This window comes from Schistocerca americana, chromosome 2 (genome assembly GCF_021461395.2).
Source record: "Schistocerca americana isolate TAMUIC-IGC-003095 chromosome 2, iqSchAmer2.1, whole genome shotgun sequence".
NCBI lineage: Eukaryota > Metazoa > Arthropoda > Insecta > Orthoptera > Acrididae > Schistocerca > Schistocerca americana.
The window spans coordinates 263785406-263929584 of record NC_060120.1 but is presented as its reverse complement, the minus strand read 5'-3'; the positions used below and the strand labels follow the sequence as shown (position 1 = coordinate 263929584).

Here is a 144179-nt window from a genome sequence, read left to right as displayed (position 1 = left end):
ATGACCTTGTGAAACGAACAGTAGCGTGCAATGCAATACACAACTCGCCACAGTGCAAGTGCAATCAGAGCGATGCAGTGCATGTGCATTGGGGAGCAAGCTAGTCAGCCAGACAGGCACAGCTGGAAGTGTTGGAGTGCCCAAAAGAAACAAACAAAATGAGCTACAGCCCGCTCTAGCATTTATAAAGCTTATTGAATAAGCACACATAGAAAATTAAGGGAGAGTTTACACTACAATTCCGACTATCTACACAATTCACACACACAAAGATAAGCTAAGGGATTATATACACAGGAAAGGGACACTAAACTACGAGATATTTACCGAAGTTAAAAATGGCTCAAAGCGCCATGGGACTTAACACCTGAGGTCATCAGTCACCTAGACTTAGAACTACTTAAACTTAACTAACCTAAAAACATCACACACATCCATGCCCGAGGCAGGATTCGAACCTGCGACCATAGTAGCAGTGCGGTTCCGGACTGAAGCGCCTAGAACCGCTCGGCCACAACGACCCGCTGCTGAAGTTACGCTACTATATACATTATATCTATATATTTACAAATTTAAGTATTGAAAGTACATGCACTAATCATAATTGAGGGACCAGAAAACTCTTGCTGCAGGTAAACAAGCGAATACAAACTGAATATGAGGTCGCACCATGACTCTAATACACTTTATCTTTCAGATTTATGAGGTGAGTAGAGACGCACGTATGACATTAAATAAGTTTTGTGATAGCGCGACTGCGTACTGAATTGTATGAATACAAGGTTGAGTATATGAAGAGAGTATTAGTAGCCATGAGCCACTATACACTTATCTGTGAAGATTTCGTTTTAAGTTAGTATTAAATTTTTTTCTTCCTAGGGCCGATAAAGCGACACATCCTAAAGTGAAGAAAGATAAATCCTTGAAGAGTGTTAAGTACCATATAAACATTAGAAAGGACCACACTACATGTAAACATCTTTGTAAGTTTATGATACGTCTGACTGTGATAGAGTGAAAGTATGTGAGGAAGAAAACAGTTACAGTATGTCACATATCACGATGTTGAACTAAGGTTGAGTACTACCAGATAATCAAAGGGTCGAAACCTAACTACTGTGAGTGTTGAAACCCATAAAAGCATCAAACACCTGAATTACATTGAAATTTTTATGCACGTTTGTTTTATGCTCATTGGATGTAACATATCGCATTGATGATACTACTCTATAAAGCTCAGCACATGAAATGGTTATTCTTTATACAATGAACATAACAAGCAAATGCTGAGCTGCACTTTTAAGCACTGAATAAGTGTTTGATATGATTGGTATCGTCAGATTTGAGCTGTGCTTAGAAACAAGAAATTATTTTCTTCTTGGGATCACAGGTAAGTCTATTAATGAAACGTAACTGAGCACATAAATGCCTGTCCATGGAATTTCCACAACCCTGTAGGTCGTAGATCCTTCCTGGAGAATGCTAGAGACTCGAGGCCATGTATAGTTATCTGAACGGTGCGTAGTATCCATTGTAGCGACTATTATTCACTTCTTTCATTCTTTTTGAACTGATAAATATGATCCCACAAGAAGTCATTGTAAACCGAAATGAAATGTATGTCCATTTATGCTATAAATGAAAATAAAATCTGTTATTATGTGAATGTTATATGAAGCGTGTATAACCAAATGAGAGTAAAATGTGTATTTGCGTAATTGGAATCTGGAAAAATGTACTAAAAGCAATTGACAAGTAATGACCCTATATATAAAAAAGGCGAGGGAACATGTTACAGACTGTAATGTATATGAGTGACAATAATGGCATGTTGGCAAATGAATAGGATAAGTTGGGTTGTTTGGGGGAGGAGACCAGACAGCAAGGCCTTGGGTCTCATAGGATTAGGGAAGGATGGGGAAGGAAGTCAGCAATGCCCTTTCAAAGGAACCATTCCGGCATTTGCCTGGAGCGAGTTAGGGAATAGCATAAATGTATCTTGTAACTGTATTTGTATTTTATTACATTATGTGTACAGCATGTGTAAAGAACACTTTAGAAAGTTTATATAATGCAACTGTATGAAAGACACTCAAATAAAAAGCGCAAAAAATACGAAACTGGGCTCCAAAGTGTTAAGTGTACATGTGTTAAAATAATACAAGCGTGTATGCATGGTAAACTAAAAATGGCAATACTTCATGTAACATGAATTTTCAGTGCTCGACAACATCATAAAAGCAGCAAGGAACTTACCTTGTTGGTGGATGTTGGATGTACAGCTGGCCTCCGCCACTGAATAAGTGAGAGGGATGAGCTAAAATAAATTCCTCGGGCCTTTGTTATGGAAACCAGTTGTCACTGCATCGAACATTTCACAAAGGATCAAGCTACTAAAATCAGGCTTCACGAACTTGTGCAGTGAAAGCCACTGTAAATACACAACACGGACACACTGGCCTTGTACTGAACATGTGAGCGCGAACTGTGATGATATCAAACGTTAGGCTGCATGTGCATACTTCACAAGCTAAACGATGTGCAGATGTTGATTGACAATAATGAGACTATATCGTTACAGATTGCACTTCGTTAGGAGAGAAAACTTGTATATAAGTGTTAAAAGAAGATGATACATTGATAACCGTTCAGGATAACTCCAATGGCCGAAAATAAAGGCTATGCCCATAACAGCCAGGAGTATCAAACCGCAAAAGGGAAATAAGCTCAGACACTATGCACTTCCATATGACGTCAGTGCACAGTGGGGGCAATTGTACTGAATCATATTATTTTTTCATTCTTTTCTTTTCTTACAGATATAAACGCTATATGTAAACTGAATGCGTTATAGGCACCGTCAAAGGTAAATTAACGTGTTGTTTTGTGGCGAGGATAATGTTTTGATAAATTGTTAAATATCTGTATGAAACAAAGTAAGAAATATGCTCTTCAGTTTATTAATTCATGTATCTCCCCCCTTATGTTTTCGGGGAGGTGGTGGCATGGGCATAACGTTTATGTGATGGATTGGTACATTATTATCTGACATATGATTTTGTGCCTGCCTGTTTGCCAGCCCTGAGCGTTGCCAGTGGTATTTGGCAGTGTTTATCTTGGAGACGTTGGGGTTAACCCCACCTTCACCTCTCCTTTTATGGTTGTATTGCTCACTGCCATTCTTACTCAGTGAGTAAGTAGATCGTGAATATTGGTTTCCTTCCACAAGGTTAGGATGCCAATTACTGTTACTCGGTTGCTGGTTATGCCCCGCCTGCCTTTTATTGTAAGCTTCACCATTGTTCTTTGTGAACCCATTCTTTCTGGGGCTGCTACTGTTCGACTGTCGTGATTTATTTTTGTTTTGATTGCTCCCCACATTTCCATATTCGTTTTGATGTGCAGCTTCTTGGATTAAACCCAAGGAATCTAGTGTTGGCATCAATTGTTCTAAGTCCATATCTGGGACATGCACAAGTTTTTCTCGAGTGGCAATGGGTAGTTTTCCCTTAAGAATTCTCAATACATCTCTTGCCAACATCGGTTCATTCCAATAGTGTGTCTTATTAAGTTATTTCTCAAAATACTTTCTTAAATTCCCCTGGCGGGGGTTGAACAGTTCGGGGTTGTAGATCTGTTTTCTTAATCGTTTTTGTACAGACCGGGACCACTACCTTGCAAGAAATTTATTTTCAAAATCAGAAAATGACACACACTATTCGGCTGTTTCCAGTGCCCACAGCGCTGCATCTCATGTTATAAAGAATGTGACAAACAGAATCTTTCGCCTCTCTGTCCGTGAGAGAGGCAAAACGTTTTTAAAACTTCTTATAAACGTGACAGGATGTACAACTTTTTTCTCATTATTGTATATCTGAAACCGTGTATGTTTTATCAACGATTCCCCATGTTTTACTTGGACAATGGTTGGTAATATGCGTGAACGTGCGGCACCAACAATGCTCTTAAAAGTCTCTCGCAGACAAATTTATCACCATGGCGTATATTAACTGGAAAGTTGCAGTAATTGCTCTTTTTTTTCTCTAGCGTATCTACATTCACATGTTGCTCTCTGGCAACAGGTGATGTGATTTTAACTGGCCCACCACCTCAGAGATATGATTGCCAATGTGTTGGTCTAAGTTTTGTGTGAGGTCATCAACTGTCTGGCTGATAAGCTCTATTTGACCTTCGAACAGGCCATGGGCATTGTCTAGCTTATTTACTCTATCGTGAAGTTCATTGGTTTTTTCCGCAACATTTTCGTTTTGTTCTACAAGTTTCGAAACTTGTCGTTTTATCAATTCCACCTCTTGCGATACATGTGAGATGATAGCCTTATCTCGTTCTTCTAAAAGGTCGTTTAATTTCTGAACAAGAAGGGAATCGCGCTCTTTCTCTCTTTTCTCCCTTGCCAGGGCTTCAGCCTTCTCTCTTTCTTCAAGAGCTTTGACTTGTAGTTTTTCCCTTTCCTCACGTTCTGATTGTCTAACATTCATCTTACCTGACGTAAAGTGCTTGTTCGCATTTTATGCGTTCTTGTCTCTTTCCTTGCGTTCTCTGTCTCGGATATCTAATTGTGCTAACAACCTCGCAAGAAAATTTGGACTAGGAACTGCTGCTACTGATGCACCATCAGCTGATGCTGTGACATCATTCTTCGATTCTGGCCTAATCTCATGAACATGTGTGCTCGCTTGAGCTTGTTCAGTATTTGCAGTAAAATCGTGAGATGTTGGCCCCAGTTCTGTATCCTTTTTAAAAAATTTGTGAATGGGTATTCTCCAATGGGTCAATTATTTGGAACTCGTGGGCATTATCGTCAATTTCCATCTGAGATGTAGCCTCACTCTCTATGTTTCTCCCTACGAGGCCTACCCATGGTTATTCAATGACAATATACACAAGACACACACAAAACCACAAGAAATACAACACGCACCTTAAGTGAAATTGTGTCATAATATACTAAAAAAACACACAAAAATAAGAAATTTCTAATGAAATTCACTTTCTTTTAGTTATGTCAGCCCATCATTAACTAAAATTATTCCAAATTAACTCAATGTGACTCTGTATATGAACTGAGCTAGTACACCTATAGAGAACTTTCTGCAACTGCCGTGCAAGATTTTAGCTGTACATAATTGTTAATTATCAAAAACACTGCAAAATTATCTTCTGATCTATGCTCTGAAGTTATCTTTGTGCACACTTTAAATTACTTTACACTAGATCTGGCAAAAAAATGTGTATGTTCTATGCACTGCACAATATGATCTATTTCAGACACTCAAATTGAACACTATCATTCACTGCTTTTAGTAAATGAATCGTTTTGACTTCACTGCAAAAAACATGCAAATGTAAATTCACTAAAATGTGTCAACAATTTTAAATTTTTCACTGTGGAGAGTGCCTGGCCCCCTGCTTATTTATGCCTTGTCGTCAACCAGCCAGGAGCACTTGTATCTGCACTCTTACCTTTTGTAGTGTTTGGTTTATTGTTCTGGTTATTTGTATTTTTCTCAAAGCTACAGCCCTACAGCCTCTTCTCGCACATGGATAGGTTGCTTGTAGTATTTTGATACAAGTGGTACATGAAACAGTTTATTTTTATACCACCTAGAATTTCTATATACATTTACATCTAAGGTTTCGTTTGAGATTCTGAGTTTAACCAAAAACTAAATACAGCTATATATCTGTTAGCACATCTTTTCGGATATATTTATGTAAGCGGTTCAAGCTGCACGCTTTGGGCTCCAGTTGTGGTGGTGCTTTATGTACCTCCACAACTGATAATTTATGTAAATCGGTGGTTCATGCCCCACGTTTTGGGCGCCATTGACATGATGCTTTATGTATTGGTCTTTATATATTATGAAAAGTTGAAGTTCACAACTGGAAAATTATTTACATCAGTGACTCAGTTGTGGTGCTCCTGGCACTTAATTTGCCCAACATGGTGTTTTTATATTAAAAGATGCCACCACAAACATATTACAATGTACTTAAAACAATACACACATTGCAATACAAAATGCAAATAAAAGAAAAAGTGAAAAGCCGGCAACTCACGGCTTTCTGCACTTTTAGTTTTACGAGCCACTAACTCGGTATCAGAATGAAAATTTTTATAATGCATATGGCTTAATCATATGACTTTCTTCTATCTCTGGGCTGTAACCTTGTGGTCCAACATACAAACAAAATTCCAGATATATGACCGCATTTGTTGTTAAAATTGATTTTTGTAAATTATTTTTACTTTTATGAAAATACAAGGCTAAGCAGATTCTCCCAATTTCGTTAAGTGAGAATTGAAAAAATTTACTGAATTAAGTTTACTCAAATATGATTCAATTTTTATTGTTGCAAAGTAAGGACCAATAATCAAGAGAAATCTCTTACATTTACATTTATTTTTACTTGTCAAAATTAGAGAGAATATTAAGATACCTATTACGACTCTGGGCTGTTATCATTCACAACAGTGGCGCTGACCTCTGCACCAATGTTCACCTACAAAATTTGCATAGAGAAATTAATTTTGCCACTTCATGAATATAGGAGCTGGTGCATATAAAAATTGACAACACTTTTAAGTAATACTTGATTATATTTATGCTAACTATTGCATGATACTTACACGTTTTTGTTCACCGTCTCAAAACAGCTTCTTACACTAGACAAAAAGAGAAAAACAAAAGGGAAGAGGAGGAATCTTTCTGAAAAAAAAAAAAAAAAAAAAAAAAAAAAAAAAAAAAAAAAAAAAAACAGAGATTGCAATTACATTCGCTGATCGTATTAATTGATTACAGAGTCTTTGTTATTTTTCTGAGAAGAGATAATATTTATATCTTTGAAAGTTCACACAAAAACATATTTCGTTACGACATCCTGTTTTGATATATTTGCGAAGTTATTTAACATTATTTTTATCACGTTAAGAGGCGTATCGCCACAAACAGCCAAACGCTAGTGTCGTCTGGCCCAGGAGAGGTGTAAAGCTTCGTATAGTGCAGTCATCCAAGGTACACGAGTGGGCCTTCAGATCCAAATACCCACATCAATGATGTTTCGTTGAATGGTTCGCATGCTGACATTTGTTGATGGCCCAGAATCGAAATCTGCAGCAATATGCAGAAGGGCTGCACTTCTGTCACATTGAACGATTCTCTTCAGTCGTCGTTGGTCAAATTCTTGCAGGATCTTCTTCTGGCTGCAGCGATGTAAGAGATTTGATGTTTTACCAGATTCCTGATATTCACAGTACAGTCGTGAAATGGTCATCTGGGAAAATCCCCACTTCAACTCTACCTCAGAAATGCTGTGTCCTGTCGCTTGTACACCGACTATATAAGACCACGTTCAAACTCGTTTAAATCTTGACAACCTGCCATTGTAGCAGCAGTGACCGATCTAACAACTGTGCCAGACGTTTGTTGTCTTATATAGGCATTACTGACTGCAGCACTGTATTTTGCCTGTTTGCATATCTCTGTATTTGAATAGAGATACATATACCAGTTTCTTTGGGGCGTCAGTAAATACTGAAGCCAACATTTTCAATCTTTACGGTCAATTTGCCCAGCACGGCGATGTCCTGCTGTTACACCGATAAGACACTGCCACCTGACACAGTCCACACAGTAATTTCCATAGTGCCGTGACTAATTATGTTACCAATGACAATTTTTTAACGCTAATCTGGTTCTTTTGAAAAAAATTTTAGCGTCCTATCACGTTTCTGCTTTTCAGCTGTGGACAACTATTAAAACATGGCTCTGTAACTGTAAGTTCTACCTATCAGCAATTTGTCATAAATGAATGGAGAACATCTTTGTTGTCTTTCGTTTGTCATGGTATTGACAATATTCCCTGAATAGTAAATTTTAACTAAGTCTGATGGGTATGCCTATGACCTTTTAATGTTTTGAGTGTATTTTAGACATTCCCTTATTAATTTTAATATCCACAAAGTGATGACACTGTGTATTGCTCTTTGTCATGTAGGTTGAACCTAATGATGAAGCGTTAGGCTTTGTAACATCATGCTCGCATTCGAACTCTTCTCTGTCAGTGTCATGAAAAGCTTAGTCGAGGTTTGCATTCATCATCATAAATACCCTGTGTTATCGCAGGTCTTAAGAAAGGGATATTTTTCGGCCAATTACTGGAGGTGTAGGAACATTTCTCGAATTTCAGCTGTTTCTCTGTCTAATGAAGAAAACATGTTTCTTTTTCAATTGACTTCACAAGACAAGCCCGAATTACTTATTTCATCGCCAGAAATAGGCCTCATTCTGTTTCGTCTTGGAGGTTCAACAGAAATGTTAAGCTCTTCACGCAAGTTTTTAGCATAACTTAAAGCCTCGTCTACGACTTCTTGGGCACTTATCTTGTGAGGATACTGATCTACGTGAAGTCCTCCGTTTGCAAATAATTTTGGGCAATCATTCACTATATGCAGCAGCAGTTGCCAGAGACTCAAGAAACATAGAAACGAAAAGACTGCATCACGACCAACAACAAAGTTTCTATGTCCGTTCGTTTGTTCAAAATTTCATCTATTTCTTTTTAACTTCTCTACGGTTTTCAATCACTTTGTAATCATTTTATGTCATGTTTACTGCATCGCCTCTTGCATTGTCTAGTAAATCCCCTTCAAACACTCGGGCAGGAGCCAGTCAATCTGTTACCATAGCATTGGCGAGAACATTTAATCTAAAACTTCAGATTAGAGATTTAAGCACCTAATAAGAAACCACTATAGAGTCTAGAGCACAAAAGCAGACATTCGGTGGAGTATGGGGAACAGAAGTTTTTCCATTTTTCCAGCACTGATTTTCGAGAGTAAGTGATAACGTATTCAATTTGAGGAAATTTGGCGTAAAAGTGATCAAACTGTATCTGATCGTGATCAACATAAACTTCTGGGTCAGCAGAAAACTCCAAAAAGTCTCGATAAAGGAAATAAGGAATATATCAAATTCAAAATGCTTCAAATTTTTTTCAGAAAATCGTATTTTGAAATTTTTAAACGGTTGACTGTGTCACACAAGAGTATATTCGGCAATAATTCTGCAAAACTTTTTAAACTGTTGGAAAAATTTTCTTGTGGGCATGTTACAGTCGTCGATGGTAAAATTTTACAAATATGATTGTGATGCTGAGAACCCATAAACGATAGAGACATGGGTCTGCAACTTCTGAAGACACACAATGAGTAGGAAAAGAACTTATTGGAAGTTGTGAAGTTCTTAAAAAAACATGAATGGACAAGAGGACTAATTCCAAGTGTTCAATTGCTTATTACATTTACTAATGAAAGAAGTTATTTTTTAAGTCCATTCATATCTTATTTAAGATCACGAAAGCAACATGATCGACTCAATCATATAGTTGTTTTACATATTTACTAAGAGAATACCAATAAAATAGATCCATGTTGTTGTTGTTGTGGTGGTCTTCAGTCCTGAGACTGGTTTGATGCAGCTCTCCATGCTAATCTATCCTGTGCAAGCTCCTTCATCTCCCAGTACCTACTGCAACCTACATCCTTCTAAATCTGCTTAGTGTATTCATCTCTTGGTCTCCCTCTACGATTTTTACCCTCCATGCTGCCCTCCAATGCTAAATTTGTGATCCCTTGATGCCTCAGGACATGTCCTACCAACCGATCCCATCTTCTAGTTAAGTTGTGCCACAAACTTCTCTTCTCCCCAATCCTATTCAATACCTCCTCATTAGTTACGTGATGTACCCACCTAATCTTCAACATTCTTCTGTGACACCACATTTCGAAAGCTTCCATTCTCTTCTTGTCCAAACTATTTATTGTCCATGTTTCACTTCCATACATGGCTACACTCCATACAAATACTTTCAGAAATGACTTCCTGACACTTAAATCTTTACTCGATGTTAACAAATTTCTCTTCTTCAGAAACGCTTTCCTTGCCATTGCCAGTCTACATTTTATATCCTCTCTACTTCGACCATCATCAGTTATTTTGCTCCCCAAATAGTAAAACTCCTTCACTACTTTAAGTGTCTCATTTCCTAATCTAATACCTTCAGCATCACCAGACTTAATTCAACTACATTCCATTATCCTTGATTTGCTTTTGTTGATATTCATCCTATATCCTCCTTTCAAGACAATGTCCATTCCGTTCAACTGCTCTTCCAAGTCCTTTGCTGTCTCTGACAGAATTACAATGTCATCTGCAAACCTCAAAGTTTTTATTTCTTCTCCCTGGTTTTTAATGCCTCCTCCAAACTTTTCTTTTGTTTCCTTTACTGCTTGCTCAATAAACAGATTGAATAACATCGGGGAGAGGCTACAACCCTGTCTCACTCCCTTCCCAACCACTGCTTCCCTTTCATGCCCCCCGACTCTTATAACTGCCATCTGCTTTCTGTACAAATTGTAAATAGCCTTTCGCTCCCTGTATTTTACCCCTGCCATCTTTAGAATTTGAAAGAGAGTATTTCAGTCAACATTGTCAAAAGCTTTCTCTAACTCTACAAATGCTAGAAACGTAGGTTTGTCTTTCCTCTATCTTTCTTCTAAGATAAGTCGTAAGGTCAGTATTGCCTCACGTGTTCCAACACTTCTACAGAATCCAAACTGATCTTCCCCGAGGTCGCCTTCTACCAGTTTTTCCAATCGTCTGTAAAGAATTTGCATTAGTATTTTGCAGCTGTGACTTATTAAACTGATAGTTCGGTAATTTTCACATCTGTCAACACCTGCTTTCTTTGGGATTGGAATTATTACATTCTTCTTGAAGTCTGAGGGTATTTCGCCTGTTTCGTACATCTTGCTCACCAGATGGCAGAGTTTTGTCAGGACTGGCTCTCCCAAGGCCGTCAATAGTTCTAATGGAATGTTGTCTACTCCCGGGACCTTGTTTCGACTCAGGTCTTTCAGTGCTCTGTCAAACTCTTCACGCAGCATCGTATCTCCCATTTCATCTTCATCTGCATCTTCTTCCATTTCCATAATATTGTCCTCAAGTACATTGCCCTTGTATAGACCCTCTATATCCTCCTTCCACCTTTCTGCTTTCCCCTCTTTGCTTAGAACTGGGTTTCCATCTGATTTCTTGATATTCATTCAAGTGGTTCTCTTTTCTCCAAAGGTCTCTTTAATTTTCCGGTAGGCAGTATCTATCTTACCCCTATTGAGATGAGCCTCTACATCCTTACATTTGTCCTCTAGCCATGCCTGCTTAGCCTTTTTGCACTTCCTGTCGATCTCATTGTGAGACGTTTGTATTCCTTTTTGCCTGCTTCACTTACTGAATTTTTGTATTTTCTCCTTTCATCAATTAAATTCAGTATCTCTTCGGCTACCCAAGGATTTCTACTAGTCCTCATCTTTTTACCTACTTGATCCTCTGCTGCCTTCACTACTTCATCCCTCAGAGCTACCCATTTGTCTTCTACTGTATTTCTTTCCCCCATCCCTGTCAATTGTTCCCTTATGCTGTCCCTGAAACTCTGTACAACCTCTGGTTTAGTCAGTTTATCCAGGTCCCATCTCCTTAATTTCCCACCTTTTTGCAGTTTCTTCAGTTTTAATCTCCAGATCATAACCAATAGCTGGTGGTCAGAGTCCACATCTGCCCCTGGAAATGTCCTACAATTTAAAACCTGGTTCCTAAATCTGTGTCTTACCATTATATAATCTATCTGATACCTTTTAGTATCTCCAGGATTCTTCCATGTATACAACCTTCTTTTATGATTCTTGAACCAAGTGTTAGCTATGATAAGTTATGCTCTGTGCAAAATTCTAACAGATGGCTCCCTCTTTCATTTCTTAGCCCCAATCCATATTCACCTACTATGTTTCCTTCTCTCCCTTTTCCTACTCTCGAATTCCAGTCACCCATGACTATTAAATTTTCGTCTCCTTTCACTACCTGAATAATTTCTTTTATCTCATCATACATTTCTTCAATTTCTTCGTCATCTGCAGAGCTAGTTGGCATATAAACTTGTACTACTGTAGTAGGCATGGGCTTCGTGTCTATCTTGGCCACTATAATACGTTCACTATGCTGTTTGTAGTAGCTTACCTGCACTCCTATTTTTTTATTCATTATTAAACCTACTCCTCCATTACCCCTATTTGATTTTGTATTTATAACCCTGTGTTCACCTGGCCAGATGTCTTGTTCCTCCTGCCACCGAACTTCACTGATTCCTGCTATATCTAACTTTAACCTATCCATTTCCCTTTTTAAATTTTCTAACCTACCTGCCAGATTAGGGGATCTGACATTCCACGCTCTAATCCGTAGAATGCCAGTTTTCTTTCTCCTGATACCGACGTCCTCTTGAGTAGTCCCAGCCCGGAGTTCCGAATGGGGGACTATTTTACCTCCGGAATATTTTACCCAAGAGGACGCCATCATCATTTAACCATACAGTAAAGCTGCATGCCCTCGGGAAAAATTACGGCTATAGTTTCCCCTTGCTTTCAGCCGTTTGCAGTACCACAACAGCAAGGCTGTTTTGGTTAATTTTACAAGGGCAGATCAGTCAATCATCCAGATTGCTGCCCCTGCAACTACTGATAAGGCTGCTGCCCCTCTTCAGGAACCACGTGTTTGTCTGGCCTCTCAAGAGATATCCCTCCATTGTGGTTGCACCTATGGTACAGCTATCTGTATTGTTGAGGCACGCAAGCTTCCCACCAACGCCAAGGTCCATGGTTCATGGGGGGAGGAAGAGATCCATATGATTTTTTAACTATATTAATTTTGTGACACTCAAATTGCAGCATAGTTTTTGTGCTATGCAAATGAATTTTTGTACTGAATAGAATTGAATAAATTAAGTAATATTTTATGACTAATTTTGAGCTATATATACATGTGAAGACCTTTTTTTGGGCATCTGCTCTCCCTCACAAAGCGTGAACCTGCAGGCCTGATATGTTGTGTTTCAAAGTGAGTGTAAAGAAAACTTTCTTTACAAGTTTTGGAGATTTTGTTTTTCCAACAACGACTTCCCATTTGTAGAGCAAAATCTCCTTCGATTTTGGCCATTTCCAGACCATGCTGATGGGCTTCATGCATTGATTAGAGCACCATCGTATTCTATTTGGTATTTATTCGAACACCCTTTAAATAAACTACATTTTACGTAGAGCAGTCAAGTTTTCAAAATGAAAATATTTTATGGCCAACTTGAACCCACAGTAATATCTAATTTCTTGGTCAGAAATGCGATTCAAGGTTACTTGAGCCCAGATGGTACAACTGACCAGATTTCAAAGGAAAAAAACCGAGACACTCGTGGTTATATTGGGCTGGTAACTTTTCGAGTCCGCAGCCATAGAAATCACATGGTTTTGAGGTGAAGAACTTGTTGAGACATGTTTGGACCGCATTTACATGCTGAAGGGAAGATCCTTGAAGGTTATTTGATAGAGAAAGGAAAAGCTGAAAAGCTGAGGGAGTAAGGTAAGGTGAATAAGATTGGTGTGGAATAACTTCCTAGCCCAGCTCCTGTATAGTGTCTAACAGAATGCAGTCGGATGTTATCGTGGAATAGCATCACTCCAAGCAGACTTTTTGGTCATTTTTCTTGGACTGTGTCTGCAACACCTCTCAGTTGTTGCCAGTAAATGTCACAATTGGTGGATACACTTGGAGGACGCAATTCATAGTACACCACACCATTGCTTTGCCAGCAGATGCATGAATTATGTTTTGTGGATGCACTCAGGTCTTTGTACATGGATTTGCTGATTTGTTTGGAATCAATCATTACGTTTTTTCCTATATTAGCTTAAGGGCACCATTCCCCATCACCAGTAACGACACAGGAGGGTATAAATGGTCAGTGTTTTTCATAAGCCAATTGATTAGGGGCAAGCAGAGATGCACATATGGCCACCTGCTCGTTTTTGTGATTTTGAGTTAGAGCACGTGGTATCCATACACCCGATTTTTGAACCTTCAACATTGCATGTGAATGTTGAATAATGGCAGTTGTCAAGTACACTGACTTGGATCATTGAAGATTGATGAGTGTAAACAAACTAAATCAAACTCCAAAGGTCTTCCTGAACTTCGAGAGTCACTAATGTCAAAACGCCCCCTTAAAACGTGAAAGGCATTTTCTTACAGCGTTCTGCCCAGTGGTATTATCCCCAAACATGGTAAAAATGTTTCTGAATGCCTCCGGTCCCGTCAGCCCTCTATGGAATCAAATAGATGAATATGTCGGAAATACACTGATTTCTTCTCTTGGCATTCCATTTTCTAGCATCCACAGCTCCACTCACTATCTCCAAATGACAAAATACAGTATGGAAACTCAGACAGTAACCATAAGCTACAAACAAAAAATGACATTCTATAAATAAATGCATAGCAACTGGAATACCATCATGTAAAACAAAAACGATATGAAATTATGCATCAACCTAATACGTACTTTATATATAACTTCATTACTACACTTGCAATTACCTTATGTTTTGAAATCGAGAGTAGGCCTACGATGATGCAGCATTTGAAAAAGGAATGGAATTTGAAAAACACTTGGAAGACAATGGTTACACAATATCCAGAAAGACACTAATGGTTAATTTTACTGAAGAAATGTTTGGGAATAGAAAGCAATAAAATTTTTATCTGTTGCTTGTTGGTTTTTATAGTATACATAAACAATACAAATTTCTTTTCCATTTATACTGTATAAATAATTCGTAATCTCATCATTTAACTGGTTTATAAATGTGGGTTCATCATCATCAGGATAACATAGAGATAGGAAATATGAAAGTGTTAATTTTCACTCTCATCTTTTATGATACATATAGATATATACATTTATATATATCAAATTTTAAGTAAAAAATTAAAAATCTAATATGATTTTTCCTGTTAAATGGAAGCAATTCCAAGTACATCGAATGCTGAAGTATCTTTACTGAATATATTTCAGAATAAGAACAGGGTTATGTATAATAATAAAAATGTTCCTATGATAATTGATAAAAATAATGATCAATGGTTGAAAGCTAAGAATATGGCTTAAATTTTGAAATTTAAGAAAACAAGAGAAACAATTTCATATCATGTGAGAGTAAAAGATAGAAAAAATTATAAACACTTAGAGGGTAGCAAATCGCTAGTTTATTTTCTTAGATATTTTTCTCTCAGATAATATATATTGCTTCTGTTATATTCTAAATTTTTCAGATTCCGTTATAAGTAATCCTGTAGCTATTCTGAAATATATTCATTAATGATACCTGAATATCAGATGTACTTTGAATTGATACCACGTAATAAAAAATCAATTTTTATTATTTTTTTATTTTATTGATAAAAATCTTATATGTATAAATGTGTCACGCAATATGAATGGGAAAATTACTAATTTCATATTTTCTACCTCTATGTTAACCTGATGATGACATAATCATAGATCAATTAACCAATGAGAATTTGAATTATTTATACAATCTAAAACGATAAGAAATATGTATTGGTTATGTATATTATAAGATACCGACAAGCAACAGCTAAAAATTTGTGTTCCACTCTATTCCCAGATATTTCATTAGAAAAATTTAATATTAGTGTGTTTTGGCTATTGTGCAACCACTGTCTTCCAACCTTTTTTTCAAATTCCATTCCATTTATTTTATTCATGGCAGGATAGTATTTCATATATGCCACATCAGGGTAATACGATGAAAAATATTCTTTTGTCATTTGTTTTCATTCCTATTCAGTAAGGCTATCTCACACAGTTTTGTTAATTATCTGATTGCTTGGTTTATTTGTGAGATCTTGAGTGATGATGATGGGTTGAATGTATTCTGCTGATGTTAGATATTGACATATAAGTTATTTTTAGTTACTTAGATCGTGTTTGTGTAGTAATAAATAATTTTCTTACTCAGCAGTACTCTCTGACAATATTTTATGTTATCAAATTTCATGTTGTGTAGTTCCTTACCTTCTTCAACCCTGAAGCACTTAAAAGCAGATTTAAAGATTTCTTTGATCAATTTCTAATTAATACATGCTGTAGAATACACATAATGAAATGATTCATCTGAATGCTCTCCTGAATTGTATGCATCAAATCTATATTTGATTACCTTGAATGCTGTTCTGCCAATTTCAAACAAATGATCCCTTTCTAGTGAAAAATTGCTGATGTTGCAGATAATGTTCAGTTCATTTTAGACGTTTTGTGTTTTACCTTTCTTAGTTTCTTGTTTTTTCTGCTTATAATTGTATAGCAAGTTGTAGTTTTTATTCTTCAATTATTTTTAGTTTACTTCAGAGATCTATGGCTTTTTGTTCAATAATTTTTGAGACTGAGTGGTTTTATATTCTGCCATATACTTCAAATAATGGAATGATATATTTTCTATAATTAGGTATTATTTTATTACTCATTTACATTATTTTGGGTAAGACACACAACTAATTCTTTAAAATCATTAACTGTTAATAAAATCTATTTCTTTTGAACATGATTATTTGGTTTTAAGTTTTTAATTTCATTTTATATACATTGATATTCTAAAGGTAAAGAACTATCTTATTTTTGTGTATGGTATTTCGTTATAATTCAGAAATTTGATATGATCTTTTTTTAATAATCTAAATTTTTCAGTGCATAAATTATTATCTACTGAAATATTATATAGAAAAATTAACTATCATCAGTTACTATACATTTTTCTTTTTAAATGGAGCAATCCAACTATCTTTATCTCAGCAACCACTAAAGCAGTGTCTAGACTGAGTCAGAGTTCCTTAATTTAGCTGATAGCTGTTCTTCTAATAAATTCAAATGCTTTCATTATACATGATTCAGTATTAGATGCACTTGGAATTGGTTCCATTTAAAGAAAGTAATTTTCGTAATGAAAATATAATTTTCAATATATTCATATTATAAAGCTTATGGATTATTATATTTTATTTGAATTTTTTCAAGATTACAAATATTTAAATAGTGAACTAAGTTTATTTTAATTTTTGAATAATTTTCAAACACTGACCTCACACTGTCTGAAATACAATAATGAATAAAATGTAAAATATCATTAGTAAGCAAAACATTCTTTTTCCCCAGATAGTAAATATATATTTTTCTTATAAAAATAAATATTATAAATGGTGACCCTAAAAATTAGGTGATTTAAAATCTAGGGCAAAATAGCTAGGAATGAAAGGTTATTCTGAAATGAATAGATAGCAATTTATTGATCTTATTAAAAATTACAATAATAATGAGGTTAATAAACTAAAAGCTAAGAATGACGACTTATTCAAATGATTCATCGTATGTGTAAATTAAAATTTTGGACAATTCTATATATTGTATTTAATAATGATACATACTGAACCATAAATGTTGATTACATTAAAAAGAAACATCCATTTATTAAACTTGATTGGACATTATATATACGACAAGATGCTACTCCAGGCAGGTTTAAAATGAATGTGCACAATGGTAAGATTTGCCCCTGTCTGAGTAGGCCCTGTAGCAGACCTTAGGATCTTTTAATTCTATAAATTACAATAATCCTACTAAATGATAAATGTTGTTCCTGCTTATTTATTTATTGTAGATTAAAAAACCTTTATATTACAAAATTTACATTTCCTAAGTAAAATTACTAATCAATTGCCCAACTCTGCCCCTTATTATGACTGTGCGGTCTAATATCATAACGAAAAATGACTGACCATCATCTACGTACCAAACACTAGAAGACACTACTTTCAAAGATGATCTACGGTGGTGTGGGACCTCAGTGGAAATAAACTAACGTGATCACAGCTGTTTAGCTTCTTATAGCCATAATAAGCCGAAGTAATTTGCGATATCACCGTATGTACTACGTCCAGTGCGTCGAAGAATGGTTCTTGACTCTTCTGCGATGATGGAAAAACTCCAGACACTTTCAGACACTAGGACAGCAGAAGGCAGTCCTCTGACTAATGTAGTCTAATACTGTCTTCTCCTCTCTGTGTTCTACAGACGAGAAAGGCGAACTCCCAGCCACAAGGATGGAGTTCAGATAGCTTCTCAACGTAAGTATAGGCAGTAGGAGTGCCCTCAATTACTGAACGCTGTGTACTCAACGACGACTTCCAACCTGGACGCGAAGTCCAGAATCGTATAAGTTTGCAACAGTACAGTGCCTAACTGTTCTAACTGTAAACTCTCCTGAGAGCAAAGACAGCAAGTCCGTCTTTCTAAACAAAGCTGATATCAACTGACCGACACACACGGGTGCTCACAACGGAAGACGTGATCTCTCCACTGCTGGTTTCCCAGCAAGGCTCAGCTCCCCACTATCGTAATTCCGAAAACGAATCACATTTCCGAAACATGGAATATTCTCCGTCTCTACAGATTCTTCCGAATCCCGACCAACCATATTTTAGTCTTTTGTCGTCCAGCACAGGACGTTTGTGAGGGAAAACCTATATTTGTACAACAGTACACTTCTGAGTAAAAATCCTTGGATATAACCCAGCCTGCGTGGTTTCCGAGGTGCCGCTTCTTTGTTCCTATCACCTGCGTCCAAGATTTTCGTAGTTTCCGAGTATAATCCTTTTGGTTCGGCTACAACACTGGCCATCTTGCTATTTCCTGTGTTTAAGCAGGACCAACACACCTGTGTGGGACTTCCACCCAGGACTTGAGTTCTGTCTGCCATTTCATTTCAACTGTCATTCCAACCTCTACCAGTATGATAATAAAGACACTTCATCACCTTTCATGCAATAAGCGTTAACAATTATTTACAAGGCATATGTGACAATGCCAGTCTCCTTTAAATATTCGTATATACGATGTACTACTTATCAAATAATACCAAATGTGGTTGTAGATCATGGCAAAGTATGTGGATGAGTGTTTGTAAGGTGCGAAATTATAGCCACCTTACAATACATTGCAGAAACAAAATTTTCCAGGAACAAAAGTTATCTCAAGATTTTATGATGCAAATTTAAAACAAATTAGATTGGTATAAAATATCAAGGTATCAAATATTATCTGAATATTTTGTGAGAGAATTTCAGGACAAATTAAATTGGGGCAATATGTCAGTTGAACAAAACCTTACTGAAGATTTTAAAATGGAATTTAAAGGTGAAGTTAACTGTGAAAATCTATTAATCTGTCAAAATTTCACAGAATAATTCATATAAAAACTTAAAAAATACCTTATGAAATATTATCTACTACAGAAGAAGGCTGGTGCTGCCTGGAGGCTGCTTCAGCAACCGATATTTCCATATGCTTAACTGATCAAAATCATCAGTTTGTAAAAACAGAATCTAATCATATATTTTATAAACAAATGGTTGATAAATGGTTAGCAGAACTTCAAAGGAAGAACAATATTTAATGAAAATCTTGTTGCTATTCATATGAATAAAACAAAAATTTCGCTTAATAAGACAGTTTATACTGGAATGAGTATATTTGATTTATTTAACGAACTGATTATGATTTTCGCTGCAATATTATGAAACTAAAATATGGAGAATATATTGAACTTTGCTATCAAGTTACAGACTGAAGATTTGTACAAAGATATGAAGTTGATGATTGATAAATTTGATACTAGTGACTATCAACAGATAATATATTCAATATTACCTAAGCAGACAGAAAGTCCTAGGAAAATCAAAAGATTAAATTAATGGAAAAATAATTGAAGAATTTTGTAGTTTAAAAGCAAAAATGTATGCCTACAAGATTGATGACAAAACAGAGAAAAATCTAAAGGAGTTAAGAAACGTGTTATGAAACAAATATCTTTACTAGACCATCAAAATTGTTTGTTTAATAATAGAAAACAATAAAGAAGTATGAATTTAATATGATGCATTAAACACGAAATTTATTCAGTCAAGTAAATAAAAAGGCACTTAGCCCACATATCAATAAATTATATGTTTCAGACAATAACATAGATATGTTGCCATATATACATTACCTGATGAACAACTTCTGTATTTTTCAGTGTGTAGTTTAAATCTTATTAACAAAAATTTTACTGTATAAATGAAGGCTCTACTGAAGAAGCTCAACAGTGCTAACAGTTCTAATTTGTTTAAAAAGCTTAATGAGCTACAAGTAAATAATTTTTATTATATTACTGGATGTTTGTTCGTTTTGTTTTAGGATGAAAAAACAATGGGTGTCATATGTGCCCAATTATTGGCTGTGAATACCAGAATACTAGACAGGGAGAAAAAATTTGTGTGAAGTTTGACGGTAAATTTATGATTATTTTACCAGACAGATACTTGAAATCAATTAGTGGCTGGGATTTTAAATTTTTTGAAGATGGAAATATTAAGCTATGATATAGAAGAATGCAAAAATTAGAAATAATGCTAATGAATTTCATGACCTATAATTTCTAGTCTGATAAATTTTATAATCTTTAAAGGGACAACCTCCAGCTAAAGAAGTGTGGTAAATGTGTGAACAAAAGCAACTATCATAAAGATGTATATCATAATATGTGTAAGGAACATGTATCTTTTTACCATAAAATTAAAAGTAGATGTCAAAACATGAGTTAATAACAATTTTACACCTGCTAAAGATCAAAGAGTTGTGGAAGGTGTAGGACATATAAAAATATAATAAATGGAATTTATTTCCCTTATTTTCTTAAACTCGAATTTTTCTGAAAAGGGAAAAGTAAGAAAACAAATGCTTTAATTTTTCGTCTTAATTTTATACATATTTAATAATAAAATTTATATCTTTATAAAATTTGGTGTAAACTTTATATTTAATATGAAAAAAGTGAGCTAGAAATTAAAATTGTTGATAGCAGATGGTAAGTGTCAGTTGCCTAAATTTGTTAAAAGTAAACTCAAACTCACTTTTAAAAAATTGGGTGCAAACCCACAGTATCCGTCTATTTCCTCGACGTTTTTTGAAGCTAGCTGACCACATTCAAGAAGCAACAGCACTCACACAGGTCAGTGCAGCCCTGGCGCTGGATAGCTGTGCTACAACCATGTCAACAGTACCGCTAGCCGACCAGGACTCACTTATGGCAAAGTTCGAAATGTTGCATGCCCAAGTTGTTGTACTATTGTCTCGCAACAGCGCCGGAAACAGCAGAGGATGATACCAACGACATTCGAGATATAAGTCTGCCATCTGCACCATGACTCAATCGAGTGACCGGCAAGAGACAGCCAACACTCCAAGCTCCTGTTTGACTTTTGACAGAGGTTGATGCATGAAATTCTTAATAGATATTGGATCAGACCTGAGCATTCTGCCTCGAACATAATTACATTATTGTCAGAAATCCACTGCCTGCCATCTGACAGCCGCTAAAAGCTCCTCGATCATGATCTATGGCACTCAAATGGCTGAAGCATAAACTTGGACTGCGCAACCATAAGAGTGGGATTTCACCACCGTTAACGTCACAGAGTTCATCGTCAGAGCAGACCTCCTGGCACACTACCGGCTACTACCCGTCGTGGTGAATACCCGCATAGTGGACAGAGTCACCATCCTCAGTGTCACAGGCTTCCACCGCAGTGTAGCAGTCCACAAAGATAAGTTGATGCAGGTTTCCAGTGGTGAGTACACTGCATCACTGAATAAACAACCGATTTGGACCCGGCCACCCAGTGCCGCAAAACCCATACTGCATGATACAGTGCACTATATTAAAACAATGGACGGGTGCCCTGTGGCATGCACGCCTGATGTTTGACTCTAGACCATTAGCAATTCCAAAGGACAAATTTGATTTGATGTTATGGGAAGACATAATATGGGTCTCTAAAAGCCCATGGCCCTTGGTATTGCACTTGGTGCCAAAGAAAAGCAGAACCTGGCGCCCATATAGTGACTTCATGCATATATCTCACGGACACTTCCTGACAGGTACCTTGTACTGCTGTTAAGGGACTTTAATTACGCCCTGCATTGTGACACAATTTTCACCGTCTTGGATTGCACAAAAGCTTACATCCAGATACCTGTAGCTGCAGAATAAATACCAAAGACCGCCATAATAACGCCTTCTGGCTTATAGGGGAGCATGCTTATGACCTTTGGCTTACGCATTGCAGCTCAAACGTGGCAGAGATTTATAGATTCCGTTCTTCAAGGACTACCGTTCTGCTTTGCATACCTAAACGATATCCTGTTGTTCTCTGCAGATCCAGAACAACAATGTCAGCAACTGTTTGATGTCTTTGGACGAGAAGAGCAACGTGTAGTCTTACTGAACGTAGCCATGTGTCTTTTATGGCAGCCAGAAGTGACGTTTTTTGTTCATAAGATCTCCTCTGCGGGCTCCCTTCCTCTGACTGAGAAGGTAGAAGCAGTTATACAGCTACACACGCCAGCTACATACAAGGAATTACGATGTTACTTGGGTATGCTTAATTTCTACAGGCGACAACTTCCCCATGCAGAAGAGGTACAGGAACCTTTGATGGCAGTCGAGTCCTAATGTTGATGGCAAGTCTCTTGTGCACTGGACATATATGCCTCGGCATTGGAGTCTGCAAAGAAGAGTATGGCTGACACAGCACTTTTAGTGCACCCAAAGCTTGATGCACTGCTAGCTGTTGTCGTGAATGTGAGCCAGACAGCCACTGGTGCGCCACTCCAACAGTGGGTGGACAACAACTGGTACCCACTGCTGTATTACTCCCACAAACGGTCGCCTTCACAAAGGAAATAGATTACATACGACTATCAGCTCCTGACTATGTGCCAGGCAGTCAGGTATTTTCTTCCACAAGTTAACGTTCAAGTCTTTACAATCTACACAGACTACAAGTCCCTAACATTTTCATTCAGGTGGAACAGTGCCAACTGCTCAACCAGGCAGTTTAATCATTTTGAAATTGTGGCTCAGATCACAACAGACATCAGACACGTATCTGGAATTAACAATGTCATTGTGGAGTGTTTATCGCAGATCAGCATCAGCTCAAATCCAATAGATTTTTTCTCACTTGCACAAGCGCAATGGAAGACACGGTGCTGAGCACATACGTCAGCAAACTTGCATCAGAACTGAAGTTACAGCTCATGGATGCACCAGGAGGGGATACACATCTCCACTGTGATATCTCAGTGACTGACCTCGTCTTTTCCTGCCGTCAGCATTCAAAAGGCAAGAATTCTTTTAACATGTCCGTGAGTCGTACCATTCAGGTGTGCGACCAAACTTCTGTCTAGTATCTGAGCGCTATGTGTGGATGGGCATGCAGAAATACCGTCATGATTGGGTCAAATCGTGTCTCCAGTGTCAGCAATGAAGATCTCTCGATATGTACACGCCTCAATTGGCGTTTTTACAGATACCACCAAGTTTCGCCCATTTGGGATTGGACATGGCTAACTCACTTCCTCCATCAGACAGACAGTGGTATTTCTTGGCCACGATTGATCGTTATACCAGATGGCCTGAAACAGTACTGACAGACAATATCACAATCGAGACATTACCTTCTGCTTTCGCATCGACATGATTGGAGAGATTTGGGTGCTTGTTACGTATCACTATTGACCACAGACGCCAGTAGGAGTCAGAACTGTTCACACAGCTGGCCAAGTTTTGTGACACTCGCCGCAAGACCATGACCTACCACCCGGCCAACAATGGGATGATCAAATGCTGGCAACATTGTTTGATATGTCATGACGAATCTTGAATATCGGCACTCATCGTAATATTGCTCAGCCTATGGACAACTTTCAATGGGATGTCAGTGTGTCAGCAGCAGAATTTGTGTATGGTGATTTTGTGGACAAATAAACAATCAAGACGACTCTGCAAGATCAACCAGAATTTTTACAGCATTTGAGACAGCATGTATCCATAATCCGGCCATCAAAGGCTTAACGGCATACTTCATCACACTCTTTTATATATAAAGACATCGAACATTGTTCTCATGTGATGTATCACCCAGATGGCGTTAAACCTCTACTTCAAGCCCCATATTGCAACCTGTACAAGGTTCTCCAGAGACATGCACAAACAATAGGCATTCTGGTTAATGACAAAACTACAACTGCCTCATTGAATCGAGCAAAGCCAGCATACATATTACATGAGGCGCCACTGCCAGTGGCGCAGCGTAGACGACGACAAGGCTCTCATCAGGACTCCTCAACGCATCCACCTCCTCATACTGTGAAGCATCTGTCGATCAACGCAGTACCTCCTCCAATGCGGATGATCCGCTTTGGCTGCCGAGTTCGCTTCCCAGCGAGGCTCCTTGATACTGATGCTCTGCTTCCGCCAGGTAGGCTGATGTAGCGTCCTAAGCGTCAACCTATACGTGTTCACGCGAAGTGCAGTGTTGTGCAGTGATGGTTCAAATGGCTCTGAGCACTATGCGACTCAACTGCTGAGGTCATCAGTCGCCTAGAACTTAGAACTAATTAAACCTAACTAACCTAAGGACAGCACACAACACCCAGCCATCACGAGGCAGAGAAAATCCCTGACCCCGCCGGGAATCGAACCCGGGAACCCGGTGTGCAGTGATGGTGGAGTGTTGTTGTGCACAGCAAGTGAATCACTATCGAGTAGTTCCGCGCCTGGCCACTAGGAGCGCTGCACTGCACTGGCGATTTATTTCTCCATGCGCACGTTTACTCTTCAATTTAAAATTTATTTTCTGTTGTTGTTCTTTTCGCTTACTCTTTGATACGATGCTACGAAGTTTTCCAGCGTTCTTTCTGAGTAAAAATTGTAATTCTGTAAGGAGGCTGACACTTCAATTGAATTATCTTCGGGTTACAAGTGGACAGTACCCTTACATGTTGAAATTAATAAAATCTGTTCTTTGATTACTGAGTTTATTCCTCCTATGCATAGAACATGTCAAACAAGAGTCGGGAAGCATTTCCCCTGTAAGAACCGACAAAGTCTTTACATAGATCTTAATGCTAAAGTTAACTTCTCGTTTCGTTTCTGTGTACATGATGCGTACAGCATATTTGCTGAAAGTGGGTAACCAATAAGCCTTTTTCTCAAATATCAGTCTAAAGTGACTTTACTGAGCTGACAGTATTTGTGAATCATTCTTTGTACCAGTAAACTGCAAAGTTTTGTTACTATCACTCATCTGACACTTACTTTCAACACATTTTAAAATTTGCACGGTACTTTCATTGGAGTGGCCAAGTGATGATGGTAACTAGATTGAAATATTCTATACACATTGACTATCGAGTAAAATGGGACTTGAAAAACTTATTTATGGCATGCTATGTCGTTCTACATACAAGTGCAGCATTTTGTGTTTCATGTATCAGGGCAGACTGCTTTGCTTATGTACATTGTCATTAGTCATACCCTAAATTTTTTGGATTATGATGAATGATATTAACGAAACTTTGCAAATATTGTCAGCTCAGTTCAGTCACTTGAAACTGGTATTTAAGAAGAAAGCTCTTTTGTTACGTATTTTCAATAAAAATGCTGTACATATCATGTACATAGAAACGAAATGAGATGTTAACTTTCACATTATGAAGTGACTAATGACTTCCCTGATGCCTCAGAGCAAATATGTTAGACTGGCACCTGCCTTTCTCCATGGTCAAACTGGATATCTCAGAAATGTGACTAATAAACTACCAATAATAATAAACTTCAGACACATTGATACAGTTCTTCAATGATATGTGTAATTGGTTGACAATATAGAGGATATCTGTCAAATTATGATTTGGCTTTAGTGTTAATTTTATGAGCTGAATCATTTCTGAAGGGATACTCTAGCAAGCTGCTATGTGGACACCCTACCATACTGCTACTTGGAGGCACTTTTCACATAAAAAAATGAGCTCCCAAGAAATTCGAACATGGGACCTCTGTCATGATATAACAGCGTTTAACTGACTGAGTCACAGAGACACTGATTCCAAGATCGCCTGTTTTACAATTTACACGTCGTATTGTGAGGTTTTTTTCCGTAAAAGTTGACAGACCAACACTTCCAAAGAAAAGTAAGACATAAGTAGCTCACAAAATTGCAGTGAATATATCACTTGAAGACAATGAGCTGCTACTTTAGTTCATGTGTAAGAATGGATTAAAGTATCTTGTGAAATGAAAAGGGAAATGTATTTGTTAGCAAGCACAAGTAGAGATTCTGCAGTAGTTGCACACTACAAAAACTACTCAAAATTACAAACAAAAGTTGTTGAAAATTCAAGGAATATGAACATTATTTTAGAAATCAGTAAGTCTGGCAACAGACTTAAGGCTATATGGAATGTAGTGAAATAATAGGCAAGACAACCAGCCATAGAACAGGATGATATCACTGCTTAATAGATTGGAAGGTCTATAAATGATGAGTCATATGTAACACATATATTTCAGGATCATTTCTTAAATGTACTGAAAAGTATAGGGATAAACAGTTTACAAAGAAAGTCACAGAAGTGTTTTGAAAAAGACAGCTCACAGAATGCAATCAAATGAATATATCACCAACTTCTCATTGTAAAATTAAAAGAACTTGAAGCTCTCTCAAAAATAAAAGCTCATCTGGTTTTGATGGTGTTTCCAGTAGAGTATTAAAGATTTGTACACTTATAACAAGCCATGTCTTACTTGAAATATGTAATACATCACTAATGCAAGGCATTAGTTTTACGGTTTTACAGTTATATACAGCTATGGTGAAATTAATACCACAAACCAAAACTATGGGTAATTCATCCGATGAGGAATCAGTTGCTATACCTAACACAGAGGAAGAAACCTTTGCAGATACCGATAACGCAATCACAATGACTAGTGGTACTCAGTCGCAAGTGGCAGACGATAATATATCAACTTTGGAAACTGTTCCAGATTCGGCAGTGGCGTCTCTGGCGCAGAGTGCCCTACCTTTGACACCTTCCTTCTTTGGACTAGTATGTTCTTGTGTAAACTTCCGGCACACAGATGTGTAACAGCCATTCTTTGTTATATATACAAGTGTCCAATAAGTGTGTATTCAATATTAAGCGTGTTATCTCTTGACTAATCTTCAGTGATAACCACAGTGGTGACCCTGACACCGTCGTCGTCTCATCCATCGTTATTTGTGCTACTTTTCGTCATTCACCCATATCGTGTGCCAGAGTGCATTGTTTCCTCCACAATGGATCTACCAGTGTCTTTTGGTGCAAGTGTAATGGGCCCCATCAACTCTGCTGCTTGCGACCATGAGAGGACAAGTGTACCTCCTTCAAACTTGGTTAAAAGTGAGCAGTTATTTATACCTGTCCACCCCATCAGCCACAAAACCTTACCCAGTTCAACATGGCCGCCACCTAGCGTGGCAGCACAACAACAGTCACAACATGGACAGTGCATGCTGCCTAACCACAAAAGGCAGGACCTTCCAGTTGAAGATATTGTGATTTATCCTTCATGTACATCGTTACCTTTGGGATGGCTTGATGTGCCAGCAAAATTCCAGGACTGTGAATCGAACATTTCTATGCATGGGGTAAAACATTCTCATTTACATGGTGTCGCAGCAACACCCCCACACCCAGTTTCGGCGACGCCGGTCGCCTTGACTGTGGCGGTTTGCACGACTGTCGCACCGTGGTTGCACCACGACTGCCCTCTGCTCACTTTCGTAATGGCGCTGGCCATTCCACCCGCGCTGGTTACCAGGTCCACTGCCCCGTGGCTCCACCACAACCACCCCCCTCCCACTGTTACAATGGCACCGGCCATCACACCCCCATCACGTTCTTCATCACACTTGCCGATTGGACACACCTTGCCAGCTTATATGCCCACCCCTCCGTATCGTGTGCTGCATGTGGCCACAGCCCCACCTAGACTTTGGATGATGCACCATTTACCACTACTGCACTTCTGGCGTCAGAGGCGTCCTGCTCTGACCGCATCAATCTCCACCTGGTAGTGCTGCTGCAACATGGGTTACCAGGCAGGTTCCATAAGCTACCTGCATTGCAAAAACCCAACCCGAAAACTTGGTGTGCCTTAGTGGACCAACACCTGGAAATCCAAGGCATTTCCGACAACGGCGCACGTTCTGTTTGCTTGGTGAGGCATATCCACGCACATACAGACCTCAACAGCGACTTGCTACTCTTACCACCCATCTCGCACAAATATTTGACTGCCAAGTCACTGCTTATCGAGCGCCTTTCCCACCCTCCAGTGGAGGCTATCCATCACATTATTCACAAGGAGCATCTTGATGACTGCACCCCTTCGCAACTTTGGCAGCGCCTACGTGCATTAATTAACGACAAAGCGTCACCTGACACCGTCCTTTGGACATTGTGCATGGTCAAAATGACTTTGGATCTGCAGCTTCATCTACTGTCTCGTGTCGCTGACCCACTCAAGGTTCGATTATGTATGGCGGATCAGGCTTATACCATCATTTGACACCACCTATCACGAATGACATCTCCATCGTCCTCAGTAGGCACACCTGCGCCTCTGTTTCCGTGCTCTGTCGACAGAGGCCGGCGTGCTTGCCTTGGCGCCTCAGCTGCCTGTCAGGAGTTGCCACCTAACGGCCTACAGGATGTACTGCCAGTGGGCTCCCAACAGCCGCCGACCTCGCCTGAGCAGTGGCCCAATCGTCTACTGGCCCTGTTGCAGTCAGCTGCAATCCCTGCCTCCACTGCGCCGGCTCCCCAACTGGCCTATCTGCTGTGCTGGTTCCATGCTACTCATGGGTCGCCGCCCGCAACTACTGTGCGCCCTGCACCTGTCTAAATGAGACTGGCAGGCACGTTTAGGAGCCATATCCCACCACATACCTACACAGCGCCTTTCTTCCGACTCTGCACCACCTGCTTTAGCGACACAATGCCTCTATGCCACAAATATCTCGACCGGCATCCACTTTCTCGTCGACACTGGCGCCAATGTTAGCATCATCCCAGCCAAGCACACTGTCGAAGCACTATCCCGCTCTATCCTCGCCTTGATCACTGCCAACCTTTCTTCCATTGCGGCCCATGGCACCATCAAGATCTTGACTCATCTCTCACTGGTTCACACCTTCCCTCAGACTTCCACACTGCCAACGTGGATGAACCTGTGATCGAGTTGGATTTTCTACACCATTTTGCCACATGTCCAGCTCTACAGTTCTGTACACACCCAAACACCCGAGTTCAGGACGACTTTGCTCTCCACCTCCTTAGCTAAGCTTTCCATGTGTGCTTCCCTGGTTGAGCGCATAACCACACAACTCTCTGATTTGTTGCATGTGCATCCCAGGTCGACGAACTCCACACCCAGGATGATGACTTACGCGTGCATCACCTCTGCTTCCACTGAATTGTCACATGCACAGCGTACCATACATCACCTACCTGCAGTCATGCAGGGAGGCATCCCAGCACATGCCCCTGCAGCGTCTTCTTGTCAACCTGCTCCAGTGTCAAGCACCCCACTGTCTGCTGTTTCTTTCGCTGCACTGCAGACGAATTTCCAATATGCACCTACATGTGCCTCTTCTGTTTCTTCATGCCACTTCACTCCTGCATTGCGCCTTCTGTCACTGACTGCAGCCGACGTCCCACATACATCATCCCGGTTCATCAAGGTCAGTGAACCAATGTCGCCTGTGAATACCTTCTTGATCCCTCATGCTGACTTCCCTACACAATTATCAGTAATGGCACTTGTCATAAGATTCGCACCACCAATGGCCCACCTGTTCATTGTAAGGCCAGGTGCCTTAACACTTCCAAACTTCTGTGCACCAAGGAGATCGCTCAGGATCTATTGGCTTCATGCATCCTCTACCTGTCCGATAGCAACTGGTCTTCTGTAATACACCTCGTTCCCAAACAGGATGGCACCTTACACATGTGCGTGGACTGCAAGTCCTTTAATGTCTGCACCATTATTGATAGCTACCCCATTCCACATATCCAAGATTTAATACAGTTGTTTCATGGTTCTACCTTTTTCTCTGTATTAGATTGTTCGAAAGTGTATCACCAGATTCCTATGCAGCCACCAGGTATTTCAAAAATGGCCACTATGACACCCTTCGGCCTATTTCAATACTGTTGCATGCCTTATAGATTGAAAAATTCTGCGCAGACGTGGCAGCGGTTCATTGATTTCATTTTGATCCCTCTGCCTTTTGCCTATGCTTGGACGATATCCTTATCTTTTCTTGCTCCGCTGAGGAGCATAAAGTTCACCTCGATGCAGTCCGTTCGGCCCTCGCCGCCAATGGCATGGTGATCAACCATGATAAATCTCGACTGAATTCCACATCCGTTACCTTCCTCGGCCATTCTATCTCTGCCAATGGCCTCCAACCGACGAGTTCTTGTGTCGAAACCATACTTGAACTTGCTCTTCCTGTGGATTACGCTCAGTTCTGTCGTTTTCTGGTTATGGTGCCGACATTCTCTCTGGCAAGAAAATCACTGGAAAACGGAAGTTGGAGTGGACTCAACCCATGCTCGACACTTTTGGTAACCTTAAAACTGCCCTTGCCAAAGCTGTCACACTAGCCCACCCTGACCCTGAGGCCCATGTCTCGATCGTGACTGATGCCAGTGACTCAGCTGTGGGCGCCATTTTACAGCACCACCCTGCCAGGACAACCCACCCCATCAGCTTCTTTTCCAAGAAACTAAGAGCCAGTGTAAGTGGTCGGCATTTGACTGTGAGCTGTTCACAGTGTACGAGGCGATTAAGCATTTTTGTAGAGAGCTCGAGGGGCAACCCTTCAGGCAACATACTGATCACAAGCCACTCGTGGATGCTATTCGCAGTCCTGCTAAAGACCTTCTGCCCATGCATTTCCGCCATATGGACTACATCTGTCAGCACTCTTCCGACACATGCTACATCCGCAGCGTGGAGAATGTTGTGGTAGATTACATTTTCCCACATCTGCGTGCTAACTGCACCACTGGATCTGGAGGAGCTTACCCGATTACAATCCAGTGACAACAATATACAGCAACTAAGATCAGAAAACAGCTTATCGCTCTCTGTCCAGCCCCGTATACTACCTGGTTTGCAATGCACGTCCTTTGTGACACCTTTACAGGCATACTTCGCCGCCTGGTCCCCACCACCCTCCGCCATAGGGTCTTTACTGCCTTGTATGGCTTAGCTCACCCTGGGACATGGGCCACGACATGGCTGGTTATGGAGTGCTTCATCTGGCCTGGTGTGAAGCACGACTGTAGCAGTTGGAGTCATGTATACGTTCCGTGCCAGCGCAGCAAGGTTGGCAGGCATGCCCAACCTCATCTCGGCATCCTGAAGGGGCGTTTCTGGCACATCCATATTGATGTCGTTGGTCCCCTTCCTCCATCCGAGGGCACAAATACATCTTATTGATCATTGACTGTCTGACCCGGTGGGTCAAGGTGGTCGCCATTACTGATATCATGGCCGAGATCGTCGCCTATTCCTTCATCTCGGTGTGGATTACTCACTTTGGCAGTCCCCTATCTATAACCACTGACCAGGGACGCCAATTTGAGTCTGTCCTCTTCGCATGATTCTGCGAACTCTGTGGCATCACCAAGTTTCATACCACAGCTTACCACCTGCAGGCAAATGGCCTCATTGAGCAGTGGCACCGCACACTCAAGGCCGCCCTAATGTGCCTTCCTGTGGGTCCTGCTGGGAATTCGCTTGGCTCATAAAGAAGATCTTAATGCCTTGCTTGCCAAGGTTCTGCATGACGGGCCTCTCCTTCTCCTCACTGAATTCGACATTCACCTTCTGCCACATCCGATGATCTCCCCCCTCCCCCCCTGGTCGAGCACGTGCGCATGCAGATCGCACACCTCCGCACCACCCTGACCCTCCCCCACACCACCCTCCTGTGTTCATCCACAAGGACCTAGCTAAGTGCAACTTCATTATGCTGCAGGACGACACTGTGCGGGCAGCCCTTAAGCCACCCTATTTGTGCCAACACCGTGTGCTACATCGCAATACCAACACGTTCGTCATCCACGTCCATAGACGGCCACAGGCAGCACTTCATTAAACCAGCGTGGTCCCTCAACGACGACCTTCCTCCCAACGCAGCAGTCCTCCCTTCAGCTGATTCGTCTCTGCTGTTGGAACCACTGAGCTGCAGCACTTCCTGCGCCAGCCACCGCCTACAACCGCCGCGTTGGCACCAAGATTATAACTTCATCTCGACCTTTCTCTCTGCTGTGCTCCGCACTACCGGGGTAGGGGAGGGGGGGGGGGGGTGGCGGGTCTCTGTGGTGTCTGTAGTGCAGAGTGCCCTATCTTTGGCACCTTCATTCTTTGGAATAGTATGCTCTTGTGTGAACTTTCGGTGCGCAGATGTGTAACAGCCATTCTTTGTTATATGTAAAAGTTACTAATAAATGTGTATTCAATATTATGTGTGTTATCTCTCAACTAATCTTCCGTGATAACCACACTGCAAATGTACAAGGTCCAGTAGAGCCAGACATTAGGCAGATGTTTAGATTAATGCAGACAGATCTGATGTCACAATTTGTAACTCAGATAATAGCCCAAATCAATAGGGAATATAACAGTCCAAATGAATACACAGACAGGAATTGTCACAACACAGGTAGGGTATGTAACAGCCCAAAGGAATACACATATAGGAAATCTCACAGCACAAATAAGCAATGTCACTACACAGGTAGACAATTTCACAAAACAGATAGGGAATGTAACCACTCAAATGAACAAGCTAGACAGTGATGTAAAATACCTTACTGATATGCACAATAAACTGACAACAAAACTGACACAACAAAAAGAGAAGTGGTGGATCAGCTAATAGAAGTGGTGTGTAAAGATTTAAACTCCATGAATCAGGATACTGATAATTTGAAAACCACAGTTAAGGATGTGCCAGATCAGGTACGTAAGTTAACTAAAAATTTCAATGCCATGAGTGTACAGCAAACTGAGCTCAATACAAAAATGCAGGAAGCTGTAAATCAAGTTGAGGACATGACAAAACAGCAAAAACAGCTGTTTGAGGACTTTTTAGAAGAAAAAGACACACACATAAACCATACTCTAGAAAAAGAGCTACAAAACTCGATAAGTAACACAGTGGAACAAGTATACACTACACAGAACACATCTGTAGTTAAACTGCAAGCTGACACGGGCCAGATACAGAAAACTTTGAAACAGGACTTATGAGCCTGACAAAATCAAATAGCCAAGCAACTTAATAGGAAACAGTACAGTGAAAGAACGACACCAAGACGCAGAAGAGCTTGACGAACCATTAGCACAGATCTCGGAACAAAGTAGCTGTAATCTTTTAATGCCGCTTGTTCACCAAGGTTTTAAGGTACAGGGTAAGTGACAGAAAATATTGATATTGGACACCCTAACGTACATAAGTAAACAGTCACGCAAGTACATGTCATGTTGCAGAGATAATTTTTTTTTTTTTTTTTTTGTTTTACCTAGACACACCACTAGGCATTATCTATGAATACATCGAGCAAAACGGTATTACGAAGGTCACTCCAAAAGAAATGCACACATATTTTTAGAACTCCATCTTTTATTCTACATGTCTGAAAGTTTTACAGTGTGTAGATACATCCTTTAGGAACAATATTTTCATTTCTCCACATAATTTCCATCCCTTTCAACTGCCTTACGCCATCTTGGAACCAGCGCCTGTATACCCGCACGGTAAAATTCTGGACCAACCTGTTGGAGACACTGTTTGGCAGCGTGCACAAGGGAATCATCATCTTCAAATGGCTCTGAGCACTATGGGACTTAACTTCTGAGGTCATCAGTCCCCTAGAACTTATAACTACTTAAACCTAACGACATCACACACATCCATGCCCGAGGCAGGATTCGAACCTGCGACCGTAGTGGTCGCGCGGTTCCAGACTGAAGCGCCTAGAACCGCTCGGCCACACCGGCCGGCCATCATCTTCAAACCTTGTACCACGAAGAGAGTCTTTCAGTTTCCCAAAGAGATGATAGTCACATGGAGCCAGGTCAGGACTGTAAGGCAGGTGTTTCAGTGTTGTCCATCCAAGTTTTGTGATCACTTCGATGGTTTTTTGACTGACATGTGGCCGTGCATTGTCGTGCAGTAGCAAAACATCCTGCTTTTGCTGATGTAGAACACGACGCAGTCGAGCCTGAAGTTTTTTCAGTGTCATCACAAATGCATCAGAATTTATGGTGGTTCCACTTGGCATTATGTCCACAAGCAAGAGTCCTTCAGAATCGAAAAACACCATAGCCATAACTCCTCCAGCAGAAAATGTGGTTTTGAATTTTTTTTCTTGGGTGAATTTGCATGATGCAACTCCATTGATTGCCTCTTCATCTCTGGTGAAAAATGATGGAGCCAAGTTTCATCACCTGTCACAGTTCCTCCAAGAAATTCATCTCCACCATTCCCGTACTTTTCCAAAAGTTCGCTGCATACCGTTTTTCTTGTTTCTTTGTGAGCCACTGTCAACATCCTGGGAACCCACATGGCACAAACCTTTTTTAACGCCAACACTTTCAGTATTCTGCAAACACTTCCTTCCCCTATCCCAACGTAGTGTGACAATTCGTTCACTGTGATGCATCAGTCAGCAGTCACCAATTCGTTAACTCTCTGCCCACTGTCTGGAGTGTGTGAAATACGAGGCCTGCCGCTGCGAGGACAATCCTCCCTATTGCTGTGCCCGCTTTCATCACGTAACCTGCTTGCTCACCAACTAACTGTACTGCGTGACAGCAGCATCTCCATACGCCTTTTTCAACCTCTTGTGGATGTTTCCCACTGTCTAGTTTTCACAGCACAGGAATTCTATGACAGCACGTTGCTTCTGACGAACGTCAACTGTAGCAGCCATCTTGAAGACATGCTGTGACGGCGCCACTCACGGGAACAGGTTGAACTAAGTTTGAAAACAAGCGGGAAGGATGTACCTACACACTGTAAAGCTTTCACACACGCAGAATGAAAGCTGCATTTTTACAAAAACAGTGTGCATTTCTTTTGGAGTGACCCTCGTATTTTTTTGTATGCTGCGATGATGAAATTTTTTCTGGCTGCTAATGAAAGTTCAGTATGGTATATACCATACACGCGACAACCTAATCTAAGTAAAACGCATCTAAAGATATAACCCATAAATAAAAACTAGTGCGATCTTACTGAAACACAAATAATTTTTCAACTTTATACGCACATTAGAGTGCAAATACACTGTTGAGGTACGATTTGTAAACGTTATCTGAGGCAAACTTAACACCGCCTCTTGCTAAAAAAGAAAAAAAGGGAAATATGTACGAGGTAAGTTACGGGGAAATGACAAGCAGAGAGATTAGGTAATACTGGAACAAACACAATTCTTTAGAGCTGGCATTCAACGAGATGCTACGAGACATCAATCGGCGATGAGAAGCAACTAAGTTACACTATTGTCACTACGATTTACGATCTACGTTATAAAATATTTTCCAACATCACTGAGAAGTACACTACTTGACGCTCAGTAACACCATAGTATTTTAATAATTTGTCTCTTCTTCGGCATGGAAGTACTAAGAATCTATGTTGACTTTAGAGGAATACATACACACATTTTCGCTTATGTTTATAATATGTTATCCAATCTGAGCTGAAGATATTTGGTGGAAGAAGTAAAGTAAGGAGTGACTAAGGACACATTCGATTAAAGAAAAAAAAATTGTGTACATACCAGTGATACAACGATGAACACATGAACATGAAAACATGTACAAACACGGACACAGACTTAGGAAGCAGTATAGCGTACACCAACCAAGCTTCATTATCAATCTGTTGTTCATACTACCTAGCATTTTAATTTTCTATTTATTTGTGAATTTAAGTATAGTGATTAACTTATTTATACGTTTTCATTTTACTTGTTTCTGATGTGTGTACCATGTGTTGTTACAGTCTTGGGTGACGTAAAGATGAAATCTCCCCCCCCCCCCCCCACCGACAGTAACTCGCATGTAGTTTGACTCGTGTGGAGACAATTTCTATAAGCGCTTTTGGTGCGTTCATTTTTTTGAATTGTCGTTTCTATGTATAAGTGCATTTTTAGCAGGATCTTAAGTTGAGAGAAGTGCTGTTGTTCTCGAAAACGTTTCTGCACTAGTATTAGTCGTAGTCGTAGGAAAGGGGAATTTTGTTAATTCAGTAAAGGCATGGTTGGGCGATGAAGTCGGGGGCCGCTGGCAATATGTGGTAATAGTCGGCAACCAGTAGACCAGGCAGAGTAAACATGGCGTGGAGCTGCAGCGGCATATTGCACGTACAAGTTGTTTGGAATGAATCAACAGCGAGGCAGGGAATTGGAGCGTTGCTTTAAGTTATTGCGATGTCCGGGGCAGGGCACTAGGCCAGAGCCAGGAGGACGATGTGTAAGTGGCTGACATATGGGAATTAACCCCTGCCATAGTTTCTGTCTCTCTCTGACACTAGGTCAGAAGCGAGGGGAAAAGCAATATAAATAGTCAGGCACTTTTAGCTTGGGAGGTGTGCCAGGTCAGTCGAGAGTCGGGTCAGACCTGTGCTGGTCTACCCTTATAGGGGCCTGACTAGCAGCGATGTTGTAAATATTCTCTGTAACCTGTTCTTTATTTTTGTGCACTTTTTTGGGCTGTATTCCGCCTCCGGGGACACAACACCAGGGTGGGACAGAACAGCAGCCGGGTACTTGGAGATTGCATGGTCTGCCTGAAGGAGGGCAGTGACAGTGGTCTGTGGCGGGTCGCTTCCCACCTGGCATATCTAGGTCCGGGAGTGGCGTACGCTGCGCGGGGTGCGGCAGCACTGCAGCGGCGCCAGAGGCGGTAGTGGGTGTTGCCATCCGGCAAGCACCACTATCACTAGTGGCAAGTTCAGGCACAGCATCTAGGATGGCGGGGGTTCAAGTCTGGTTCTGTTCTGGGAGCAGCAGCGGCCGAGGGCCACGGGTGACCAGTACAACCACCTTCGTCCCATGATCGGACAGAGCAGGCCAAACGGTGCAGAGGGCGGCGGGGACCAGGGACTGTAACAGTCTCTAGAATCGCAGGCAGCTACACAACGCAAGACCCGACGTATCGGCAGGCGGCGACCGGGCAGAGCATGGCCAGCTTCCAGCTGAACGGCCTTGCAGATGGCAGAGCGGTGTTGGCATACCAGGAGTTGCTGATCCGGCTGGACTCGCAGGACAATGCTGCAGGCAGCACGCCGACACTACGCTGCAGCCACCGTAGTACTGTAAATTGTGTGAATAAAGGAATACTTCCCAATACCGCTGTATCACTCTGCACTGCCCCTTGACTCTATTGAACTTGCTCGGCCTCCTGACGAGAAGCGGCGCCGTGGGGCCCGGCTTCAGCTCGGTCATCTGGAGTCTCAGGTTGGACCATCCACACCTCGCAATAGTGGTGTCAGAAGTGGTGCCGGTTACAACGCTGGTACCAGGTTTCCACTCCCACAACTTATATCGAGCAAGTAGCGTTGAGGTGTGCCTGTGTAGAGGGGTAGTTGAGGTGTTTGGTTGCAGTCGTGATGGGTGGTTGTATACTTCTTGTCGTTCAGGAAGTGTTTGTCCATACCAGTCTAGGGAGGAAAGTAGGACTGTCACCTGCACACGAGCCTGATGGGGATGGTTGAGTGACGTTTCATTTATTGTGTATGTGTCATTCATTTGTGTTTTAAGGGGTTAAGTGTCAATTAGAATGGTTTTTTTGAAGGTGTCTTATGTAAGGCCAGAGGAGCCTATAGATTTATCTGAATTCAGGGGAAATGGGGGACATGATGACGTAGTGCCTAAGCGTTGTAATTTTTGTAACCTGTCAGGTCACAGATTACTGTGTGCAAAGGGGGTGTCAAAGTGTTATTTTATTTGCAACAGATTTGAACATTTGGCGCGCAATTGTTCAGAATGTAGATGGGCGATGATTCGCCACAAGAACTTAGTTTTAGGAGTAGTGGGGTGGAATTAATACTAACAGTAGAGCTATAAGCATGAATGGTGGAAACACGGCAAGCAGTGGAGACTGCAGCAGTGACTACAGCGGAAGCTGTACCTGCTCTAACTGAGCAAATTTGGGTATTGTCGGAGGCAAGGATAAGGGACAAAGAATTAGTGGGGAGATTTGAGGTATTGCAAGTAGGGGAAGGGACGTTGGATGAAAGTAAATTGAAGATCTGGGAGTGCCATAGACCGTTTGACCCGGCAATCGCAGCCTTGATTAGCCCCTTTTCGGGTAAAACAAGAGGATGTGTCGGTATTTCTTAATGAGATTATCACAATGGCTTAGGCCAATGGGGGTTCGGATGTTGTAATGTTGCGAGTGGCGAAGTTACGCCTGATAGGGGATGTCAAGTCGTACATACTGTACCATGAAACGTCGAACAATGTGAGACCGTTTGCAGAGCTTGAGGCTGGGTTACACCAGAGGTACCAAAAACAGAAGAGTACCAGGTTTTTCCGGGAAAAATTAAGTGCGTTAGTTATGAGAAGAAATGAGACTTTGGAGGTTTTCTCATACAGGATTCGAAAACTGAATGCACAAATGTTCGAACTGTCGCAGAATGGGAAAACTAATAAAGTGCTCTTACAAGAGGCCGAGAACAGGACATTAGATGTGTTTTTGCAGGGAGTACTGCCAGAGATGTCACGTCAGGTGAGAATAGAGAATCCCAGTGATCTTGTGACGGCTCTAAGGATTGCCACATACGAGGGTGAGACAAATGAAAATCTTAAATCTGTAATAACAAATCGAAATTTCGCGCCGTTATCCTGTAAGTTGGTAAGCGAGCTACAAACAGCGTGCAGTATGGCCTGTAGGTGGCAGCATAGTGCAGATGCACACATAACGTCGCAGTATCAGTATAAAGATGGCCGCCCCACTTGCGAATTGCACCAGGGAAGAACAGCGTTCTGTTATTCGGTTTTTGCGTAGTGAAGGTGTGAAACCTATCGAAATTCATCGACGAATAAAGGTTCAGTACAGTGATGCATGTTTGTCACATTGTCACAGCAGCAGGTCTACGAATGGAGTAGGAAGTTCGAAAATGGTGTGACTTCGGTGGAAGATGTTCCTCGTCCAGGTCAGGCACGACGAGTTGTGACTCCACAGAACATTGCAGCAGTTGAAGCCATAGTGAAGGAAAACCGCCGAGTGACACTGAATGTCACTGCAGCATGTTTACAGATTAGTCATGGGTCAGCACACTACATTGTGCATGATGTGCTTCAGTTTCACAAAGTGTCTGCAAGATGGGTGCCACGGCAGCTGACTCCTGAAATGAGAGAACGCCGTGTTGATGCTTATGAAGTACTTCTTCAGCGCTTTGAACGAGAAGGTGACGGCTTCCTTGCAAGAATCGGTACTGGAGACGAAACCTGGGTTCACTTCCACCAACCGGAAACGGAATGGCGCCATTCCTCATCACCAAAACCAAAGAAGTTTCAAACAAAAAATGGTTCAAATGGCTCTGAGCACTATGGGACTCAACTGCTGAGGTCATTAGTCCCCCAGAACTTAGAACTAGTTAAACCTAACTAACCTAAGGACATCACAAACATCCATGCCCGAGGCAGGATTCGAACCTGCGACCGTAGCGGTCTTGCGGTTCCAGACTGCAGCGCCTTTAACCGCACGGCCACTTCGGCCGGCGAAGTTTCAAACAGGGTCATCAACAGGGAATGTTATGCTGATTCTCTTTTGGGACGAAAGAGGTGACATTTTGGAGCATCACATGCCTAGAGGGACCACTGTCACCAGTGCATCGTACACAGATCTACTAAAAAATCATCTGCAGGCTGCAATCAAATCAAAGCGACGTGGATTGCTGTCAGCAGGTGTCCTTCTGCAACATGACAATGCAAGGCCCCACACTGCCAGTACAACAGTTGCAACAAACACAGATCTGCATTCTGAGTGTCTTCCTCATCCACCATACTCACCAGACCTTGCCCCAAGTGATTTCCATATTTTTGGACCACTCAAAGACGCAATGGGAGGAAAGAAGTTTCGTTCTGATGAAGAGGTACGCCACGCGGTGCGTGAGGGGTTGCGCGGACTACAAAAAGAACTTTTTTCTAAAGGAATTTATGCACTTTGTAAGAGCTGGAGGACTCGCATTGAGCGTGGGGAAGATTATGCTGAAAATACAGCTTTGTACCATTTCTGCACAATAAATAATATTTAAAAAAATATTTAAGTTTTTCATTTGACTCATCTGGGTAATTAGAGGAGGTAGATTATGCGACGAAGCAAAGGGTGGAGCATAAAGTTCTGGCAGCGGAAAGCAAGTGTTTTGGTTGTGGGCAGTTAGGGCATATTAGAAGGCAGTGTCAGCGTCAGTTGTGGTGTTACTCATGTGGGGAAATGGGTCACCGGGCAGTGAACTGCAGGGGGAACCTCGGCGACAGCAGCCGTCAAACGAGAATGGGACTGCTTCAACCGTCGGGGGAGGTCCCAGTGAAATTAGGTAATGCGCTTGTAGGTGCACAGACGGACTGCTGCTTATTAGGCTTGGTGAACGGAAGGGAACAGAGGTTTCTGGTTGACATGGGGGCACACGTGTCTGTTATTAGTCTAGACCTGGTTAGCAGGAGAAGGCTTGAGCCACCACGTTATAGGTTACATGGGGTGGGGCATAATAAAGTGGAGTCCTTGGGTACGACGGTACTTCAATTTGTGATCGCAGGAACTAAGTTTAGTGAGCAGGTAGAGGTGTTACCATGTGTGGGTGAGGGGTAATCGGTGATTCCCGGAGTTATGAGGATGGAGATTATAGGGTTCCTGTAAGTATAGATAACTTCGGCAGAGCGGATTTTAGCTTATCGAAAGGGTTGTTATTGGCCACATTGGGGGTTTTTGATGAACATGGCCTCGATAGGGAGGATTTAGAGGTTAGCCATAAGGAAAACGTCGATGCAGCGCAATTGAGGAGAAAATTACAGCATTTGCAGGGAGACGACAGGGTCGCATTGAAGGAACTGTTATTGACATTTATCGATTTATTTGGAACGGAGGGTAAGTTACCGGCAACACCGATTACGAAGCATCACATACCAACGGAGGATAATACACCAATGTTTAGGAAACCATATAGGGTAGCACATCATATGCAACCGCTACTAGAGGTTTTTATAGAACAACAACTACGGGATGGAATCATAGAGCATGGCGATAGTCCGTATTCAAGTAATGTAGTTCTCATACCTAAGAAGTCGGTGGATGGTACAAGGAAATATAGGTATTGTTGTGATTATATGTTTCTGAATGCGAAAACCATTTCGGACGCATATCCGATTCTGAATATTATGGACACATTGGACAGTCTGGGACAATTTCAGTATTTTACGACGATGGATTTACGGTGTGGATACCACCAGTTGGAAGTAGCGCCAGAGGTTAGGGCAAAGACAGCTTTTACTGTTCCGGGGGACACTATCAGTATACACGTATGCCGTTCGGGTTGAAGAATGCACAAGCAACTTTTCAGCGATTATTAGATGGGATTTTAAGGGGATTGAAACCAAAAACATGTATGATTTACCTAGATGACATTATAGTATTTTCGAAGGATATACCAGAACATGTATCAGGTTTAAGAGAAGTCCTTAGCAGATTGTGGTCAGCACGGTTAACAAAAAAATGGTTCAAATGGCTCTGAGCACTATGGGACTCAACTGCTGAGGTCATTAGTCCCCTAGAACTTAGAACTAGTTAAGCCTAACTAACCTAAGGACATCACAAACATCCATGCCCGAGGCAGGATTCGAACCTGCGACCGTAGCGGTCTTGCGGTTCCAGACTGCAGCGCCTTTAACCGCACGGCCTCTTCGGCCGGCCAGCACGGTTAACAAAAAGTTAAGAAAAATTTAATTTTGCACAGACGCAGGTCAAATTTTTAGGTCACGTAAACAGTGAACAAGGGGTTCAAACCGATCCTCGGTTAACAAAGGCAGTTCAAAATTTTCCGATACCACATACAACGAAGCAATTACAATCGTATATTGGGTTATGTTCATATTATCGTAAATTTGTAAAGGATTTTGCTAAAATAGCCGAGCCGTTAACAAAGCTGTTAAAGAAAGGGATTACATTTCAGTGGACGGAGGAATGCCAGCAAGCTTTTGATGAATTAAAAATGAGATTAGTTTCTGGTCCAGTGCTGGTGTTTCCAAATTTTGAAGAAGACTTCATCTTCTCATGTGACGCAGTAGGATGTGTTTTGGGGCAAATGGTAAAGGGACAGGAGCTTCCGGTGGCATATACTTCCAGACAGTTAAAAAGGGCAGAGCGGAATTATTCCACATCGGAAAAGGAGATGTTGGCTATAATATATGGAGTAACGTATTTTCGTTGTTACCTTTATGGTAGGAAGTTTAAGGTCGTGACAGATCATGCAGCGTTCAGATGGTTAATGGGTTAATGGGACTCAAGGATCCTTCTAGTCGGTCAAAATAGTGGGCTCTAAAATTAAGTGAGTTCGACTTTGAAGTAATTCGTAAGCCAGGAAGGAAACACGGGGTTCCAGATGCATTAAGTCGCAAGTTAGACGCATTAGAAGTAATGAGTAAGAGTGCCGCGGAGTGGCAAAGGGCACAAGCAGAGGATGAGGAGTGCCAGGGTTTTAGAACTCAACTGCATTTCATTGTGGAGGGAAATTTGTTGTGTAGAGTTACCAGGTTTGGACCACGGGTAGTGGTACCAAAGAGTTTGAGAGAGGAAGTCTTAAAGCAGGCCCATGATTATGTGCTTTCAGGGCATGGGGGTCGTCGAGCAACGAAAAGACGAGTAGTAGAACGATTTTGGTGGCGCACTCGGAGAAGGGATGTGGAACAACGCGCAACAAATTGTGTACCGTGTGCGCAGCAAGTGGGTGTGACACGTGCAAGAATTCCATTGCAATGGTTACCAGAGGCTTTGAAACCTTTTGAGTTTGTCGGGTTAGATATCTGCAGGTCATATATAAAACGCCAGCCGGGAATCGTTACGTTTTGACTATAATTGATCACTTTTCGCGGTTTCTAGCCGTGGTCGCAATACCAGACCAACAGGGAAGTACGGTAACACAAGCCTTAGTCAATAGTGGTTATTGAAGTTTGGGGTGTCTGATACCATAATTACGGATCAGGGAATGAACTTCATGTCCCAATTAATGTCACAGTTGTGTCGTCTATTGAGGATTAAAAAATTACAGACCAGTCAATTTCATCCACAGTCGAACGTGAGAACGGAGCGAGTATGTAAGACAATTAAAAAAATGCTAAGTTATTATGTGAATGAAAACCATGATAATTGGGACGTTTATCTTCTGTATGTGGTATCGAATTATAACACCAAAATACATTCGGGGGTCGAAATGTCATCGTTTGAGGTGGTCTATGGAAGAAAGATGCCATCGCCGATTCACGTTCTATGTCCGAAACCTGGAGCTAAAGGGGATACAGTGAGGAAATTTGTATGGACAATACGGGTAGACTGGAAGACGGTACAGAAGGCCAATACGAAAGCGTTGGAAATGCAGGAATAACAGAATAAGTGGTCAGGACCTTTACCACAGTACAGGGTACATCAATGGGTACTGATCACGAATCCATATACACCTAAGGGAAAGATGAAAAAATTCTTGATGAAGTACCACAGACCATACCAGGTCGTGGAGATGACTTCGCCTGTAAATGTTAAAGTGCAGTGAGGAAATTTGCATGGACAATATGGGTAGACTGGAAGAGGGTACAGAAGGCCAATGCGAAAGCGTTGGAAAGGCAGGCAGAACAAAATAAGTGGTTGGGACTTTTTCCACAGTACAGGGTAGGTCAATGGGTACTGATCACGAATTATACACCTAAGGGAAAGATGAAAAAATTATTGATGAAGTACCACGGACCATACCAGGCCGTGGAGATGACTTCGCCTGTAAATGTTAAAGTGCAGCTGCCAACAAAAAATCCATTATCCACATAAGTAGAGTAAAGCATTTTAAAGGAATGGTGGATGGCTTGCCTCAATTACAAGGAAGTGACGCAATTGCAGAGGCTAGGCAAAGCAAACGGAAGAAGAAGGTCGCGGCAGAGGGACAACAGTGGACAAATAACGTTCCGTATGGCCAGAGCCAAGGGGGCGATGTGTAAGTGGCTGACGTATGGGAATTTACCCCTGCCATAGTTTCTGTCTCCCTCTGACACTACATCAGAAGCGAGAGGAAAAGCAGTATAAATAGTCAGGCACTTTTAGCTTGGGAAGTGTGCCAAGTCAGTCGAGAGTCGGGTCAGACCTAGGCTGGTCTACGCTTATAGGGGCCCAAATAGCAGTGATGTTGTAAATATTCTGTTTAACCTGTTCTTTATTTCTATGTACTTGTTTGGGCTGTATTCCGCCTCCGGGGACACAACACCGGGACGAGACGGAATGGCAGCCAGGTACTTGTAGATTGCATGGTCTGCCTGAAAGACGGCAGTGACAGCAGTCTGCAGAGGGTCCAGGACGGGCCACATTCGCTTCCCACATGCTGTACTGGGGTCCGGGCGAGGTGTATGCTGTGAGAGGCGCGGCAGCGCTGCAGTGGCGCCAGAGGCGGCTGCGGGTGTTGCCATCTGGCAAGCACCACAAGCGGTAAGTTGCGGCACAGCATCCAGGAGGGCGCGGGTTCGACTCCGGTTCTTTCCTGGGAGCAGCAGTGGCCGAGGGCCACGAGCGACCGGTACATCCACCTTTGTCCCATGGTCGGACAGAGCAGGCCAAATGGGGCAGAGGGTGGCAGGAACCAGGGACTGTAACAGTCTCTAGAATCGCGGGCAGCTACGCGATGCAAGACGTGACGTATCGGCAGGCGGTGACCGGGCAGAGCGCAGCTGGCTTCTAGCTGAGTGGCCATGCAGATGACAGACCAGTGTCGGCATACCAGGAGTTGCTGAGCCAGCTGGACTCGTGGGACAACGCTGTGGGCGGCACGCCGACACTATACTGTGGCCATCGTAGTACTGTAAATTATGTGAATAAAGGAATACTTCCGAATACCGCTATATCACTCTGCACTGCCCCTTGACGTTATTGAACTTAATCAGTCTCCTGACGAGAAGTGGCATGGTGGGTTCCGGCGTCAGCTCGGTCATGTGGAGTCTCGGGTTCGACCATCGACACCCTGCAACAACGTGTTCTCTTGTGCCCTGTGAGATGTAAGGTAGTATCGTGATCGTGAACGGTAATACTAGAGGCACGTATTTTCCGAGAACACATTCACCTACCAACTTGTGTAAAGAAATATATTGAGCAATATGTAGACCAATAAAGTTTTGAAAGATAAGAGCAAATAATGAATGTGAGGATAAACTATAAACTACTAAAAACTAACCAGTGTCTCATGAGCTACAGTTTTTTTTTTTTTTTTTTTTTTTTTTACGACGGTAAACAATGAATGGAACAGCGTACAGTTACCCAATGACAGTGAGTTACTCAGTGACAGTGTGAGTTATACGCATAGAGGCAAGTAAGAACAAGTTTTACACCATGTACCTTCTACTTTGAAACAAAGGAGACTTGGTCAATCGAGGAAGCGTGCTACAGTACGGGTGTTTGTGCAAATTATAGGACAGTGTGCCATTGGCTAGTCAAATAATAAAGTGCAGTACTTACCTTCGTGCAGTGAACGTAGGAGGTGCCTTGAGGTCCCTTCTCGTAGCCAAGGTGTACCATGAGTTGAAGCAGGTGCTGTAGTTTTGTAAACACTGTGACCGCTGCACAAAACACTTCATAAAGATATATTAATCGACACGCGCTGTATCGCTTCCCGATGGTGGGTGCATGGTTACTAGACTCCGAACGGTGCGTAGCGTCCTGCCAGACTTATTATTGCGTACGCGTATCGTCACAGGGTTATTTGGTAACCGTGATAGCGTTACGGAGATGTTTAACAAACTCAAGTGGCAGACTCTGCAAGAGAGGCGCTCTGCATCGCGGTGTAGCTTTCTCGCCAGGTTTCGAGAGGGTGCGTTTCTGGATGAGGTATCGAATATATTGCTTCCCCCTACTTATACCTCCCGAGGAGATCACGAATGTAAAATTAGAGGGATTAGAGCGCGCACGGAGGCTTTCAGACAGTCATTCTTCCCGTGAACCATACGCGACAGGAACAGGAAAGGGAGGTAATGACAGTGGCACGTAAAGTGCCCTCCGCCACACACCGTTGGGTGGCTTGCGGAGTATAGATGTAGATGTAGATGTACTTGTAAGTGACGCATTATTGACTGATGGCATGATGCAAGAGGACAATCTGAATGGGAAGCAAAATCTACCTCCAAATGGACGCTCACCATAGTGCAAAGAGATGTAGAGACACCATTTCCTGACACATTAAATCCAGTCTTACCACTACAGCTCATGATTTACGTCCCCCATTTCCTGACACACTAAATCAAGTCTTACCACTACAGCTCATGATTTATGTCCCATGTTATGAAATAAAAACGATACCCATGTTCATTGAACAGCGCCTATGTTTATGTATGTGCTAGCGTTAAGTTAGACTGTAACCTCCCCCTCACTTATCGACCTTAATGACGGTAAACATTAAACGGCATGTACCTAATGGAAATTTGGGAAAAGCAATCGTCACCGTAGTTAATCTGTCGGTAAAGAGGGAGGAATGGTTACATCTAAATGAAAGGAAAGATGCAAGTGAAACTGGTGGAAATTAATTTTGAAAAGGGGTAAAGTTAATAAAGAAAGTGAATGTGCGGTCGTTACGTTAACAATTGACTGGTGTTAATTAGATATTTGAGATTTGGGGAAAATTACGGTCGCCAGTCCTATGGACAACTAATATAATAACTGAAAAAGAAAGGTTATTGCACATATAATTAGCACTAAAAGCATGGCAACTGAAGGTATTAAAATTCATAGAGAACATAGAAAATGGTTCAGCTATTCTAAATCAGCAAAATTCCTAACAGTATCAAGAAATGGAATAGTATTTACAAAATTAATCAGAGTACATTGTCATAAAAAACAGGTAGATCAAAATATGCAAATTAATAATTAATTACATAGAATACACATTTTTATATAACCTTTTCATAATTAATGTTCTCATCATGAGAGTCCACTTAACGCTAAACAAGAAAATAATATACAGCAGATCGAAAAAAAAAACGTAAATATTGACAGCAGAATTCTTTCACATCAGCTGTCCGGGAAGAAAAACAACTCCGCCTTCCGTACCCACAAGTACAAAGAATGCTGACAGCGGCACAAGAGGCGACAGTGGCTCCACCTTGCCAGTATTGTTGCGCCCGCCTGTGTGGCACGCTTGATTTCACTCGCCTGTGTAACGGCATTTCCAGAACATCTGTTCCACTGAATTCTGAACACTGTGATAGTGTTAATGGACTCCTTGAGATTACTCAGGAATGAGATTTTCTGAAAGAATTCAGTGGAACAGATAACTCAACACTGTCCATCATCACACGCATGTACTAGCCTGAAACAAAAAACAGCATCTAAGTACATTGGCAATGACGAGTAAAACACATATTCATAAAATCGTACAGCTAGTTACAAAATCATATTTACATTCTTTAATCTACTGTGACTCAGCTGAAAACTTAAATTAGCAGCTTGGATTTTTCAATTGATCAATAATCATTTACTCTTAAATCATTTATTCAAAATTAATTACTTATTTATTACAACTTCTTTAATGACTCTTGGTCAGGCAAAAGTATGGCAACATGGCAAATCCCTAAATCTTATACTCTATATTTACATATTGTACAAATTACCCATTCTGTGGTATTAATAAATCTTTGGTTTGTACAGTTTAAAGTCTACAATGTTCCGTATACCTAATAGTTTTCCAGAGCTTGGATACTCTAAGCAATAAGCATTTGTGTGAGGTATACCAATGATTTTATATGGTCCATTATAAACAAACTTAAATTTAGAGATTTCATAGTCTATCTCGCTCGATTTCTCATGAGGTTTTACAAGTACTAAGTCTCCGATTGCAAACTTAGCAAAACACGCTTCAGCATCATGACAACGTATGCGAGCATCGGCTTTCAGATTCACTATTTCTCGCAAACGATCTTTTTTCACACCAATACTAATGTCAATCCATGTAGGGAATTTGATTATCTCTTCCACAAGTCCAGGTTTGTCTGAAAACACACTCTTATTCCTCATTATTACTTCATACAGGCCTCGTCTTTGTTCGTGTGTTAAGTTTGACACACCGTCTACAATACTTTCCAATTCACTTTCTACACTATTGACAATGCCGAGATACCTCAAGTTACAGTAGTTCAAATTCATGCCTACGTCAATTCCATCTGGCCAATTAACAATGTGTATAGGCTGGTACTGCCTATACACACCGTCTCCTGCCTCATCAAAACTAACTACTATTGTTTTATTTTGTGACGTACATGTCAAAGTTTTGCATTCGCAATTAATCACTGTACGGTACTTTAATAGCCAATGTAACCCGATAGTTACTCCTGTAGTTAAGTCTGGCACAACGACAAACTCTTGTTCAAATCGCGCCCCACATATCTCGAAGTCGACAAAAATCTGTGTTGTGACCGTTTTACTGGCCTTCCCAGTAGCACCGATAATTTTCACTCCTCTTACTGGCGTAACTTCGATACCAGGTCTGTCCTTAAGTAACTCAAATATTTTCCCAGATACAGCACTCAATTCTGCACCAGTGTCAATCAACATGTTTAGTTGTAGGTCATACATATTAACAGACACTACTATCTGTCTACACTTGTCCTCGACTGTTTCTTTATTTTCCCACAATAAATCCTCATCTACATCCAGGTCATTCCAGAAAAAAACATCCGGCTTTGATCCTAAATCCGGCTTATCTGGCGGCTTTTTCAGCCTCTGTTCACACACAGTTTTAGTTTCAACACATTTGTCTGAGACTTGGTCTGTAGCTTCGCCTCCAATACCGAGACCTTCTCCCATAACTCGTCGACCAGTAAGTGTTGCTTTGCTATCACTTCACTAATTGTCACCTTCGTTGATTCCTCTTTGGCCAGATTGAATTTGTTCCGTCACCTTATTCTTGATGATCAGAGTAACTGCTTCTCCTACACTTTTCTCGATTCTGCTAATTTCGGAGTCAAAACGAGTATTTGCGTTCGCAATTTCCGCCTGGACTCCTATCATTTCCTGTTTAAGATTACCGATTTCGGTGTTAATCACGACAATATCTTCTTTGATTTTATCAACTATTGTGATAACAACTCCAAGATTGTTGTTAACAACATTAATAGCTTTGTTCTGATTGTCTAGCTTCCTGTCAATTTTTCAGACTGAGCTTTAATTTCTGCCGATTGAGTTTCTATCTTGCTAGACAGAGCCTTGATTTCGTTAATCAAAACATTCACTAAATCAGTTAAATTCCTGGAAACTACCGATTTTACTTCCGTAGAGAGTTCCTCTATAGATGTCCCCCCGTATTCGTCATCAAGGGGTTTAGATTTGATTTTCGCTTCCGATTCCGAAACATTTTCTAAAGTTGGGAATTCCATTTCTGCTCTTTGTTGCGTTTCGGCGGTCGCGTCTTACTTGCTAGCCGCCTGCCCCTGAACAATGGGTTCCGCGGTGCGCATTTCCCACTGTTCGACCAATTGTTCCATACCCAAGTCTACCAAATACTGGTAATTGTTGCCTTTACTCATTTTACCAATTTTCAATATAATGCCAAATTTCAAATCTAATTAGGATTCCTCCCACTACTTAGTCTCGCTGATGTAACGACCTGTTCGTAACCAGTACTTTGTTACGAGATTTGCACAATGCAAAATTCATGTCCAGAACAACCTCAAATCCGAAGACTGTCCTGTCACCAAGTCACCACGCGTAACCTCCCCTCACTTATCGACATTAATGACAGTAAACATTAAACCGCGTGTACCTAATGGAAATTTGGGAAAAGCAATCGTCACTGAAGTTAATCTGCCGGTAAAGAGGGAGGAAAGGGTTACATCTAAATGAAAGGAAAGATGCAAGTGAAACTGGTGGAAATTAATTTTGAAAAGGGGTAAAGTTAATAAAGAAAGTAAATGTGTGGTCGTTACATTAACAATTAACTGGTGTTAATTAGATATTTGAGATTTGGGGAAAATTATGGTTGCCAGTCCTATGGACAACTACTATAATAACTAAAAAAGAAAGGTTATTGCACATATAATTAGCACTAAAAGTGTGGCAACTGAAGGTTGACCCGTGTTGTGTGAAAACTGAATGTTTGTCAGAAGTAAAACATTTTGCTACACTCTGACTTAATTTAGCAAAAGAATTAATGAAACCGGAAAATTGAAAGTTAATTTAGTGACTGAAATTGATAGTGAACTTTGTTTCTGAAGCACTACGAAATTCAATAAAATAAGGTTAGTCTTGGGCTACCTCAACAATCATTTCAAAAGCTACTTGAATCTACGCAATTTAGAAATAAGAGATTTAACTTTGAACTTGAATTAAATGATTCTGAACAATTAACAATAGTAAAATTTAGTACGTACCAAGCTGAGCTGCAGTCATAGGAAAGCTAAAATATGGTAACAAAACTCACACTCTTAATTTGTGCTTGTGTAATCTAAATATTGTAGCCTGCTACGAATACCTTAACTGGACTTTGGAATTAAAGCAGTGAAATCGAATGATATTACTTTAATGCTGGCGTTTGAATTTCAACGACACTCGAGTTCATTTTGGAAAAGGAAGGGACCCTGCTTGGTAATGCAATTGGGACAATGAGCAACAAAGGTTCATGCTAAGTTGCTGTATTTTAGTGATGCTAATGGAATAGTTTGAATAGCTGAGGTCTGCCATACATTTCTAAAACTTTACGTGCTTTCAGTCTTCCTTGTTGGTTGATTGAAGGTTTGAAGTCGTCGATCGAGGAGGTGGCGACAATCCCTCATTGTCGGCCATAGCTGATGCAGAAGCTGGATGTTGACACGCCTTCTTCTCGACACGGTCACCAGGCGAAACGGGCTCTTGATGTGTGCCTGCTAATGTTTCCCGTCTGTGACACCATGCCAGAAACTATCATAGCAAGTCGAGAGCAGTTACATGTTGCCAAACCCCGGAAGCGCGGCAACTGGTGGGAGTGTCACTCAACACACCTGTTCCACCGCCCTACTCCAGCCAGACTCTGCTCTGCCCGCACTCCACACGGCAGAGTTAACACTGCCAAAGATCCTAAGCACTTTGGTTCTCCACACGTCCTATCGATGTAATCGTTCGATAGCATAGTTTTCCCTAGGCCAGACCCAGCGTAAAAATACAAATAATATTTACAAAACAAACAAATTATAGAATGACATAAATGCATATATATATATATATATATATATATATATATATATATATATATATATATATATATGTATATATATATATATATATATACAGTAAAACAATTACAATATATAAAGACACACAAATGTCATATTTTCAGGTAACAAAATAAGGAAAAATTTTATAGTACAATAGATGGAAATAGGAGGATATGCATTTCCAGCGTTACAAGGCAAAGTACCAATCTCTGTAAATTTTATTTGTTACTTGTTTATCTTTCCCATGAAAAGACAACTACAAAACCCAGAAAGGAGATATGCTGGGACGTTATCAAATAGATACTGATATAAAAGAGGGAAGCAGTGTGGAGCAGCATAAGCAACTATAAGGAAGAATTTATCTCACTTACCACTCCAGTTCCCTCGCTAAACCTACAGCATGGATCGACACACCAAAATATACGATGTTCTTGTGAAACTTTCTTATTTTCAGCAAAAATGTAATTGTAGAATATGAAATGTAATTTTGTTGTCAGCATGCTATTGGAAATGTTATTTTTACTCAGTACCAAAGACCCTCCAAACCGTCATAAAGAATTGAAGTATGGACTTGTATAAAATGTAATGTGATATTCATGTATTTGATGTAAGGGACCATGCAGGAATTTTTGTGTGTAGTATGTAAGCTAATGTATATTTTGTGTAAGTATATGTTTTGTTTTCATTGCCAAGTGCCAGGGCAGGCACCAGAACTCAGTGAGCAAAGTGGTGACGAGAAATCCCGTAAAAGACACGAACAGTGCAATCCAAGTACTTGTGTAAAGCAGTGAAAGAATTACCAGTGTGTAAAATGGTTGGGCTCATTGCCAAGAATTTGACATTTCTTTGGACAATTCGCTCAAGGGGGCAATGTAAAGGAACTTAATAATATTATCTTATTGATAAATGTATAGATTATTATTCGACTCTCACACCAAAGATCCACTTGAAAAGTATTTATCACTGACAGACAAAAGAAGCTTTACGCTCTTCATTTATTAGTTTTAATATTAGATAGCTTTTTGTTATTCTCATGTCCTGGTGATAATATGTGTTGTGTAATTTTAAAGTGAAATGGTGTTATAAAATGAAAGCAATTTATAAAACAAAACGACTTTCTCATTTACGATACCATGGATCCCAGCTCCTGTAACTCTGGAAGATTATTATCATTCAAATTTTGTATGGAGAATTTAGATGGAGGCGACGATCTTCACGATGGCACTGCTCAACAACAGAGGTACATGCATGTGTTCATATCTATCTCATCGTGGCCACCAATGTCAGTTTCAATATTTAGGTCGTAGGCCTATTTGCCATGACATTCAGAACCTGCAGTCTTTCTTTTCATTTAATTAGGTAGTCCGATAATTTTCTTTCTTAGATGAATAAGTGCCTTTTAACCACTATTCTTTTTACCCAGACAACAGGGAATGGTAATACTTAGAATGTACGTGCCTCTGTCCCGATCGTACATTCGCATACAACTGAGTGTGTACCGATGTAATTATACTTATGACCAACTTCCTTTATGATATTAATTCATATTTTGAACCACTCTATCGTGAATGTATGTGCCCTCTTATTTTGTGTAGTCAGTAAAGTGTATTCCTAAATAACATTACTTTTAATATTCAGTGGCTTAGTTTCCACAATTGACCTTTCGCCTGTGTCACAATGGCGCTTCACGCGAAATACTTATTACGCGACAATCATAATAACTCTCATTTCAAAATTATGATACCGGCTGACTAAGCTTCTAACAATTCAATAGGCCAGTTACATAGTCAACCACCGGATAATGGCATATCCATCCAAAAGAATGCAGAAAGTTGTACTTAAAATTTCAGTCAATGTAGCCTCAGGGTTATTATTCTCACTGTTGGGAAATCATGTATGGTGTTCCCTCAAGCTCAGTCTTAGGTCCACATTTGTTTCTCATCTATATAAATGATCATCTATATAATATACAAGCAGGATTATCTCTCTTTGCAGATGACACTGGTATTGTAATCAATCCAAGTGTATATAAAGAAACAGAGGAAATAGTAAATAATGTCTTTAAAAGTATGATTGACTGGTTTTCTGTGAATGGTCTCACCGCCAATTTTAGAAAGACATTAAATATTCAGTTTGCCCTCTAAGTGTACTACACCTATGTTAAGGGTTACACATTGTGAGCGATCATAAATAAGGTGGAAACATCAGAACTGTTATGTGTTCATATTGATGAGAATTTAAACTGGAAAAAGCACTTTCTAGAACTCCTAAAACAACTTAATTCAGCCACATTTGCGCTTAGAATCATAGAAAATCTTGGGTGGAGACAAATCAGTAAATTCACATGCTTTGCACATTTCGTTCAACAGTGTCACTTCGAATAAGGTTCTGGTGTAACTCATCTTTAAGGAAGAAAGTCTTTATTACTCAAAAAAGTGCTGTAAGAGTAATATATGGTGCAAACCCATTATTATCTTGTAGTCATATGATTAAAGAGTGTTCATTCTGGCTAATGCTTCATGGTATATTTATTCCCTCATGACGGTTTTTGTAAATGAACCACGACAATTGAAAAAGAAGAATGGTGTGCAGAATTACAATAATAGAAGGAAAAGTCACATTCAGTACTCCACATTACGGTTGTCTTTAAGATAGAAAGAGATGCACAATACTGCAACAAAAATTTTGATGACTTACTCACACCAAATTAGCGAGTATACTAAAATGGCTGATTGCTACTAAAAGAAAAATATGGTGCTAATTACATTTCTGTTGTCCTTCAAGTTTTAGTCTGTCAGATAAGAAACATGTCACTGCGATTTTTGTAAAACACTTGTGACCCCATTGTAGAAGTAGACTGATGATATAAGACTAGTCAAAATTCTCAAGTTAATTATCATTGTACATTAGATACTGAGAAATGTATTGCGATATTGAAGCTCTTCTCGCAAAATTAATCCAGCAATAACATCCCATATACGACAGGCACAAGAGGAATTACTTTAAATACATTTATACAGATATTTTAAATGTAATTATTACTCTGTGCTTATAAATTACTTTAATGCTGAATAATTGTTTGTCTAAACCAAATAAGAAACCTTCAAATTTCATAAATACTTCTCTGTTAGCACTCTGTGTATGATATGAAACTCTCATAATTTTCTGGACATCTGCATCATAAGTAAATGTAATGTAGTTCATTGATATCTTCATCCTAGCGAAGTTAATAGTATCAATATTTATTCAGTCCAAAAGCGAAATCTAGATTACTACCATATTTAGGGTCAAGTCTGTGTACATTACATATTTGTAACAATGACTCACCCAACTGTTGCTGCTTTTGCAATAAGTCATTTCTTGACATACAATGTACTGTGTAACCACCTGGCAGGGAATAACAACTGTCGAAAAAAATAAATCAATTAAAGTAAAGTGTTTACGAATACTGATTTTGAAGAAGATGGCTGAAATTAAAGTTCTTGAAGTCACGAGAGTGTAACTCAGATTGTTTAAAAAAATTGTTGGCTTGGGTATAACTTCTCTTCGTGGCCCTGCTGCTGTTAATTGTTCCTGTAATGTATTGAACTCTGAAGTTTGTTTATTTCTTGACTTGATCTTAGGTGATTCAGTGCAGTTCAAAATCTGGATAAATTCTAGTGTTCGATACCACATGTAGCTTTGACCAATGACGTCATACATAAGGCGAAGATGCTGCAATGGACTATCTATGAATGGAACGGATCATACTAGTAAACAAACGAATGTAGCATGCCATAAAATAATACATTTAACGTGACTATTATTTATGTGCGAATTTCAGTCAAACGAGTTGAAGATGACTGAAATAAATAAGAACACAAGAGCAATTACGAGTGCATATATCATATTACATTTTGCACATGTACTGCAGAAACGATCCAAATAATGAACCGTCCAACAGTTGGAATTGGTAACTACAACCAACCAATGTAGGAGATTATTACTAGTTACCGATTCCAATATTACTGTTTGTTATGCAAAAGTCTTATAACATATCAGGAACGTGCTGGAAAAATGATCTTGTTAGTGAACTAGAGAATACGATTAGTCTTTCAAAAAATGAAAATCTTTACACACATTACTGCAACACTCAAAGAAATAAAACGCAAAAATGATCGAACCTTGCAACCGATAACTATACTACACGAAAGTCACACCAGCTACAGTAGCTCCAAATAACACTCAGTAAAATCGATACACCAGGAGTGACAGTAAAAATAAAAGAAGTGTAGCAGAAAGATCGGTAAGCAAAACATAAAAGTGGCTACATAAAAAGAAACTTACCGCATATGAACTTCCAAAGGAGTCAATGATCGAGGCTGACAAGTACGAAATAGGACATAACAAGAAATAATAACGTAAGAAGGTGAAACTGTAACGAAAGAAGCAAAATCCAGAATAACAAATGAAAAAAATAATAAGTAACACAAACTGTCAGGCACGAAGGAGGTACCACCCAAATCAGTTGTTCCCTACCACCCGTCCTCAATCAGATGCAAAATTTTAAAATAATAAAACCACGAGTCAACCATATAAACGCTCTGGCAAAGACACAGCAATACCCGTCAGCCCACCATTGTAACCAGACAATATTAAAAGGACAGAAAAACCTCCCTCCAGAGAAACAAAAAACGTAGCCCTCGCACAATACAGTAACATAAAAAAACGCAACGCAAAACAAGAAAAAAGTATCAGACCCACCAACACCTAACTAACAAAATGAGGCTTGTACATTTTGCTGACTACTTTCATAGATGCAAGAAATAAACAATAACCTTTAGGAATACTCTTCCTCCAACGGTATTCATCTGAATGGCCTTGCAAAACTGAAATACTTCTCTTTCCCCACCTGACATCAGATTATGCAGCCCCTCAATACCCCTTGATAAGTATTAGTACATGCCCCCATCTTATAATCTTTAAACTGAATATTGTGATTCACGACCAAGTGATGATAACCCCTTTCACCCAACCCCCTGTACGAAGCAAACCCATCCAACATGACTACAGAACCTTCTTCCACATATTCTTCTATTAAATATGTCAAGACTTCCTTTGTCCGATTTGGTACAACCGTAAATACAGCATCAGCACAATCTCCTCCAGAAACTACTATTCCAAAAACCCAAAGCCCAACAACCTCGTGCCCCCTTTTGTATTTTCTCTTTCCGAAATGTGACTCATCTACTTCAACTATAACCCCCCCCCCCAATGACCCCCTATACTTTATAAATTCCCTGCAGACTTCTCTGCAAAACGAGAACCAGTAGACTACACTGCCACATGAAACCCCTGCATCGTGCATGACAGATCTGCAAGAATATTCATAGCAGAAATAGTAGGTTAGCATGACAATTACTTCTAAATTCAGCCTCGATCTTTCGAACAACGTCCCCCTGCGTATGGATCTCCATATGTTATTTTTTCTGCACCTCCACATGTATTCGTCGGAAGTTCGTGATGACGCAACCTTCGTCAAACCCATATAATTTACAGAGACACTGTACTTGCAAAATTCAGCAATGACGCCCAATGATTGCAAAATTTTATAGTTGATTTATGGTCACTCATTTTCTGAAGCAAAATTTTCGCAGTAAAAACAACTGACTCATCCATAACGAACAGCGTGAGAAATCAAGACCTTATGAATCCCGACTACTTATATATCACGACTACTTTCATTAACGAAAGATGCCGAAAACTAATTACGAGACCAAAACAAAACAATCTACATCAAATTTTTAATACACATGCGGAACGAGGAAATCCAGAGAAATCATTTAACGTCAATCGACAGCAATCTGCGGCACAAACAAAATAACATCACACATTACATCATTGGTCAAAGCCGACGGGCGCTATCGGACTCTAGAATTGACCCCAAAATCCCACTACAATTTATCACTGGTCATATACACACTCACTAACCATTGGAACATTTTTACATATTGTAATTCGATAATTACAATCACATAAGTTGTCCAAAATTACAGAAAAGTTATTATTTGGCGGTTACAATTGAAGTGCATGAAATAGGATACAAGGTCAAATGGGTATTTGTCGTTTTAATGGAAAAATCGGTGAAATGATTCACATAAACAATGCTAGTTCCATTTTCGTTAACTGCACTGAAATTGTACTGTATTATCCCAAGTATTCCTAACATGTTTACTTCTTCAAATATGAGCATATTATTTTTTTAGTGTAAACAGAATTTCAATATATAATCCAGCAGCCTAAATAAACACTTTGTTTATATTCTCAGTTTAGATTCATATTGTGAATTACACTAATTAAGACATAATTAGACGTTTTTATGTTAAACACCATTGTAGCAAGTCGAGAGTATGACAAAGAGAGTTGTTACAGTCTACTAACACTACAAAATACAGAACATTTTGTTCTTTTTTTGTTACACAATTGTCTGTAAACAATAGTGATAACTACAATTCAACGAATAGACGATTCATGTTTCTACTAATAGATGAACGCACTATTAGCGAATACTTTGACATGAAGATCTAGAAAATCACTTTCAGATCTCACAAGGCGAAATTACATGTTTGTGTCCTGTCTAGTAACATAATAGTTAATCATATGATACAAATCAGCTTTCAATTCGTTTGAAAACTGGGCTGCTAGATTTCAAATGTTAATACAATTAACGGTGTAAAGCACTGAGGCAGGTTGTCTAAATGATTGTCACATATTCAACACTGCTTTGATAGCTCTGGTTGTCTTTTGTTGCCACAAGAATAATGTTAGTGTGCACTCTAGTGTTTACAGAGACCGATATAAAGAAGAAAACGTTAATAGATGAAACTGTAGCATGCAAGCAACTGTTTTTCATTTACAATGATTCCTAATTTGTGAAGGATGAAACCACTTTTAATAGGTTGCTGTATACCTACTGAGTGTGTGCCTCCCATGTCAATTTGAGATCTAGGTGTATGACTAGGTGTCACTGAGTTTGTGATGGAAAATGTAAATAGCATCAGCTTTAATTTTATGTAAGATATGGATGACATGAGAAAAAAATTAAGGGTACCTATCACATCTATTTTCTTCACCAGATTAAATATGGGTTCACAATCTGGGATAATTTGGCAGTAGCTAACTTTTGAGAATACACAAAAGGCCATTTGGATCACGAAGGATATAAACCTAGAAACTCCAATGAGCCCCTTTTTAAGCGTTCAGGTGTTCTAACTTTACAGTGTATTTACTTTATGGAGACTCTACTTTCTTAAAACTAACGTTATCGGCAAGAAATGGCAGACTATTTGAACCAATTTGAACAGTGACTGTCATCACCATAACAATGTGCTTGTTGTTGTTGTTTTGATCTTCAGTACAAAGACTGGTTCGATGCAGCTCTCCACATTATCAGTTCAACCCTTTTCATCTCCGAATAACTTCTGCACTATTTGGAAACTGCTTCTGTATTCATCTCTTTAATAGTGCAAACTATATAAAAAACAAGTAAATTCCAGCATAAAATATAAAGCAACAGAAACAAAAGATAACAAAGAATTTTTTCCTTTTTTATTGGCTTCTGGCATACAATAACAAAGAAATAAAGGGAAATGAGAATGAGCGAGTAATGTGGGAGTCGGCGAACGTAGCACACGTCTAAGCAATTACTTTCAGAACGGTAGAACACGCGCAGCCAGGTATTGTCTGAAGCCGGGTGGGAATGGTCAAGAGTTTCCTATTATTGATCCGAAACGTCAGCGAAGCCAGACCCTCGACCTACTCTACCTAAAATCTTTGGGCCCGCTGTACTGTAACTTTGGCGTGTTTACATCGTGCGATGCACGTGTTTAGATGTGCGGTGTTGTTTACACTGTTTGGCTGTGTAACAGTAATGTTTATGTGTCGTAGAGTTTTATGTCAAATGTGGTTATAATCAGACAGTCAGTAAAAGCTACATTCTCCCTACGTAACTGTGTATCAATTTCCAACAATAATGGATGAGAGCAAAGCAAGTGATATTGAATCCGAGAATGAAGTTTTGGATTTAGAGCATTCGAAACTTTTGTCAGCTGTTAGACAACTGGATGGGAAACAGCGGTAATTACGTAGTGTTGTCGATTACTAAGTATCTTCTGTTATTATTGTGTACACAATTCTAATTTTTAAGCACTGAGCTGTACTTAACAGGCTGCATTTGTTTTTGTTTCTGAATTAGTGGCTTTACGATCAGTTTCGTTGTTTTACGGGAAATACGACTGGTTACTAGCCACGTGTTACTAACTGTCGCTGCCAACGATTTAGACACGTACTTCCCATTCGCCGTGTCGCATGTAAGAGTGAAAACCATGTCATGCCGATGATCAATGTGGATTATTTAAAAGTAGTCAGAGAACCCTGAAGCCATTTTTGCAGCGGCAGGACCTTCTCATGAAATTTCAATCAGAGAGTGAAAATATTTGTTGGCACCCATCTACATAGGGGCAAATAATCATCGTAATAAAATAATAGAATCAGAGCTCGCATGGGAAGATTTAAGTGTTCGAGAGTGGAACAGTAGAGAAGTAGCTTAAAAGTGGTCCAATGAAGCCTCTGCTAGACACTTAATTGTGAATTACAGAGTAATGATGTAGTTGTGGATACCATAACAGAAGAAGAGAGCTAAAAAATGAAGGTTATACAAAACTACATTGGATGTAACATTACAAAAACTTATTAATTATCTATGGTAACAGATGTGCATGCATTGCCATTGATCATGTCAGAAATTCATGCACTGTGCAAATATGTGCACAGCACCTTTGTATCAGTCATCATCTGAAATGTAAATTGTGTGGCATGGTAATGCATATAAGAATAGTAGTGTTACCACATTATTTAACTGCTGCATCCACTCAGCAGTGACAAGAAACCAAACCTTGCAATGTTTCCTACAAATGGCACTATATACACTGCTTCATGGAAGTGACACATGTGCATGATTGTGTGGGAAAATGTAACTGTCAGTCAGAAAATAAAAATGCAAGTATCTAACTGAAATATTGATTAGATTTCAGAGTATATCTCTGTGTTATACTAACCATTATATCGAGACGTGGGTACATACTATACATGATTGTCACACGTTACCATCAGCACAAAAACTTTTAGTACAATTGTCAAAATGTATTTCATGAATAGAAGATAAATATTTATACCATATATATTCAGTACAATATTGATGAGCTACATATATACTGTCGAATCTCAAAACCATCTTGGTACATGAAGTTGAAGAATGGGTGAAATTATAGGCCTACATACATCTTTATTGTAAAATGAAGCATTCACAACCACATCAGAGGAAATGTGAAACAGCAGCAAAGTTCATCACAATGTAGAGAACATACATCAGAAACTAGGTGTGGGCAAAACAAACTTTTTAGGCCTCATAAATACATAAATAACTGATGCCCCTGCAGAGAATGATAAGATAAAAAAAAATAACGCAGCACACATGTGGCAGAGACAGAGGAGGTGGTTAGAGTTAAATGTGAGACAATCTGGTATAAGGTTACTACTGCCTACGTTTAAGTATGATGCAATAACCAGAGTTAAGTAGAATATTTTATTGTTATGATACAGTCATTTTCACATAATGCCACATATTTTTGAAGCAATGTGCCTGAAGGTCGCAATCACATGATTAACGCGTGCAGTGGCTCAGCCTGTGCCCTAACTATGCGTTACAAAAACTTTCGTATTTTACACTTACTATTGATTTTGGTTTATTCGCATTTTTATTCCCTTTCATGTAGATCATTGTCTGCATTTTTATAGTTTTTTCTTATATCAGTGAAATCCAATATTTCTTGTGTTATCCAATGGTCTCTACTGAGCATCGTCTTTTTGCATTTTTGATCCTCTTCTATCTTCACTATTTCCTCTCACAAAGGTAACTATTCATCTTCTGTTGTATTCCTTCCCCTTATTTTAGTCAATCATTGTGTAATGCTTCTTCTAAAATTTCCTACAATCAGTGTTTCTTTGTCTGTTTATCCATGTCCCGTCACCTCATTTTCCTCCCATTTTCCAATTTCTTCAGTTTTAATTTATAGTTCATAACCACAAAATTATGGTCTGTCCCCACATCTGAGCCTGGAAATGTTGTGCAGTTGAAAGTCTGGTTTCAGTCCAGTTTTCTTTATTCATTATTAGTGCTTTCCTCTGTTGCCCCTTCTCTTGTAGTGATATTTAATGTGCTGGTGGCTGGCATTCAACAATGTTAAGACTCTTAATTAGAAATGAAACCATGTTCTTCATAAATGCCCTGTCTGACAAAAAAAAGTGAAACATCCAAAAGACGTGATGGGTGACGTGTCCTAGGTGGTAGGCTGCATACAATAAACGATGAGTTCCCAAACAGCATGTGACACTTTGTTAACACAGCACAGAAAAAAACCTGTTTCAGTATTATTTAGATTCTGACTGATACAACTGAAATGGATCCTCCTGATCCGTTATGAATATGGCAAAGCCAGACTTTGTTGTGACAGTGTTCTGTTGTGACAGTAGTCTGTTGTGAGGTAGGTGGAGACAGTAACTGCTGTGTACAGGTTCATGTAGAAGAATATCAGTTATGGTGACACCAAATCCAGGAAAGGCCAGCATCTTGAAGAGGTGAAAATTCCAAGGGTGATGGCTGGCAGATCAGCGGATGCTGTTGGGTATCTTCTGTGGATGGCAGCCGAGATACTGAGTCCAGGATAGACCCGTGTTAGAGGAAGTGAAGATTTCAAGTTCGCTGGCTGGCGGATCAGTTTGGCATGGCAGGCATAAGCCCTCACAGATGGACCACTAGGTGCAGACAGCATACGTGGAGAAAGTGTTTGCACAGCAATCGCCGACATAGTGTAACTGAGGCAAAATAAGAGGAACCAGCCTGCATTCACTGAGGCATATGGAAAACTGCCTTAAGAACGATCCACAGATTGGCTGGCACACTGGACCTTGACACTAATCTGCCAGGCAGATTTGTGCCGGGGACTGGCACGCCTTCCCACCTGGAAAGCAGTGTATTAGACCGCACGGCTAACTGGGCGGGCTTCCTGCACCATTTGTTGGATGCTAGCAGCAGTCAGACTAAGGGAATTATGGTACCCATGCATAGACTGCCATTAACACCACAACACAAATGCCTGCATTTTGAAATGGTGGTGTTACCTGGAAGCATGGACTGCTGTTGAATGGCATCCCATTGTGTCCAGTGATGAATTGTGGTTCTGCGTTATCCCAAATAGCCATTGTAGGCAAGTAAGGTGGCAACTTGGCAGGCGGTCTCATTCTTCCAATGTTTTGGAGAGACAGAGTGATTTTATCCTGGCATCATGTTTTGGGGAGCCAGCGAGTATGACTTCAGGTCACAGGTAATTGTGACTGAGGGAACTGTGATGGCACAGTGGAAAGTAATGGACATCCTGCATCCCCATGTGTTAACTTTCATGTGACAGTATCGTGATGCCATTTTTCAACAGGACAGTGCTTGTCCACACACGGCAAATGTAGCCATGAACTGTCTGTGTAGTGCTGAGATACTCCTGTATCCAACAAGATCCCTAGCTCTGTCCTTGATAGAACATATGGAATCAGCTCAGACATCAACTATGTCCTGGTGCCAGTATCCAGTACGTCAAAGACCAATTACAACAGGTGTGCCGAGCTTAGCTCAGGGAGGAAAGAACTGCTTCAGACATCCTTCTTAACTAAATCAGTGGATGCTTCCAGGGCAAAGGGGTGCAATGTTTTACTAAGTGGGCTCATACTGCCAAGTTCTTTGTCATTTCCTTCTCTTGTTCTGGGTGGTTCTCTCTTCTCCTTCATGTTTTTTCCAGGCAGTGTATTTTTGGTGAGACCGGTTGTCAATGTGAGTTTTAGGAAATTCACAAGAAGCTGGTATACCATCATAAGCCCTGAACATTAAACTGAGTTCACAAGGAATCTGTCTATGTAGTTCATTAGGGATATGTTAATGTTATTGACCACCTCTCACAAAGTAGTTTGTGCAAATGTATGTTTCACCCTGTCTTTGGCTACTTTGCCTGAAATAGTGCTTTATTGAAAACAAAGACCTAAGCGGTGAGAAAAGGAAATTTATTTTTCCCAGACCGTACCTTTGTACTGTTGTATTTGGCTATGAGTGATTGACAAACATTTAGAATCAATGCATATGTTATAACTATTAGGATGGTGAATAATTTTGTAGAAATTTTCTTTTTGCATGTTGGTATTTTGATTGCTGGGGGTTTGTTTATGGACTGTTGTTTTTTATTTGTAGTTTACTGTTGCTAATTAAGTTTACTTATTATTATTTGGAGATAGTGAATGGAGCTGTGTACACTGGAAAATGGAGCACGAAGTCGCGGAATCCAAACATCCAAACATTTACGACATCATCTTCTGTTTGAGTTTAGTAGAAGGCTGACACCAGCAGAGGTGGCCAGGAACATTTGTGCTGTGCACGGGGACAATGCAGTTGGACAGAGCACAGAAAGAAAATGTTTTAATCGTTTCAAGGAGCGTCGTTTTGACATTAGTGATCCTCCAAGTTCTTGGAGACCTGTGGGGTCTGATGAAGATTGTTTAAACACATTAATCCTCAGTGAATCATGTCATAGTACATGGTACTTAGCAGATGTGATGAACTGTGATCATTTCACCATTGTGGAACATTTCCATGCTGTGGGGAAGGTTCAAAATTCAGATGTATGGGTACCACATGCTCTACGCCAAAATTACAGAAATCAGCAGGTAGCCACATGTGCGTCTCTGCTTGCTTGTCACCAGTTGACTCACGAACAACACTAACCATTCCTGTCCTGTTTTATTGCTGGTGATGGGAAATGGTTTCTCTGTCCTCTCATAAGGAAAATATTGGAATTGTTCACCCGAAACAAAGCTGTGTGTGTCCACAAAAGATAGTGATATGCATCTGTTGGAACAGCAATGATGTGGTATGCTACGAATTGCTTACCCAAGGTGCTGACATTTATTATCAACAACTGAGATGTCTTGCTGATGCTATCCAAGAACAACGACCAGGAAAATTATGTGAAGTGACCCTCCTCCATGATAATACCCACCCGCATTCCGCTAGATTTTGAGTCAACACTATGGAGGGGGGGGGGGGGGGGGGGGGGGAGTTGGAGTGTTAAGTCATTCTGCACCCTCCGTATTCACCTGATCTTGTGCTCTTTATCAAACAACCCTAAATAAACTTCCTTTCTGGACGAAAATGCGCTCTGAACATGGCTCGACGAGTTCTTCACCTCAAAACCACAGGATTTCTAAAATTGCGAAATTTAAAAGTTACCCCGGCTGCGGCAGACTGTTGTGAATACTGATTGATAATATATTATTTATGAATGAATTCTCTGTTATGTGTACCTGTTTTGTTTATTAAACTTACAGAAAAACACTATGAACTAAAGCACCAATTTAATAAATAAATAAGTAAAATAAAGTAAAAGCAAGAAATGGAAATTACGTCGCAGTTTAAGAAATATGTATATGGAGAGATCAGGTAAAAGCAATTGAAAGGAGAAAATTATTATCAAGGCGTAACAGCTTCCTTAGACGTATTTTCAAGGGAATATTTATTGAGGAGAAAGTAGGCGAAAAACCAAGCCAGCCAAGAAAAGGAGAGAGAATGGAGAACCTTTACTGCCAAAGATACAGAGAGTTAAATTGAATGGTTGCAATGATAAGGCACAGGCATTTGTAAGTGATGATGTTTCTTGTGGATAGATACTTTACACCATACATTTTGAAAACATTAACTTTTCTGTTGGTAAGCTACATGATATTCTACACAAAACATCTTTTTCAAGCTTTTTCGCTTGAACGTTTAACTGGTAAGTCCGTAGATCAAGGACAGTGTTGCTACTTACAATGTATGAAGCAACATTTGCAGCACTTGACAGAGGGCATACTGGAAACACAAAAGGTGGTGTTAACAGCTAGTTGAAAGTTTGAGAGACCAGTGGATAGATGGTGTGTTTAGTAGCAGTGAGAGGAAGCAATGTGAAATGAGCAGCATATTTGAAAATCACTGGTTGTAATCACACACATTTACCAAATAATCTCCGCAATGATAAAAATAAATTTGTGACACATGATACATTCAAAAATGGGTATGCAAATTAATATGAGACATCCACAAATTGTGGTTATGGATTGTTTTCTGAATAATATTTGAACTGTTCAGTTGATACATCTGCATTTTCTGGTGTGTGGTACCAGCTGTCTGCACAGACAAGCTTTTTAGGCTGTGTAAAAAGGCAATAAGGGTGGTAGATGAGGTAAACTAGAGACAGCCTTGTAGAGGCTACCATCTCTCTATGCACAGCCTGCAGGCAATCATGTTTGCAAAAATAAACCCAGATCATAATCTAATACACAGTACTGTACATAACTACAGTGCACAGAGAAGGGAAAACATTCACAAAATTGTGGGCAATAAAAAAGTGGCAGACTGCGGTTCACATACAGTAAGGACATTTTTTTTTACGATAGACTGCCTTCTGATGTCAAGATAGGTGATTCAAATGCCTTAAAGACTAAACTGAATTTTTTATTAATAGAGAATTGCAGTTATTCAATAGAAGGGAGCATCTGAATGAGACAGTGCAGTTCTTAAGAAGCTGAGCTCATATTTGCCTATCCTGATTTAGATTTTCTGTGATTTTCCTAAGTCACTTCAGGCAGATGCTAGGATGGTTCCTTCACCAAGGCTACGGTTGACACATGCTATTCTCTTAGTGTTATTACTTGTTCTGTGTGTGTGTGTTTATTTTTGAGCTAAGATTTATTTTTATTGTACTGTGATGACAAATCCTGTATCATTGTAAGATGATCCATGCATGAATGAATGAATAAATAAAAATAAGGTTTCACATTGTAGGGTCTCCCTGTAAAACTGTTAATGTATATAGCCATAAATTTGTTTTTGTAAACTTACTACAAACTTTCATCTTTATGTACACATGAACTAAATCTGTGACACTGTCTGTAGACTGGTTGTTATATGGACAGCAAATAAATAAATAAAAGAAAATGTTGCCAACTGCCTTGTAAATATAACATTTTTTTGCCTCAGCTCTCAACAAATTAATGCTTTTAAACTAACCTACATCTCAAGATGTCCCACAGAACAGTCTGTCATGACAACTTTCATTCCTAAAACTCAGTAAAAATGAATTTGTGGTGATGGCAAGTTCATTATCTTTCACATGCAAATGTAGTGACAATATTTTGCTGCAGAATATGATAAAAGAAGTGACAGTATTGTAATGATTTTTTATGAAATGGAAAAAGCAACAATGAAAGTGTTAGAAATGTTATTGTTTTGGATTTAAATGTAGGTGGCAGTCACATAAAAGTAGGCCTACCTGAATAAGTCTGCTTTAGAGATTCAAGTAGATAACTGTCAAACTGTGTCCTTCCTAAGTGTGCATTCAGTATTTGTGTGAGCATCTATTGCAGTATCTCAAACTCAGGTGATCGAAACCTTCATCATAGAGGCACCGATACAGTGGGAACAATCAGAAATAACAGCTGTGCAGTACAAAATGTGATCTTTAATGGTATTGAGTTGTACAGCTTCTAAAAGGGCACAAATCTGGTTTTAGGGTCTTCTTTTGACACCCCCAAACACTTATTTCCTTCTCATTTTGTTGCCTGCTTCATATTACTTCCCACCAAATTGTAAATCACCAGCTTCTTTATTAAATCCCTCTCCTCATTGACCATCCTGTTTGACAGCAATGTCAACAAAAACTTCTCTACAGGAGTGACTCCCTCCAGTAGTGATTTGCTTGATAAAACTATTTCATGATGTATGAATTCATTTTTGCACGTGTAAACATGTAGGATGGGAAACTAAAAAATGATTTGCAACTTCTTTTTGCTGCACGCAAATGACTATTCAGTAAAAAAAAGAGGCATTTTGAAAAGATCCGCTCTTATTATATCTCTATGTTAATACACCCGTGGATGAAATTTTCTTGTTCCCCTTGTACCAGCAAATGTATTCTTCTATCTCTGTTCTTTCAAATTTCAGTTTACAAATGCACTGTGGAGCTGTAGGCCTATGTCACTCCAAAATTCCATTTCATGGAATTCACTGCCTGGACTCCCAGGAAAACTGCAAGCAAGAGAACAAAATAATACCAAACCATAAATAATGTGCAAAGAACATTGATTGGTTTTGCAGTCTTGAAATACATCACCTATTTTATCGCCTCACACTGAGTACTTAAAACTATCTCCCCGTTGCTTGTGTTAAAATGATGCATTGCCATCCTTTCTGCCGCAGCGGAGAGACATCACAGATGGCACTGCACCTATTGTTTTAACCCTTTTTAGCTGTATTGTATCATGGAACTCTTCTGGGTCTGTTGTTGACATAATACATGGTTTTCGAAAGATCAAGTTTCTGCATTCCTACAAACCGCACTAGTGCTATAGTGTGTCAATATGCCTTTGTATTACTTGATTTGTGGTGACTGTTGGTGTTTGCTTGTTTCTCAGACAACATTCTTCGGTAAGTAGCAATTTGTAAACATCAGATTGTAAGTATGGTTCTTAGCTTTTATCTTGTGGATGTTTTATCACACACACATAATTCCATAAAAACATCTTAGGATGACATATCCCAGTGTGCAGATTAAAGTTAGTGACTACAGTAATGTATTTCATGAGATAGTGACATCTTCGTATGTGATGTACTTTGAAGTTGATGTCCATGTAACTTTAGTTGCACATGAAAAGTGTAATTTGACAATATAGAAGTGAAGAGTTATTGCTTTAAATGGTTAATAATGTCATCATCATCTTATAAAGTTTGTTTAGTGGATAGTAAAAACAAAATAAGGGAATAGCTAAATGTAGTTTGATGTCTGGTTCGAGGGCATGCAACTGCTTTTATTCACTCTGTTGACATAATGTTTATATACCTTATTATGAGATCTTCATACCTGGTTTTGTTTCCTCTGAAGCAACTGGCATTTGTTTCTGAGCCCAATGAGAATATAATATAAATTTTCAATATAAATTTAATAAGAAGGCACATATTTACAATGTTCTCTGCATGAAATTACCTTGTTCCTCTTTTAACCAATACACACATTCTCAACACCGTTCTGTGATATTTCAGTGTTAAGGCACCAACCAGGAAAGAAACCAGTCGCCAAATATCTGAATTCAACTTGGGCAAACATCAGATAGAAAATGATACTGTTGGTGTTAATGAGTTAACCAAAGCACTTGAGAAACGTGCGAGCCATGTGGAAATTGGACAGAAATTAAAAAATTTGAAACAAAAGGCAAAACCACTTAAACCTCCACTAGAAAAATTTGAAGCAGAAAAGGTGAGCACTTCTAATTTCATGTATTTATCAAAAGATCTGGTTTTGGTATTATGTTTAAGGGATGTGACTAGCACATCACATACAGGCGTAAGATTCGTGTGAGCTCGGTAACATGTTGAATGACAAAATCTCTCTGAAGTTCGTTTACCACCCTCCACCAATACATTGATAATATGCATGCGCCATGGATGAATGTGCCCGCTCAGGTACATTGAGGACAACCTCTCAGCTGTCAGTCAATAGTAACCCAATCTGTGACCATACAGGGTAGATTATAAAAAAATTGAAGATTTGGAGATGGTGGTGGGGGAATAGATGATTCTCTTCACACATCTTCATTTTCAGTTGCTTTTAAGCAGATTCAGTCATTTGGCATAAGCACTTTAAGGAGACGTCATAAAATACTTCGCTTATTAATATTTCTTAGAATGAAATTTTACAAAAACACATTATTACAAAGTTAAACTTTTATTGGGCCTGTGGAGAAATTATTCTAATGAATAAAATAGATTTGCTATTAAAAACGTGCAAGTTTAACAGCAATTTGCTTGGCATACTGTGGGTGAATTTATTTATTTATGCATTTTGTCACCTGGGAAGATCCTGCATTTCAGGCTCTCCTTCACATCCAATCAGGCATCCTTAGTCAGTCAACGCTACAGAATGCATTATATATAAGCTGTAGATAACAGCAGGAGCAACAACAACAATGGATTTAGTAATGATTAGATTTCATAATGGCAAGACAGAGGTTTTGAAAACAAATTTAAACTGTAAAACATTCCCAGGGGAACTTTTTTACTCTAACCATGATTTATTGGCTGTGAACTGTAGATTAAAACTGAGGAAATTGCAGAAAGTAAAAATTAAGTAGGTAGTGTTCCCTACACATTTTTGCCTTCACAGTCATCATCAGTAACTGCACTTCTGTCAAAAGAGTGAAAAGTTGGTAGTGGGCATAATCTGTTGTCAGTAATGTAGTCCACACCATAAATTGAAGTTCAAACACTTCAATTGCCCTTGGTGTCTGAATAAACTAATGTTTACAGCCAATTTGAGTCATGCTGTTTTAATTACAGTACAGATAAATGGGGACTAGTGTAGCAGGGGATACAACCCGTCGGCTTTGGACAATGACGTCACAAGTCGCCAAACGAGAAGCGATTCTTCTTAGTGTTGTAGCTCCCTTCAGTAGCTGATAAGTGTTTTTTGGCTTTTTTTTTTTTTTTTTTTTTAAAATCTCACGAGATAGAGTAAACAGATCCACTTTATTAAGCAATCAGTAAAAAAACGAAACTGAAGCATAACAGCAAAAGCGAAAATGGTAAACTGCTCTCTGGCGACTTGTGACGTCATTGTCCAAAGCCGACGGGTTGTATCCCCTGCTACACTAGACCCGATAAATGAGTAACCTCACACTAAACTTGACTGATGTCCTACAATATTGCTTGAGCGCAGTCACCTAACCATAATGTAATAAATCAAAACTGTTCACTTGTGGAAAATACATAATTAATGCAGTCACTGAATATAACTCCTAAGACACTGTGCTCAGGTCTAACAATTGAGTCAATGCAGAAACGATGTCCATAGCCAGCTACTGTTGGGAGTAACACTGTTAAAATTGTGCTCTAGCCACTATTGAAGTTCCAACACTGTCAGTGAAAATAATTACAAGTTCGCAGTCAGTCATTAAAAACAATAACTGAATAAACTCCCAAACCGAAATTTAGATAATATATGGCACGTTTCCCAACTTGAATTTGTACAAAATTGTATGCGGTGCATTATCCTTTTTTTTTTTTTTGGATTGACATATAACTTGCTCATATCATAACTCACTGCAGATTGAACTAAAATGGCTTCCAGCATGTCTCTTTTGTAAGTTTACAATAATTAAACTGAAGTTGTGTATTTTTGCGTGCCTGATTTTCACAAATTGCAATTAAAGATTTACATTTCTTAGTAACTGAATAGTGGATGGAGATTCATTCAGACATGAACTTCCAGATACAGTAACAATTTCTATTGAATTATACTGGTTAGTTTGTGAAAATATATGATTATTTCAGTAACAATGTTTTATCTAAAATGGTTAATTACTTCAAAATCAGTACAGTGCAGGTGTTGCTAACATATTTTTGTTGCTGTTTGTGTGAATACCTTACTTATTTCTACAGCTTCTTTAACTACTTTATCAGGGAGTCAGTAATTGGGTGTATGTTTACGTATGAACAATGATAATGAAATCTGAACATACTGTTACTTTGTAATTAACACAGATTTCAACCACACTGATCATACTAATGGATTGAGGATAGCCAAAAGAAAGTAACACACAACAATGTAAAGTTGAATCAGACCCAAGTCAATATTTTGAGTTTTTTTAGCTACAGTGCACTTAATGGCTGTATTGAAGATTTAAAAAAATAATAATTTTGGAGGTAGGAAAAACAAAACAGATTGTCAGTAATCCACCTGCCTTCTCACATCACCCTCACATTGAGTTATATAGGCAGGTATTGCCAAATAGCTGACTATGTAAGCCAGTGTCTAGACATTTCCTACAAAATGTTTACAAAAAATGTCACACATTCAGCTTCAAAAATGTTTGGTTATCGAAACTGATCTTAAACCAACAATACATAGAAATACAAATTAGTTAAAATATATCCAAATGCAATATCATATACTATATAAGAAAACCATATTTCATTATTAACCAATCACATCTAATAAGCGACAGACATAAATTCGAAAGCATTGAACAGTTCATATTTCTGGGGGCAATAACAGATGAACAAAATCAGAGATACATAGAAGTGAAAATGAGACTGCAAAATGCTAATAGAGCCTATCACACAATACAAAAACTTCTAGGGTCTAAGCTACTGACAAGGAGAATAGAAATGAAACTATATAACACAATCGTCAGTCCATTCCTATCTATGGAGCAGAAACATGGAGTGTAACTAAAAGGAAGAACACCAAGTACAAGTATTTGAAAACAGAGTTTACACGAAAATCTCTGGCTCATACAATGAAAAGCAATCACAAAGCTGGAAGAGAAGACACAACACAAAAAATCATGTGCTGCCACAACAATAATGAGCATAATAAATTCCAGAAAACTTCAATGGGCAGGCCATCTGATGAGACTGGAAGAGAATCAAGTGGTTTCAGGAGTATTAATGGAGAAGTCAAGTGGTAAGAGATTTAATGGGAGACACAGGAGTTCATGGGTAAATTAAATTAAAATGGCATGCAACAAGGTTGGTGTAAATAATTGGCAAGAAGTAGCATTGAAGAATTTGTTGGCAACATGGGATCAGAACGGGAGCTTCGAGTCCCTGTAGAAGCCAAGGAGAAGAAGAAGAAGAAGATATTTCATTATTAAATGTCCGCTTACATTCAATTAGTGTTTGTTTCATTGTCCCTGAAAATCAGAAAATACATAGCAAGAAAAAACAAACTTAGAAATACAGTACACTTTTTACTCTTCACTGTATGCAGACAAAGGGATGGAATTTCCCATCTTCCAGCCACTTTGCTACTTACTGATCACATATACACGTTTCACTGTTACACAGAGCTGCAAATAGGTCCAGACCTTTCACATGTCCAGATGTTTGTCCCATGTTCTCTAATTTCACCAGTATTCCTGTAGGTAGTTACCCTTCATTGTTGTACAAGGAGAGAGGGGAAAACAAACAAACAAACAAACAAACAAAACAACCTATCTTAGTACCCCAGTAGTTACCACAACTAAATCTATAAGAAAATGTTTCCTTTTTAAATTACGTACACACACACACACACATTAATTTTTCAGGTATCTAACAAAATGTAAAAAGAATGGAATCTGCTCCATGTTAGTATGTACTTTAACCCAAATTACTATCTCACTTAACTGATCTCAAAAATGAAGTTTCTAGTCAAATTTTGAGAATGCTGCTTAGTGTTTCTCTTAATTTCTATCTCTTTAATGTCAGATCTGCTCAGCATACCCAGGTCCCTGCCACTTTTTAATTATTGTCACTTAATTAGAAAAATCTGGTTTCTTTCTCATCATCATTCTGAGTCGGGACATAAATAGCAACTACTAACAGCAAGAAAACTGGATATGTGACAGTACATTATTAGTACCTCATCAAAATTTTACTCTCTTATTCAGTTTTTCATTTGCAGTGTCATACATTGCGTACAGAATAACTACTTGTTGTCTAACTCATAAAGATGTTCCACTATACAAACTATATGAAACTGTACACTGTTAGGTTTCCGTACTTACTTCTGCCTGTTAATCCCATTATTTACTTTCTCTATAAACACTTAGCTAGAGGAATGCATTCACCATAATCAATCTACTGCGAAGTCAGGCTTCCTAACCATTGGTCCATTACCTAACACATTTCTCGTCACTACTACATTACTACTTTACTGACTGTTGATGCATCATTATTCTTATACTCCACATTGTAATTACCCATTCATTATACTTTTATCATCTCATTGAACAACAGATATACAACTGCTTTGCTTAGTAGAAAATAACTCTAAAGAATAACACTCTGCAGTACTGCACCATAACCTTATAGACAACCATATATTTAATAATATAACAAGACAAAATACGTATTAATGATTTCATCACTTTTACTTTATACCATCATATTACTCTGAAATGAGGCCTGAAGGGTAAAACCGGTACAAACCTTGCTTTATTACTTCAATTATTTCTATAAGCAACTTTATTTCAACTTTGCTTCCAGTTACAGAAACCTCAAAGGCTGAGGTATGACACATTTTTTCACAGATATACATTTTCACAAATAGTTGTATTCAGCACCAAAACTTTTATATGTTGTCGCAAATAATTAGGTTCTTGCTGACGAAAATAACTCTTAAAAGAGTTGCCCGTTGCTATAAATGCTCTTTTTTATTTTATTCCACTCTTCCAAATCACACTAACTTTACAATTTCCACATTCAGAAAAGCAATAATTACATTGTTGTTGACAAACTTAGCAAAATGTGTGCATTTCCATCAGAGGCATGCCCACCACTACTTAGATTCTACAGTACCCACAATTTCCAAAGAGTTTACAAACTTTCTTGAGAGGAGAAAAATCTTTACCAAATTATGTCATTATTTCATAAATAAATCCAGAAACAAATTTAAAATTAGCATTAGGTTGCACAATTAATTATATGAATTTTAAGTATGCCAGAAATTTTGTAATTTCATATATTTTTTAAAAGAAGAGTAATTTTAACTGTTAGTACATATTGATGTAACAAATTAATTTCTTTTTTATACATTTTAGCCTGAAATATAATACAAAATTACATGAATTTACTTCATTAAACAGTTAAGATTATTTTAACCTATGCAAGATTCAAGATTATACATGGTATTAGTTGTCGTCGTTGTTGTTGTTGTTATGGTGGTGGTCTTCAGTCCAGAGACTGGTTTGATGCAGCTCTCCATGCTACTCTATCCTGTGCAAGCTTCTTTATCTCCCAGTACATACTGCAATCTACATCCTTCTGAATCTGCTTAGTGTATTCATCTCTTGGTCTCCCTCTATAATTTTTACCCTCCATGCTGCCCTCCAATACTAAATTGGTGATCCCTTGATGCCTCAGAACATGTCCTACCTACTGATCCCTTCTTCTAGTCAAGTTGTGCCACAAATTTATCTTCTCCTTAATTCTATTCAATACCTCCTCGTTAGTTATGTGATATACCCATCTAATCTTCAGCATTCTTCTGTAGCACCACATTTCAAAAGTTTCTATTCTCTTCTTATCCAAACTATTTATTGTCCAAGTTTCACTTCCATACATGGCTACATTCTATACGAATACTTTCAGAAATGACTTCCTGATACTTAAATCTATACTTAATGTTAACAAATTTCCCTTCGTTAGAAATGCTTTCTTTGCCATTGCCAGTCTACATTTTACACCCTCTCTACTTTGACCATCATCAGTTATTTTGCTCCCCTAATAGCAAAACTCGTTTAGTGACTCATTTCCTAATCTAAATCCCCAACTACATTCCATTATCCTCATTTTACTTTTCTTGATGTTCATCTTCTATCCTCCTTTCAAGACACTGTCCATTCCGTTCAACTGCTCTTCCAGGTCCTTTGCTGTCTCTGATAGAATTACAATGTCATCGGTGAACCTCAAAATTTTTATTTCTTCTCCATGGATTTTAACTCGTACTCCGAATTTTTCTTTTGTTTCCTTTACTGCTTGCTCAATATACAGATTGAATAACATTGGGGATAGGCTGCAACCCTGTCTCACTCCTTTCTCAACCACCGCTTCCCTTTCATGCCCCTTGACTCTTATAACTGCCATCTGGTTTCTGTACAAATTGTAAATAGTCTTACCCCTGCCACCTTCAGAATTTGAAAGAGAGTATTCCAGTCAACATTGTCAAAAGCTTTCTCTAAATCTACAAATGTTTCTTGAAGTCTGAGGGTATTTCGTCTGTCTCATACATTTTACTCACCAGATGGTGGAGTTTTGTCAGGGCTCTCTCTCCCAAGGCTGTCAGAAGTGTAATGGAATGTTGTCTACTCCCAGGGCCTTGTTTCGTCTTAAGTCTTTCAGTGCTTTGTCAGACTCTTCAAGCAGTATCATATCTCCCATTTCATCTTCATCTACATCATCTTCCATTTCCGTAATATTGTCCTCAAGTACACCGCCATTGTATAGACCTTTTATCTACTCCTTCCACCTTTCCGCTTTCCCTTCTTTGCTTGGAACTGGGTTTCCATCTGAGCTCTTGATATTAATACAAGTGGTTCTCTTTTCTCCAAAGGTCTCTTTAATTTTCCTGTAGGCAGTATCTATCTGACCCCTATCTATCTTTACATTTGTCCTCTAGCAATCCCTGCTTAGCCATTTTGCACTTATTGTATTCCTTTTTGCCTGCTTCATTTACTGCATTTTTAAATTTTCTCCTTTCATCAATTAAATTCAATATATCTTCTGTTACCCAAGGATTTCTACTAGCCCTCGTCTTTTTACGTACTTGATCCTCTGCTGCCTTCACTACTTCATCCCTCAAAGCTACCCATTCTTCTTCTATTGTATTTCTTTTCCCCATTCCTGTCAGTCGTTCCCTAATGCTCTCCCTGAAACTCTCTGCAACCTCTAACCTCTGGTTCTGTTGGTTTATCCAGGTCCCATCTCCTCAAATTCCCACCTTTTTGCAGTTTCTTCAGTTTTAATCTACAGTTCATAACCAATAGATTGTGGTCAGAGTCCACATCTGCTCCTGGAAATGTCTTGCAATTTAAAACCTAGTTCCTAAATCTCTGTCTTACCATTATGTAATCTATCTGAAACCTGTCAGTATCTCCAGGCCTCTTACATGTATACAGCCTTCTTTCACGATTCTTGAACCAAGTGTTAGCTATGATTAAGTTATGCTCTGTGCAAAATTCTACCAGGTGGCTTCCTCTTTCATTTCTTAACCCCATTCCATAGTCACCTACTACGTTTCCTTTTCTTCCTATGCCTACTATTGAATTCCAGTCACCCATGACTCTTAAATTTTCGTCTCCCTTCACTATCTGAATAATATCTTTTATGTCATCATACATTTCATCAATCTCTTCATCATCTGCGGAGCTAGTTGGCATACAAACTTGTACTACTGTGGTAGGCGTGGGCTTCGTGTCTATTTTGGCCTCAATAATGCATTCACTCTGCTGTTTGTAGTAGGTTACCCACACTCCTATTTTTTATACATTATTAGACCTACTCCTCCATTACCCCTGTTTGATTTTGTATTTATGACCCTGTATTCACCTCACCAGAAGTCTTGTTCCTCCTGCCACCAAACTTCACTAATTCCCACTATATCTAACTTTGACCTATCCCTTTCCCTTTTTAAATTTTCTAACCTACCTGCCCGATTAAGGGGTCTGACATTCCAGGCTCCGATCCGTAGAACGCCAGTTTTGTTTCTCCTGATAACGACGTCCTCCTGAGTAGTCCCCGCCCGGAGTTCCGAATGGGGGACAAATTGACCTCCGGACGCGATCATCATTTAACCATACAGTAAAGTTGCATGCCCCCTGGGAAAAAATTATGGCTGTAGTTTCCCCTTGCTTTCAGCCGTTCACTGTACCAGCACAGCAAGGCCGTTATGGTTAGTGTTACAAGGCCAGATCAGTCAATCATCCGGACTGTTGCCGTTGCAACTACTGAAAAGGCTGCTCCCCTCTTCAGGAACCACATGTTTGTCTGGCCTCTCAACAGATACCCCTCCGTTGTGGTTGCACCTACGGTACGACTATCTGTATCACTGAGGCACGCAAGCCTCACCACCAACAGCAAGGTCCATGGTTCATGGGGGAGGTGGTATCAGTTATCTCTATAAAAAAGAAAATGTTAGAGGAGGATGATTCATTACAATATCTCCTTCACAAAATTTGGAAACAGGGTTTTTACAATATTTTGTGACAGACTATAAGGTTTGCCAAATGGTGTACAAAATGATCACAGGATAGCAGATGGATGTATAGAAGTATATGATACATAACATTTTATAGAGAACATAAGAAAAATATCTGCTATAAAAATCATAATCTGTACCTGTATCAGGATATGGCACTCAGATTTTCAGATCTGTGGAACATACTGTGACAAGACAAATAATGCTAGGTCAAAACTACAACATTACACCACTAAACTATAGAAATAATTACAGAAACAATGGCAATTACTAGAATTTATAAACTTTAAGCTATGATCTATACAATCAAATCTTCAAAAGAGGAGAGAAAAAATTTCAGAGTCTAAGTGTACGAGGAGTGAGCAGACTCAAAAACACGCTGATGGGTACAAACCAGAAGAATATACTCGAGCATGAGTAGAAATCAGTCAGCCTTATAAACCATGGTATTCAAGGATATGTTGACTCAAGAAAGAACAAAATAATGGAAAAATATTAGGGCCTGAGTTTACGATGTGGGGCCAATCCATGAATCCAAACCACACCGGGTACAAACCATCAAAAAATATTTCAACACAATAAAATTAATAACACACAGTCATGATGACTAGGTGTACCCAAAACAGAGCTAAGCATGAGTCTGTCCACAACTCAAGATCCAGTTAGATACAATATTGCAATACTTAGGATATATTCAGGTAAACAGTCATAGTTAGCTTTGAATGATGACACGATCCAGTAGCTTGACAACCAAAATCGGAGTATGAAAGCAGACATCTGTACATACATCTTTTTATATTGTTCACACTAGTAAATGTCTTCCACAATGGCCTACGTACACAAAGGCCTAGAAAATTCATTTACAGTTTAAAAAAAATACATACTGATTTAAAGTTACATAATGATTGGAGAGTCAATCCCCCAGTTGAAAATAACCATGCATTTATGCTGAGAAACACTGTCTTTAGCAGTCTTGGTTAACAATTCACAAATATCAGGTACAACACACATTTCAGTCGACAGATGCTTGAATACATTACTCAGCACCCACGATCTCTTGCAAGATGACTGGTCCAGCAGGGTTCAGCCATACAGCAGTGTGGGGGATGGATCTACCCACATCTTTCAGATTCCTCCTTAGAGTTATCATCACATGCTTCAACATATACGTAACTTCCTGTCTAGCATTCACATCAAATCCTGAAACATTATTTTGTGTACTAAATATGTTGTTCAATACCTCCTTCACATCACATGAGAAATGCTCTCCATCTTCATTTTACATAGTCAGTTATATGAGATGTACGTCAATTGAGATTAAAAAGTGTTCACATTAGAAAAATTAATAAACAAAATTAAAATCAGTAAAAAAGAAATGAAATCACTAGGTGATACACACAGATATACTAAGGTACTGTTCCTAATTTTTGCAGTACAAATTATGATTACTGTCCCGTTTCAAAACTGTAAAAGTATCTACTCATTTAGCCTCATGGCATCTATGTATTAAATTCTAAAGCACAAATCTGTTGCAGAACATAATTACATAGTGTATCATAGATTTTAACCCAGTCAATAGATAAGACAAAACTTTAAAAATCACAACATCTTACATATTAAATTCATGACAATGGAAAAAAGAACAAACAAACAAAATTTAGATGCTGATGAATAATGTCTATGTGCTTTCAGGTAAGTGATATTGCGTAATCCAAACAACTTCTTAGCTTACACAAGTCTGTATGCACCAGGATGTGGATTTTCAAGAATTTCGAATGGTCCAATATAAATACTGAAAAAATTCTTTATCTCAGATGTCAACACTTTATATTTCTCTTTGGCTTTCACCAACACAAGATCTCCTACTTCAAACCCAGAAAATCTACTTTTACCATCATGTCTCTGCTTTCTCCCGTCCCCCTGTTTTTTCATCATCTCCTTAACACACTCTTCCCTCTCTTGTGGTGATAGAATTTTACATGGTGGAAACTGAACATTTTTAGAAATAAAGTTAGCTGGTCTATGATGAAACATTATTTCAAATGGTGAAAAACCTGTTGAAGAAATTAGTTAGCTGTTCATAATATCCTCAAAGTCACTGACATGATCTATCCAACTGGTAAGATTCTTACTACAGTATGTTCTAAACAGACTTCCAATCTCTCTCATATATCTTTCTGCAGGGTTACTCAAAGGATGGTACACCGAGGTTAGAATATGCCTTATTTTTGTGTGATCAACAAAATCTTTCCAAGCTTGTGATGTAAACTGAGAACCATTATCAGATAAAATTATTTTAGGAATACCCACCTGATAAAAATACGTGTTTTCAAATGTAGAGTTGATTTGCTTACTGATAGCTTTCTTGAGAGGAAACAACTTTACGAACTTCAAAAATACATAAACTGTGGTTTGATAACAAAATCCATTCTTAGACTTAGGTAAAGGTCTATAAACATCAACAGACACGAGATCAAGGTTTCCATTAGGCAATATGCTTTGCATTTGGCCTCTACTTGTTTGGTTACTTATCTTCACTCTTTGACATCTGTCACAGCTGGCAATCTTCTTCTTGACTCTTCTTACTATGTTATAAAAATAGATGTTTTCCTGAATCTTTTGTGTGTATTTGGTTGTTCCACAATGACCAAAACTCTCATGTGTATAAGTAATTAAAGTATCAATACACTGTATCGGTCAACATAGTTTGCAATCCTCTGAGTCAGTCTTATGTCTCCTGAATAAAATACTCTTGTGTACCCTTCTCCTCCTTTCTTACCAACAGGCTCTTAACCAATTTCCAATTTTGATCATGATTTTCATACTTAACGGAATTCTTTGCAAACTTTTTCCTCTTTCACACCTTTCAAGTACATAATTTTAAACTCGCCTTTCTCTTTCTCCAAAGTTGTTGGATGATTCACCTCCTAAAGGTAGCCTAGATAAAGCATCAGCAACTACATCATCTGTGCCCTTAATGTATCCGATTTCATAACTGAATTGCTGTAAAAACAAGGCCCAATGAGTAATTCTGTTGTGGTACAGCTTACACACCTGAAGATGACATAATGCTTTGTAATCAGTATTGATGATGACTTTGTGACATAGTAAATAATTTTTAAATTTGCTGAATGCCCAATACATAGCCAAAAGTTCTTTCTCAGTAACAGTGTATTTCTTTTCATGTTTCTGCAATACTCTACTAGCAAATGCAAGAGATCTTTGTTCAATAACACCATCAACTTCAACCTCCTGAAATAAATGAGCACCCAATCCAACATCACTACTGTTTGTTATAATACAAAAAGGAAAAGACAAATCTGGTCTGAACAGAATCTGACTTTGACATAGCTATTGTTTGATCTCATCGAAAGCATCTTGACACTCCAGATTCCAATCCCAAACAGTATTCTTCTTCAAAAGTTAACACAAGTATGGAGCATTCAAGGCTTGGCTGCTACAAAATTTTCTATAATCTAGTTAACCCAAAAGAATGGTTTAAGCCCTTTTTTATTGTGAGGTGGAGGTAAATTAGTAATAGCGTCAAGTTTCTCTTTATCAGGTGCAATTCCTTTTTCAGATATAACATTTTCCAAAAATTCAACTTCTTCCACACCAAATTTACATTTACCTATTTTCAAAATCATCCCTCCTGATTGTAATTTTGAAAACACATCTCTTAACAGATTCAAATGTTGTTCCCAAGTCTTTTCTGTGACCAGAATCCAGAGGTCTTATGAATTCAGCTACACATACATTTAACCCAAATGGCACCATACAATATTGAAAACGCTTACCTCCATACAAAAATGCTGTATACTTTCTAAAATTAATTTCAAGTGGGATCTGGTGAAATCAGAGGTCAAGTCCAAACTACTCATGTATTTTACATAATCAAATTTGTGTAACAGCACGTACATGTTCTCAGGATGATCATTCCCTCTGATAAGAAATTTATTAAGATGTCTAGAGTTCAAAACAATTCTCACTCCACCATTTCTCTTACTTACCACAAAGTATTTGTATGGAGTGTAGCCATGTATGGAAGTGAGACATGGACGATAAATAGTTTGGACAAGAAGAGAATAGAAGCTTTGAAAATGTGATGCTACAGAAGAATGCTGAAGATTAGATGGGTAGTTCACATAACTAATGAGGAGATATTGAATAGAATAGGGGAGAAGAGGAGTTTGTGGCACAACTTGACAAGAAGAAGGGACCAGTTGTTAGGGCATGTTCTGAGGCATCAAGGGATCACAAATTTAGCGTTGGAGGGTAAAAATCGTAGAGAGAGACCAAGAGATGAATACACTAAGCAGATTCAGAAGGATGTAGGTTGCAGTAAGTACTGGGAGATGAAGAAGCTTGCGCAGGATATAGTAGCATGGAGAGCTGCATCAAATCAGTCTCATGACTGAAGACCACAACAACAACAACAACAACCACAACTAAAGGATTATTGTAAACACTCCTGCTTCTCTCTATTACATTCCATGTTGCCATTTTCAGAATTTCTTTCTCTACATCTTTCCTTTTGGAAATGGTATACTATATGGCTGGAGAAAGGAAGGTTGATTATCTTTAAAGTAAAGCATGTACTGATAGCCTTTCACTTTCCCTGGTTTTTCACTAAACAAATTTCTAAGTTGTTCCTCTTGTATATCATTAAGAGTCATAGCTTCCCTTGCTTAGAATCCACTACACTTTCAAAATATGGATCCTCAATCCCATCAAAATCTGTATCATCATCAAACACCTGGTACTCACAATGGTTCACAATGTTTAGCAAATAGTTACAACTTTTCCCACAGTTTAAGATATAGAAATTAGTTTCCACATAAATATTACTTTTAGGTTCCAAAATAAGCAATTCTTTAGCATTCCATCCGAAACAATCCACAACTTTCGCTATCCAACCCATACCGAGAATTATGTTCTCTTCCTGACTAGAGATCACTAAACATCCATGTTCAAAGATTTTACATTCTATACTAAACGTTAAAAGTACTTGAGATTTTACCAATTTGCTTTGCTTACCTGAAGCTGCTTTTATCTTTACACCTACAATGGGCACTTCCACAAAATTCTTACTATACTGTATTTTGTGTCTAAATTGTGCGGCTGTACAACAAATTGGGCTACCTGTATCAATCAAACAGTTCCCTTCCCACTGATCAATCTTAATCCTAATGTGAGGACATCCAAAATCTGAATAATCATCTTTGTTATTAGACACTTCATGTAAAAGATCACTTTCAATTTCATCAAATGCTACATCTACACTGTTTTTCCAAGGTTTTATCAATTTTACTGGTATCATTGCATTACTTTGGTTACATGTGTTGACAGGTAAAGATTGAGCACACTGAATGGGTTCCATAGCACAACTAACATCACTTACTACAGAAGGAACACAAAACACTTTACTGTCAAAATTACGTTTCATACTTAGATCCTCTTTCACTTCATTCCACCAATCTGGATACTGATTTTGACTAACCACAGTTAACTTATTCCAGAATGCAAATTTATCTATGTTATCAGCAATATGGTCCCACACAAATTTCAAAAATTTTCTCCTTTATTCTCTAGGCTTACAGATAACTCATCGTTACTGCTTGGATCATTACTCTGCATGGCATTAATGAAATACTGCTTTGACTGGACTGGTATTCCATGACTCTCACTTACATCATCACAAACATCACTTACCTTACCTGTATTCGCAAATAACTCTGAAACTTCATTATTCCTAAATTTCACAAAAATCTGATCATTGTCATCATCATCATTATATTCTTCCAAAACTACTTCATCAATAACATCACTAACAACACAAGTCGTATCTCTATCAAAAAGTCACATACCACACCTACGTTCATTTGCAATAAGCTACCAGTCTCAGACTTACCAACCACAGTCATTTCACAGCTCTCATTCACACCTACATAAAAAATACCATCTAATTCAGGCCCAATACAGTTATTACCTGTTTTACATGCATCAATAACACTGTTTTCTGACCAAGAGAAGAAATCATTAGTACACACTACATCAAAATTCTCAGAAGATGGCATTCCCTCAGAATTATTAAGATCCATAGGAGAGCCAGCCATGACTAATCTATTCTACCTAATTTGCAAGATATATGAGACAGACAAACTCAGACTTCGGGAAGAATGTAATAATTCCAGTTCCAAAGAAAATATGCCGACAGGAGTGAACCAAACTATCAATTTAATAAGTTATGGTTGTACATACTGACGCAAATTATTTATCAAAGAATGGAAAAACTAGAAGAAAGTCATTTTTTTGCTCCAGAGAGAGATAGGAGCATGCAAGGCAATACTGACGTTATGACTTATCTTAGAAGATAAGCTGAAGAAAGGCAAACTCACATTCATAGCATTTGTAGACTTAGTGAAAGCTTTTGACGATACTGATTGGGAAACACCTTTTGAAACTGTGAAGATAGCAGAGATAAGATACAGGGAGCAAAGAGTTATATGCAACTTATAGTGAAACCAGACTGCAGGTATAAAAGTTGGAGATGAAAGGGAAGCAGTAATTGAGAATGGAGTGTGTCAGGATTGTATCCTGTCCCTGTTGTTATTCAGAATATACATTGAGCAAGCAGCAAAGGAAACAAAGGAGAAATTTGGGAAAGGAAAAACTCTGGGAGAATAAATAAAAACTTTGAGGCTTGCCAGTGGCATTGTAATTCTGTCAGAGACAGCAAAGGACTGGGAAGAACAGTTGAATGGAATGGATAGTGTCTTGAAGACAGGGTATAAAATATGCATCAATAAAATGAAAACAAGGATAATGGAATGAAGTCAGATTAAATCAAGCAGCACTGCTGGGATTAGATTAAATGAGGCACTGAAAGTGCCAGATGATAGTCAAAGTAGAGAGGCTATAAAAATAAGATCAACTGTAGAAAGGAGAGCATTTCCAGAATGAGATTTTCACTCTGCAGCGGAGTGTGCGCTGATATGAAACTTCCTGGCAGATTAAAACTGTGTGCCCGACCGAGACTCGAACTCGGGACCTTTGCCTTTCGTGGGCAAGTGCTTTACCAACTGAGCTACCGAAGCATGACTCACGCCCGGTACCCACAGCTTTACTTCTGCCAGTACCTCGTCTCCTACCTTCCAAACTTTACAGAAGCTCTCCTGCGAACCATGCAGAACTAACACTCCTGAAAGAAAGGATATGCGGAGACATGGCTTAGCCACAGCCTGGGGGATGTTTCCAGGATGAGATTTTCACTCTGCAGCGGAGTGTGCGCTGAAGGTAGGAGACGAGGTACTGGCAGAAGTAAAGCTGTGGGTACCGGGCGTGAGTCGTGCTTCGGTAGTTCAGTTGGTAGAGCACTTGCCCGCGAAAGGCAAAGGTCCCGAGTTCGAGTCTCGGTCGGGCACACAGTTTTAACCTGCCAGGAAGTTTCATAGGAGAGCATTTCTTAAAAAGATAAAATTACTAACACTGAATATAAATGTAAGTGTTTGGAAGTCTTTTGTTTTGTTTGGAGCGTAGCCTTGTAAGGAACCACAACATGAACAATAAGCAATTCGGACTAGAAGAGAATACAAGCTTCTCAAATGTGGCGCTATGGAAGAATTTTAACAGTTACATGGATAGACCATGTAACTAATGAGCGAGTACTGATTTGAAATGACACAGTTTGACTAAAAGAAAAGAGTGGTTGTTAGGACACATTCTGAGAGGTCAAGAAATTGTCAATGTGATATTGGACAGAAGTGTGTGTGTGTGTGTGTGTGTGTGTGTGTGTGTGTGTGTGTGTGTGTGAGTGGTGGGGGGGGGGGGCAGGAGGGGGGTTTAAAACTGTAGAGGAAGACCAAGGTATAATACAGTAAGCAGATTAATATGGGTGAAGGTTGATGTAGTTATTTTTAAGTGAAGAAGCTTACACAGCGTGGTTGAGTGTGGAGAACTGCATCAAAGCAGTCTTCGGACTGAAGACCACAACAACATTTGTGTCTTTTTTTACCTGAGTTCTAATTTTGTGGATAATGGCACACATTATGTTAAATGTTGACACAGGTTTAGAGCTTACACTTACGACATTGTATTTTACAAGTGTGAGTTCAGCTAAAGAGCCATGATAATACAACATATTGGTTTACAGCCTTGTATGTTGATCAGTGAGAAATTTTTGCATAGTGAGAAGCAGACCACAGTTTGGCTGTGAAGCCTCACATGAGAAAAGCTCAGGATAAAAAGTTCTTGGTTAACTTTCTTTCAAATTTGGATGAAAACCCAAGCTTTTGGTGAATGCCTCCATCGTCGTCATCAGAAGTAATTCAGACTTAGCCCCTGATGGCGATTATGGTGGCTGTCACTGAAAGCTTGAGATTTTATCTGGATTTGACACAGCAAGTTAACCGAGAATATTTTATCCAAGTCCAAAGTTGAAAAATTCAGTTTCTATTGTATTTTTAATTGCTCGATTCATAATCTAAATGTACAATTTAATTTTTTGACTTTTTGACAGTTGTCTTGCCTTAAATATTACAAGCTTTTGTGTTTAATGAAGACAATATCATTCATATTCCATGAATATTATGTGTTAAACACTTAATATACTGTACTGTGAAATAAATTATATCATCTCAACATCTGCAATTGACCTAAGAGTTTTAAATAATTCACTTGTTGTATTTTGCAGATAAAACGAGTGGTTGGTTTCACGAATGTAAAGCAGCAGCTGAATCGCTGGAATGCAGTTGTTGACAGAAACAGAGTTGCAGAGAATTTAATATATCCACTTATTCCCAAAGGTTCCATAACCTTAGACACAACAAAAGACTTTGTTAAAAGATTTGAGGTGAGTTGTATTACTGTACATTCTTGTTGTATTTGTTGTATATATACCCAAGGAGATAATATATAAGAGATTTATTAAAATTTGAAGTAGATAATAGATATTGAGAATTCCTTGAAGTGTTTATTAATGATTCCGTCCAACAGATGTAGCATTTATATTAGGTGACTAGTTTCAAACCTACCTCAAACTGAGTTTGATTTTGAGTTGGTAAGAGGCGTGTGTGGATTGTGGCATTCATTCTGCAAACATTTATAAAGGATGTGTTACCACTTTAATGTTTAATATTAAGATCAAGTACTGTCGGAGCAGCCTCAGTGGGCCAGGCTTGAAATGAACCTGTAAGGTTGGCAGAATCATTAATAAACACTTCAAGCAATTTAATAAAGTTGCTGGTTCTTTGTCAACAAAATGTTGAAACTGAAGATAATGATAAGATGCATAAAGAGTGAGACAGAAATAGAAATTCTGATTAACACACACATTTTTAAGTTATTTGCTTTGAGTGTGTTGCCCACTAGGATACCATTGCCAACTGTTTGTGAAAATTACTATAACAGCTTTTGATTTTTTAAAAAAAATGTTGTGTCTCAAAATGTCTTTTTGTAGATTTATAATCTCATGACAACTGGTAAGTATCCAATAGTTACTTAACACATTCAAAAATGAGAAAGACAGATGGGAGTGATGAGGGTATTTTGACCAACTTTTATAATGGAAACATGTTCTGTAATTTCTAAGAAAAGAAAGTTAAAAAAATACAGACCAACTGCCTTTAAACCTTGGTCCAAGGCATATTTTTCAGCCTAACATTTTATCTCTGAATGCTGGAGGCATCATCGGAGACGTTGTCAGACCACTGCCTATGATAATGACATCAGGTCAACATGTTTTATGTAGCTTGTAATGGGGTGGAGTTGAGCTGTTTACTTTATTGAGCACTAACTTGTTTAATTGCAGTCATTCTTCTCTCCTGTTAATATTGTTTTTATGCGTGAATTGCTATAGCCTCTCTATAGGTTAACTGGGAGCTCTGCTCCCATACTCCCCCCCTCCCTCTTCCCTAGAGCAGTGCTCTGGAATGCGTTGTTTCCCCACCCTCATTGGGCCAGCGTCACCGATATCCACTAGTGGCATCCTTGCAAGCTTCGTGCCCAAAAAAGACTAAGCTATGTACTGCACACACACAAATGTTCAGTCTCTGCCACGTCATCTTGACAAGTTCTGTTATGTATTTCAAAACATAGAAATCCGTGTAATTCATCTGTCGAAGACCTGGCTCAGTCCAAGGATTCCCACAAATTCAGTAAATCTAGATGGTTACATCTTTCTAAGACACGACGGATGTAACTGATAAGGGGGTGGAGTAGGGGCCTTCATACAACCTGATTTATCACCTACTGTGCTACACACATCCAACAGTAATGAAGATAAACAATTGGAGCATATGTTCAGAGAGATCAAATGAAGTGCCTGTTTGTGTCCTCTACAAAGCCTGCTGAGGTAAGCAGGTTTGTCTTCTTTGAAACTGCTCTTTGAAATCACGAATTGACATATGAGCATATAATTATAGCTGACGGCACTAATATAAATTTTCTATACAATAGTCCATCCAGAGCAGAATTTAAGCAGATCCTTTCTTCTTAAATGTGTCACTACTTCAGCTTGTTCCTACCCATCATACGAACAGTAGCCACACTCTTTTGGATACATTTGCAATGAAATCCTCAAACAGAGTAAGTCATACTCCTCAAATATCTGCACCTAGCATGTCCACCCATGACATAATTTTTGTGATGTACCCCACTAGAATGTCTGAGAAGGAAACCACAGTTGACTAAGTATTAAGACTTCAAACGCATTAACTTTTCTGAATTTGCAACTGAGGCGCAAAAAATAGCTTGGAAGATGTCTTCTGTTACTTTCTCAGACATAAACCAAAAACTTCATGGGTTTACCAACACACTTACTCAACAGTGTGACGAGTATCCCTCCCTTCAAGACTGGAAAAGTAAGAAGGAAACATACACCCTGGTAATTGAAGAACTGAAACAGCTCATGATTCTCATAAACACTGCATACCAAGCATACAAATAGCACCAGACTCCTGAAAATCATATTACTTACAAGCACAAGCGCAACAGAGTCAATCAAGGTTTGTGAAATGCAAAAATGAGGCATGCCCATACATCAACTGACAACAGAAATAGACCAACTGTCCTATGCAAAAACCTGTGTGGTTTTGGTATAGGCAAAGTCCTAGCCAATGAACTGAGCCAGTACTTCACATTACCTATGACAAAAACTGAACCACAAACAAAACAGAGAGCCATTGATTATTTCATGGGGGTAAATGACTTTAGCCACCAAAAATTCTACCTAAAGAATGTTATCTGCAACGCTGTCAAAAAAAAAGCCGTAACGCATTTCAAGTCAGAATGTACTGGACATGATGGCAGTACAGTACAAAAGATGAAGCTTATTATTGACCCACTACGGCCCACTGTAACAGATATCTTCAACCACTCCTTCACTACAACTGTTTTCCCTGAGGCCTGGAAACAGGGACTATTTGAGGGTTTACCTAAAAAGGGTGCTGCCACAGCCTTATCTGATTAATAACCTATTTGCATTCTTCCTGCACTGTCCAAAGCCTTAGAATATATAATCCACAACCAGCTATCAAACTACCTAACTACTAACAACCTACTAGACAAATACCAATTAGGTTTCTATAAACATCGCAATACATCATCTTTCTTAATAAACGTAACAGATGACCTGAAGCTAGGACGCACAAGAGGCAACTATCATCTGCTTCTTAGACTTCAGAAAAGTCTTTGACACCATTGACTATGACTTGCCAGACATAGCAGCATAAATTTTTCACTAAGTGCATTGCAATGGTTTCACTCATACCTGATGTCTCGCCAGCAATGTGTCATGTCTGGCACCATAAAGTCACAATGGAGGCAGCTAGTATGCAGCATCCCCTAGGGTTTAGTATTAGGTCCTACACTCTTGTCATTATACATAAATCATGTGTCATCAGTCTTGTCCTATTGCAGATACCACATGTACACTGATGACCTCCTATAAACATGCAGACAGCTATCGGGAATCTCAATACTGACCTGTGTGCACTATCAAAATGGGTACAGGATATAGGGTTAAAGCTCAACCTATCCATAACCCAATTGATACAAGTTGGTCATTCTAGGCCCATTAGCTCAAAATATTGGGAATCTCTACCATCTTTTTAACCCTAAATGGAACATATATCAACTTCTGTCCTTCAGCAAAGAGCCTAGCAGTAATAATAGATGAAAGTCTAAACTGGACTGTGACATAGTCGCAATATGCAAGAAGGCATCAGCAACTCTCCACACCCTACAGAAATATAAAAAGCTCTTCTGTCTTGACCTGAAAAAGAAACTTGTACAAACATTTATTCTTCCAATTATTGATCACAGCAATGTTATCCTGTAATGCCTTTCTCAGGAAAGCTCACAGCGCATAGAACTGGTTCTGACTGCCTGTGTTCATTATATCTGTTGAGCACATTTCACCATCATATGCATAGCTCTCCTGGCTGTGTGCAAACAAGCACAGAGATTTCCATACCCTTTGTCTTCTCTACTGAACACTGTCCCTCATCTCTCTCCTTGACCTTAACTCTCTTGTCTGAACAAAATGGCAGAACACACCCATTCCCACCAGAGAAAAATTCTCTCTGTCCCACTCCATCATTCAGCCACATTCTCAAAGTCTCGTACATCCCTCTTTCCAATCTGATCTCCTTGTTTCACAGTATTCTTAGCTGATGTAGTCTTCTTAAATTTTCTTGCAGTATAAATTGCTATATCAAAAAACATGTATTTTGTAGACCCACAATTTTTTTCTTTTTTTTCTTTTATCTGCCACTACTAATATTATTAGAACAGTTATTGTTATTGTTACTATTAGTGGCTGCATCTGTAGTAGTACAAGTAATGCTATTATTAATGCTTTGTTACTTCATGGTCAGTATAATTTACTCACACCACCACTGCAGACACTCAAATCGTTTTAGTGCTAGTTTTCATACTAAAATTGCTTAGGTAACTATGATGTATGTGTGAAACCCTGGGAGGGCCTGATGACCCTAAACAGATCAGTTTAAACAAATAAATAAATATACATTCTAATACAGTAATGATTAGATGCTGATAAAAATGTAGTATTGGAGAAATGAACTTGATGTATCCCTGACACCAGAGCACAACCTGCTGTAGTAACCTGTACATTGCTACACAATCACTGCCACTACTGTGACACGTGTGACACAGTTTGAGCCAATAGCCAGGGGCCTTTAGTTTTCAAATGCTGTATGTATTGCCAAGTACCAACTCCGGCCATAGTCTATACTTGTGATGAAACTTTACGTGTCCTGTATTAGTCACTATGTGGTATTGTGCTACTTATGTTTACACTGCCACACCATGACCTAATAAATTGTGAATTTCTTGTAACCATGTCTTTTATCATATTCCGAGCCACAACATCATCTGCCGATTTATCCATGTTTCCCAGATGACAAGTGCTGTTGCATTCCTTAAGCAGTTTGACTTACCGAGGTTGTTTAAGTTTTATAGTGACTTCCAGGTCGTTATAGCTTCCAGTGATGTCTCTAGCACTGAAAGATGAAACTTCAGGCAGAGAAATGAGTCTACACCTTATTTCAGTCAAAGCTGTTGAACGTTCTGTTTAATATTTCGTATGGTGGTGGAAAATAACATATCCAGATTTCTCAGTTATGCCAAAAGCAAGTAATGCCTGGGTTTCTTTCATCCCTGCCCCATGCCGTTTCCTGGGATCTGTTATCAGTGGACATGAAAAATGAAGTAGTGGACTGACCCATACTTTGTACTTACTACTTGCTCCTCTCTCATGTCCAGCACAATATAAAATGTGTGGCAGTTAAATAGCTGCATAGAGGGAGGTTGTTATTGAAGTGCGGCTTACCTTGAACCTTCAAGAGCAGCCGCTGTTCGTTTTGTCTTTCTGTCTGCTTTAGTTTGCTTTACAGCCTTGTTTGTAGAGGATGTTGTTTTGTAGTAGTGCCAAAAGCATGGTTAACCAAAAAACTGAGCATCACATTAACCTCAAATTCCCTGTGTAATTAAAAAACTCAGCAACAGAATGTTTTCATATGTTAAAAGAAGTGCTTAGTGATAACGTTATATCACATGTGTGAGTTTTTGAATGGCACAAATAGTTTTCAGAAGGCCAGGACGAGGTTGAAGATGATGAACATCACAGTCGATCTGTAAACTCAAAAACTGAAGCATACAGTCAGAAAATTAAATTAATGAAATTGTCTGGAATGACTGGCGTGTGAGCATTCGGGTGACCACAGACATTTTGACCATGAACAAAGAGACAGTAAGACAAGTTTCACATAATGATTTAAACATGACCAAAGTTTGTGCAAAACTCTCTCAGGAACAAAAGGACCAACAGAAAATATCTTGCTGTGATGACATGGAATGACTCAATGAGGAAATGGACTTGCTCACACGTCATCACATGTGTTAAAACATGGATACTCAAGTACAGCCCAGAAACAAAGCATTAATCGATGCCCTGGAAGACTCCTGTTATAACCTTTAATCACTAATAAATTGCATGGATACACCAAAGTAGAAACAATAGCGGGTTACATGCTACTAACTCCGTATCTGTCATTCGACTGCCGTGCCGTGACATGCGGCCGGCGCCGTTCATAGCCAGGTGGCGCTCCCGCGCTCAGCCGTGTTCGCGTACTGACGTAGCGGCACTTTTAAATCTCGTGGCACTGTCACAACAACTCCCACATCACCAAGAATGAAAAAATTTGAAATGAGCAAATGAAAACTGAAGGCAATGCTGACTTTTTCTTCTGCTAGGGGTGTTATCACGACCAAACTGGCAATTGAGGGTCAAACCATTAATCAGAAATACTACAAAGAAGTCGTAATGAAGCTGAGGGAAACTCCATATTCACCAGATCTGGCTCCCTGTGATATTTATCTCTTCCCAAAAGTGGTAAGTCCATTGAAGGGAACACAGTTTCAGTCTGTTGAAGAAGAAAAAGCAAAAACAGCAGAGTTATTGAAAAGATGACAGTGCATGACCTACAGCCTTGCTTTCAACAATGGAAGACATCTAAGTAGATGCATGTAGATAGGGGAGGGCCATATGTTGAAGAGGATAAAAGTTAGTTGTAACTTTGTTTGTAATAAATCACATTTCTGACAGCAGTTTTGTTATTTACTTGCCACACCTCTTATTTCCATCAAAAGTTGAAAACACACACACACACACACACACACACACACACACACACATGCACGCCCTTGTCATCACAATTATAAGGTGTGGTTACATCAATAATTTTGAAGAGAAGTGGCAAGGTGAAGCTTTCAGTCAGTCAGTCAGGTATGCTCCCTATGTGCAGTTGGTGGCACTTTGCATGCTAAAGGAATTCCCCAGATTTCATCCCCAGTCCAGCTTTCAGTTTTAACTTACCATCTACAGTCCACAGTCCAGTCCAATTATATTGATATAATTGTTCTAAATGCCCGTATCCTCATTGATACATATTATCAAAAAACTAATCTTATGAAATCCAGGTGAATGTGTCTGTATACACTTATCTCAGTTCTTTTGATGTTCTCTGATCTTATCATGTACTTATCAGTTCATTTACTGAATGGAAATGGAATCTGTCAGTTTAAAATAACTTTGGGTTAATTTTACTGTTATACGAGATTCTTTGGGAAGAATGACAGCTGAAATCCTGTCTATCGATCCAGATTTAGATTTTCCTAAATCACTTGAGGAAAATACCAGAATGGTGTCTCTGAAAAGTATGTGACAGGGGGTGGGAGAGGGGTGAAGGAAAAGGACTGGAGAGGTTTTAGGAAAAGGGATAGAGTACCAAGAAGTCACCCAGAACCATGGGGCAGGGGAGACTTACAGGACGAGATAAGAAGGAAAGACTGATTGTTGGGGACTGCACCAGATAGATTTGAAAACCCCAGAGCTTAAAGATGGAAGACAGGGTAAGATGCAAAACAGAGATTAGCACTAAAACGTTGTGCATGAATTAAGAAGAGTGATAAGTACATTGTATGTGTAACTGAGGTGGGAGGTGGACGGCGAAAAATAGGCAGGTCAGAAAATGGAAGATGTAGAAAATTAAAACAGAATGAAGAAAGGAGTAGTTACTGTGAAGAAATGCTGAGATGGAAGAAATAATTGTAAATGAAGGCCAGGTGGATGGTGAGAACCAAGGACATGTAGCACTTGCAGAGTTATGAGAAACTGGTGTCTGGGAGGGAGAGTCCAAATGACATGTGCGGTGAAACAGGCACCAGGGTCACGACTGTCATGTTGTAGAGCATGCTCTGCAACAGGATATTGTGTGTTGCTTGTATACATCCTCTGCCTATGCCCATTCATCCTAACTTAAAACTTGGTGATAGTCATGCCAATGAAAAAGGCTGAACAGTGTTCACAGAACAGTTAGTACATGACTTGGGTCATTTCCAGGTGGCTCTCCTTCGGTAGTACATGTTTGGCCATTTACAGGGCTGTTACAGGTTGATGTAGGAGGGTGCATAGGGCAAGTCTTGCAGGGGGAGAGTCACAGGGGTATGAGCCATAGGGTAGGGAGATGGGTGCAGAAGGAGTGTAGGGCCTGACAAGGATATTGCAGAGACTGGGAAGGTGGCGAAAAGCTATTTTATGTGTGGTGGGCAAAATATCAGACAGAATGGATCTCATTTCAGGGCTTGATGACAAGTGATAAACTCTGAAGTTGTTTCTGGAGGGATCAGCACTACCAGGATTGGATGTGATGGCCAAGGATATCTGTTTCTGAACTAGGTTGGTGGGGTAATTACATCCAGGGAAGGCTGAGGTGAGAATGGTGGTGTGTTGCTGTAAAGAGTCTGCATCCAAGCAGATATGTTTGCTTCGAATGCCAAGGCAGTATGGGATGGAATATTTGACATGGAAAGGATGGCAACTGTAAAAATGTAAGTACTGTTGTTTGTTAATCAGTTTTATGCGGACAGAATGTGTAGCTGACCTTCAGTGAGGATAAGATCAACATCAAGAAAAGTGGCATGGGATTCAAAATAGGACCATGTGAAATTTAATTGGGAGAAGATATATAGAGATTCCAGCCTCACCATGAGTGAATATGGCAAAGATCTCATCAATGTATCTAAACCAAACCAGGGGCTTGAAGGCTTATGGATCCCAGGAAAGCCCCCTCCAAGTGACGTATGAAAAGGTTTGCATAAGAAGGAAACATCCTAGTTCCCATGACTGTATCCCTGATCTGTTTGTATGTCTGCTCGTCAAAGGTGAAGTATTTGGAAATTTGTGGTAAGGTCTTATGGGACAAAACTGCTAAGGTCATTGGTCCTTAATCTAACTTAAACTAACTTACGCTAAGGATGACACACACATCCATTCCCGAGGGAGGACTCGAATCTCTGACGGGGGGAGCCGTGCGGACCGTGAAACAACGGTTACCCCCACGCGGTGTGAAAGTACGTGTTGGCAAGTACAAATTTGATTAAAGTGAGCAGGAAGGATGTTCTAGGCTTGGAATCAGGTGGGCGCAGACTGAGAAAATATTCAGCAGCAGACAGACCATGTCCGTGGGGAATGCTGATACAAAGGGAGATGTCATCAATGGTGAGAAGAGCAAGGTGTGTAGTCGGACTGGGATGGGCACAGATTTCAGATGATCTAGGAAATGGTTGGTGTCTTTAATGTAGGAGGGAAGTCTTTGTTCTCCGGCTGCCACTTGGTGAGTAGATTTTTTATGTATCCAATTACATTATATTGTCAAAAATTGATCATCTTCCTTCCTTTTGTAATATGTGAGGTCTGATGTGGAGTAAAGTGATTTCTGCATTGCACTGTGCCTTTACCATGTGAAAATTTTTATCTAACTCCATGACAGTGAAATGAAGTGTTTATTGGAGATGTGTATTTGCAGTCCAGTAAAGACAAAACTTGCCTCACAGGAAAGATCATTCACAAAGTTTTTAAACATTGGAAGGAACAAAATCAGATGTGTGTGGAGGTGACCACCACTAATGTAATATATTTGATGAGTTGGCAAATTTTCTGCATCAGTTTCATTTCTTTTCAGTGAGAACTTGTGCAAAACAATTTCCAGCAGAGTGCAAGAGAATGTTTGTACGAAATTGCTTATCCATTGGCACAAGTTGATAGTTAAGTTGAAATTTCTGACAGCATAAGGACACAGTTCAAATTTGAAATACGTGCTGCTACACTATTGCAAATGGTTTCTTAGTGATGTAAGCAGTTTCATGTATTGTTTTGTCAGACTCCTACACACGGAGTAGAATGAAACATTCCAAATTCAAAATTAATTCAACACTTATGTACTACCAAATATTTCTTGAGCATGATAGTTGCCATCATAGCAACAGCAAAGAGAAGAAAATGTTGATAATAGACAGTGCCTCATTGACGTGACACTTTTATACCCTCTTTGAATATGTTCAACTATTGAGTGTACTTCTTTATGCCTGCAAAAAAAAAAAAAAAAACTTAATTTGAGCTTCCTACCTGCTTGTTTACCAAAAATCCACTGAAAATGTATGTTAAAAGAATTTTTCCTATACTGAAGGATGGCATCTTGGTAAGTGAATGTTAAGAAAACCACCACATCTGTTATTTTAGGAGCATTTGTTAAGTCACAGCCCGTTTGATTCTGTGAACCATCCTCAGGTGACAAAGTGGCAGAAATTTGCCAGTTTCAGTATTTAAAGTGCTTCATCTCACAAAAAAACGTTAAAATGTACTTCTAGAAAATGGCAAGTACAGTGTTTCACTTTATTGGCTGTGCTTTGTTACTCACAGCCAGCAATGTGTATTGAGCACAGACCAACAGGCAGTGCTATAGGGGGCTGGCCTGGCAGAGCCGCTCAAAAAGCCTTTTGTTTCAATAACTCTAAGTAAGTACTACTGTCCCTCAATAAGTGGAAAATCCAGGATGAAATACCAATATAAAGGGGACAGATTGGTGCTCACTACACAGAGGAGGTGTTGGGTGTTAGGGAGGCGCTTTTAAAGAGGACTATCGGATATTATCAACTATAAGACTAAGTCCTTCATCAGACATAGACAAAACACAACATGATTTCCCTAAATCACTTCTGATAAATGCCAGAATGGTTCCTGTGAAAGGGAACAGCCGACTGCCTTTCCCATCCTTCCTTAATCTGATGGGACTGATGATCTTGCTGTTTCTTCCCCTTCCCCCGAATCAACCAACCAACCAGCCAATTGCAAAACACATACATTTACACATGCCACTGTCATCTCCGGGCGCTAGGCTCGACTGTGGCTGCATTTGAGGTCAGCAGTGATCTCGGCTAGGCAGCAGTCGAGATCACTTCCGAGCCACTGTGTATTAAAAGAAATGTACAGGCAGTATGCCTAGTAACTTTAACACACAGAGGGTACAAGACCCCATAGTCAGCTTATAACTCTGAAGTAGCTTGTAGGGTAAAACTAACACCTAAATCATGCCGTTAAAGTTTTTATTGTTCTTATTTTACCTTAAACTTACTATGTGAGTGGTAGGAAATAAAATATTTTACCATTTCAAGGATAAAGCTGTTGTTTGAAATTTTATGGTGTTATTTTCCCACAATGCAAAACAACTTTGTGTTAATGATATGCCATTCCAACTTGCTAATAATATCCATGACACACTTCCACTTACTTTGTGGTAATACAAAACAGACCACCCATCTTTGAAATTTTACACATTTCCTTTGTGATTATGGATACACATATATTTCATGCCAATAAGATACCACATTTGTCATTGATAACTGTCTTTCAATTTCCTTTTTACAGTCCCAGTCTGAATTGGAGGCCAAAGTAGCAGAAATCCTGAGTAGGAGTAAGGTTGTAAATGGAGATAAAGAGGTGAGTTCTTTGCCATTGTCTCTTTTATGTAACAAAAGTTAAGAATTTTGTGTACTTGGCAACAGAAATTTTGCTTGATTTCTGTGAAGAATGTCCCAAGAATTTAATGGATGCTCTTCGACATTGTGGATAGTGTGCGTATTGCAGGTCTAGTAATGTGTGAACTGTAATGTAAAGGGACTAAAAACTAAAGCTAAACTCCTTCTGAGCAGGCCATGAAGGTCCAATGGTACTGACCGGCTGTTGTGTCATCCTCAGCTCATAGGCGTCACTGGATGCGGGGGCATGTGGTCAGCACACTGCTCTCCCAGCCATATGCCAGTTTCCAAGACCGGAGCTGCTACTTCTCAATCAAGTAGCTCCTCAGTTTGCCTCACAAGGGCTGAGTGCACCCCGCTTGCCAGCAGCGCTTGGCAGACCGGATGGTCACCCATCCAAGTGCTAGCCCAGCCCAACAGTGGTTAATTTCGGTGATCTGATGGGAACCAGCATTAACCGCTGTGGCAAGACCATTGGCAATCTAAAGGAACAGCTCTTATAAAAGTTGTCCCATCTTAATAGGACTTTCATTAAAAAGGATGTGTGACTGCAGGATTCCTCCAAACATTGTGCCATTTGAATAACATTATTAACGTAACTATGTAGTATGTGCAGGATATATCTGTTATTGCAAAACTGTGAGAAAATGTGTTATATAGGTTTATATATCTTATTAAAATAAGAATAGTGTTTTAAAAAGGCTACAGTGCTACTCACCACATAGTTGAGGTGTTGAGTTGCAGACAGGCACAATGAAAAAGATTGCTAAAATATTTACTCGTAAGCTTTCAGACAGAGTCCTTCTTCTGAAGCAAAACACGCACACATACACACAAGCACAACTTACTCCAACTAAGCTAGTAATTGGTAACTTTTAACTGCCACAGTACATCATGGTGCTACTGGAAAACTGATAAAAATGGAGAAGAACTGGGCGACTGAATTGAACAGAGAGGACCGGTGTTAATTTATGACCTAAAGATACCACCATTCTTCAACAGTGCTAGATGGGGTCATGGATATAACTAACCTAACATTTGGGTCAGTGAACACCTTGTCCAGGAAGTAAAGAAGAAAGTTGCTGAGCCAGTTCACATGAAGAAGAACATGGCTGAACCAGTCCCACACACGCTGGCTCAACTTATTATCTGTTCTGTTGCAGCAGTTATGAAACCAGAGATTGCCCATTTCAAAATACTATTTAACTTCAAGAAAGCACAATGGGAGAATTTCATACGAGAACATGATATGGAAGTCCTAAAACCATACCCATTCCAGTGTATTCTGAATTTGCTAGATCAGTTCAAGTTAGCTCATGCAAATGTATCCCAAAACAATCTTCTTCATATCCCAGGACATGAAGAAGATTGCAAGGCTCTCTTGGAGATATATGAACAATTATTTGACAATGAGCCATTCTCTGAGGAAACAATCCAAACAGGTGAAGATCTCCTGCATACTGTAACAGCTTCCAGAAGTAAAAAATGGTGTGACCTAGCAGCAAATCTATATTTGAAACAGAACAGCTGAAAATGTGAACATTATTGAAGAACCTTAACAATGACCCAGCCACTGCTCCTGATCTCTCAAAGATAACTCCGGGCCAAATTGCCCCTCAAATCCTTCTGAATGGTAAGGCAAAAGGAAGATCTAAAAACTCCAAACCCCAAGGTACACAGTTGAGGAAGACTACCTTGGCACTCCTTTCATCTTAAAAGTCTATGAATAACAATAAAGCAGCAGACCTAGACAAACCATGGAAGAAACAAAATAAAATAAAATGTTTGGGCCTGCTACAAAACAGTGGATATTAAATTTTATAACACCTGTATTTCAGAATTGCAAATTCCCAAGATTTGATGCAAAACCAAAGTAGTAGTACTTCTAAAGCCTGGGAAAGAGCCAACAGAACCAAAAACTTTCATCCAATTTCATTTCCTCTGCTATTTGTGTGAGATACTGGAAAGACTGAATCTAAATCAAATATCAGAGTATGTCAACAATAACGTTGTAAAAGCCCAGGAAGGTCTTATTGTTGACAGATCCTTAATTTGGTCCAGCATATTGAGGATGTTTATGAAAGAGGTCAAGGCATTGGTGTGGCTTCTATTGACCTCACAGCAGCTTATGATCAACCACAAAAAGGTGGTTAGGAAAGTATATTCAGTCACAAAGGAGTATCGCTTAACACAGTTCATCTAATGTTTGCTGCAAAGTAAGAAAAGTTGATGCAGGATTCAGAAGAATGGCCTCCCTCAGGCAAGTGTGATTGTTGTCCCTACTGTTACACAAACGACCAACCAATTAGCCCTGGAACTAGAGCATTTATTTATGCTGATGGTACAGAAATTGCTGTCCAAGGCAAAACTTTTAAGGAGGTGGAGATTGTTCCAGCGTAACCACAAGCGTACCACAAGCATTGTCATGAAGACGAAGAACGCAAGAGCAGAGAAGGCCATAAGATGATGTCAGCCACGACAGGAGTGGCCTCTACAAGAAGGGAATATAAGTGCTGCTCCTGCCAGCGTCGGCCACACAGTACTAGACCAGCACCAGGAAATCACTAAGATAGCAGTTATTAGTGATCCATATCCATTGCTTGTATGGACGTAGTATATAGAAAAGAAATGCATTGTTTGCCTGTTACCCATCGCTTGCGACACATTCGTGTGATACAAAGTTTAGTGTTGTCTATCTTTCTTATTGTAATAAAAACTATTAATGTGATTTGCTTGAATTGTTATATAGCATTCTGAGAACACAGCACCCTTTAGTCACCCTATACGAGACGAGTGGGCAGGACCCTCACAGAGATAAAGTTGACAAGATGTCAAAGAGCGGGGCAAGTATTATGATACTAACCATCTGAAGCCAAATCCTGAAAACACAAGTTTATGCACTCTATCTATGAAATATGGGAAGCTAAAAGAAAACTGAATGTCGCTTGGAGAGGAGAACAGCTATACCACAGTAACACTAGCAGATACCTTGGAGTAAAGATGGACTGCACCCTTACATTCAAAGCCCACTGTGAAGATGAAAAAAGCTCAAACAATCTGCTTGGAACAGTGTCATCTGTAAACTTACAGGAGCTACTTGCAGTGCTCAGCCAAAAGTGTTTTGAAAATCTACCATGGCAATATGTTTTTTCCCCCAAAAGAATATTCTGCACAAGTTTGGCAAAATTCTGAACATGCCAAATACATTGATACAGCTTTAAGCAATACTGGACACATTGTGACAGATCTCAATGACCAACTCATGTCAGTAAACTTTACCAAGTAATGGGTATGGCACTACCAAGTATTTGCAGGAAAGCAGCTCGAGAAATGGAGAAGAAACAGGAAACTGATCCCAGACATCCCGTATTTGGAGAGGAGCCCCAACAACCAAGACTCAGATCAAGAAAGGACTCCATGCAAGCAACTACAGCAATTCCGTCTCTCTCATAACTTGCTGAGAGAAACTTTGGCAAGATTCTTTGCCTGAGGCACACTGAGTGAATGTCAGAGGAACCAGCTCAAGGCTCACACCTGCCTTGTGAGACACGGAAGATGCCGAACAGGCTGAGAACTGAGGTGTCATGGTGTAAAGTCAACCTCAGGAAATGGATCTTCAGCTATTGTGATGAAATTTGCCAGTGTAGTGTAGCACACTGCAGAATGAACAATATCTGCTAGTCTTTAGGAATCTGCCAGGAACCTTTAATAGTGGTCATCTTACTGCAACTAACCAAACAGCCGTCAAAACCACTGAATACTGGTTCTCCACAGAATATGTAGAGAATCACCTTACTGGCTGTCTGTTTTATTTCACCTTCTTGTCAGTATTTTATAAACTCTTTTTTACATATTAGTCCTTGTATTTTTGTTGTTGTTATGAGGGACATTCAAGAAGTAATGCAACAAGTTTTTTTCTGAAAACAGATTGGTTTTATTCAGAAATCCAGAACACCATATTATTCCCCACTCTTTTGGCTACAAAACCCTGTTTTTGAACATAACCTCCATTCAACGCAATGGCCTTATGTCAGATTACTGGGAGGTCTTGTATGGCTGCATGGTATGACTCTAATGTTCAACATTGGAACCAACATTTTGCTGCATCAGTAACCTCCACATCATCCATTTACTGCTTCCCACGGAGTACATCCTTTATTGGGCCAAACAGATGGAAGTAGGAAGGTGCATAGATGGCGAGGAACCTAGTGGGCTTACACATTAGAGTACCCCCAACTGGTGGATGAGTGTGTCAGCATTTATTTACCAATACAGATGCCCAATTGTGCAGCAAGGTGTTTGATAGTGATCCATTGATCACTTCAAATTAGTGTGTCCACATGTTCCAACATTGTAGGTTCAAATGGCTCTGAGCACTATGGGACTTGACATCTGAGGTCATCAGTCCCCTAGAACTTAGAACTACTTAAACCTAACTAACCTAACACATCCATGCCCGAGGCAGGATTCGAACCTGCGACCGTAGTGGTCGCGCGCTTCCAGACTGATGCATCTAGAACCACTCGGCCATACCGGCTGGCCAACATTGTAGGAGTTACAGCTGTATGCAGCTGTCCAGCACGTGGGAGATTGGACAGGTTCACGCAACCTTGTTGTGATTATGAGAGGTGGCTTGCCTAATGTCTCACCATGCTTTTGTTCAGTGGCAGGTCACTGCAGACTTTCTAGAAGTGCCTGTGAATATCTGAAATCATCTGGTTTTCTGCCAAATAATAATGATGATGATGATGTTGTTGTTGTGGTCTTCAGTCCTGAGACTGGTTTGATGCAGCTCTCCATGCCACTCTATCCTGTGCAAGCTTCTTCATCTCCCAGTACCTACTGCAACCTACATCCTTCTGTATCTGTTTAGTGTATTCATCTCTTGGTCTCCCTCTGTGATTTTTACCCTCCACGCTGCCCTCCAATACTAAATTGGTGATCCCTTGGTGCCTCAGAACATGTCCTACCAACCGATCCCTTCTACTCACGTTGTGCCACAAACTTCTCTTCTCCCCAATCCTGTTGAATACCTCCTCATTAGTTATGTGATCTACCCATCTAATCTTCAGCATTCTTCTGTAGCACCACATTTCAAAAGCTTCTATTCTCTTCTTGTCCAAACTAGTTATCGTCCATATTTCACTTCCATACATGGCTATACTCCATACAAATACTTTCAGAAATGACTTCCTGACACTTAAATCTATACTCGATGTTAACAAATTTCTCTTCTTCAGAAACGCTTTTCTTGCCATTGCCAGTCTACATTTTATATCCTCCCTGCTTCGACCATCATCAGTTATTTTGCTCCCCAAATAGCAAAACTGCTTTACTACTTTAAGTGTCTCATTTCCTAATCTAATTCCCTCAGCATCACCCGACTTAATTAGACTACATTCCATTATCCTCGTTTTGCTTTTGTTGATGTTCATCTTAAATCCTCCTTTCAAAACACTATCCATTCCGCTCAACTGCTCTTCTAAGTCCTTTGCTGTCTCTGACAGAATTACAATGTCATCGGCGAACCTCAAAGTTTTTGTTTCTTCTCCATGGATCTTAATACCTAATCCGAATTTTTCTTTTGTTTCCTTCACTGCTTGCTCAATATACAGATTGAATAACATTGGGGAGAGGCTACAACCCTGTCTCACTCCCTTCCCAATCACTGCTTCCCTTTTATGCCCCTCGACTCTTATAACTGCCATCTGCTTTCTGTAAAAATTGTAAATAGCCTTTCGCTCCCTGTATGTTACCCCTGCCACCTTCAGAATTTGAAAGAGAGTATTCCAGTCAACATTGTCAAAAGCTTTCTCTGTAAGTCTACAAATGCTAGAAACGTAGGTTTGCCCTTCCTTAATCTATCTTCTAAGATAAGTCGTAGAGTCAGTATTGCCTCACGTGTTCCAACATTTCTACGGAATCCAAACTGATTTTTGCCGAGGTCGACTTCTACCAGTTTTTCCATTCGTATTAGTATTTTGCATCTGTGACTTATTAAACTGAAAGTTCAGTAATTTTCACATCTGTCAACATCTGCTTTCTTTGGGATTGGTATTATTATATTCTTTTTGAAGTCTGAGGGTATTTCGTCTGTCCCATACATCTTGCTCATCAGATGGTAGAGTTTTGTCATGACTGGTTCTCCCAAGGCCGTCAGTAGTTCTAATGGAATGTTGTCTATCCCGGGGCCTTGTTTCGACTCAGGTCTTTGAGTGCTCTGTCAAACTCTTCACGCGGTGTCGTATCTCCCTTTTCATCTTCATCTACATCCTCTTCCATTTCCATAATATTGTCCTCAAGTACATCACCCTTGTATAGACCCTCTATATACTCCTTCCAACTTTCTGCTTTCCCTTCTTTGCTTAGAACTAGGTTTCCATCCGCTCATGACATTCATACAAGTGGTTCTCTTTTCTCCAAAGGTCTCTTTGATTTTCCTGTAGTCAGATGAGCCTCTACATCCTTACATTTTTCCTCTAGCCATCCCTGCTTAGCAGTTTTGCACTCCTGTCAATCTCATTTTTGAGACGTTTGTATTCCTTTTTGCCTGCTTCATTTACTGCATTTTTATATTTTCTCCTTTCATCAATTAAATTCAATATTTCTTCTGTTACCCAAGGATTTCTACCACCCCTCGTCTTTTTACCTACTTGATCCTCTGCTGCCTTCACTACTTCATCCCTCAGAACTACCCATTCTTCTTCTACTGTATTTCTTTCCCCCATTTCTGTCAATTGTTCCCTTATGCTCTCCCTGAAACTCTGTACAACCTCTGGTTTAGTCAGTTTATCAAGGTCCCATCTCCTTAAATTCCCACCCTTTTGCAGTTTTTTCAGTTTTAATCTACAGTTCATAACCGATAGATTGTGGTCAGAGTCCACATCTGCCACTGGAAATGTCTTGCAATTTAAAACCTAGTTCCTAAATCTCTGTCTTACCATTATATAATCTATCTGAAACCTGTCAGTATCTCCAGGCTTCTTCCATGTATACAACCTTCTTTTATGATTCTTGAACCAAGTGTTAGCTATGATTAAGTTGTGCTCTGTGCAAAATTCTATCAGACGGCTTCCTCTTTCATTTATTAGCCCCAATCCATATTCACTTACTACGTTTCCTTCTCTCCCTTTTCCTGCTACCGAATTCCAATCACCCATGACTATTAAATTTTCATCTCCCTTCACTATCTGAATAATTTCTTTTATTTCATCATACGTTTCTTCAATTTCTTAGTCATCTGCAGAGCTAGTTGCCATATAAACTTGCACTACTGTAGTAGGCGTGGGCTTCGTGTCTATCTTGGCCACAATTAGGCATTCACTATGCTGTTTGTAGTAGCTTACTTGCACTCCTATTTTTTTATTGATTATTAAACTGACTCCTGCATTACCCCTATTTGATTTTGTATTTATAACCCTGTATTCGCCTGACCAAAAGTCTTGTTCCTCCTGCCACCGAACTTCACTAATTCCTACTATATTTAACTTTAACCTATCCATTTCCCTTTTTAAATTTTCTAACCTACCTGCTTGATTAAGGGATCTGACATTCCACGCTCCTATCCGTAATGATGATCATAATAATAATAATAGTAATAAAATAAATTTAAAAAAAACTAAATGACAACACACTACTTGGAAAGCACCTCCATTACAGATGCCAATTTGAAGGCTACATATTAGCGACGCCACCTATTGGAACTTAATGAAACTGTAGGAATATTTCACAATGTTCCACAACAAATTCTGCATTTTTTCAACCAAAATTGGCCAGGAAAAAATGTGTTGCATTACTTATCAAACACCTGTCATACCGTACTTTCTGTCTTTACTTCATTGAATTTTCTCTGAAATGGATAATTTTATGTAAGTAATCTTTTATGTTATTAATGCTCTACTAGTATTGTAATAAATTCATGTACTGGACACATAAAATAAATAAAATAAACTCACTCCATCCTGGACATCCCATTACTTAGATAACAAGACAGCTGAATAGTAACCAAATGAAAAATTGTGTGTTCAATATGTTTATGAAGGTCAAATTTGTACACGAAGCCAAACACTTCTCATATTGGCAGTCTTGCGTTTTTCACTCTAGGAAGCATAAACAGTGTGCAGTCTTTGCTCTGTGGATGAGAACGAATAGATCAACCTTGAAAATGCAGTAAATGATTGGAGGGGGGGGGGGGGGGGGGGGGGTTGAAATGTTATATTATTAGAACTTTGGGCCAAATGTTTTGAACCCTCCAGTGTCAGAATTAAGTTTTGAAATAAACTAGGCTAAGCAACTGAAAATATTCAGCTGCAGTTTTTGGAATTCAAGTGACAACAGATCTGACATGAACACTAAGTAAATTAAAAATTAGATGTTATTCCCAATTCCTGTCTTGGGGTGGTACACCAGGCAACTTGGGGAATTTTTTGCAGGTGCTTCCTAACAATATTTTAGGTGATTGGTCATCCTCTGCTTCACAAAAATATAATGGGAATAGCTAAAAATAAAAATACACAAAACAGTGGTTCAGGGACAAAGCACAGACGAATACTTCTATTCACAACTGTAGGTTGGATTCTGGCATCATAAGAGACAAGTAATAATAGATACTAGTGCCAGATCCACTGTGTGCCACTGTGTATTGAAAACTGACACATAAGGACCGATACCTGCACACACTGTCAAATCACCACAGGAGCCAGCAAAAGGGCATGATTAATTCACACATAATGTAAGCGAGACAAATTTGTTAGGTGTAGCACCTCAGTCACAAGATGCAACACCTGCAAAATGTTCTGAGGAGCAATGGGTACTCCAACAGTTGCACGAGAAGTGTCACAGAGTCAAACACCCAGCGAAGTAATGTTTCGGGGGAAAAAAATGTCGGGTATGACCTTTCTGCCATACATTCCCAGAGTGGCAGACAGAATCAGCTGTGCATTGCTCAAACACAGCATAAAGACTATTTATGAATCGACAAAGGAGATCAAAGAGCGTCTCAAATCAGTGAAGGAAGAAAGGGACCCACTTGCAATGCTGGGAATATACATGCTGAAACATTTGCATTGGAATGACTGGACAATCAATCAACACCATGATGACAGAACTTAGCGGCATTGCAGGTTAGCGCAAGTGGAGAAATTGGCCATGGCAGAGCACGTGCTGTGTGAGACTGACCACAGACGCACAAGTTCTTGCTGTAGAGAAGAGCTGTCACATCCACTTGTTGAGAGAAGCTATAGAACTACCCAAATATGAGAATAGCTTCAACAAGAAAGAAGAAAGCCTCAAGGTGAGTGGATCCTGGATTCCCATGCTACAGTGAATGACTGCTGCAGGTAGCAATGGGAGAACCACACCAGAAATGACTGCAGAAAAGCCCTTGGATATTGGTGCGCCAGATACATATAATCTGCGGCTGCGAGCTCGAGTCCAGTCCATAACCAGCAATAGATGGTGAAGCTCTAACAATTCCAGCCACTCGTGCTGGCAGAAGTCAGAAAAATCATCGAACAAATGTCGGCCAAAGAGCCCAAGACAGAAGCCAACAGGCAGTTTATTAATGAGTGGCCACAAAAGCCTTAACAGTTTTGTGTATCTATAAAATATCGCACTTACTGGGTATCGTAAGGATGAACACTAACTAGAAGTGTACAAATTGAAATAGTTTTGTTTATTTTGCTGGTTGATATTTTGAAATAGTTTAGTAATAATCAAGTAGTTCCATAGTTTTCCAGTCACAGTGACAATGTTAACCTAATGATAAAAATCTCTCAGAAAATGAAATGTTCATTTATTTTTGTCACAGGAAAATCTTGTCTCTCACAAAAGCTTTATAATTTCCTCAGGTTGAAAAGGAGGATGAAGAGGAGGAAGGGGAGGAGTTTCCCCTTAGCCTGGAGGAGATAATGGAGAGGCGCAAAGAGATGGCAAAGCTGAGGGCCCAGCAGTCTTACAGAGAAGCCAAGGCTGCCAGGCAGAAGAAGATAAAAAGTAAGAGGTAATTTGATTTGCCATTCTTCTGTAACTTAGATACCATTTTAATGTTGTTAAAAATCTTCAGACAAAGGGGTGTATTTAAGAGATAATGACAGAAATATGAAAAGTCACATTTATGCAATTGCTGAACTACAGTTAAAGGGATAAAATCTGTAACAGTTTCAATTTTTCCAGTTTGTTTTTATAAATGGTGTAAACATATGTATAAAATTCTACTTTTGATAGGAATAGTCACAAATGCACAGTTGCTGGTATCTATTCAAAAAGTAAAAACCTAACACAGGGTGATCTTTTTCCAGTTTTTTTTACCCTCACATGGTTTGTTTCCTTTAAATGAATATTTTACTCTGTCCAGTCACATTAATGTGACCAGCTGTCAAAAGCCTGAATGGCCACCTCTTGCATCACGGACTGCTGCGAGAAATGCAGGAAGAGAGTCAGTGAGGTTCTGAAAGGTACTGACAGGGATTTGGATCCATGGCGACTGCAGTTCTGTGGTCAGCTGCGCTACATTTCTGTGGTGAGGATCAATGGTGCGCACACCCTGCACAGAGTCTCAATTGTGTTTAAATCTGAGCAGTTTGGTGGGCAGAGGAGTACAGTAAATTCATCCTGGTGTTCTTCTAACCATGCATGTACACTGTGAGCTGTGTGACACTTTGCATTGTCCTGTTGGTAGATGCCATTGTGCCGAGGAAGTCAAACTGCATGTAGTGGTGCACATGGTCACCAAGGATAGAAATATACTTGCATTGATCCATTGTGCCTTCCAGAATGACAAGATCACACAGGGAATGCCAGGAAAACATTCCCCAAGCAATAATGCTCCCTCCTGGCCACTTCCAACAGTTGTTCCAAGGTGTTTGCTTTCAGATTTCTCACACCATATACGCCAACTGCCATCTGGTTCATGGAGCACAAAATGGGATTTGTCTGAAAAGGCCACCTGTCACAACTCAGTGCATCTCGAGTTGAGGTACCAGCATGCAAATTTCAGCATTTGTTACCAATCAACAGCAGTCTGCACGGTTGCATGAACCAGGTGCCTTCTGTGGAGACTGTTCGCAGCTCGTGGTCTAGTGGCTAGCATCATCATCATTCATGACAGTGAATAGATTGGACTGTGTACAAAATTGGACTGTGAAAAAATTGGGACTTTGTACGGGCGCTGATGACTGCACAGTTGAGCGCCTTACAAACATGCATCTCCGCAGTCACTATTTACCCTTGTCATCTGTGGTCTGTGCGGCACCACAGTTGCCTCGGTGCCATTTTTAGATAGCAGCATTTTGCTTCCACCCTTGATGCAAAAGCAATGGTCATTCCTTTTTGGACATAAGATAAATCACTCCGCTTCCACATTAGGACAACGACTGAAGTTATTTCTGCATCCCACAACATGTGTTATATGCACTCCGCTGCTAGTGCTGCACTTGCCATTTGTGAAGGATTACCATATTTTGACATCAAACATATGCAATGGTCCCATTAATGTGACTGCTATTTGTAAAATTACTAAGAGACATAATACGTGGACAGGATTTAAAGGGGCATAAATTACAGCACAGTGAATAAAATTAAAAGCTGAAAAACTTTTCTCTATTTGAAACTGTTCATTCCTTCTTCAGAGAGGGAAGAAGAATAGGCTTGGGATGGAGGGACAGATCACTTAGGCCCAAGGTTAAGAGGGGCTAACTATTGTGAGGGCGAGTGAAGGCAACGTATGACTGGGGAGGCAGCAGAGAGAGAGAGAGAGAGAGAGAGAGAGAGAGAGAGAGAGAGAGAGAGAGAGAGGAGGAGGAGGAGGAGGAGGTGGTGGTGATGACGAGACATAGTGCATTGGCAAGCAATCTACCAGTTTCAGTCCAGAGATATTCATGGCAGTATTATGAAAAGGATAAATTGCTTTTCACTGTATAGAGGACACACAGGCAGAATGAAAAAACATTTGAGCTTTTCCCAAAATGCTTTTTTCTAAACCAGAAAACACACACACACGACCACTGTCCCAGGCCACAGTACAGCCAACTGCACAAAATGGGAAAAGCAGTCCATGGATGATGGAGCTAAGGAGGAGGCTGGGATGAAGAGGGATAGCAGGGTAGGGGCGGGGGAAAGTGAAGTGATGCTTGTGGAACCATGCAGAGATGTGGTTAGGGCAGAGTAATGCTGCTAGGTGCAGGGGGCGGGGGGGGGGGGGGGGGGGTTGGGGGGAGTGGAAGAAAAGAGAAGTAGAGGAGGGGAAAGAATTTAGTGGGTCCATTGGTGGAATCAGATACAGTATAGTGCTGGAGTGATAGCAGAGAAAGGGGACAAATGAATGAAGGAGAGGGACTATTGAAGGTTGAGGACAGGCAGGCTTTGGGTACTTAGAATATATTGCAGGGAGAGTTTCCACCTGAGCAGCTTATTAAAGTTAATGTTGGTATGGAGTCTCCAGATGGCACAAACTGTGAAGCAGTTATTAAAGTGAAGCACATTATGTTGGGCAGCATGTTACACAACAGGATGGACCAGCTGTCTCTTGGCCAGTTTGTCAGTGGCCATTCATGCAGACAGATGGTTGGTTGTCATGCCCATGTAGAAAGCAGCACAGTGGTTGCAGCTTAGTTTGAAAAACCACTCACCACTTCATTCCTCATACACCTAACCAACTACATCCTAATCCATAACTACTTCACCTTTGGAAGGGAGATATGCAAACAAATTCGTGGCACAGCCATAGGAACTCCCATGGCACCCTCCTATGCCAACCTCTTCATGGGCCACCCAGAGCAAACATTCCTAGATTCCAAAACCCCTGGTCTGGTTCAGGTTTATTGATGGCATCTTTATAATCTCAACCCAAGGCCAGCACACGTTATCCTCATTCCTTCACAATCTCAACACCTTCTCTCCCATCCACGTCACCTGGTCCCCCTTCACCCATCATGCCACCTTCCTAGATGTTCATCTCCTCCTGTCAGATGGTTCAATCCACACCCCAGTCCTCATCAAACCCACCAAACCTGCACTTTGACAGCTGTCACCCCTTCCACATCAAAATATCCCTTCCATACGGCTTGGCCACCTATGGTAGATGCATTGACAGTGGTGAGAACTCCCTTGCTCAGTATGCTAAAGGTCTCACAAGAACCAATGACCATGAAGTGTCCCCCTTGCCACCCAGTGCCACTCAGGACTGGAACGACTGAACCACGTCCTGTGTCAAGGCTTTGATTATCTATCATTGTGCCCTGAAATTAGGGACATCCTACTCAAGATACATCCATCCCCTCCCAAAGTGGTGTTCTGCTGCTCACCCAACATCCTAGTCCATCCTTATGCCACTCCCACCCCCAGACCCCTGCCACAGGGATCATAGCCTTGTGGAAGACACAGATGCAAGACCTGCTGTATCCACCACCCAGCATGTCATACTCCAGTGCCATCACTGGCTTATCCTACCCCATCAGAGGCCAGCTCACCTGTGAAAGCAGGCATGTTGCATACCAGCTCTGCTGCAACCACTGCACAGCATTTTATATTGGTATGACAACCAACCAGCTATCAACCAGAATGAATGGGCACCATCAAACTGTTGCCAAAAAGAAGGGTGACCACCCAAAGGCACAACATGCAACAGAGCACAAACATGCGAAATTACAATGGCTGCTTCACAACCCGTTCCATCTGGATCCTCCCCACAACCACCACTTTTGTGTGTACTTGAGAAAGGAATTTCATTCTGAAAGCTGGCAAAGCAAAGCTCTGTACCTTTTGTTTGTGTATCTACCGACAATGCAGCACTTCTGCTTTTCAGTGAGTAGTCTTCTTTATTCCTCAATAATTTGTTATTCTCAACCAGAACTTTCCATTCATTATTATTCCTTTCCTCTCTGATTCCTTGCAGAACCTCCTCATTCCTTACCTTATCAGTCCACCTAATTTTCAACATTCGTCTGTAGCCCCACATCTCAGATACTTCGATTCTCTTCTGTTCCAGTTTTCCCACAGTCTATTTTTCACTACCATGCAACGCTGTGCACCAGACGTACATTCTCAGAAATTTCTTCCTCTAATTAAGTCCTGTGTTTGATGTTAGTAGAATTCTCTTGGCCAGGAGTGTCCTTTCTGCCAGTACTAGTCTGCTTTTGATGTCCTCCTGGCTCTGTCTGTCTGTGACAAAGCAAGCTATGATATTTTTACTTTCCGTCTTCTTTTGCCATCTGCCTCCTTAAAAGTCATTTTTTCAATTTTAGCTAATTACCATTAACATACGTGAATATTATCTGCATTTCCATAAAAGAGAAAGGTTGCCCCCTCAGTTTTAAAGAATATAACACCAAATCTAATTTTGTGCTTTGTTTTACGGATGTAATTGATTTTCTAAATCATTTTGACTATTACTAGGTAGTATCTTTCATTATAGGGCGAAATCAGTAATTGTTTCATAACTTAAATTCTATTGACATATAAACAAATATAAATTCTGTACTAATTATAGACATTTGGAAGATGAACTAATAGTATTTTTAAAGTGTTTAATTTTCTCTATTCGAAAACATCTTAGCAAAGCCAGCCCTTAATTAATTCCAAAGTAATTTCCAGTCTCATCAGAAGTATTGTTTGTGTAACTACATATGTTAATTTCATCATTTAAACAAATAATTCAGCTTAACCCTTGTAGTAAAATAAACTGTTAAAAAGCGCCAATTTTTCGATGTATTCAGTTAATTTAATGAGTTAAGTTTTAATTTTAATTTCTGTAAATTTAACTTTGAACACTGTGTAGTTTCAGTACCTATTATTGTGATGATATATAAGGGCCCGATTTTTGGTCGAGAGACAGTCAGTCCACGCCCGAGTTTCAGACAAGGAACCTGTGTTGGTTAGAATGACAACAATGCGGCATCTTAACAATGAAATAAGTGTTACACCAATAGGTCATGTGTTACAGTAATGTCAGTGTCTGTTCCATACATGTGGGTTTAAATTGGAAAGACCACATGGATAGTATTGTGGGGAAGGCGAAACAGAGACTGCGCTTTGTTGGCAGAACACTTAGAAGATGCAACAAACCCACGAAAGACACAAATTACATTACACTTGTCTGTCATCTGCTGGAATGTTGCTGCGCGGTGTGGGATCCTTACCAGGTAGGATTGACGGAGGACACCGAAAAAGTGTAAAGAAGGGCAGCTCGTTTCGTGTTATCGCACCATGGAGGTGAGAGTGTCACTGGTGCGATACGTGAGTTGGGGTCGCAGTCACTGAAACAAAGGTGGTTTTCTTTGCGTTGAGATCTATTTATGAAATATCAATCACTAACTTTCTCTTCCAAATGGCATCATAATAAAATAAGAGAAATCAGAGCTCGAACGGAAAGTTTTAGGTGTTCCTTTTTTCCCACGCGCCATTCAAGAGTGGAATGGTAGAGATGTAGTATGAAAATGGTTCGATGAACCCTCTGCCAGGTACTTAAGTGTGAATTGCAGAGTAACCATGTAGATGTAGATGTAGATCTGGTATATAACATGGCTGCTTTCGCAGGTGGCCTGGTGTGTGATCAGGTTGGATAAGCTTGTGACAGGACTGGAATAGGAATTTCTTGGTGGGTGGATGGGGTAGTTCTTGTACCTGGGTCTTCCACAGGAATGTGATTCCTGTGGCAAAGGTTTAGGAGTGCGAGTAGGATGGACTAGGATGTGGGGAAGTGGGAGGGGAGGGAGTGTTCATTGAGAAGCATGTCTGCCAGCAGCATCTCAGGCAAGCTCTATAGCATTTAGGTCTGGGAAGTATGCAGGGCATTCCATATGTTCCCTATCTTCACTTTCCAGTGTGTCTGATACCTCAGCAGTCCTGTATGAGCAGGTATTGTCAACCACAAACAAAAACTCGGGGTCTACTGCACCCCTAAACAGGATTCAGAATACCAGTAATCTCCCTGCACTATCACTGTGCTGTAATGGACATTGCACGAAGATAACCAACAGTGTTCGGCCATTGTGCTTAATGCTTGCCCACACCATAACGCATAGGCATGCACATTCTCTCTCTCTCTCTCTCTCTCTCTCTCTCTGTCTGTCTGTCTGTCTGTCTGTCTCCACAGTAACAGGTGGCTAGAATCGCTTTCCACGGTGAAGTGGGATTTGAATGGGATTTGTCGGAGAACATCACTCTGGATCACTGTTTTCCCCAGCCAAACTGCTCCCCATCCCAACAAACTTTTTTCAACAATGGTGTTGTTGAAGTGGGATGCATTTAACATGCTTGTGAGCATACAAACCGATTCAGTTTTAATCGTCATGAAATGGTGCTGGTAGTGATAGTAAGGTCTGCAGCGATCTGCCTAGGAGAGAAATGTCTGTTCTTTTCGGCACTAGGTGTACATATCAATCCTCTTGCAGTGTGGTGGACTGTCTACGATCACCAGCATGCTTTTTTACAGCATTTTCACCTTCGGTAACCATTTTAATTGCAATATGGTGCTTTCGGACACACACATTACTGTGGCCACAGTAATGACACTTCCGAGCCATCCAACTGCTCGTCCACAATCGTAAGCACTCAGATTATGTCTTGTAGTCATGTTGCCATACTACTACACGAAATGTTGCACTAATTGGTTCCACAGCAATCTCTGTCAAACATTGTAGTGCATTAACTGTCGAATACATACAAATAGTTCATCCACAGACTTTGCTGTAGTTAACATATTTCGACCTGTACATTTCCTTCCAGTATTATTGGTTAAGTGTTCTGAAGCAGTAGTTGGCTGTTCCATATTAATTGTTGGTTGTTTTGTAGCAACTGGCAGTTGTTCCTTAGCAAGCATCAGCTGTTCCTTAGCAATTGCAAGAACTAGACTGGTTCTTGGTCCATGGCGCACAGTTACCATAGCAGGTTGCCTATCTTACCACTTCCTGGGGGCAACATAAATTTGGTTCTCAATATTTCAAATAATTGGTGACCAAATTTAAAATGTTGTCATAATTTACTAATGAAGAGATAAAGTGTTATACTAAAGATTTTAACATAGTAAGAGAAGTATTACAGCCAGAACCAGTGTATATGTCTTGAGGCAGTGTAACTTGCCATATGGAAATACCCAGACTATAGTCATCCAGTATTTGGGAATTAGAGTACTTAGTGTCTTACACCAAACTTTGTACACAATTTCAAACCTTTGTGAAACTTTTTCTCGGCTAGACCTCACAAAATGATAAAAAGAAAAAAAAATTTTTCACGTACTACGTTTCCACAGGTCATGCAGTAAAACTTCTGCATTGGGCATGACTTTTTAATTTATTACTTCTTTACTTCTGACTCTATTTGTAACATGTCCTCATAAACCACTGAACACACCTGCAAAATTATGTCATTGTACGGCTCACAGTTCATGAGCTATAACAACGTAAAGATTGAGATGTGTAAAAAATTTGCTTTTGCTTAAAATGGAGCTGAAATTACCCAGGCTATAGTCTTCCAGTGTTTGATAATGAGAGCACTCGGTGACATCCCATAACCTTAACATAATCTCAAACCTTTTCAAAAAATTTTCTTGTTTATATGCTTAGCATCACATGCTTAACATTAACTCGTTTGTAAAGTAATCAGAAGTTTGAGGCTGCTTGATACAAGGTAGTTCGATTTATAAAGAATGAGAGGTTTCTAATTGAGAACTAAGACGAAAGGAGAGAAGGTGACAAGGGAGCAAAAGCAAATGCCTTTGAAGGAAAAGATAAATATATATAAAAAATAATATGAGTGAGTAAAGGGGGGGAGGAGATTTATTAATGGATGTATTTATTTTTCTTTTGTTTGTAATATTTCATTGTTACTCTACATGGTACTTTTTACCTCTTTCTTTATGTTTTTTTGCCATTTCTCTCTCTCTCTCTCTCTCTCTCTCTCTCTCTCTCTCTCTCTAGTATCCTTTCTGCTTTCTTAGCCTTTAATAGCACTAATTGTTCCACTTCTCATTTCTCCCTCAGTACTTCCACCATATCTGGACTGATGCTGAGTACTTACAGTTCTTTATCTCCTACTGTGTCTGACACTTCCTTATTCATAATTGTCACCCCCTCATCCTCACAGCAGTTGAATCAGTCTCAAACAGGGGTCTGAGTGGCCTGTGACTCCTTCCCAAACTATCCGTCCTCGTCCCTGACAAAGGAACTAATAGATCCAAAAGCTAGAAAAGTTCTGTTCTTCTTGTAATAAGTCTATAAGCAGTATGGGAATTTATCCTCCTTATTGTAAGTACTGACTAGCAATTCCCCCCCCCCCCCCCTCTCTCTCTCTCTCTCTCTCTCTCTCTCTCTTTCTCTCTCTGCCAAAATGGTTGGTTCGGTCTGAAAAGGATTCAGTCAATTTCCTTTCCTGTAATTGCACAGTCTGAGTTTGTATACTCTCTCTAATGACCTTGTCGTTTGATAATCGTGCACCAGTCATTTCAGTTAGCCTTTGTCTCAACACACAGACATGGTAAACATATGAACAACTAAATCTGTAAAATGTGTAAATTTATTTTTAAAAGACTGAATTTTTTTATGAATTTGTACTGTCAGTTGATTGTTCATTCGAAACTCAGTTGAAGATGTGCTGTTAAGGACTTTTCAAAGGTATTATTACAAAATTACTTTTTCTCGTACCAGTTATCATCGTACGCTGCGTCGTCAGAAAATCAAGCAACAGCTGAAAGATTTTGAAAACCTGCAAAAGACAGATCCTGAGGCTGCTCTGAAACAATTGGAGCAGATTGAGAGAGCAAGGGCTGAAGAAAGGATGACACTGAGGCATAGAAACACAGGGAAATGGGCACGCAGCCGCGCAGTACGTGCCAAATACAATGATCAGGTATTTAATTTTTGAAAGATCTGAACAGTAATACCAATTTTAACTAGCTTCACCTCTGTCATGTACCCGCCTCCGTGGCCTAGATCACTAACACACAATTGTGGGGTGGCGTTTGACCAGAATCTGACAGGGTTTGCATCAAGCCCTAGAGTTTTGTTCAATTTTAATGATTTCAGCTTTTTGCCAGCAACACTGACACTAATACTTATGTCATTCATCTTTTCAGTGGTATGCTCATATATGAGATTGTATAGCTTAAGACGCAAAATATTATATATGATACTTTCCTGTTAGACCCTTCTGACCATAATGAAAAATTTCTTCAACATTGTATCTCATTTCTTATATCTCTAAGGCAAGAGAAAACAATGTTTTGTTTTCATGTTATAGTGTGTGTTGCTCTGGCAGAAAATGCTTTGTTTGGTTGGAGACTCTCTGGATAAGGTTTAGAAAATATGCATGAAATTACTACTGTCCAAAGCCTGCAAATTGTTGTTATATGTAATGTATACCTGATTTTGGATGTTATAATTTTGTATGTTTTTATGTTTTGGAAATGCCTAAGAATTAATAGTGGTGTAAACTTTTCACTTCCATCACTATTTATATGCAGTAGTGTCGCCATCCTTCCTTTACATTTTTTTTTTTTTTTTTTACCTCTGTCGCATTTTTCTCCCTTAACAGAATATGATTCTGCAGGAAGTAAATTATAAACAATGTCAGTTTCATCAGCATTCAAAATGTACCTGGGATCATAACTGTGTGTCAGTCATGGCAATGTAATGTTCTTGCAATAGGCACACTTTCTGTGATCCGCACCTCACTTTCTTCACTTACATTTTGGAACAATATATTATAATGTTTTCTTAAAATTATTCAACCAGCCAATCGTTGCTCTGGAATTTTCAGTGCCAGCTTTGAGTGGTATCATGGGCAATCTCCTGCTTATATGCTTATACAGAAATTCTTCCACTTCTCTGTCCATGAAACTGTGAAACTACCTTAGAAGAATATTTTTCATCTCACTGAATGTAGGCATATGAATGTTCTTTTTTGGATCCATAGGAGTTGTTAGCTTCGGCATTTAATAACACTTCCTTATTTTAGAATTGCTGTACATGTAGATGGCACTGCATTGTATTTCTTCGCCATGTTGGAAAGATTCACATTAAGACTGCCATCATCAGCTTTAGGTGAACTCTGAGCTTTCTATGTTTGCAGGGCATAACTCCACAGAAATAAAGTTGATAACTTCGATGTTTCAGTAACCAAAAGACTACACTTTTCGCAGTTTGTACTTTCATAGGCTCAGTGACTGTGACGTCAGGTCACATGACCTAAGTTGCACAGAAGTCTATTTCTGATTCTTTCAGTCCATCTGTCAGTGTCGCTACAAGGGAAATCGAGTTATTGGCTATGCTCTAGGTACACATTAACTGATTGAGTCGATTACCATTTATTGTGCAACAGGACAAAAGTTATGACTTGTGTGAAATACAAAGAAATCAGAAGCTCACAGGAACATTTTAGTAATCATGTAACTGGATTTCAGTCTCCAGAATATTTCATGTCTATTGCTTAAAAGCAGACTTTTTCTTAAACTGTAGTTCGTTGAAAATGAGGAGAAGTAACATTGGTGTTATGGGAGTTTCGCCGGTACTGACGAAAGTATTCATTAAAAGTGGGATTTCCTTAAAAGCTGGTACATTAATTCAGTGTCAACTGTAGTTTTTACTTTATTATGTGAACTATAAAGCATTTATAATAATGTTAAATTGAATTCTAATCAGGCAAGGAAACAAGAAACTTGATTCAATCCAACTTGAAGCAATTAAAGAAAATCTGCCTGCAGAAATTAATTTATTTTGTGGCTATAAAATCAGAAAGATGGTTGGAAACCAATACATTCTAATGAAGAGGGGGAGAAAATATGGTTGCCAGGAAGCAGCAGACACACTAGAATAAAATTCATCAGTTTTTATTTACTTGTTATGTCAAAGTTCTTTTTATTTTTTATTTCATTGTTGTTTTGTTTGTCATATCTCTTTCTTGAGTTATAAGACAATTGCTTAAGAACGAGAGCCAAAATTGCAATTATTGTAGTAAGTGAAGTTCTGAATTCATTTTTAATGTCAGCTTAGAGATATAGGAATCCTCTTCTAAAATTCTTGTTTGCAGTACTGGGTATAATTCATTCTTTTGTTGTAGACACGACAGGAGCTGGCGGAACAGCTAGCTATCAGCCGTGACCTCACTAAGAAGATACAAATTGAAGAGAGCAGTAGTGATGAAGCAGTTGAAGAAGATATAAATGTCAACAGCATGAGTAACTCAGATAATCCCTGGGTCACTGGGAAAACAGAATCAGAAGTCGAAAATTTCCTGAGAGGCTACAAAAGGTTCTGGGAACAAAAGAGTGTGAGAGAACAACAGGAGAACAAGGGTGAATCCAGCCCAGAGGAATCAAAGTCAAGTAACAAAGTGAATAGTTCTAATGAAAATAAAGAATTAGTTCAGAATGAAAATCAAGGAATGAGTGAAGGGACAACATCAGATAACATTAACAAGGAAATTAATGTTAAGCATACTCCTGTTTTGGAAGAAGAAAACAGAAATCACCAGGATTCAGACAATTCAAAGGAAGTTATTGTAAGTAATGAAAAAGTCAAAAGGAAGAAACAGTCACCATCTAAAACAAAGAAGAAAAGAAAATTTGATTTTGATGGTGACGATAAAATTGCCAACAATACAATAGAATTTATTAGTTCAAGTGGTAGTTGGCAAGTAACTCCATTGTGTGCGAGTGATGATGTAGGAGAGACTAAAGTAGAGGTGAGAGAGACAGAAGAGAGCAAAAACAAAGACAGTCCTGTGATCTCTGTTAATGGAGCTGGCAGTGGTGAAAGTGTTGAAGAACTATTTCAAAAGATGGAAGAAAAAATGAGAGCCTCTGTTAACAAGAGGATAGCAAAATATCAAAAAGAATTCTTAAGTAACGTGGAAGGACCGACTGCCAATGATGACAATAGTGATGGTGAAATGCCAGTATCATTGGAAATGAAGAAGCAGGTGAAACACCCAGAGCTAGATGAGGCATTGTCAGAAGGAGCAACTCAGCAAAGCTCGTCGCAGGAGATCAGTGAGCTGCAGAAGATGACCGACACCATCTCAGGAGTGCAGCAGGTGAACCGAGCAAAAACTGATATCGATCCCAAGAAGTTTATTGCTGTTAAAGCCAAGCCTTTAGACTCAGAATTACCAGATGTGGCAGATATGGAAGAAGCTCTCGATGATGAGGGTGACGAGAGTGCAAGACAACTAACAATTACGGAAGCTTTTGCAGATGATGACGTTGTGGAACAATTCAGGTGAGTACCTGTGTGCACTGTAGCTTTTTGTTATATTTTTGTAGATTATGATGGATGTAGAGTGTTATGAGGAAACTGTTGCTGAGTGTAGTACTTTAGCACTTAATCATCTGACACGTGGGTAACCCAGAGATGCTAATTGAGCATTAGTACTTAGTAAACACAGATGCAGAAGTTAGGTTTAAGTGAGATGTTGCATTAGTTGTTTGTTTATTTTCATAACTAGACATTTTTTGTACAACTTCTGTTTGAACTGTTTAATTCCGCTTTATACACTCCTGGAAATTGAAATAAGAACACCGTGAATTCATTGTCCCAGGAAGGGGAAACTTTATTGACACATTCCTGGGGTCAGACACATCACATGATCACACTGACAGAACCACAGGCACATAGACACAGGCAACAGACCATGCACAATGTCGGCACTAGTACAGTGTATATCCACCTTTCGCAGCAATGCAGGCTGCTATCCTCCCATGGAGACGATAGTAGAGATGCTGGATGTAGTCCTGTGGAACGGCTTGCCATGCCATTTCCACCTGGCGCCTCAGTTGGACCAGCGTTCGTGCTGGACGTGCAGACCGCGTGAGACGACGCTTCATCCAGTCCCAAACATGCTCAATGGGGGACAGATCCGGAGATCTTGCTGGCCAGGGTAGTTGACTTACACCTTCTAGAGCACGTTGGGTGGCACGGGATACATGCGGACGTGCATTGTCCTGTTGGAACAGCAAGTTCCCTTGCCGGTCTAGGAATGGTAGAACGATGGGTTCGATGACGGTTTGGATGTACCGTGCACTATTCAGTGTCCCCTCGACGATCACCAGTGGTGTACGGCCAGTGTAGGAGATCGCTCCCCACACCATGATGCCGGGTGTTGGCCCTGTGTGCCTCGGTCGTATGCAGTCCTGATTGTGGCGCTCACCTGCACGGCGCCAAACACGCATACGACCATCATTGGCACCAAGGCAGAAGCGATGCTCATCGCTGAAGACGACACGTCTCCATTCGTCCCTCCATTCACGCCTGTCGCGACACCACTGGAGGCGGGCTGCACGATGTTGGGGCGTGAGCGGGACGACGGCCTAACGGTGTGCGGGACCGTAGCCCAGCTTCATGGAGACGGTTGCGAATGGTCCTCGCCGATACCCCAGGAGCAACAGTGTCCCTAATTTGCTGGGAAGTGGCGGTGCGGTCCCCTACGGCACTGCGTAGGATCCTACGGTCTTGGCGTGCATCCGTGCGTCGCTGCGGTCCGGTCCCAGGTCGACGGGCACGTGCACCTTCCGCCGACCACTGACGACAACATCGATGTACTGTGGAGACCTCACGCCCCACGTGTTGAGCAATTCGGCGGTACGTCCAGCCGGCCTCCCGCATGCCCACTATACGCCCTCGCTCAAAGTCCGTCAACTGCACATACGGTTCACGTCCACGCTGTCGCGGCATGCTACCAGTGTTAAAGACTGCGATGGAGCTCCGTATGCCACGGCAAACTGGCTGACACTGACGGCGGCGGTGCACAAATGCTGCGCAGCTAGCGCCATTCGACGGCTAACACCGCGGTTCCTGGTGTGTCCGCTGTGCCGTGCGTGTGATCATTGCTTGTACAGCCCTCTCGCAGTGTCCGGAGCAAGTATGGTGGGTCTGACACACCGGTGTCAATGTGTTCTTTTTTCCATTTCCAGGAGTGTATTTTCTCACACTATATATTCCTAACACAGATCCATGAAATTAGTGAATTTCAAAACTCTCTGTAAGAGGGTCACAAAAGAAAAAAGCTAATTACAAGCAATTATTTTAGTGAAGAAAGATTGCTAGATATTATTGGATGAGGTCTTTGTTAGATGTAGACAAAGCAATTATACACACACACTCAAACTCGGCCTCTGTCATCTCCAGGTACTGTGCCTGATTGCGCCTGAGGTGAGAGTGATTTTTGTTGGACTGGTTAGTGGGAGCACACGTGAAGTGTAGGGTGGGGAGGGGGAGGGATAGCAGGGTAGGGGTGGAGGAAGATGCTAGTTTTGCCTGTGGTGCGCTCAGGGAAATGGTGAAGACATGACAGTGCTACTAGCTGCAGCATCGGGAGGCTGTGTTGGCAGGAAAGGACAGAGGAGAGAAGTAAACAAAGGGAAAGGACTGTGCAGGTGTTGACAGGATATGTTGCAAGCATAGTTCCCACCTGTAGAGATCAGAAAAGCTTGTACTGATGGGAAGAACCACAAAGGCAAAGGCCTTGAAGCAGTCATTGAAGTCAAGCAGATCACGTTGAGCAGCATATTCATTAACTGGATGATCCAGCTGTCTCTTGGCCACAGTTTGGTGGAGGCCATTGATGTGGACTCATGCCCACGTAGAATGTCAAACAGTGGTGGGTATTAAGTTGGTAACTCACGAATTGGAGCAACTAATAACAGCACTATAAACTATCTACCACACACTTGACAGTGGATTTTGTGTGTGTGTGTGTGTCTGTAGATGTGGGTACAATTATTTGTAAGTATCTCCAATGCATCAGAATACAATCTCTCAACAACTACAGGAGACACAGAAAACAGTTGAAAGACTATATCTCTGCATTTTTCCTCCTCTCCATAAAAACCCACTGTTGTGTAGTTCAAAACTTGGTTGCTAATGTCTAGCAGAAATTTCGTACAAAATTTCTGGCAAGAGCTCTAAAAGACTAAAGAAATCACTTATGGTGCAACAAACTAAAGTGAAGCATGTGCGAGAAACATTCTCCAGACACACAGATTGATCTACAAAACACACAAGCTATGAGCTGCAATGGGCTCATGCATTCTGTGCAAACATGTCCATGTCAAATCATATTGTGTGCTCATGCTGAATACCCTCTGTTTTGAACCCCAGTTTATTTTTGCAGAGATGTCTACTGGTTGCAGTGGGGAGATGTTGGGCACAGATGTTAGTATCTAGTGGAAAACATAAGTTTCATGTGTCTAGTAAGATAAAACATTAAAATGAATGCCTTTAAGTCAGAAATTACTCTCATGTGTCTGTGGGGACACATTTGTGATTCTCCTAAAGAGAATGTATTTGGTGTTATGTCCTCTACCAAAGTTTATGGGCCACTTTTCTCTTCAGATAACATTTATTACTATTTAGGCATGTTGCGGCAGTGGTTTGTGTATCTGACACCATATGATTTTGTATAGTTGCAATGACAGATTAGCAGTCGTGTAACAAAATCAAACAACTTACGAGCCTTCATAACCAGAGATTCCAACATCTCGAGAAAGGCAATGAAAGACAAGGAACTTTCAGTCAGCCAGAATGAGAGCCCATGAGAGATTATATGAGGCAGTGATGCCTTACCTGTCTCATTCTTAAAATGTGTATCGTCTACACACCTTCCCTCTTTTACAAAACAGACACCTTCCCGCTTTTACAAAACAGATCTTGTAAATCTCCCATCTGTCTATGTGACTTAATCTTGCCAATTGTGCAAATCTTAGGAAGAGACAAATCAGTAAGTTAACTTATTTTGCATATTTTCATTCAATAATGTATGGAATAATGTTCTGAGTTAACCTCTCTTGCGGTAAGAACGTTTTCATTGCTCAGAAATGTACTGTAAGAATAATATGTCGTGCTGACTCATGATCAACTTGTAGACATCTGTTTAAGGAGCTAGTGATTTTGACTACTGCTTCACAGCATAAATATTCACTCATAAAGTTTGTTGTAAATAACGCATTACAGTTCGGAAGAAACAATGACGTACATAATTACAATATCAGGGGGGAAAATGACACTAATTATTCCACATTAGGACTACATTTAACCAAAAAGGGGGCGGGCATGCGCACAGCTGCCTCCAACATTTTTGATCAATTGTCCAGTGACATAAAATGTACGAAAGACAGCAATGTTAGATCTGAATACAAACTGAAAAATTTTCTCCTTGATGAGCACTGATCTGTATAAGAATTGCAATATATGTGACTGTTGGTGGGTAGGAAGAATTACTAATCTGGATCTGTATTAAAAATCAACTTGCAAATGGCCAGTGTGTAGTTTTATTTACATATGATTCTGTAATAAGAGTGTAAAATTACTCATTTCACATCATTACAATTAAATGTACAAGTGATCCATGGGACATAAAACTAAACTAAAATAAATAAATAAATAAGTACTTGTTCTGTTTTTATTAGATTTTAATTTTATTTGCCTTACATAGATTATTAAATGTTTATATATCTAAAAACAAAGATGATGTGACTTACCAAACAAAAGTGCTGGCAGGTCAATAGACACACAAACAAACACAAACATACACACAAAATTCAAGCTTTCACAACCCAAGGTTGCTTCGTCAGGAAAGAGGGAAGGAGAGGGAAAGACGAAAGGATGTGGGTTTTAAGGGAGAGGGTAAGGAGTCATTCCAATCCCGGGAGCGGAAAGACTTACCTCAGGGGTAAAAAAGGACAGGTATACACTCGCACACACACCCATATCCATCCGTCCATACACAGACACAAGCAGACATTAGTAAAGGCAAAGAGTTTGGGCAGAGATGTCAGTCGAGGTGGAAGTAAAGGGGCAAAGATGTTGTTGAATGACAGGTGAGGTATGAGTGGCGGCAACTTGAAATTAGCGGAGATTGAGGCCTGGTGGATAACGGGAAGAGAGGATATATTGAAGAGCAAGTTCCCATCTCCGGAGTTCGGATGGGTTGGTGTTAGTGGGAAGTATCCAGATAACCCGGACGGTGTAACACTGTGCCAGGATGTGCTGGCCGTGCACCAAGGCATGTTTAGCCACAGGGTGATCCTCATTATCAACAAACACTGTCTGCCTGTGTCCATTCATGCGAATGGACAGTTTGTTGCTGGTCATTCCCACATAGAAAGCTTCACAGTGTAGGCAGGTCAGTTGGTAAATCACGTGGGTGCTTTCACACGTGGCTCTGCCTTTGATCGTGTACACCTTCCGGGTTACAGGACTGGAGTAGGTGGTGGTGGGAGGGTGCATGGGACAGGTTTTACACCAGGGGCGGTTACAAGGGTAGGAGCCAGAGGGTAGGGAAGGTGGTCTGGAGATTTCATAGGGATGAACTAAGAGGTTACGAAGTTTAGGTGGACGGCGGAAAGACGCTCTTGGTGGAGTGGGGAGGATTTCATGAAGGATAGATCTCATTTCAGGGCAGGATTTGAGGAAGTCGTATCCCTGCTGGACAGCCACATTCAGAGTCTGATCCAGTCCCGGAAAGTATCCTGTCACAAGTGGGGCACTTTTGGGGTTCTTCTGTGGGAGGTTCTGGGTTTGAGGGGATGAGGAAGTGGCTCTGGTTATTTGCTTCTGTACCAGGTCGGGAGGGTAGTTGCGGGATGTGAAAGCTGTTTTCAGGTTGTTGGTGTAATGGTTCAGGGATTCCGGACTGGAGCAGATTCGTTTGCCACGAAGACCTAGGCTGTAGGGAAGGGACCGTTTGATGTGGAATGGGTGGCAGCTGTCATAATGGAGGTACTGTTGCTTGTTGGTGGGTTTGATGTGGAAAGATGTGTGAAGCTGGCCATTGGACAGATGGAGGTCAACGTCAAGGAAGGTGGCATGGGATTTGGAGTAGGACCAGGCGAATCTCATGGAACCAAAGGAGTTGAGGTTGGAGAGGAAATTCTGGAGTTCTTCTTCACTGTGAGTCCAGATCATGATGTCATCAATAAATCTGTACCAAACTTTGGGTTGGCAGGCCTGGGTAACCAAGAAGGCTTCCTCTAAGCGACCCATGAATAGGTTGGCGTACGAGGGGGCCATCCTGGTACCCATGGCTGTTCCCTTTAATTGTTGGTATGTCTGGACTTCAAAAGTGAAGAAGTTGTGGGTCAGGATGAAGCTGGCTAAGGTAATGAGGAAAGAGGTTTTAGGTAGGGTGGCAGCTGATCGGTGTGAAAGGAAGTGCTCCATCGCAGTGAGGCCCTGGACGTGCGGAATATTTCTGTATAAGGCCAGCACATCTTGGCACAGTGTTTCACCGTCCGGGTTATCTGGATACTTCCCACTAACACCAACCTGTCAGAACTCCGGAGATGGGAACTTGCCCTTCAGTATATCCTCTCTTCTCGTTATCCGCCAGGCCTCAACCTCCGCTAATTTCAAGTTGCCGCCGCTCATACCTCACCTGTCTTTCAACAACATCTTTGCCTCTTTACTTCCGCCTCGACTGACATCTCTGCCCAAACTCTTTGCCTGTACTAATGTCTGCTTGTGTCTGTGTATGTGCGCATGGATATGTGTGTGTGTGCGAGTGTATAGTGGTCCTTTTTTCCCTCTAAGGTAAGTCTTTCTGTTGTGTCTAGACAAGACAGCCTAGACACAATGAGAGGAAGCCGAAAGGCACGCGCTTAAACTCACGCAGGCTGGCGTGAGGTCTGAAACAGGATACGTAATGAATGCTATAAAGAAAAGTAAGTAGCTTCTGGAATACTTAACTTTAATCCACATTTGTAGAACATTGCTCTTGATGATACATTAATAGAATCTCAATATCAATTGAATACGGCGCCTTGCTAGGTCGTAGCAAATGTAGCTGAAGGCTATGCTAACTATCGTCTCGGCAAATGAGAGCGTATTTGTCAGTGTAGCGTCGCTAGCAAAGTCGGCTGTACAACTGGGGTGTGTGCTAGTACATCTCTCTAGACCTGCCGTGTGGTGGCGCTCGGTCTGCTATCACTGACAGTGGCGACACGCGGGTCCGCCGTATACTAACGGACCGTGGCCGATTTAAAGGCTACCACCTAGCAAGTGTGGTGTCTGGCGGTGACACCACACTTTCCGCTCCCGGGATTGGAATGACTCCTTACCCTCTCCAATAAAACCCACATCCTTTCGTCTTTCCCTCTCCTTCCCTCTTTCCTGACGAAGCAACCTTGGGTTGCGAAAGCTTGAATTTTGTGTGTATGTTTGTGTGTGTTTGTGTGTGTATCGACCTGCCAGCGCTTTTGTTTGGTAAGTCACATCATCTTTGTTTTTAGATATATTTTTCCCACGTGGAATGTTTCCCTCTATTATATTTATATTATTAAATGTTTAACTGTTTATAGGAAGGAGAAAGAAGAGGCTGTGAAGAAATCAGAGCCAGAAGACATAGACCTTTCCTTACCAGGTTGGGGGACTTGGGGAGGTAAAGGTATTCTGGCTAGTGTTCCAAAGAAGAAAAAGAAGCGATTTATAATTAAATTCCCAAAGCCACCTCCTCGAAAAGACTCCAATAAAGGAGATGTGATAATAAATGAAGAGAAGGATGTTAAAATAAAAGAACATCAGGTAATGAAATGTCTTCAGTAACTCTGTGAAAATCATTTGTTTAATGTTTTGTGTTGCTGATGAAAATGTTTGTGTTTGATGATATAGCATTTTTTTGTTATTTATGTCGTGTAATGGTGTGTAGGAACATAATGTATTTTTTGATAGGTGAGCGAGGTGCCATTCCCATTTACAACAGTCAAAGATTATGAAGCAAGTGTCCGAGCTCCAATTGGTGCAACATGGGTAACACAGTCATCCCACAGAAAGCTTACAGCACCCAAGTATAAGACGTACCTTGGAAAGATAATAAAGCCTATCGATGAGGATCTTCTTTTGAAAAAGAAACCTGTTGCTAAACGGAAATAGCTCCGTGTTACATTGCTTTAACAGACAATATGTATTTATGATGTACTGCATTTTGGCTGGTGTAAAATAAATTTATATTTTCCTGTTGTTCTTGTCTCTCTTTTTAACTTTCAATAGATGTCTTTCAATAATAATATGGCATACACACAGCTTTTGGCCTCCTGTACTTTTACCTTGTTTTTATTGACATCTCTTCAAAGTTCCAACCAACTTTTTAATTGAACAAGCTCCATGATTTCAGTATAATCAGTGTCAAACTCCTGATGGCTGTCTGAAAAGTTCTCTGTCTGGTCTAGAGATTGCACCACTACATGTATGATCTCCCCCCTCCTTACCCCCCACCCCCACCCTACCATCCCCCCCCCCCCCCCACCCCCCTTTCGTTGGTACAATTGGTGGTAGACACCATGTAAAACGGCAAGTCATTTCGGGCAACAATTTTTACTGTAGGCAGTCATTTGAAGCAGTTGTGGGTGGTGTTGAAAATGGAAAAAAATCGATTATTTTGCAATGATTAAAGTCTTAGTCAAAGAAGATTTAACACCAACTAAAATTCATATGGCAGTTCTTCACCTTCAGTTTCCAATGTGAAGTAATGGACTGCCAAGTTTAAATGTGGTCATAAAAGCATCCAAGATGATGCTCACAAAGAATGTCCAAAAAGTGCGAGTACATCGGAAATTAGCTTTGTACAAGATCATGCCATTTGTGTTTACCGCAGATCACAACCATGTTCACATGACACTTTCCAAAAAGTGCTGGGTTGCTGTTTAGAGAAACGGAAGTGACTTTTTGCATCAGTACGTGACAGTGTATGAAACATGGATTCAACACTACTCACCCGAATCTAAACAGCAGTCTATGCAGTGCATGGAAGCCAGTTCTTCAGCTCTAAGAAAGGGAAGGACAGTGCCATTGGCAGGAAAGATCATGGTATCAGTGTTTTGGGATGCGAAAGAAATTATTTTGATTGATTATACTGAACATGGTGAACTACAACCAGAGAATTCTACCCTCAACTTCTAACTAAACAGGATGCAAGCATTTGTGAAAACAGGCCCAGCTAAAAAAATTATAAAAAGTCATCTTCCGTCAGGACATTGCACTTCCCCACAAAATTATCTTGGCAAAGGGGAGACTGAGGTGTTTGCATTATGAAGTGCTGGAACATCCACCCTATTCTCCAGATTTGGCTCCCTTGGACTTTCATCTATTCTCAAAACTGAAGAAATTCCTCACTGGTCAGTGGTGCAGCACTTCTGGAGGAATGCTGCAAAGAGGGGATAAAGGCACTGTATCGCCGCTGGAAATGTATTGATATTATATTATGTTGAAAAACAAAAGTTCTTTGAAAGCATAAATTGTTGTTTGCACTATCAGGCCAAGAACTTTTCAGACTGTCCTCGCCCTCGCATTTACAAAAATGTGAAATAGCTGCAACAAACAACAGTAGTGCAACTAATAAACAACTTGCTATTTCAAAGCAAAGATTTTTAGATAATAATATTTACTGTGTGTGATGTGTATACCAACAATAATATCACAATCTTCAGGCGCAGAAGTTTGAAGTAACATATGATATCTGTCCAATAAGTTTTGAGACCGGATTAATAAAAATTAAAAAAAACATTATGATTGTGGTTTTAAAGCTTCAGATGTTCTGCATAGTCCCCAGCCACTTTGGCACATTGTGCAGAACAATTATACAACCATGCAAAATTGTCAGAAAAGACCTCTTTGGGAAGTTGTTTAACTTGCATGTCATGTTGGCTCAAATGTCTGTTATGTTATCAAAGTATGGCTCTTCATGTGAGTTTTTACACTTTGTGATTTTGTTGAAAGTTTGTATTAATAACACAAGTCTGTCACCCTTGGTGATTTTTTCCGGAAAAGAACTGTTCACAGTTTGCATTTCAATCAAGTCACAGCAAATATCCATGTGGCATTGTTTTTGTTTGGAAGTCAACATGTGCAGGACAAACTTTGCGTATTCCTTTCTCTTCTTCAAAATATTGTGTAGAATATCTTGAACACATGATCTAGAGATGTTGCTCCATTCTAATTTACGACTCAACAGTGTTGACATACTACAGTTGTACATCCACTAATTAACAGTGCCTGCCCTCAACTGTGTGGTCAAATGCACATCTGTTGTTTATAGTTGTCAGATCTAGTAGCCACCATAGTTACTGAGTTAATGTTGCTTATAAGCCAGAACACCATACTTACCCAACTATAATACAAGGTTTTTCTCAAATCTGTCATTTAAAAAATACAAAGTCACCTTACATTCACAAATAAAACTATTGCTGCTGTCACATCCTTAGCTAAAAGACAAGTCATGTGAACAATATTAAGAAGAATAAAGATGGAATTTTGTGTGTGGCAGAAGTAGCCACAAGCGCCACACTTATTTAGCCACTGGAGCCATCTTGAGCGGCCTATTGCGAAAAAGTCACATGCTTGGGCTACACAAGCCAGGAGAGCAACTCAGGAGGCTTATGAGATAAGGGATAAGTAATTTGGTCAAATTAATGAGGTGAAGACCATGGATAGTTAAGGTCATTAGGTGACAGATTAATGAAGCGAGGTCCTTAAGCAGTAATTGTGAGACTGCAAACAAAGTTGTGTGAGAGGTAAAAAGAGAGGAGCTTGTGTTAGAGGCCACGATACATCAAGAGAAACCAATGGGAAACTTAGGATGAATTTGGTGGTCTTAAGGGAAAAGTTTCCTGACCCTCACACACAACATTTGAAAGATAGCTAAAGGATAACAAAGTAAGAGAGCCAATGAAGCAAACAGTGGAAAATCCAGTGTTGAGTAATGACAATATTATGAAAAAGATAGATTACTACTCACCATATAGAGGAGATGTTGAGTCGTAGACAGGCACAACAAAAAAAAACTGCTAAACAAGTAAGCTTTCAGCCAAAAGGCATTCTTCTGAATTAGACAGTTTACACACATACTTTCATGCAAACACATCTCGCACACTCATGACCACTGTCTCTGGCTGCCATGCTAGGACCAGGGGTCCAGTGGGAGATTCATAGCACACAGTACAGTAGAGAAGCAGATAGCTCCGGTGGAGATAAGTGCAGGCATAGGCAGCCAGAGTGTTAGCCTGATTCTGCTGTGCTAGAATTAGATAGCTGCAAGGCTCTGTTGACCTTAGATTCAGACAAGGGTTTCAGTGAGTAGTTGGAACAGACCTTCACTGTCTCTGTGAAATGCCTTGGCTTTAGTAAAGAGAGATGTCAGCTAGGAAGGTCAATAGTCTCCCTCTCATTTTGGTGAACTGACTGAATTCCCTCTAGCACAAACACCTGTCACAACACTGCTGAGGTCAACATTTGTACGTAAAGTAATGCATGAAGATATGGGCCAACTTAAATTTACAGATGAAGCTTTCACAAATAAGGTCATTTGTTAAGGATTTGCGGGGGGGAGGGGGGGGGGGGGGGCGCTCAACTGTTTGCCAGCTTGGGCAAACAGTAGGATGAATGCAGGGAGGGAAGCAGTGAGCAGGCAGCAAATTTCGTTGTGCTGCTGACTGTGGGCTGGGCTTTTTAATGAGTTGCTAAAATCAGTATGGTACTATTGATGTTGGATGACAGTTGATTTGATTGTGGAGGCAAGCTGATGTGTAGCATAACCCCAGGGCTAGGTTGAAAGATGGTAATTTGGTTATGAATCAGCAAAACTAACAAATTTGAATGCCAAATAAAGGTTGTGGTAACAGGTTGACCTATAGTGTAGCCTAATATTTTGTTTGTGTCATATTTAATTGGCTGATTTTATCCAAATGTCAACTGTACCATATTTGTTTTAATTTTTTGTTGCCTTTTGCATTTAAACTGCCATCTTCTTGAATCCATTTGTAGTCGGACTTAAATTGACTTCAAATCAGAGAAATACTGAGGATAGTATACATTTCTACAGCAGAGAAATTAATGCTAAGGAAAATATGTTCACACAGAACACTTGAAATGCATCACAATAAATGAAACATGAGCCTCATCAACAGCAGCAAAAGCTGGTACTGATCTGCAGCAAATGAATTTAAAGTCTGGCTACGGTGTTGATCTAAAGTGGTACGATTTCTGCTGCTTCAAGTGATGGGGGCTGAGAGGACAATGTAATGTTGTCATTTAGTTTGCTTCTACAGCCGTGCTGTCAATTGTACAATAAATAACGAATTAAAATCACAGCCATACCTCTGTTGAGAAATGTGGGTGTATGAGTTCACAGCTCACAAGTGGTTCACTCAAACAATACAGTGCTGATTGTAAGGTAATGGTGATTCATAAAGTAGAGGTCACAAACAAGTGTGCAGCAGGAAAAAATTTGGCATCACAAAGGGGAACATATGCAGATTGAATCAGATAAAGATTAAAGTAAAGAATGCCAGACATTCAGGAGCCTGAAGCAAGGAAGGTTTCACAAACAAATTCTGGAACATTCGTAATTTTGCGCCAATGGTGTGTTGGGGTGAAATGCAGTTGGCATCCCAGCAAACACCTGTGTTTTATGTGTAACTGGTGGAAGTTGCATTTTTGTATATCTGTTACTGTTCAGCGCTGTATTGAGTAGAACATTGTGTCACACAGTTTGCAAATTTCGAGATGGCAGAGTTAGAGGAGCAACGTGCCTGCATTAAATTTTGTGTGAAACTAAAGAAAACATTTACAAAGATGCACCAAATAGTGCCGGAAGCCTACAGTGATGACTATTTAAGCCGTACTTTGTTACAGATGGTTCACATGGTTTAAAAATGGCTGACAGAAATTAAAGAAGACCCTCAGTCAGGATGCCCTTTGACGTCTAGCGGTGATGTTCATGTCTGGAACATTAATGAAATTTTGCATGCCAATCAAATAGTGACTGCCCAAGAGATTTCAGAAGAATGTAACATTTCAGTTGGATCATGTCATGAAATCCTGGCACAGCATCTTGGAATGCATGTGCTGCCATCTAGCTCGTCCTGCAGCTCATGAGTCAAGACTTCAAAATCCATGAAGAGCTTTTCGGTAGCGCAAATGAGAACGAGATGTTGCTTAAGAGAATCTTACCTGGTGATGAAATGTGGGTTTACGGATATACTGTTGAGACCAAGGTTCAGTCTTCACAGTGGGTTGAGAAATGTTCTTCGAGACCAAAAAAAAAGCTTTTCAGGTCAGTTCAAACGTCAAAGCCATGCTGATAGTTTTCTTTCGCTTTGAAGGAATAGTTCATCATGACTTTGTGCCACAAGAATGAACTGTTAATTGATGGTACTATCAGAACGTATTATGACACCCGAGAGAAAATGTGAAAAGGAAATGGCTTGAAATGTGTGCAAGGCAATTCATGGCTCTTGCATCCCAATAACACACTTGCACAATCATACCAGTTGGTGCATGACTATTTCACAAAAAACAAAATCATTGTGTTGCCTCAACTCTGTACTCTCCAGACTTGGCCCCTGTGGACTTTTTTCTATTTCCAAAGTTGAAAACCCAGTTGAAAGAATGAAGATTTGCAATGATAGATGAGATAAAAGAAACTTCCTGGCACCTTTGGCAGGCAAGTGCTCTACCGTGAAAGGCAAAGGTCCCAAATTCAAGTCTCAATCTGGCACACAGTTTTAATCTGCCAGGATGTTTTATATCAGTGCACACTCAGCTGCAGAGTGAAAATCTCATTCTGGAAATAAAAGAAAATTTGCAGGCAGCACTTCGCATGATCCAGAAGTGGAAACAGCATTGGGAACAGTGCATGAATTGTAGAGGAGAGTATTTTTGTGGGAGACTAAGCACAATAAGTAAAAGGTAAATGTAGAAAAATTTTGTGGAGAAATTCCTGGAATTTCTTGAACAGTCCTTGTACAATGATGTAATTTTTCATGTATACCCAGTGGAAAATGTTGATATGGTCTGCAAAAGTGTTGCAAACAAAGTTAGTACTAAAGAAGCAAAAAATTAAAATTTGATGTGTGATTTACCAGTTTCACTCTATGAACAGTGAAAAAGGTAGAAAGTAGAAAACTTTTTTTTCCTTTCATTATTTTGTTGGGGTGTCAGCGAGAAAAGGTTTTGAAAATATTTGAAAATGCCACTTAAGTTTGTTTGAAGTTGTGTTCTCTCTCTCTCTCTCTCTCTCTCTCTCTCTCTTTCAAATACTGGACAAATATGACCTATGAATGAGCTGTGGTAAAAATTGCTGTTTTGAAGAGCGCGCCGCAGCGCATAGTGTGAAGCAGTCGCCCTCCGTTTCTGGCGGTGGCGCCGCTGTGGCAATCGCAACTTTGGTGTCTCCCTCTGCTGGGAAAGAGGAAAGGTTGCCTGTTCACGTGCATTTAAGGGGCGCTATGAGCTTGCTAGGTGGTGAGTCTGGTGAGTTGGTCAGCCGGGTCAGTGTGGGGCAGTCAGTGTCTGACTGTCATTCGGAGTGCTAGTATGTCGGTCATTTGGATCAAACTTTAAAGCCAGAAAATGAGAGCCTTGCCACTCGTCCAGTAACAGAACTCAGCTTGTGGTCGCCCGGTCGGGGCTGAGTTCTTGCATCTGAGTCTGTGTGTTAGGCCGCCAGTCTGCTCGAGTTGATCAGGCAGCAGTCATTGGTGATTGGATCGATCTGTTGGTCGGTCGCGCCCTGAGACACAAGATGACTTGTCCGCCTTGAGCATCGGCGCATGTGAGGTCGTCACGTCAGTCCAGTGGCCCGTGCCATATAGCGAGGGGTAGTGGCTCTGCAGCCGACAGGAGAGCAACAGGAGTCAACCCACGTCATCAGGATGGCCGGTGCGATCTGTGATGCAGTGAGACAGAAGATTGGCGCGCCTTCCTGCGTCCGTTGAAGCGGCTGGCAGTGGACAGTTCGGGAGAGCATTTCGGGGGTGCTACGCCAGGTCTTCAACAGACATCGCAGTTTATTAGAAGTTAAGTGACTCGCGATATGTTGTTTCATTTACTTGTTAAATTCTACTTGTTTTCTTGATCAGTCTCTCTTCACCAGCTTGCTAGTCTGTCTCTCGTCTGCATTTGTTAGGCAGTTAGTGTCTGTCTGTCGGTCTGCCATCCGTTAATAGCTGTCTCTGTCATGTTTGTCGGATTCGGTGTTAACGAATTTATTGCTTGAAGTGTAACGGCCGAATTCCTTAAATATGTTTTTTTATCTTGCCTATCATCTTGAGAGGCGGTATATGTGTAATGTAGAGCATGTTTGTATATTTCATGGGTTTTTATTTAAATGGTCATTTTAGTATATAAAGTTGCCACCCTTCCACTCTAAAAGTTTTTTTTAAAAATCAAGTTGCACCTTCGGTGACAAGTTAATTTTTTCTAATGTTAGTGTTTTGTACCATTTCCATCCCTCCTACGGGGTACATAGTTTTTGTGCTTGTGTGAGTTGTTAAAATTTTTAGTTTAAAGTAATTTGGTGTTTTGCAGATTTGCACCAGTGTAGACTTTCAGAGGTTGTTGTGAGCGGTCATGACAACGGCCGTGTCAAAGGGAGCAGCAAGGTTCTCAGTCCGAAAGCTCATACTGTCAAAATTTGTTCTTTCTGCCTCTGAAGAAATTGTAACTTGATTTTTAGAGGGTTCTTTCTGATTATAATTTTAAATCTGGTTTTTTTTAAAGGGCTTTTAGGTATAAAATTTCCATTTGTTGAAAGAAATTTAATTTGTTTTCATCAGTTACCCACTGGCAACTATTTCCATGCTCACATAGTGTGATTAAATGTGTTAATGTTCTTGATGAATCATTAGTAAATAAAGTAAATTCTTAAGAAAAGGTTTTGAAAGTAAATTCACAGTTCTATGGAATTTGTGAGCTGTGAGTTACACTGCCTTAAGATATATAAGCAGTTTCTATCTTTAATGGATGACTACTGTGTTAAACATTTAATGCAAGATGATATATCAGAAGGAGTAGATTATAATGGCATTTTAAATTGAGTCAGTAATTATATGAAGTACTGAAGATCAAATCTTTGTTGCCCCTGGAAGCCATCAGATAGGCAACCTGCCACTGGGAGTGGGTGAATATAGCCAGTTAGTCATACAGATCTAAGGAAAGCGCATGACAGATTGCTACACCTACCAGGCGCCTGATTGATATTTTACTGTCAATGGGAAGGATGTTAAAGTGTTCCTATGAGAAGTTCTGGCAATGGAAAGACCAGAATGAAATTAATGCTGGGTGCAGTAGCAGAAGGAAGGAAGTTACTCTTACATGTGATTCTTCACAGAAAAATGATACTGAAAGAAAATACGACTGCAGATACCAAGCAAAGGAATGGGATGACATGTGAGCCAATGCTAGATTGCTTGAAGGTTTTTTGGAACAGGATAACAGACTATTTCCCTAACAGGAGAAAAATATTGGTGCTGGGTTCTTTCCGAGGACATCTTACACAGAAAGTTGAGGATTCGATAGCAAAGGACAACATAGACCTGGTAATATTTCATGATGGCGTGATCTCACAATTTCAAGTAATGGATGCTGTTATAAATAGAACTCTTAAGGCTCACCTGCAACGGCTTTACAGTGCTTGACGTATTCAAGTGATCATGCAAGGCCAATGTATCCTTACTGCCCACTGCAGAATCTCAAGTGAATCTGTTGTGAAAGAATTCAAAAGATGCTGCGTAGCTGGCACTGTGAATGGCTCAGAAGATGACGTGCTATGGGAGGAGTGTCAGGAAGGAATAAATGCTGGTAGACTTACAGATGAAGATGACGATAACCTGCTAGGGTTGGGACATGGCCCCAGGGCAGCAGAAAGATCTGCCATTTGAAGATCAGGAGATGGTGCTGCTTTCTCACCTGGATGTGAGGTATAGCAGTGGTGGTGACTGAAGCCACATGGCAAGTCATTAATGAAACAGCCCTGTTTACAGTAATACTTTATTCACTTTAGTACAGAGATGGGATTACATCAAGTGGGAGGCTACTGCCCCTTGACGATGTCAGTGGTCAGCAACTGCTGGCTCGAGAGGCAGCTCAGCACACCTTAGCAGCTACAGGCAGTGGCATCAATAAAGCTGTCCCCAAAGTCTCTTAAACACAAGTCCTTTCAGCCTGACTAATTTGTGATCAGAGTGTACCACACTCGGACACACAGTGTTCAGACCATTAAGGCCACCCCTCAGGAACTGGTGTACAGCAACAGGGAGACAAGATTTGCTCCTGGCCCAGGTTCAAACACACATCCCACGAGGGAGGTGGCCGCCAGCAGGAGGTAGAGTGCACACGGCCAGTAGATGCACAGTCAGCGGGCCACACGTGGTGAGAGCAGTAGTGCTGGGGATTGCGGGCAGGCACTGTAAGAGAAATGTCGAGAGCTGTAGGGGATATGCTATTTTAAGCTGAAGCTCTTCCATGCGTATAATTGCGTGATTACCACTGTTTTCTCTGCTTTGGTTAGTAGAAAGAAGGATCCTTTATTGTATGATTATATGATAGTGGAACAAACACTGTTAGCAGTTACTTCTGTAAAATGTCTGGGAGTATGCGTGCGGAACGATTTGAAGTGGAATGATCATATAAAATTAATTGTTGGTAAGACGGGTACCAGGTTGAGATTCATTGGGAGAGTCCTTAGAAAATGTAGTCCATCAACAAAGGAGGTGGCTTACGAAACACTCATTCGACCTATACTTGAGTATTGCTCATCAGTGTGGGATCTATACCAGGTCGGGTTGACAGAGGAGATAGAGAAGATCCAAAGAAGAGCGGCGCGTTTCGTCACAGGGTTATTTGTTAAGTGTGATAGCGTTACGGAGATGTTTAGCAAACTCAGGTGGCAGACTCTGCAAGACAGGCGCTCTGCATCGCGGAGTAGCTTGCTGTCCAGGTTTCGAGAGGGTACGTTTCTGGATGAGGTACTGAATTTGTTGCTTCCCCCTACTTATACCTCCCGAGGAGATCACAAATGTAAAATTAGAGAGATTCGGCGTACACGGAGGCTTTCCGGCAGTCGTTCTTCCCGCAAACCATACACGACTGGAACAGAAAAGGGAGGTAATGACAGTGGCACGTATAGTGCCCTCCGCCACTCACCGTTGGATGGCTTGCGGAGTATAAATGTAGATGTAGATGTAGATCTAGAAAGAATTCTGAAAATGCAACAAAAGCAGCAGTTTATTTTCGCCTGGCTTGTTAACAATTTGTAACTTTCAGGGAAGCGTCATGGGTGGTGAATTTTTAGTAAAATCTACATTTCTCTTGTTGCCATGTTAAAATTTGCTTCTTTTGCGAAAACAGTGGTGTTTACACAATGTCTTCTCACTAACGTGCTGTGAAGGTGCAATTCTGAGAGAATTCTGAAATTGTGGTTTATTGAGGAACTGGGGAAAACAAAGGTCAATAGTTTATGAAAAAGCATATCCTCATTACAAAAATAAACATGTAATGCCTTCATTTGTGCTGTTCCAGAACTCACAGCATTTCTCATTTCACTACCTATCGATGACCCTCTAAAATTACATTCTTTCGTTGAAAATGTCTGTAACTACTGGAATAACATGGTAGATAATGAAGTTTTGTATAATAACCTTATGGCAAAATATGGAATAACACAGTAGATAACGAAGTTTTGCGTAATAACCTTATGGCAAAATACTCTCCTCTTTGTGTGTTGTCATTTGCCAAAAACTGATTTCAATATCTCAAACCATTTATGAAATGTGAGGAATGTTGTGGATATTTCTTTCTGGCTTTATCACTGGTGCATGCGATCAGAAATGAGTGTGCTACATCAGATCAATTTTCTCAACATTGGTGACAGAAATGAGTGCACTACATAAGATCAATTTTCTCAACATTGGTGACAGACAAGAGACCACTACAAAAGTCTAAAGAAAAATTCAATGTATTGGCTACACTTCGTATGCAGCAACATATGTAACATGCGCCAAATGTAAAATGATAGCAACCCCTATTTTTCAATGTGAACGTTTTTGAATTTTGCATGATGTCTTACTTGCTCACAAATATCACAAAAACTATGACTATTAATGAAATGATGGGTGCATCATCATGAAGCTGACATATAAAGCTATAAGTAATGTGAAAATGAAATTTTTTACCGAATAGTCTCTGTAAAATAATTTGAGAAAGATTGAAGGATATGTGCCTCGATTCTGTCATTGCAGTGTTTGGCCAACCAGCCAAAAGTGGACAAATGATGTTGGCCTCCCTTCTGAGCAAATGAATGAACTCACCTAGTGCTTTGGACAAAAACTGGTCACTGTGCATCACCACAGTATTCTGTGTGGAGTCTAGTCACCCAGCAATGCGAGACACCAAGTCATCTGCATAGCGTTCCCAGCTCAGGCAATTGCCTGTTGTTACCAGAGGCAAAGTCTTTGGTAGAAGACTGGATACTTCATCTAGCACTGCAGTAGCCTCCCCATTAACTCAGCAGCTGATGGAGACTGGACTGGCCATCATCACATATTCTCCACGATATGGTTGTGTACAGAGAATGTTGGTTGGCACCTGAGAGTGAATATTGCCATTGGCTGCCAATGGCTTCATTTGTTCAGCCAGTTCCTGCAGGAGCCTAGCTGGAGCTGTACTATTGCCCAATTTCACCATTTGGGGGCAAAAGCTAGCTTCTGCCATTTTGTCAGCTTCATGTACACTCTTTGACATAAAACTTGACCGGCGGCCGGCCGCTTCAGAGGCTAAGTCCGCGCCGATCGCGACATGGGACAAAAAAACTGGCCAACTCGCTAATTCTCTAAGTCCGATTATCTGCACAATCTGGCAACACTGTAGACTGCGGCACTTCCTGGAGGAAAACTTGTCCCATGATACAGAAACTCTAGGCTGATTACGCCTGTGGTCTAGCGGTAGCGTGCGTTGTTTCTATTCATAATGTCAGTGGATCGAGAGCAGCTGGCATAAAATATTTTTATAGCCTCTTCTGTCTGAATGCTGAAGACGTGAATGTAATGGTAGCGCAGATTCAATCTATTTCGCTTTGTGACACACCGATATCAAAATTTTATCCAGTAACGATTTTGCGGCAGATTTCCTGCAGACTGTCCTCCTCTGGACGCCGTATGCGGCAAAGCTCCGGGATCCATTTGCTGGCTACTGGCAGCGGCCGTGGCGACAGCAGCGGCGCTGCACTCCCCCGTTCTTTATCGAAAGCGCCTGCTACCGCTCATCGCTTTTGATGATTTAAAACGCTTTATTATTAACTGTTGCTCCACAGAAAATTTCTACAATTTCCATTCACGCTCAAAAGCAACGGAGACAGACGCCCTTATTAGTAGGCGGGTATTATATTACATTAATCGGCAAGAGCTGAGTATGGCCCGAAATTAATTTTATAGACTGGGACGAAATGAAACCACCTCACTACATTCGATAAATTTATAAATGCTTCATACCTCGTTTCTTTTCCTTTCAAACTCAATTATTTGTGCAACTTTTGGTCAATGTTTGGATGTTTTCGTCAAGCCAGAGTGAGCGTCTGTGGTGTAAAGTGTATTACAGTTCTTGTTTCATTCCTTATGGTAAGTCTATGCGATAAACTGTGTGAATACCTTGCAATGCATGCTCTGTAGCAGTGCAGGAACACTGCACATTTGGAGTTCATGAAGTATTTATTGTTGATGGGAAGTGATAGTTAAGGTCATCAGATTTAAACCAGAAAAATTTGTCGTTTTCAAGGTTTCAGAGAACGGAAAGGAATTGCTAACGCCGGAGTTAGAAAACGTCTACAGTTAAATGCTATTGCAAAAATTTAGAAGAAGGGAACTATATTAATGAACATGTGCACTTCATAAACAACCTTCTGACATGTTAGACCTATATGACGAACAAAGCTCAAATTTATATCGTTGACAGTCGGTTTGAATCTTTTCAGGGTCTATTTTACAGTGAAGCACCTTGGAATTTGCAAAGCAGAAATCCGTGATATTAACTTAATTTACTAAGTCGAAACCGGACGAAGATTGATGTTTAAAGGCACTCTTCAGATTTCGCATAAGAAATTTTTACTAGCAGTTTGCAACTCCATTAATTAAAATGGAAAATAAAAGGTTGTAGTCAGCGGCTTCTACCGTGATTCTAACTGCTATGTCTTATAGTACAAGCACTGCAACGCACAAGGGAACCTCTGAGCTAACGACACACTGGCTGCGAGAGGCGGAATATAGTCACTGCGATGTTGCCTGAGCCTCAAAACGCAACCTTAAACACACGAACAGAGGAGGTGGAGATTACTGTTTTAACGTCCCGTCGACAACGATGTCATTAGAGACGGAGCACAAGCTCGGATTAGGGAAGGATGGGGAAGGAAATCGGCCGTGCCCTTCCTAAGGAACCATCCCGGCATTTGCCTGAAGCGATTTAGGGAAATCATTGAAAACCTAAATCAGGATGGCCGGGCGCGGGATTGCACCGTCGTCCTCCCGAATGCACACACAAACAGGTGTTACTTATGTAAAGAACGCCGTTCTTGGAGTCCAGAAATTAAATATACTTTCTAATTGTGTCATCTTGCAGTGGATTATATCGTACGAGTCTTCGATGTGGAAAACGAATGTCAAGTGAATTTAGCGAGGTAACGCCGACCTACACCCGGAAGTAAATGCACTATGAGAGTGTTGACAAATACTTGCTACGACGCTGCCATTTCTAGGTTCTCTGACCAGGCAGCTCTTCAGCGAAATGCTTGCCGTGATTCTCCGATACGGTTCTTCAGAGTGGAGACGCGCGCGCACGTTTGGTTTTTATGCGGCGTTCTCCCCTGATGGTTTCTGACGTCGCCTTGTGGGCTATGTATACATATGAGACATTCAATTATCATTAATCCAGAATCATACAAGTTTCAGCTTCCGGCGTGGAAGAAGGCTGTTGACGCCGACATTATATCATTTCAACGTAGGGAAAGCAAAACGGATCATTCAATGTTTCTCATTCAACATAAAGCATGTGAGATAATTTTCCGTAACGTTCATAATCATCTAAAAATACAAACGAAGTAAAAATACACCGGAAGCTTATTCGAATTGAATATAGCGCTTTGCACCTCGATGTCGAATTTGTCCACTTGCAATCTTTTGCAGCATACACATAGAATGTCATGATTACCACGAGAATGAAGAAATATGTTGGTAAGGATGGAAGCAAGAAGAGACGCAGTCAACAAATATTCTATTCCTCATGGCATTCATTTCATTTGACACGTAAGAAGAGGTAAAGCGGGAATTTACTTTCGTTAACACGAAAGATATGCCGCACATATTCATAACGAGGAAGTCTGCGTCTTCATACGTTTCCTCCTTGAAATGTGTATGCTCTATTATATACTAAGTAGCCCGATCATTGTTTCAGTAATGTTACCCTCTTGTTTGACCCCGTAACGATGAACAGATTCCAAATGCATGTCTCCCTTCCTGGGTTGTTTTTTGTGTTTTATTGCTTGGAATTCCTGAAGCAGACCACTGTGCCTTCCCCCCTCGTGGGTTAGGTCTCAAAACTAAACCGCTTTGTATCCAATGGCATAATTTATTCAGACAGCATCAGCATAAGACTATCAAACAAGGCCTTCCATTTACAGTTGCAGCACTCTAACCAGCACTGACCAAAGTGTAATCCACGGTCATGGTCCTAAATTATCAGCTGTCTGCTACTGTGGCAAAGTCCGTACTACACTTTCGATTCCGCAGCACCATTTTATCTGGTAACACTGTGTAGTTGCACAGTTGTGCTACCAGGTCTGTCCTCACACTGTCAACTTTATGCATCTCACTTCTCCTGTAGCGTAGATCACGAGGAGCCGAAGTAAATGAGTGTATTCTGCATGACGTAACATTCAGTATTCCCTTCTTTCATAGCCACTCTTCATGTGCATCGATACCAAATAGGAATGCGAAAACTCTTGCGAGTGAGAGAATGACAATAACAATCGTAACAAGAACAAGCAAATAATGAATGATGTTTATTCCAACGCAGAACGAGAATGGCTTTAAATATAAAAATCTGTATCTATATCTATATCCATATCTATTGATCTTTGAGTTGGCACAATGCAAATATATTCTTAGCATTTAGTTACTGAATTTAGTTCTGGATGTTTGCAGAGAAAAGGAAAAGTCGGTACTTCTCGCTAGTGTAATATAATGTGAACCAGCAACTACCCTTTCCTTAGAACACGACTCAAGCAGGTCCTCAAGTAGGTAGCAAGGCACTGCTGCATTCTGTTCCCTGACATTGCTCTGATGACGGTTAATGCAGATAGTTCCGATTATGAAATACAAAACGTATTGCAGGTTAGTTCCTGGGATAGTAACATTAAATTTGCGTTGTAGACGGCACATGAACGTGACGACTATCCATATTACTCATCAATATAAAAAGACAATATTTTGGGAATTTAGCAGGATTACTCAAAATGAATTCTGAAATTGGGTGACTGACTGCACAGGTGCTAAACGTCGTCAAGAGTATACGATGTCCTAATCGCATTAGGAATATGAAGATCGTCTTCGACAGCTCGCACCTTTCACATTGCTATCTCCACCCTACTCCAGACAGCCCTCGGTGGAGTTGCACTACGTTGCCGATGTTATGGAAGGCCTTCAAACCGACAACAGACCACATATTGAAAAATACAAGCGAATTGTCTTGCAGCGTAAGCTTATTGTAACTAATCTAAAAATTATTGGAGAGGAACATTGTCCTATTCAAAAAAAGTAAAATGTTACACACTGTTGACGTCAAACGGACATTATTTATGTCCTGTCTTGTGTCCTACTCATCTATAATATCAAGTGTACTATGAAAATGATTATATATAATGGATGATAGGGTAATGCATTGATACCAGATGGTGGGGGCCGGCCGGTGTGGCCGTGCGGTTCTAGGCGCTTCAGTCTGGAACCGCGTGACCGCTACGGTCGCAGGTTCGAATCCTGCCTCGGGCATGGATGTGAGTGATGTCCTTAGGTTAGTTAGGTTTAAGTAGTTCTAAGTTCTAGGGGACTGATGACCTTAGAAGTTAAGTCCCATAGTGCTCAGAGCCATTTGAACCATTTGAACTATTTAACACAAAATGACATTAAAAATTAAAGTTATTCACGAGCAGCTAGTTGAGAATATGTATGAACATTAAATGACACGACGAACTGAAATAATATGACGAAGAGTTCAGCGCTCACTGGGAATAGAGCCCCACACATATCGTTGTTGACTACACACAAAGAGACGTCAGCTACCGAATTTTTCTCCACCAGCTGCTCAGAATAGCATCTTGAACTTACAGTCATCTCGCAAATAGTTCTGTGTCTCACTGGGAGTTAAAAACGTCAGATATCGTTAGTGTTGACAACGAATGAAAATACATTAAAAATCAAAATTATTATCCACCAGCAGATAGGTGTACTCCTGATAGAGCTTGATAATACATAATTAAATCTTTAGTGCCGGGCCAGGATTCGATCCCATTCACGCGTAATATGTGAAGGTGTTGAGGAATCTGCAGTTTTGAACAAACAACAAATTGTAGCCGAACTGTATTGCCACGAAGGGATCAAATTCCGCGTTAAGGGCGATCTGAGTTGCATTCCCAGTTTAGAACCAATTTTATCGACATACAGAAGCTCAAATAAAAGATGGAATAAGTGTCCTGTGACCATACATAGCGTTTGTGTCGTCACTTGAAATAAATAACTAGTATAAGAAAGGTTACTGGTGATAGAGTTTCTACATGTCGCCACTCCAGACTTTATTGTGGTTCAACCTACCGTCTACGTGGTAAAGAAGGAATATCATCTTTAATGTGAATTTTCAGACCACGCAGCCATTATATCTCCTTCACTTGGTGTAGCCAGGAGACAATGGAACTGCCAACAGTGTAGGATGCAGAAGTTTAAATAGGAAGTGTTCCTTTCCACTTGAGCTATTCTATTGCGTTATCTGTTACTAGAAAACGTCGTTCAGTCCAAAAGAAAAGCTGTAACTGTTTGTCTCTCAGAAGTCAAGACCTGGCCATATGCATAATCTCACAGTGCTGTGGAATCCAAAAGTTCTGGAGGAATAGTTGCCGAGCTCTGGAGCTTATGTAGCTACGTGTCAGCTTGTAGCATAGATAAAATGTCGCGAGTTC

At 40.0% G+C, this 144179-nt stretch overlaps 1 protein-coding gene across 1 annotated transcript; it reads left to right on the top strand.

Moving 5' to 3' along the window:
- Positions 1–59251: 59251 nt before the first annotated feature.
- LOC124594834 (U3 small nucleolar RNA-associated protein 14 homolog B) lies at positions 59252–127188 on the top strand. Its single transcript, XM_047133282.1, has 9 exons — positions 59252–59532; positions 68624–68837; positions 86011–86169; positions 97105–97176; positions 107063–107214; positions 115853–116054; positions 118263–119422; positions 126496–126718; positions 126866–127188. Exons 1-9 carry the CDS (start codon positions 59429–59431, stop codon positions 127064–127066), a joined length of 2487 nt encoding a protein of 828 aa, XP_046989238.1. The 5' UTR covers positions 59252–59428; the 3' UTR covers positions 127067–127188.
- The last annotated feature ends 16991 nt before the right edge of the window (positions 127189–144179 follow it).

What these genes read in the sequence shown, in the direction of transcription:
- LOC124594834 (XM_047133282.1), top strand. Translation starts at nt 59,429, where the DNA reads ATGGATGAGAGCAAAGCAAGTGATATTGAATCCGAGAATGAAGTTTTG. An exon ending in TTGTAAATGGAGATAAAGAG is followed by an intron (nt 97,177 to 107,062) that starts GTGAGTTCTTTG and finishes TAATTTCCTCAG; the next exon opens with GTTGAAAAGGAGGATGAAGA. An exon ending in TTAAAATAAAAGAACATCAG is followed by an intron (nt 126,719 to 126,865) that starts GTAATGAAATGT and finishes ATTTTTTGATAG; the next exon opens with GTGAGCGAGGTGCCATTCCC.